This window comes from Neovison vison, chromosome 2, assembly GCF_020171115.1.
Source record: "Neovison vison isolate M4711 chromosome 2, ASM_NN_V1, whole genome shotgun sequence".
NCBI lineage: Eukaryota > Metazoa > Chordata > Mammalia > Carnivora > Mustelidae > Neogale > Neogale vison.
In genome coordinates this window covers 212684737-212827330 of record NC_058092.1, presented here as the reverse complement: position 1 = coordinate 212827330, position 142594 = coordinate 212684737, and the positions used below count along the sequence as shown (strand labels likewise).

Here is a 142594-nt window from a genome sequence, read left to right as displayed (position 1 = left end):
TTAATGTGGGGTAAGTGAAATAGAGTACAGTTGCCTACTGGTTAGAGTCCTAACCTCTACTCTTTGCGGGTTCTAGAAGGAGAACTGTCCCCTCCCCACAGGACGGGGCCTGCCTACTCTCTGTCTGGTTGACCTCTGGAGTGATCTCTGCAGGCCTCCTGCTGTCCTGTGGACATGCTGGACCAGTTAAAGGTTATTCTGTAGAAACCTCAACCAACAAGTCAAAAGATGAGTTTCCTGCTCTTAATAGATAATTTTTATTGGTTTTGCAATAAACGTATGAAATAGAAACAATAGCAATAAACTAGCTCAACAAGAAATCGAAAGGCTCAGGCCCCCAAAGCCCTTCCCGCCTCTCCTTAATGAGTCTCTAATTTATAGACGGACTAGCAGGCCCACTTTTCTTTTTCCAAGCTTTGCAAACTTTTCCATCTTGGAGGCTTGAGGACTCTGGGGGCCGTGCGCTCGCTTACTTCCATATCCTCGCTGGATGGAAGCCAGGACAGAGCTGTGCCCGGCAAAAGGGCAAGTCCAAGTCTGGCCCAGCCCTGTTTCCTCTGACGTTGAGGGTCTGTCTCCTTTTAATTTCATATTTATCAGTGAAGGACAGAAAGGGAGAGTGCCCAGAAGGAAAACTCATGCAGAGATGGCCACAGGCCTCCCTGTAATGTAGGGAGAGCAAAGTAACCCAGCGGGGGGTTGGGGGGAAGGAGGAGGGGTGGGGAGGCAGGCGGTAGGCACGAGAAAAGCATCCAGAGGTTGGGGGAAGGGTTTTTTCACTTTTTAAACCTCTGCCCTTTATCTTGAGGAATGTGCAGAATATTTTTAGCTCACGGTGCCAGGCCTTTCCCTGGGCCCTCCATCAGCGCACCCCCGACTGCTAAGCAACACCCAGTGAGGGTGGGGATGTTGGGGGGTGATCTGTGTGTATTTGTGACACTGGTGAGACCTCCTTGCTGTTGTTCTCAGGGGCAACTCCAGCGAGCCGGAGGCCCTGGGTCCCTGCCAGTGGGTATTTACTCGTGGTTACTGGCGGTGTCAGATGAGTGATAGCTGAGTCTAAAGACCTTGGAACGCCATCCGCCAGCCATCCGCACATTTCCCTGGAGGCCTGCAGCCCAGGTTATCTGTGTTCCTGATCAAGTCTCAGAGAAAGCGCGGGCCTCCTCAGGGCTCACACCTCAACAGCAAGAGTGCAAACACAGGATCAGATGGGTTTTCCAGACCTGCCCCTTCAACGGATGGCATGACCCTGGGGGGTGCGTGGGTGACAAAGACCCCCGGCAACAGCCCCGGCAGTCTGTGATCTGGTCCCCAGGGCCAGTGGGGCACCTCAACACTGTCCCCCTGCCCTCTTCCTGCCATGCCCCGCATGAGGAAGGAGCTGTTGGGGAGTCTGCCCAGCGAAAGGAAGGGCTGCACATTTCTCCGGGGGCTCAGCTCTCTGTCCCTTTCCTCTTGCTCACCCCCACTCCCCCCTCCTCAGTGGGCTGGGGGGAAAAGACCGCTGACTTTGCAACCCACAGCCCCTGAAAGTCCCCAGCTCTGGCATGCTGTTATGCTTCGAGGACACAGGACTGTGAACTCGAAATTGTCTCGCCTTTGTCACCTCCTGGCAGGTCTTTAGAGCTCGGGGAAACAGCCGAGCGGTACAAATCGCAGCGGCGTGGTAGAGCCCCCCTTACTCCTGATGGCTTGCCTGACTCATATCCGTTTCCCTGGCAAAAAATAAGTTTTTGTTATTGCTGGCTTGGCAGAAGCACGGAAGAGTGCGCGAGGATCTACTGCCCCATGCATCACTGGCCAAATTGCCTGAGAAATCCCAGCTCTAGAACTTTTCATCGTTGGCTGTGATGTACGGAGCAGAACGGCAGCTCCATTTCCCCTGCGTGGGGCTCAGCGACTCTGGCATTCAGCAGACCTGCTCTGCTTGCAACTCCCAGCAAACGTGGCTCTCCTCTCCCTTTCCCTCCTCTTGGCCCCTTATTCCCCCACCCCCGCACAGCCTTGATCCCCCCCATCTGCTCATCAACCCCCTCCCTGCCTCTCCCCAGCAGGGCCTTAGCTGGAGAACCAGGAGGAGGCCCACCATGTCACATCCCCATCGCTCTGTGACGACTCCACACTAATGTTCTTTCACTGCTGTGAGGCCTGCAGTAATTAATAAGCATCCTGCACAGAGGCCTGGCCTCCCTTCCCCTCTCCTCCTCCTCTTTCCCGGCCCCTCCCCTCCAAACCTCAGGAAGGCCTCCCGACATCCTGGCATCTGGCAGCAGAGAAAGGATTTTGCTCTTCTACCTGGGCTGCCTGATATTTCTATGAGAGATAACTGTATACGAACCAATAATCTAGCCTGACAATCCAATTTACTGACCAATAGCGCACAATCCACCATGTCATCGGCTGTGGGGAGGCCCATAAATTAGTTCCTAGTAATTTATTCTGATCAATAGAATGGGCAAAGTCACTTGTCTCTTTAATCAAAGGCCCTCTCGGAGATGTCAGTACAGGCGGCTGTGTGGGAGGGAGCAAGGCTCCGTGAGCAACTGGGCGGTGGGTACTTGGCACCACACCCAGAACCCTGGCTTCCAGATTCCAGCAGAAGGCACACACACACACCCCCCACCCACCGCTTACCCCCATGACGGGGCTGGTGTGGGAGGGACGGGGGATCTCAGATGCCTATACTTCCTTTGGCCACCCCGACCATAAAACATTGACCTTCAAACAAGCTAATGGAAGAGGTGGCGGGGATGGTAGGTAGTAAGAGATAGACTTGAGGAGATAAGGCCCTGCAGGGACATCTTGTTCTTTCTGAACGTTCAGAGTCTTCCTCCTCAGATCACCAGGGCCCCACCTGCCCTTGGGCTGGGGTTTCTGTAAAGAGGAGGTACACAGTGCTGGATAAGAGCCAGATCATTTGGCTTTGAATGGTGATGTCATCACGGAGTAGGTGTGAGGATTTGAGCAAGCTGCTTGCCTCTCTGTGACTTAGTTTCCTCTTCTGTAAAGTAGGGTTAACAATAATACCCACCTCATAAGGTTATTAAGAGTATTCAATAAATTAATACATGATGTATATTAAATTAATAAATTAATATTTAAAGCACTTAGAACGGCACCTGACATACAGTAGCTGCTATATTGAGTACTAAAATAAACAAACACAGAGAGATCAAGGAAGAATGTTGATGTACCTCTCTCTGAAGGTGTGCCAAGTCCTTAAGAAACTCCACTTCCTGAAAACTTTTGCTCTTTCCTACCTACCTTCTCTTCTTGTTCCCCCAACCAAAGTAAACAGAGGAAGGAAGAGTCCATTGATGTTATCTCTTTGAAATGACAGAGAAACTCTAAAGGCCTCTGTGCAAGGTGCTTGGCCTCCTTTGGCCCCTCAGGCAGAGCCAGGGCATTGAGGAAAGACAGTGACTTTGCTTTAGAGAGAAACTGCCTGTTATTAGAGAGTGGGGGTAGGGGTGGGGAAGGTGGCCTATTACTAGCGTTGGACTGACACACGAGAGGGGCAGAGCTCCTTGACATGAACCAGATAAACAAAGGAAGATACAAGACAATGGTGCCAGAGTCTCACTTTGAGCTCCAGTCCCAATCTGTCACTCCCTGGCTGTGGGGCTTTGGCCAAGTCACTTCATGTCTCTGACCATGATTCCATATCCCAGACTGGAAGGAGTTGGACAGAACGATCTCAGGAGTTCTTCCTGGCTCTGACACTCGAATTCTATATGGTCAGTAAGGAGTCTGTTGGCTTCTGAATCCCCTGAACCCTGCGTTCCCCACAATGATCATCTGAAAGTCTCAGAGACCAAGTGCCATAAGGAAATCCATGATGTGTCAAACGTCGTAGTTACTAAATGAAACTGATGTCATTGATGAAACAGGGATGGGGGTGAGAGCCAGATCCCTGAGAAGAGGGGTTCCTAGGGCCCGGAACCCAAAGTGACAGAGTCCTGGATGTGCACGAGGCCCTAGAACTCTGTTCTATCATCAAGGTCAAGGGCAGGACTTCTGATTCTAGGCAACCTTTGGGGCCTCCTCGGCTCCATTCACTGGCCCTCAGGGCTACCTCAGGTTAGAGAACCGCATGCTAAGCGTGCAGCCTCACTGAGGCACAGAGGGGAAAGTAAGCCAAAAATCCCACCTGAAATTCCAGGCTCCAGTGACTGTCCCTAGGTCCCCATCCTGGCCTCTCATCCCCTCATTACTGAGCCCCAACATGTGCCCAGCTCAGACCTGGTGAGCTGGAGGGCTGGGGTAGAGCAGTCACTGAGGTGATGGGGCCAGGTTGGAGGCCTGAGGCCGGCCTAGGGCGGCTGCATGGCAGGTGGATGCAGTTTCTGGTGAGCAAGAATCTGGCACCCTCTGCTGACCCTGCGGCAGGAGACAGCTGGTCAACCAGGCTGGGGCTGAAGCCACCAGGAGGGGGAGGGGTGGGGCCCAGGACCAAGCGGCCGCTTACTAGTCAAAAGAGCAGCTCCCCTTTCTGAATAGATCATTTTTATTGGTTTTGCAATAAGCTTATGAGACAGGAACAATCGCAATAAACAAACTGAACAAGAAATCGAAAAGATGGGCCCCGAAAGCTGTTACTGAGCCCTTCTCAACCTTCTCTTAATGACTCTCTAATTTATAACAAAGTCATCAGCCTAGCCCCTCCAGGGTTCCTTGGCTCTGGGCTGAGAACCCAGGGCTTCTGCCTTCCCTATGTGTGACCTGCCGTCTCTAGGGACCTCCATCCTGTCTCCAGAAGTGACAGGAGACACTAGAGGACCTGATCCAGAGAAGTCTTTGGACAGGCTTGGACTTTAGTCACAGCTACTTCTGAGAGGATCTGGGAGATGTGGTTCTCCCCCATCCTCACCAGGCCTCTTCAGAATGGTCGGGGCCGGCTCTGGAGCCAGACTACCCCCTACTTCTTCCTCAGCCCTCTTCCAAGCCACAGACTGCTGATGCAGACGCAGATATCATGCTCCTTTCAGACTTCCAGACATGGGAGACTGGGACAGCTGGGGCCTTCAGAACCCCCACATTGCATGCTCAGATGGGATTGGTATCTCTGATGACACTGGGGTTTCCCCCCCTCCTCGAGGTTAGAGGCTCCTTTAGGGCAGTCATGTCTCGCCCCCCAAAGACTTAGTCTCCCTGTGAGGGGAGCCAGGTGCTCCCCATCAGACTGCTTGCATGAGTCCTGGACTGATTGTCTTCCTTCAGGTGGGGAATCCCAGGGGAAATGTTGCATCTCTTCCCTTGGTCTATAGCCCCTGGGTCAGGGTCATGGATCCCTGCCTCAGACTGGGGCTGCAGGGTGACAGGTCTATGTCACTTCCACAGACTGGAGCTCCCTTGAGCGTTCATTTTCCTCCAGTCCCTTTTAAAAGTCATCATGTGACCCTTGAAGCCTTTTCCCAAAGAAGCCTTTTCTTACACCTGCCCCCGCTCCAGGTACATGTCAGTCTCCTGTGCCTTTCCTGATTGCTGAGCTCAGGGCAGGGCATCCAGGGACCAGATCCATTGTCCCACCAAGTACTGGTTCAGTGATGGGTAGAGCTCTTTTCTCCGCAGGGAACCCAGTGCCCCCTTGCAATACTTGCAATCCTAGAGATGGCCACAAGATGTCAGTGTGAGGCCGTGGAAATGGCTCCTGCACGAGGGCTGAGCTTAAAGGGGTAGCGGGCGGGGGGAGCAGTCTTGGCAGCCAGCAGGATGCTTTTCTCTCTATCCCCTCTGCAGGTTCCAACCCTTGCCCTCCCACACCTCCCCCCTTAAACTCACAGCAGTGCTCCATCTCCCTTCTCTGTCTCCAATTCTTTGCTTCCAGAAAAGTGGGTTCTGAAGCTCGCTGACACCCAGCTTTGGGAAAGATGAGGAGCCGCTGTCCCTGCTGCAGGCACCCTTTTTGGGAAGAGCAGTGCCCGCAGGTGTGATCCTGTGTGTCATCATGGGTGTGGCTTCAGGCCACCAGGCGCTCAAAAGCTGGGGTGCATGTACTTGCTTGTGTGTGTGTGTGTGTGTGTGTGCAAGCGCGCGAATTTGTATTTGTCACAGACAGAGTCATACACGCCTGGAAGCAGACCTTATAAATCTGGTCCAACCTCTTGTTTTATAGATAAGGAAATAGAGGCCCAGTAAGAACCAGGGGCTTCCTCAAGGACATGTAAGCAAGTCTGTGGTGGAGCTGTCCCTGGGTCCCAGGTCTCCTACCTTCCAGCCAGTATGCGAATGGATTCCCATCTGGGCGTCTCCAGGTCTGCGTGTCTGGTATACTTCTGTCTTAGTGATTTACTTCCACGGGTCCCGGGAAACTTCCCAACTGATCACCAGCCAGCAAGGTTCTGAACAGAATCAGAAGGCAATAGGCAGAAAGGATGAGATGGAAAGGAAGAAAGAAAAGGCAGGGACGTAAATATGGGTGTGGGGGGCATATATCTTTATGCTTCCCCAAAACAGCGCCTACGAGTCACTGAGTGGGTGTGTCTGCCTCTCAGTGTGTCAAGTGAGCATCTGCGTCAGAGATGCTGATTCCAGTGTGCAGGTTTGAGTTTGTGTGCACATTTGTGTCTGTGTGTGCCTACACGTCCTAGGACCTGCGTGAGTGACCACTTGGAGTCCAGGCCTCTCAGGAGGTGTTGGTGCTACGGACTGAAGACTGTGAGTGATTGTGTGTGCCCGCTGTTGGCGTGCACGTCAGTGACTGGGAGTGTGTATCAGTCAGAAGCTGCGTGAGTGACTGTGGGTGTCAGTGAGGACATGAGTGTGTGTGTGCATGTGTGTGTGCACCAGAGGCTGCTCCCTCTTTTCCCACCTCCTTGCCCCCCACCACACTGTCTCCCGTGGCCCTTAAGGTTTCTGTGTCCCCGCCCCAGCAGCAGCGAAATCCTTTATTGGTTGAGGCACCAGCCCCCGTGTAGGGATTTCAAGGTTCCTGTCGGTTCCATCCATCTTCCGGGGCCTCCTGGTATTAGCATTGATCTACAGGGGAAATGGAGAGCGCGGCTGGGTTATTACGCACCCGCCCGCCTTCCCCGGGCCGTGATTGAGTGCACACAGAGAATTTTTGAAACATGGCCGCCCTAACTTATTCTGTCTTCCTGCCAATAGCGTGGCGTGGGTCCAAATTACGGGTCGATACCAGCTGATCTTTTTATGTTAAACTGTGATGAAGTCCCTTCTGTGTGGAGATGGGATTAAGCCCTGAGCGCTCTTTTAGGGGAGAACTCTTGGGGTGGAAAAGGGGGAATCAAGGAGCGGACAAGGGGAACGGTCCTTAGGCATGATGGTGGTGGGGACCAGGGGGCAGGCAAGCCTGAGCAAGCACGTGTGCAGCGCAGTCAGAGCTGGCGACACTGGCCCCTAGCCTCTCTGTTGGTGGCTGCTTTCTCCCCTTGTGACCCATACCCACACTGGGGACCCCTGGTGGGCCCCCTATCAGACTGTTCGTGGTCAGCCAGTCTGGCCCTGGTGAGGCCCCTCCCTGCTCCCCTCCAAGGATAGAATTCCATTTCCCTCCAGCGACCCCCTCCACCCCTCTTCCCCTCACCCCCCTCCACACACCTGCACCATCAAACGGGTTTGTCTTTAACCTCCAAACAGGGAACTTTAATTAAAGAGACAGTGACCCCTTTTATGAGTTTGGTCGAGTTGGGTTTCAGGGCCCTTGTCACTAGCGGCTCACATAACGCTAACAAAAGCTTGCAGGCCCCAAGAGGAGCCGGTCTCCTTCGTAGACATTGCGGCAGGGGCACAAGGTGGAGGTGGGGCGGGGGCACGGGGCAGGGGGAGGCATCTTGGGGCCGGGAACCCAGTGACAGTCTCAGGAAGGTGGTTACTGGGTTGGAGGTTGGGGTAGGGGGCAGGCCTGGGCCTGGGGTGGGAGGCACTGACTATAGGACCTTTGCAGCACCACAGCCCCCTGCCTTCCCAGCCATCTGGGTCCAGCAGTGGCATGGTGGCTGTTCCCTGGGTGGAACAGCTAGGCTTCCAACACACACCCGTACAAACATCCAGCCCCTTTGCCTATTGGCACGTATTCTAAAACTAGAAGTAATTTCTAAGATGAATAGATTGGCTAGAACTTACTCTAAGAACAGCTGATACTTTTTTACTCACATATTTAAAGGAAAAGTGATTTTATGATAAAACATAATTGCTAATAACTATAATAACACCACTCAGCATATGGCACGAAACACAAATTCTGTCCTGAATTGGGAGGTGCAGACACTGCACAACACAGGGCCCTGGTCGCAAGGGAGCCATCCCTCCAGGGGCAAGAGCTGCGTCCAGGCCTCCTCGGGCTTCTTTCTCCCCCTCCCCCACTTGCATCTCCCTTCAGGACCCCCAAGGTGGACCACTCTTGGGTTAGTGTTAGGAGTCTGAAGTGCCTTTATCTGATGCCTAATCACCTCTTAACTGTTGAATTTTAACTAAGGGCTTCTTTAGGTCCTGTAGGAGATGTTTGCTTGCCCTTTGATCTAGTTCTTTGATATCCTTTGTGAATTCTTGAGGCTGAAGAGGGCTGCCCAATCTGTCACACTTATTCATTCAACAAACATCAGGGGCTATTAAAAGGAAACTGTGTGTAATTGATTCCTTCTGAAAGGGTGGGTTTACCCTAAGTTGGGGTACACTCCCAGTTGATCAGAGGCTAAGTTGTCCATGATCTGCTCCGTGGAATTAGCCACGTAAATGGTAATCTAGGGTTACCTCCAGCTGCAAACTTGGGGCGAGCCTGAACTAGCAGATTTGAGGAGGTGCTCCTCGAGGCCCCAACTGAATGAAAACGATCCACAGTAACACCCTCTGCTCCTGCTGCTGGGCCCCTGACTCCTCTTGGTGGCGCAGGTGCTTGACATGGGGGGCCCTCAGATGGGACGTGGGGAATACCTGAGAAGAGTCTTCTGTGACAGGGGACAACTGGGAGAGGTCAAATGAGCCCCATACAAGGGAAAGGGTGCACAGACCAACATGTGACCCATCATCGTATCTGGGCTTACTCCCACGCATGGGCCTTTCCCCATGCACACGCCTATCCACGTGAGCGGTCTGCGTGCACGCCTGGAGTGCAGGCACCCACAGAGAGAGGTCACAGCCCCTTCCCTCCTCCCTGGAGGAGGGATCCGGAGGCCAGAGGGGTTGGGGAGTAATTGGTTTTGGCGTTTCCTACCTCTCCTGCCCGGGAAGCTTTCTCTGTTTCATCTTCAGCCTGATCAATCCCCAGTCATGTGCCTTTCCACATGGGCGCCCCCGACCCCCCAACTCACCACCCTCTTGGAAACTTCGTTAGTACCATTAATCTGCTGACCCAGGCAAATCACCAACTCTTCCTGCAACTCAGCCTCTCAGCTCATCCCCCTAAGACCACCCCCAGGATCTGCTAATCACCCCCACTGCCCCTGCTGCCCAGGCTGGGCTGCTCTCTCCCTCCTCTGCCCTTTCCTGCTTACATCTTCTGTTTGCTGGCCTCCCCCACCCCATCACCCCCAATCTGGGACCCTCTTTCCTCTTCATTTCTGTCCACATACTCACTGACTTCCAGGTGTTTCCCCACATGTGAACACCAGCACTCTGCAAAGCAGTGGACCCATGTCTGGCCCCAGCAAGCACTGGGAAGGGAAGCACAAGGGAAAGGGCCAGCTGAGCCTGCGGCCTGGTGATGGGGGGTTTGAGGTCAGGTTCTGGCCGTGGGAACCATACAAGGCCCCATGCCGAGGGCTTCCTCTTTGCCAGGCACTGTGCTAGACACTTTGAGCCAGTTGAGGAATCTAACCCTCACCACCCTCGGGACAGGCACTGTTTCCCCCATTTTAAAGATGAGAGGAATTGAGGCTCAAGAGACAAATTACTTAATGAGTAGCAGAGCCAGGATTGGGATGGACTCGGATCTGCCTGATTCTAAAACCATGTTTTTTCAGCTATATAGAGGGAGGAGGAAGCCCATCCACGAGCTAGCTTCTAGGTGTCTCCCCTAGAACCCTCCTGTGTCAAAGAGTCCCTGACATGAGGTTTGTCTCAACTTTGGCCTCTGCTAGAGCTAGGTCTCGAGGTTGGGGTGAGTGTGTGTGTGTGTGTGTGTGTCCCCTTTTCTTCTTAGCCCAGAAAGGTCCCTGAGCCAGGGTACACTCCTCTCTGCTGGCTCCAGGCTTACAGAAGAAGGCCCTGCTTCTTCCGTGGCCTCCGTGGCTGATGTGCTGGGCCCATTGTCCAGGCGGGAACAAAGACTGCGGATTTAAGCTGAGTGACCAGCCCGCTCTGCCAAGCAGAAAAGACCGCCCCCCTCGAAGCTGGGCCCAGCCGGGGGCAGGAGGGGGACCCGAGAGAAAGGGGACAGGGAACCTTTGAAAGTAACTAATTAAAGGGCCTTTGCCTGCCCCCTCCTCCTGGGCGCCTAATCTCTCTGGGGCAGCAGCCAGACAATGTGCCCCTCCACCCTGCCCCCCTCACCCGAGTTTTAAAACAAGAGACAACTTGAAGTTAATGAGCGCCACCTGACGGGGGTCCCCTAATGAGAGGGGGCTGCTGGGAGGCTCACACATTCTCTGGATCCATGAATAGTTCCCCCCACCCCCTGAGTTTTATTCATCTCGGGCCAGGGGCAGGGGGCAGAAAGGAAGGGGGGGCCCTGCTCAGCTTGGAGCACGTGGACTGACATGCAGCATGGGGGCGGGGGGACCCCACAGGGCCCTCCCCCATGACTGTGCCCAGGTCTGTGGCTGAGCCCCACCAGGCTGCTGCCCGAGACCTGGGAGGCCCAAGGTCTGGCTGGGTGACTCAGGCCAGCCTGCTCTGTAGGCCCTTAGTCCCCAGTGTTGGCTGCTGGTGTTTCTCAGTGTGGCACCGAGGAGAGGGAGGCTGTTTTGGGGTTGCTGTACTTGGTGGTGGGGGCCAGGGCCAGGAGTCATTTGGACCTGGGACTGAGGGTTCTTTGGCATATTCAGGCCATTTCCACCATCCTGCCGCCTCTTCATTCCCCCTCCCAGGTCCTGGTCTGATCTCTGATTCCTGTCTGGCTCCCCTCTCTGAAGCTCAGCTCTGAGGCTCCCATCCCCCACTTCTCCAGATCTGACCCCCATCCCTCCCCACTGTCCCTGTTACCAGCAGTAGTTCTTCCCTCAGACTCAGCGTCTTCTGTTCCCAGAGTGGGTGGGCATCTTGTCAGCCCAAGCCCCTCCAGTTTGCATGTAGGTCTGGCCTTTATGAGTGTGTAACAGCAAACAGGTGTGTAACAGCCTGGGGAGTAGGCAAGTGTGGAAACACTTTGGGTGATTGGGGGAGATGGTGAATGACGCCAGTTCTTTGCCTCATACCATCATCCTGCCGCAAATAACTCTCCCAAAGCCTACTGCCCACCCTGAAGACCTACCCCAGCGTGCACTGGAGCCCCCGGTGGGGCCCTGATTGCAGACGAGGAGTCTGGGAAACAGAGCCCCAAGGCAGCCTGGTCTCTGCTCTCAGAGCCAGAGATGACCAGCAAGCGCTCCTCAGGGCAACGCCATTGAGTTCCCCCACTATCCCCCAAAAGGTGGGAGCTGAGGGGGTAGCATTTGAAGGGCCCAGGACAGTCTGATATGGAGGGGAGGGAGGGACCCAACAGAACGGGGGTCTCCAGCCAGCAGAGAGCCACGGACAGAGGTGACTAATTTCCCAACTACTCATGGTGAAAATATCACATTTCATGCTTTGTTGCCGATTCATAGAAAAATCCTATTAAAACCGGGTGGATTATTTATACAGTTTAAACAAATGATGATCAAAGATTTTACACGTTTTGAAGAAAACCCAGAGTTATGCAGCTTGGCTGAGGGCTTATCCAGAGTGTGGCAGACAAGTGTGAGTGGGGATGACTCGGTAGGAAGTAGGAGCCGGGTGGGGTGCGGATAAGTGAGGGGCAGGTTTAGATGGCCAGGCTTGGGTGGGGGCGGTTAGAGCTGTTCTGTCCAGTAGGGGGCGCCCTCCCCACGGTGTTGATACCCCCTCCCTCCGCCCAATCAAAGCCCCACAGATAGGCAATGATTTCATGTCCCTTTTTGTCTCTTCACGGACCTGTCTGAAATGCCCCCGAAAGCGTAGTTGGAGGCATTTCCGCTTGTGGATCTGTGATTGTGTGGTACAGCGCTTTGCCCCTGGGTGGGTGCCACACAAGCACTGGGTGTGACTGCGTCCAGTGCCTGCGCCTGCGGCAGAGTGGACCCGCGTGCACGCGCCGGAGTACGTGGCGTTTCCCTGTTTGTCTCCTCTATGATTCACCTTCCTCTCCGTGTCCTGCGGAAGGTCTCCCCTCCCAGAAGCCTATTCCTCTTGCACACGCAGCGGCATGTGCACACACAAACAGGTCACACTTGTACAGAAGGGCCGCCCTTTGAGAGGCCGCTCTGGAAGGCTCGGCTTCAAGCTGGTGGGAAGTGGTAGGTGGCTGGAAGAGGTCCAGGTGTCCCTCCTGGCCGACTGGTGGGGGGAGCCGAGCCTGGAAGGCATCTCCTCAAGCCTGGGCTTCCCCCACCCCGACTCTAAAGACACACAGGAACTCTCGGAATCTGCCTAATCCCAGCTCCTTTGGGGATGTAGCCCCCTACCCTGTCCCCCAACCCTGAGGGTGTGCTCAGTGCCTAGCTCCTTGATGGGAGGCCCACTGAGATCTCCTCGGTGAGAACCTGGAGCCCAGCTCAGCCCCCAGGAGTGGCGGAGGGGGTTGGAGGGAGAGGTGGACAGTGCCCGCGGCAGGGACAGAGCGGCCCTGCATCCCGTGCCTTTGCCACCTGTCCCTGCCCACCAGGCCGTCCTGCCTCAGCAGTTTCATTACCCAGGGGGGTGGGAATAATGCCCTGGGGGGAGGCAGACTGTTCTGAAGGGGAATGTACTCCCCTCCACCCATCCCAGCCTCAGGGGCCAGGCCAGGGCCTCCTTGAATTTCTGGTCTGATAGACTCCAAGGAGCTAAACGAGGCTTCTCCCGGAGAGGCCATGGACAGACCTGGAGGTCCTCATCGGAAGGGGTGCAGGCAAAGCGAGAGAGGGAGAAGAGGCAAGGTCAGGGGGAGAGGGGGGGCTTCCCTTGGCGGGAGGAAGGCGGAAAGTTTCGGTAGGGTGGGTTTAGAAACAGCTGGAGATGGGGGTTTCTGCCTCCCTGGAGTTCTCCCAGCTGGTAGGGGAAAGTGGGAGTCACTGAGGGTGCCTAGCCTGGAGGGTTATTGCGATGGGTCAGTGCTGCCAATGGGTCTCAGGGACGTGAAGTGTCTTCGCCACTTGGTTTGCCTATATATTTATTTCTTCTTCCTTGCAGCTGGTCCCAGCAGTGACGTGCATGCCCCAGGCCTGGACAGCTAGCTGAGGAGCGGGACCTGGCCTAGGGAAATTTCCTCATCTCATTGTAGAAACCCTACCTTACTATTTATTGTCCTGCTGGACTCCCTCCTCCCTCCTTTCCTCCTTCTCTCCTTCCTACCCTCCCTCCCTCCCTCCCTCTTCCCTTTCTTTTTTCCCAGGAGAGACGACAGGCCACCCCAGACCACACAAGAGCAGTAAGAACAATCCCGCGTGCCTGGAGCGTCCATCACGACTGCGTCCCCCGGCAGCCCGGCCCCGCGGAGCCGCCATCGCCACTGCCTTCACTACGGCCGGCACTTTATTAGAATTTATACATTGCCCCGATTGAGGGGGAAAATAATTAACACCCCTACAAATATATCGTAAACAAAATATTTATTAGAAATAAATAACTCATTTATTTTACATATTTCATTTCAACAATAACATTACCCAATTTATCATTTAACATTTTTGCAAGACAAGTTAACGACTCCTTATTAGCATTTCCATTTTTCACCCGCGCACCATAAAGCACGGGCGCTCCCCAAATGGCCTGGTACAGGCCGAGCCAGGAGCTCAGAAGACCCTGGGGAGGGCTGTGGACCCCCTGGATCTCCCTGTCTCTTTGGCACGTGACCGATATGCAGGACAAACATCCCATAACCAGTATATGTGGTCACCTTCAAACACAGACGCTTTCTTCTCATGTAAATCCACTCAGCTGCCTCCCCCCAGAGCAGACACCTCCAGAAAAGAAACATGCACACAGATGGATATCCTTCCTGACTCCAAATATCCACGCTGGTGTGGCCCCCAACATCCAGGTGCACACGTGTCCACACAGATTCCCCGTGGCCCACGCCCAAGTGCACAAAGACACGGTCACCGGCCCCTGCACTCAGGCCCTCTCGGATCTCACATTTGTATGTGAGGGAGAAGTCACCACTTTTTCCCTCTCCCTCCATAAGGGCTGGGGTGGGGCCTGGCCTAGAAGCTCTGGGTGGGCTCTGAGCCCCTTGAGCTGCTACGTGCATCTCTTTGGCCTTCTCCCATGCCTCTTTTCTATTGCCCCCACTCAGCAAGCCTTTCTTGGGATGAGTATTCATTTTTACTCAAAACTTTTGTCTGGAGGGGGGGATTCATCCTGCAGAGCCCAGCCTGGGTCTCTTTGTACCCCAACCCCAGTATGTTCTCTGGGAAGGAAGTGTGTTCTCCTTGGCCTCAGCTCCGTGGGCTATGGGCTGTGAGTTCAGGGCTGGGTTCTGGGTGATAGAGGAAGAGTCTGGAGCTGGTGAAGCAAGGCTGAACGCCGTGCATTTGATAATCAGTGCATTTGAGCCCCTTCCCCACCCAGGGTCACAGCCCAACCTCCTTCCCTCTGTCCTCTTTCTTCCCCTGGCAGACACTCTCTCCTGCCCACTGGATAAATGAAGTGGGTGGGGAGCCAATACCCCGGGTGACAGCTTAAGCTAGGAGATACTTCCCCATCCTCCCAGCCCCTAGAAGTGACCAGGTATCTGGTGGTGGCAGAGGGTATCCCTGTTTATGAAATCAAACGGTAGTCCCCCACTCAATCTCTAAATGCTACCCATTCCTGGAGTGTCTGCAAGCCTGTGTGCAGAGATGAGCTGGGAGAACAGATGGGTGCACACCCCTCAAGGACACACATGGATGCACTTAGATGTGCACACGTGTGTGTCACTCTGTGTGAATTCTGCCCAGGCTGACTCACGGCCCCACCCCCTGGCACCAGTCACAACATCTGGAGGATTAGGGTCTGTTTGGGTGCCGAGGGCCAAGGCCGAGACATTCCTCCTTCGCCCATAGCCCCTCTGCCCTCTCGCTGGGAGGTGGAGGTGGGAGGCTGGTAGCTGGGGGGCCTGGGGCCCCGGGGGAGGGGGCAAGGGGGCTCTTTGGAGTCAGCCTAGCCAGCGGCTGGGGGCAGGGCCCTGGGGGAGCACACACAATGGCTGGAGGTGGAGGGTCTGAAATTGGAGACTTTAATAAAAGCCACTGACAGCAAATAAAGCTGCCAGGGGAGTCCCATTACCCACAACAAGGACCCTTTGTGAGCTCCACAGGACTGAGCTAACCCTTCTCCACGGGCCTGGCCCCATACCACCCGCCCTGGGCCCCATCGCACTGCCCACAGGCTCCCTAGCCCCCCTCCCCAGCCCAGCCCGATCCGGCTCAGGGTGCCTCCGATGAGGGAGCCCTGCCTGATGTTCCCACAGACTCCAAGTTCTCCTCTGTGCCTACCCCTAATTTCGTCTCTGATGCCCCTGGCCTTTGGTTGCTTTGTCCTCTTAACAAGCATTCAGTCACTCCACGGCAGGAGCACCTCCTGTTCAATGAGTGGGGAAATTGACCATGGTGTGGGCTCCACCCACCCCGGTCCAGGGCCGAGACAGGGGTTGGAAATCCGGGGCTGTGAAGACTCTGAAACAGACCCTTGGTGTGGTTCTTAACCTGAGACTGCCCCATACCTCTCTTGAGTCCCATACTGACCCCAGCACTGACAGATCAGAAAGACTGCTCCACGGCGGTCGGTCGAGGGGACCTGGCTTGAGTCCCGGAGCTGACACTGTGCGCTTGTTTGACCCATTTCTTCTCTCTGAGCCTCAGTTTCCTTATCTTAAAGTGAGGCTGATTTAAAAGGGCTCCTATGAGGATTTGTGACCTGATAGGTTTAACACTTATAAACTTTAAATCACCCCACAAATGAGGGTCGTTATAACTACTTACCTCAGCCTCAGTTTGAAACCAGATTGTGCCTGAAACATCAGTCTTCGCACAGATCCTCAGTCCTGCTCTGATTCCTGGGCTGGTGACGATATTTCTAAAGGTATAGGAAGCTGGATGAATAGCAGCCTTTCGCTGGGAAACTGAAGAAAAGGGTGGCACGCACTCTTATAACCCCAACCTCAGCTAAGAAACCAACTGATTGGTAGAGGGTTTGTGGGGGCCATGTGGGAAATAGAGGAGTTGGGGTCAGAGCACTGGCTTGGAGTTTGGGGACATTTTGGGAAAATGGTGGGGAAGGAGGTTCAAGGCAGTTGGGGGGCTCTGAAGCAGAGTTGGGGTGCATAAAGAGAAAGTTCTGAGGTTGGAAAAGGTGCAACCCAGGGGATTTGGAGTTGCTGCTTTAAGGTTGAGGTGGGGCCTGAATGGGGGTTGGAAGATGGGGGTCCGGCAGGAGGGGATTCTGGTGCAGGGCGGGGAGGGAGATTAAGAGGCGCTCTCAATTGCCTTAATGGGCTCTAAGAGGCGGGATCCTATTACAGCTCGGGGTGCCCCGGGGTGCCTTGCTGGGAAGACAAGCTAATCTGCCATGCAAATTAAATCCTGCCTCAAGACGCAAGGCCTGCTTAATGTGATCCATTACACAGTTTACTTGTTTATATCTAATATTGGAACAGGCAGCCCGGGCGGGCGGCAGCGGCAGGCGGAGCGGCCCAAAAGCAGGAGAGTAAATTACCAGCAAAATGAGCTTTTCCATCCTCAGCGCCGCCACCACCGACGCGCCTCCCCGGCCCTCTGCGGCCTGGGCGCCCGCCCGCAGCGTCCCCTCACTCTGCCGCTGTCCCGCTCTCTCCCTGTTGGTCAAGTCTCCCGCTTCTCTTTGTCTTTGTCTCTCTCTTTCTGTCCTCTGCCTGGTGTCTCTGGCTCTCTCTGTTTCTTCATCTCCTTCTCCCTGTCTTCTTCTCTGCCTCAGTTTCCCCTGAGTCGTTCTGGGTGTTTCTCCCCCTCTTGGGCTTCTGTCGCTCACCTGTCTCCTTCCGCCGGAGGGACAGAGACCTGGAGCCATGCCGGCTGGATGCGAGATGCTGCGTGGGGCAGTGGAGTGTGAAGCCACTTGGGGGTGGCCCCTTGTGCATGCCTACCTGGGGGAGCCCCCAAAAAGGCTGGGCCTTGGAATGTCTGGCCTGGGGCTCCTGGAGCCGTGGAGGTACTGGTTTGCTAGCAACACTGTCCCTGAGTGCCAGGGTGTTGCATGAGTGACCTTGAGGTGTTTGTTTATACAAGAAGTGTCACCATGCCCCGTTTGTGTGTGGGTCTGCGCACGCGCTTGTGGGTTTAGGGTAGTGTTTTAACAAGCCCTGGGAGAGGTCCCCAGCCCTCTACCCAGTGCACCTTCGGGCCAGCCTTCCTCCTCCTGCCCCCCAGGGTTAGCTTCCAAGGCGGCAGGAGCCTTCCCTCACTTTCCTGGGGGTGCTTCTTGACCCCCGGGGCCAACTTCCTTTCAGCTCACAAACAGCTCTGAGGCTTTCACTGACCCAGGATCGCCTCACTGTCCACTGTGGAGTCTATGGGGTCTGGTGTTTGGCCCTGCTGTGTCCAGACCCCCACCCTGACTCTGGCCTGCACCCCTCTGGGGCTCCTGCCTGCACCTACAGGAGAGTCAGAGGCCCATGGAGCTAGAGGCAGGCGGAAAAAAGACCAGGATGGGAGTGAGGAAAACCAGCTCAGAGAGAGAGAGACTCCCAGAGACACCACGGCAGAGGGGAGATGCAGGCAGAGGCGGTGGACAAGGAGGCAGGCCAAGAGACCCACAGACCTTGCCACAGGTCAGGGGCCAGGCAGTCTGGGCTTGTGGGGGTAGGACAGGTGAGTGTCTGTGACTGAGCCTCATACTTAGGCTCACAGATGCCACAGGCCTAGTGTTGAGGGGCCATTCCAGATGCCGAACCTGTTTGAGGAGTTCTGAGGGGCTGTGAGAAGGGGGGTTCCCCATCCCCTGGGCTTGACGGGTCACTGACCGGCTCCAACCTAAGCCTCTGGACCCCTGGTCTGTGCCTGTGGTCCCGAGGGGAGCCAGCCCACTCCTTGAGGCTCTGAGAGCTCAGGCCCCAAGACAGACATGGGGCAGAGGGCAAGAGGCTCCCATAGCCAGCACTGTGCACAGCTGCTGCTCTTGTGCCTTCCCCTATGTGCCTGCGTGCGCGTGCACACACACATACAGACACACACACACACTCATGTGTGCCACGGGCCTAGCTGGAGGCTTGCCCATGAATCTTCCCTGGCTTCAGTCCATGTTCCTATACCAGGGGCCCTGGCCGCATGCTTTATACCCAGCACTCCTGACTCCCTAATCTCCGGCTGCCTGAGGGCCTGGTCCCCTCCCAGGCCAGCGAGTGCGCCCGATCCCTACTCTCCTGTCCCTCAGTCCCCTTGGGACGCCTGACCTCATGATTCCTTCTGATTCCCCAAGAACCCTGGAGGCCCCAGCTCTCCAACTTCCAGGCTCATGTCTTCCTGACCCTGACCCTTGGCTCTGGTTGAGGGGGGGGGAATCCTGCCAGGTAGGGGGAGGTGGGTGGGAGGGAAGGTGTGAGTCTGTATGTCTGTGTGGAATGGGGGCTGTTTAGATAAACAGATGGCAACAAATGGCATAAAATTATATACCCATAATGTCAGTTCATAACATTTTGTTCGACATACTTGATTTAATCGCTTAGCTGACGATTTGGCTTTTGGGCCCATATGGTGGGGAATGAAGCTGCGTGGCACCCGCTCCAATCTGGCTCTTTTATCACCGAGGCTGGGGGGGCGGGGATGGGGGGGTCGGAGAGGGGGAGGAGAAGGGATGCAGATGGAAAGAGAATGAGCTGACAGGAGGGGAGCCAGGGATAGGGGGACTGTAGGGACGGAAGGGGACTGGACCCTGGCAGGGTGCGGGAGGAGGTCTGGAGACAGTGTGAGCGATGCCCAAGTCAACTGGGACAGACCACACTGTCCCCGCGAGACCTGGACCCTGTGGCAGCCCTGAGGCGGGCCTCACTGGACTCCAGCCTGGTGGCCAGAGACTTGTCTCCCAGCAGCCAGAGATCATCTCTTTCTCTCTTCACCAAGACCCAGACACCCAGCTCTTCATCTCCGGGGGCACCCCGGACGCTTTTGCCAAACTGAGCGATTTGAACTCACATGCACATAAGCCTGCCTGTTTTATGTGGGAGGTGAAGGAGCAACCATGAGGTCCCTCGTGGGATGGCTTGTGTCTGTGAGGATTGCCTGACTTGCACTCCAAGCTGCCGGGAGCAGGGTGAATGAGTGTTGGTGGCCCTTTGTGACAGAGCGAATCTCACAGAGTGGGGTGTCTGGGTGGGCCTTGTGACTTGTGGGAGTGTGAGTGACTGAGCATGAGTTGTGTGACAACAGGGGGGTGTGGGTGTGATGAGGCGTGACCCGGGGAGGAGGATGGGGATGGTGCAGGTGGGATTGATCTCTGGGGAGTGGTGTGGGGGTGGTTGAGTGTGGGAGTGGTTCACACGGGCTGTGCTGCACAGTAGGCGCTTAAGCAGTGCTGCTGAGTATGTCCATTGAGTCACCTCACGGGGTGTGTTCTGGGTGGGAATGCTGGGCCGTGGAACGGTGCGTGTGCACGCTGCTCTCCCCCCACACCAGGGCAGTGTGTGCATGCAACCCCTGCCAGTTCCAGGGGGCTCCCCACGCCCCTGCCTGCTTGCCTGTGACCACCCCTTCAGGACTCCCATCCTGCACTCTGCAAACTGAAGTCGGGCTTCGTGGGAGGAGCCCCTCTCACGTTCCCCGGCTGCTGCCCTGAGTCCTCGGTCTCCAGAACTGCACTGGGTGCTCAACGAAGAGAGTCAGGAGCTCCTCCAGAGAGAGATCCCCTTCCGGTCGCCGGTCCAGCCCCCAAATGCCCAGTCCACCCCTCCTCCTGGTCTCGGAGCTGTGCCAGCCCCCCAAGCTCCGCGAATCTGGGCCCAAATCTGCGCCCATCACTCACGTCGCTGCCTCATTTCCCCCCTGCTGGGTGCTGCCCGCCAGCTCTGGAATTGTGTGGCAAGACGGCCTGGGAGCACCTGCAGGAGTCTGGGAACCAGCTCTCTGCTCCTGCCTCCCTGGGACTATCCTCCAACCCCAGAGCCAGCTTTGTGTGCTCTGAGGTTCCTGGGTTGTTTTTGGGGTCTTGCTGCCCATTGGCCCTTCCTGTGTCTCTGCTGATGTCTCCTCCCCTTGTCTTCCTGAGTGCCACATTCCCTCATCTACTCTCCCAGTCTCTGCCTTTCTTCCACATTCCTGCTCCTCTCTGCCATTTTTTTCGGCTTGTGCCTCTGGCCACTCCCCTGAGGATCTTGCGAAGGTGGGGGCTGGTGTGAGGCTGGAGCCTAAGTGCCTAGGGTGGTCTTCTCCATTTTGGAAGTTCTATTACTACCCTTCCCCTTCATGGCAAGGAGATAGAGGAGTCCTGGCTGGTGGCAGTGGTCCCCACTGCTTGGGACTGTGACAGGGCTCTAAGTCAGCGGTTGTTTTCCACATCTCCCAGATCAACTGTCCCCAACACCCTAACTCTCCATGGAATGCTATGGTTGGATCAAACCCTGAGCTCCTTCTCAGGTCATCTGGTCATTCACTCATTCATTCATTCATTCAGTAATCATGTCGCCCCTTTGATGTGCCAAGCACTGTGCTGACCAATATGAGTGAGAACCTGCCCTCAAGGGCCTCCCTCCCTTGAGGAAGACAGGTGTGCAAACAGATAAGGATGCTGCTGTTTCAGGGGGTGGAAGAAAGGGCCCAGTGACACCAAAGGAAGTTGAATTTTATGGGTTGGGCTGTGGAAGGCTGGAGAGAAACTTTTTAAGACAGGGGGATTCTCAGCTGCAGTAAAAACATTTCCTCTTTCTGTTTACAAAAATCATACTTGCTCAGTCTGGAAAGCCAAAAAGGCACAGAAAAACTCAAAGGAAAACAGAAACAAAAAATAGTCTCTAAAGAAAATTGTGGGGAGTCTCGAGAGATGAGTGGAGTTTTACCAAGTGAATGGTGTGGTGATGAGGCCGCTGTGAGGAAAGGTGCTGGAGAAGGGGTTCCTAGCAAGGGTGGGGGCAGGTGTCAAGGCCCCCTGATGGGAATCGAGGCTGTTGGACAGCTGTGGCTGATGCCTCGGGGGTTCCAGAGGCTGGCTGGGGGTTCTAGCCCTTGCTCTTTGGGCAGTGAGGAGCCACGCTGGGAAGTAATGAGCAGGTGAGTGGTACGATCCTATTTCCCATTTTAGAGCAGTTATTCTGGAGGATGGATTGGAAGTAGCCGAGAGTGGGAGCAGGGAGACCAGTTAGGATATCGGTGCAGTTGTGTGAGAGATGCAACACGAGGTGATGACTAGAGTGTTATGGCAGGAGAAGGGAGAGGGGAACCATTGGGAAGGCAGAATGACTGTGACTGCGGGCCGGTTTGATGTGGCGGTAAAGCTGGGAGAGATGGAGGAGCCAAAATTGAAGCCCAGGACTTTGGCTTGGTCACAGGTGTGGCTGGTGGGGTCATTCACTGAGACGGGGAACTCAGAAGAGGAGCAGGAGTGGGGTGGGGATAGCAGAAGGGCTGAGTTCGGGTTTGGACATAGTGTGAGATGGAATAATCCAAATGGAAATGTTGACAGTGGGGACGCTCGGGTCTAGAGCTTGGGGTCACAAATTTGGAAGTCATTGTTCATTTCTATGTATCAGTCAACCAATACCTATTGAGCATCTGTGGTAGATTGGCCTGGGGGTATAATGGTAAACGAGAGAGGCTATGCCCTTCCCTTGTGGGGCTCAGAGCCCTCAATGGCGAGAGGGTATCCAAAGCCATGAGAGCGGATGATCTTCCCAGGGTGTAAAGAGTGGAAGGCATTAGAGTGACAGCATCACAAGACTGGAAGAAGGGCAGCAGCAGAACTAGGTAGGGCCCCTTGCCTCTCTCAAATCCCGGAAGGCAATATACTTGCTCCATTAGCTTCTTAGATAAGCTTAGACCAGATGTCTCCTGGGGTCCCCATTCTCCAGGCCTACCTCTTGCCAGGGTGCCCAAGGACACTGTATGTGGGGCAGACAGGCTCCTTGCATCTGCGCTGCTTCCACCTGTGGGGTAGGAAAAGGCAAGTCCAACGGACTCTGGCTCCATCTGTCATGTAGCCCTTCAGCTCCTGACATTGCTTTAAAGAAATCAAGGCTGCTTGCTCTGGTCTTCATGCACTGGTCCCTGCCCAGTTATTCAACCTCACCTCTGCCAAGCTATCTTTCCAATCCCAGTTGCTGGTCAGCCCTTGCCCTCCCCCACCTCTAGACCTTGCACATGCCCTTTCTCTTGATACCCTCTTCCTCTCCCATCCAGCCAGCCTAGCTAACTCTTAATGACCTAGCTTAAGTGTCTCCCATCTGGGAGCCTTCTCTGTCTGCCAGAGCCCCTCAGGGGCCCCTGGCATAGACTTCTCTTTAGGAAGGTCTTGTAGCTCTTATGGTGATTGTCTATTTGCCTGTCTGTCTCTATTTCTAGATCAGGAGATATTTTAGAATAGGGCTTGCCTTTTTTTTTTTTTAATTTTTTTGTCCATCTCTATAGCCCCTGTGCCTGGTATAGTTCTGGACACATATAGGAGCTCAAAATTATAGGTTGTTCATTGGAGGTGGGCTGGTGTTGACGTAGGCCTGGAGCTGGAGGTGGGGCTGGGTGTTGGGTAGGCTGATATTAGAGACAGGCTGCAGGGAGAGAGTAGGGAGGGCTGATGTAAAGATGAGGCTAGGTGTCAAGGTAGGGCTGGGTGTTGGGGTAGGGCTAGTGAAGAGGGAGGGTTGGCTGTAGGGACAGAGCTGGTTTTGGGGTAGGATGGAGTACAGGAAGTAGGGGGGGTGTGTTAACGTAGGGCTGGTATTAAAGACTGGTTGGAGGTGGGCTGATGTGGTTGGGGAGGGCTGATGTGCAGGTAAGGCTAGGTATGGAGGTAGGATTGGGTGTTAGAGGTGGAATGGGTGGGTGTTTGAGGTGGTGTGGTTGTCGAGGTAGGGATGGGTGTTGGGGTAGTGCTGGTGTTGGAGATGGGCATGATGTTGGCTTCGTACTGTTTGCGGTAGGTGTGTGTTAGAAATGTAATATTGAGAGTAAGCAGGCAACTGGGCGTAGGAGAAAGGAGGCTGGGTGTGAGGGTGGGCAGGGGAGTAGGGAAGGGATGGAGAAGGGTGCTGGATTTGAGAGCACAGTGGAGAGCCCCCGAGACCTCTCCAGGGTTATGACCCTTAATGCTGCTGATCCCGCTTTTCCTCTGTAAGCAGCTTCTCCCCAGAAGGAGAGAAGAAGAGGAGAGGAGACCCAGGGAGAAGAGCCTAAGAGGGTGAAGAAGGATTTTCATTATGAAGTTAATTAGCTTCAGAGCCGCTGCACCTTTCAGGACGAGGAATTAGAGGGATTTAATTGCTTTATCAGCCTTCCCTTTGATTTTCAGCAATCAGGCCGATTCCATTTAATTTAACTGCCACAGACGAGGAGAAAATTGATGCGCTCACCTGCCTCCGAGCAGAAAGAGAGAGAGCGGCGAAGAGGGAGAGGGGGAGCCAGAGAGACTGGCAAACACAGAGTCTGCAGATTAATGAAAACCAACAGCATTTGCTCACAATTGGAGATGAAGTGTGCCCTCGAGGTGTTTGGAGCTGTGTGTGTGGCTCTGTGTGAATTCGTGTGTACAGTCGTGTAGAGCGTTGGTGACAAGGCACGTTTGCGTGGGTGTGACTCTGAGAGACGTGGGGGACGTGGGGGTGGGTGCGTGGGTGAATGCTGGTGTTTGGCTCTAGGTGAGTGACGGCAGAGGGGTGTGATTGACTGGTGAAGATTCCTTGTACGTGGGAACATCCGCGTGAATGAGCGTGGCGGTGTCTGCCTCAGTGACTGAATTCGGTGACTCTGTGTGTGTCGCTATGTAGGTGAGAATTTCGCTGTGCTATTAGTTCATTCGTTGAGCAAGCACTGAATGAATTCCTGCGAGGAGTCAGACACAGGGCTGAGGGGCAAAGATAACTAAGAGAGGGTCCCTGCCCTCAAGGAGTCAAAGTCTAACAAAGGAGAAAGACTGGCAAATAAAAGTGACAGGACTATGCTGTGGGGCTCACTCCAGGAGCACAGCTCCGGAAGGCCTCCTGGAAGAGGTGGTTTAAAAGATAAGCAAGTTTCCAAGCTGAGAAAGGACTGACGGGGTTGTGATGGGGAACGACATGACAACCGGAGGGAACAGTGTGTGCAGCACAAAGGGAAGCTGGGGTTGCTCAGGAGGGCGGTCCCCAGCAGGAAGGATTTTGGTCATGCTAAGAAATGTGGACCTTTTCTATAGGGTGTCATTGAGTGAATGGGAAGTAACCCAGCCAGATTTGTGTTGGAAAAGCCTCTCGGTCGTGTGGATGACGAAATGAAGAAGGCAAGACCAAAGGCAAGGAAACAAGTCACAACCATTGTAAAGACAAAGGAAGAGAGTATGAGGGTCTGAGGGAAGAGAGAACAAATGCAGTAAAACTGGCAGAGTTTGACGGAGGTGCATAGAACAGAAAGTACTGAGGGTTTATGAATGTCTAGGTAATAGGTGGTTCATAAAAAGAGATATTGGAGAGAAAGCAAGTTGGAGGGGAGGGTCTTGAACGTGTAGAGTTGAAGTTGTGAGAGTGGGAAGCTAGGCCCGAGTCCGGAGCTCAGCAGAGAGGCCTGGCCTGGTGACAGAAAGAAGAATCATCAGCACGTGTAGGTCATAAATAATGCCGTGGGGATGGGTGAGATGACCCAGGAAAAGCACTGAGATCGAGAAAAGAAGAGGGTCAAGAGCAAAGAGCCTGGAGGTCACCCATGTACGCGAGACCAGAGGAAGAACAGAAATCAGGGAAAGAGGGCAAAGAATTAAACAAAACAAAGGAAAACCAAGAGGAAGTTCGGAAAGAGAGGAGCGCATTGATGAGAAGTTGAGTTCAGTTCTGGACATGTTGAGTTTGAGGTTTGCTAGGGGATGCTCATGTGGGGATACCCGGGGGCAAGAGCTGGAACTCTGGGCTCTCAGCATGAGTGAGGGCTTGGAGATGTGGGAGGGTGTGCTGGAATCTGGAGTGGCTGGCATGCAAAAGAATGGAGAAGACAAATGCAATTGGAGAAGTGTGTTGGGAATATACAGGGTTTTGAATACCAACCTGCAAGCTGGTACTTGAATCTGAGGGCAGGAGTTTTTGACGGTCTTTTTTTTTTTTTTTTTTTTTAAGATTTTAAGTAATCTCTACACCCAATGTGGGGCTCGAACTCACAACCCTGAGACTAAGAGTCACATGTTCTACTGACTGAGCCAGCCAGGCGCCCCGCTGACTGTCTTTTAATAAGGAGGATGACTTGATCTGATATTTGTTTTAGAGACATCACTCTGTGTCTTAGTTTGATTTCTCCCCAAATCAGAGCTTGAGACAAAGATGTGGGAGTTTATTTGGGAGGCGATCCCAGGGAGCAGTAGAGAGGGAGTGGAGAGAGAGAAATCAAGAAGAAAGTTGGTTTGTCCCTGTGGGCAAATGGTCAATCTTTGGGGACCATGTCAAGAATCATGTAGACTATACCTCAGAATTGTCCCTGTAAACACCATAGACACTATGGGCCGACTGTGGTCTTCCATTGGTTGACAGCTGCCCCCTGGCCCGCTCATGCCCTTTCTCAGGCTGGCTGCACTGCTATCAGAAGGAGATGAGGGGAAGACATGCTGCAGATCATAAAAGCATCTGGTATCTTCTGGGAGTCACTTGAGAGATGGATTAGGAAGGGCGAGGTGAGAGGTAGAGATACCAGCTAGCAGATGATTGCCATGTCCAGACAAACCAAGACGGGGAAGGTAGGAACAGATGGAGGGGTCATCTGGGAGGCATAGAATTAATAGAACTTGGAGACCAACAGGGTGTTTGGGTTTGTGGTGGGCAGAATAATGGCCCCTCCATGTCCACACCCTACTCCCAAGGACCTACATATATGTATGCTACATAGCAAGGAGAGGGGAATTAAGGTTGCAGGTGCTAATCACGTCCAGGAGATGATCCTGGATTATCTGGGTGGCTCACTGTAGTCACAGGGATGTTATAAACAAAAGGGGAGGTGAGATGGTCAGAGTCAAAGGAAGATTTGAAGATGCTACTTGCTCTTGCTGTTGAAGATGGAGAAAGGGGCCACAAGCCAAGGAATGCAGGCAACCTCCAGAGGCTGGAAAAGGCAAGGAAACAGATTCTCTCTTAGAGCCTCCGTAGCCCTGCCAACACCTTGACTGGAACTCAGTGAGACCCATTTTAGACTTCTGACCTCCATAACTGAAAGATAATAAATCTGTGTTGTCTTAAGCCACTAAGTATATGGTAATTTGTTACAGCAATAATAGAAAACTGACAAAGAGTCCAAGAAAGGGGTTCTCAAGTGACTTCCAAGATTTCTAGCTTAGGCCAGATAGAGAGGGATTTACTGAGAAAAGGAAGAGAAGTAAATGGAAAGAGAGGCTTCTGAGCTATTTGCGGCATGTTCTTTATACGGCTGGAGGGATTTCCATGTGCAGCTACCGTATGGAATATAGCCAGGGTGGGAAAGAGTTTTGAGAAGAGGTTCTTCATCAATGTGGTGGTATTTGAAGCTGTGAAAATAAATGAGCTTTCCTGGCAGAGGAGGAGGACAGAACCTTGGGGATATGCCAGTTCTGGGGCTAATGGAGTTGTTGGCAGTGGAGGTCTGTTGATCTGTTTCCTCTTCACAAGCTCTTTGAGTTCCAGTGTTGACTCCGTGGCCTCTACTCTACCTCCTCCACTGTCCCCCTTCTTTCCTAGGTCGTTCATTTCTCAGGTGGGCTGCTGGGTTGCTCTGGACTGTTACACAGGTTGTACATTGTATGACTCTAAGGACATGATTCTTGTAGAGTACAGAATGAATATGGTGCTCTCCAAGTGCTGTCAGTGTACCCCTTACCAACAATCCATGATGGCGTGGTTGGCCTGTTTAGAGAGACAAGGAAAGAGACTCCCTCTTGCCTCTAATGTCATATCTAGAGTCTTGGCCCTAGCTTGAATCCAGGATGCAAGGGAGGTCTCAGGAGCAAGGAAGGCCCAGGCACAGCAAAAGCAGCCCCTAGAAGGGATGGGGCCCCAGAGGCCAGGCTGTCAGGTGTCCAGGCCTTGGAAGGACAGCTCTTCCCACTTCCCCTGGCCCCCCACCCCTGTTGACTGCCTTTTGATTAGAATGTGGACTCTAACTTGGAATTAACCTGATTAATGTAATGAAGGCAGGGCCGGCTCAGCACCGCCCGGTGATGAGGGGAGATGGATTGGGAGCGAAGGCGCTCGGATGGAGGCGCGGCCGTAATTGCCGCGTTTACTGCTACCTGCCTTGCTGACCCTGCTGTTTAGCCCATTAATGATGATGCACAAGCCTCACTTTCCAGAGATAATGACAGAGACTCTCGGGGGAGGGTACGGGAGGAGGGAAAGGGAACTGGGGGTCTGGGGTCTGAGGGAGACCTGGGTTTGCGAATGGGGCCAGGTTGAGAGTGAAAGGATGAGGGCCCAGAGGCACAGAAGCATATGGGGGAGACAGGGGGTGCAGGAGTACAAGACAGGGGCTTTCTCTAGGTTCCTGCCCCTCTAGGCTAGTTTAGGATAATTGCCTTGAGTAGGGCCTGCTGCAGGGGGCAGGGCTCTCTGACTGGCTGGGAGGCCAGCGCCATGGCCTCCCTAATTCAGGAGGGCTTCCTGGAGGAGGGGCCTTGGAAAGAGGAAAGAAAACCCAGGAAGGTGGACCAGGGCTGAGCAGCAGCTTCCTCACTGTCTCCAGCACTGGGGCAGGTTGGGCAGGGAGGAAAGCCTGTGGGTGTCACAGCAGATCTTTGGGGGCTTGGCGTAGGTACACACTGTATGCTCAGCACAAACAATCTGTGCATCAACCAGCAGGAAGCCATCGCCTTGATTCCTCTTTGATGCCTCAAAGATGAAATGAATGTTCCTAATCTCATCTACTGCCCCTCTATGTCCTTTATCCTCATCCGGTCCTTCCCTTCTCTTCCCTTCCCCTCTTTCCCTCCCTCCCTCCCTTCCTTCAAAATAGTCAAGAGTTGTCTCAGTTTTGCTGCAAACTCGCTGACCCCACTGGGCAGACCCCTACCTATGCCGAGCCTCAGTGGGCTTCTCTGTAAATGAGGGGATGGAACAGGTAGTCAGCCCTGATCTGTGGTCCTACAGGGAGGCGGCTGTCTTTGACTTTCACAGTCTGCCCGGAAGGCAGGGTGGGGTGCCTCTCAGAGCAGCCCTGAGGACAGCGGGATTGTCTGTCTTTCCCTCCTCTACCCTGTGTTTTAGCTTTCCAGTAATAGGTTGGCTTTGTGGACCCACGTTAAGCTCACCGGCAAAAAAAGTTCCCTGATTTTTCTCACTGGAGCCTCTGACTAGCCGGGAAGGTCTTAAAGTGCACAGGAGTGGTTGATCTGTTACACAAACACCAAAATTCACATTTATTCCTTCAATTACATTATGTTAATTTTGACCCATTATTCTAAGCTGTCTGTGGGGCACTAACTTTGTCTTCTATCATTGGAGTTTTGTATCTTCTTATAATCTGATGAGCCTGGAGGTCATTAACTAAAACGGGGACTAGGAAGGACCAAGAATAGAGTCACAGGACCAAGTTCTAGAAACTTCCTTTCAAGTTTCCACCCCATCCACTTTTCCCTTCCTTTTTCCATTTGACTGTGGGTTCTTGGTGAAGCTGCACTGGTCATTACTCTGCATGAATGTTCCCTAGTGTGTCTGTATGCACTACTAAGGCACTTTCCAGCCAGAAGATAAACTCCATGAGGGCAAGAGCCACTTTTGTCCTGTTTATCACTGAATCTCCTGGGCGTGCCATTTTGTCTGAGACATAGGAAGTGCTGAGTGTAGAGTCAATGAGAGAATAAATGACTTCTCTGACAGAAATGAGGATGGTAGTTGTGTTAGGGTAGGGCGATTACGGTGCTATTGCAAAAATGTTAGGGACATCAGAGTGTGTTATAGTCCCCCACACCAACCTTCCAGGCCCTGCCGGAAGTAAAGGGGTGGAGAAGAGAGGGAGGTTTTGTGGAAAATTTTAAGCAAGAACTCCGGGGTATTTCTAGGGAGAGAGAAAGAGAGAGAGAGAGAGAGAGAGAGAGTGAGAGAGAGAGAGAGAGAGAGCAAGCGAGTGAGCGCTTTGGGATCAGGCAGACTTGGCTTTGAATTTTGCTTGAGTTATTTATAGCTGCAAGACTGGAGGGCAATTGCTTATCATTTCAGAATCTCAGTTCTTTCATCTGTAGAATGGGCCTAATAATATCCACTCCCTTCAGCTTTTGTGAGGATTTATGCAGTGATAGAGACAACCGCCCCCAAACCCCCACCAAGATTTGGGGCTGTGCCTAGAAATGGTGGCCCTGCCTCCTTTGTTTTCTCCCCTCCTTTTTCCTTAGAGTAGAGACTGAACTTAGGGAGAAAGAAGAATGTGAGGAATGTTGTTTGCATCTCTGTTCATTGATCAGGGTCTGGGAAGTCAACCTTGACATTTTTATAAAAAAGCTATTTTTCCTCATTATATGGGTTATGACTGTCAATTGAGGAAGAATGGGAAAATTCAGATACGTGAAATAAAACATCACACATAATCCCACCACCCATAAAGACGTGTGTGTGCGCGTGCATATGCTATGGAGACACTTTGCACTCTTTGGTCTTAAACACATTGAACTGGGGTTTTCGGGGAGCTTCCAGTTGGGTGCACCTGTTAGACAGAAGGGAGCATGAGCCTCAAGTGTGAGAGAGTTAATCTGAGTTGAATTTGGTTTTGAGTTGTAGACAACAAGTTAGGAGCTGTCAATGCGTCTCTGTGGCCACTGCTGCTCTAGGATTAGGGTGCCCGAAGGAGGGGGTCAGGGCCGAGGGCTAAGGTTGGAACCCTGGAAAGCACCAGCATTTGAGGACCAAGGGGATTTAGAAAGCCAGTGATTAAGGCTGAGAGTCACCATCAGAACGGCTGGAAGAAAATCAGGGGAGACAGTCATGAGGAAGCCAAGGGAGGAAAGAGCTCCAAGAAGGTGGGGGGAGGGAGCAGGGTGACAGGCATAGGAGGAGGCCTCAGAGAGTCATGAAATTTGCTATGAGAGGACACAAAAATCTTGACGGGAACAGTTTCCTGGGGTAGCAGGGACAGAAGCCAAGTGACAGCCGAAGGTGGGGGCAGAAAGAACAGTGCAGGTGCTCTTCCAGAAAGTGTGGTGAGGACAGGAAGGGAGACTATGGGCTCCTGGCCTGAGGGGAGGCAGGGCCGAGGGAAGGAAAGTGCGTAGGCTTGGAGGGGTGGGCTGGGGGGAGACAGTGGAGAGAAAGCAGAATCCTGGGTGCAGAGTCATTATGACTTATGGTTATATTTATATACTTTATAAATATATATACAAAGTTGTATTTATATACTTTATCACTTACAGTATCGCTTGTGGTTTATAAAACATCTCGGTATCTCCTACAAAGGCTGTCGAGGACACTGTATGTTCTGTAGTTCCATGTCCCTCCACAAGGAGCGCTGTGAGAGGCCGTATGCCACAAGGTTAAGAACACAAGCTCTGGAGTTTCCAGCCAAGGCTTGGCAACTTACTGGTCATGCTCGCTTGGGCAACCTCTCGATCCTTGGTTTCCTCTCATGCAAATTGGGAAAACAATATCTAATTCACATGATTGCTATGTAAATTAGATGAAGCAATGGATGTTCAGTCTTTCGCATACCGTCAGGCCCACTGGAATAAGAAGGGGGAGTTATTATTATTATTATTATTATTATTATTTATGTGTCTTGAAGGGTTCAGTTGCAGGAAACAGACCTCCCATCCCATTAAGCAGAAAGGGATTTAATACTGGGAAGACAGGGGCCTCTAGGCTGCTTCTCAGGAATGGCCCCCACAGCCCTGAGGCAGACGTGGCCACGGGACAGGGAAGTGGGAGGGACAAGAGCTCATGTTTACCTGAATGAGCTGTTGTGCAACTCTGGATGCTGGAAATGCAAACTGGTGTCTCCATCAGAGAAGACAAAAGGGTTAAAGGGCCATCTGGCTGCCTTCATCTTCCTAGGAGAAGGAAGGAAAGAAAAATCTGGAAATGAGAAGACACCAAAACGAAGGTAGGGAGGCAAAGTCAGGGTGAGACATCCACAGAAGGAGCTAGCCTGCATGGCCTGAGGGAAGCTCAGGAAGCAAGCAGGAAGGATCTTGGAAATGTCCCTGATGTAGTTAGTGAGGGACATCCTGAAAGGTGCCCAATAGGGATCCCAGAGGACCTCCTGTGGTTCACAAGTGAGGTCTGGCAGAACCCTGCCTGGACCTGTTGGAACCCCCAGAAGCCATCAGTAGAACCTCGCAACCACAGGGAGAGACACTGAAGAAATCTGGGTCCACTAGGGGGTGTGGGGAATGACTTCATTTATTCTAGCATTTAGAATTCATGCTCCTGCGGGGAAGGATTGAAGCAGAGAGATGTGAAAGTGAGCTTACAAATGGTGCTGAAGATTAAAGGCTAGGATTTGCTTTGGGGGATTGGGGAGGGGGGTCATCAAGGAAGTTTCTGGAAGAGACCTACTGCTCTGAAAGAGCTGCAAACTGTAAGTTGATGACTGGGTGTCAGGAAAAACAAAGCCCAGATAAATCTGTAGAAGCGGATGCTATAGGGACTCATGAAAGGAGGAAGGCTTTGGGATCAAGAAGACCTGGTTTTGAATTTGGCTTTAGTTATTTATTTGCTGCATGGTTGAAAGTGGTTATTTATCATTTCAGTTTCAGTTTTCTCATCTGAATAATATCCACCCTTTCTCAGTTGTTGTGTGGATTAAATGCAAGGATGGAGATAGAGCCACTGGCCAAAGCTGGGCACCGTGCCTACAGATGGTGGCTGGCCTCCTGCTCCCCTCCACCCCGCCACCTCCGCCTTAGAGTGGAGACCTCAACTCCTCTGGAGAGAGAGAAGAGTGTAAGAAATGTCATTTGTGGGGGTGCCTTGGGGGGTGCAGTTGGTGAAGCTCTGTCTCTTGGTTTTGTCTCAGGTTGTGATCTCAGGGTCCTGAGATCGAGCATTAGGTCTCTTCTGGAAACTTCTCTTACTAACCCCGCACAGCACGAAGTCTGCTCAAGATTCTCTCCTTTCCCCTATGCCCCTCCAGCGCATGCTCTCTCTCTCAAATAAATAAATATTTTAAAAAAGAAGTTATTTGTACTCTAAAATAGCTTCAAAGAATTACTGAAGTCAGGGACATCAAAAAAATTTCTTTGCCCACATTATATGAGTTAAGAATGTTAATTGAATAAAAACTGGACAATTCAGGTGTGCAAAATAAAACATCACTTGCTTGTGATATGGTGAATGCTATGTAGTGTGTAAACCTGGCGATTCACAGACCTGTACTCTTGGGGCTAATGATACATTATATGTTTATTAAAAAAAAAAAATCACTTGCCATCCCATCAGCCAGAATACCACCGTCCACATTTTGGTGTATAGCCTTCCAGACTTTATTTTTAGGGACATAATCAATTTTTTAAAAATAAAAATGGTAATGTATAATACATATTATTATTTTTTTAAGATTTTATTTATTTATTTGAGAAAGAGAGCACAAGCAGCAAGCAGGAGGAGCAGAGGGACAGGGAGAGGCAGACTCCCATGCTGGCAGGGAACCCAATGTGGAGCTCCATCCCAGGAGCCCAGGACCACAACCTGAGCCAAAGGCAGATGCTTAAAGGACTGAGCCGCCCAAGTGTCCCAAAACATACTGTTTTTAAAAAAGTTTTTAACTTAGCAATTGTGGGCAATTTAAAAAAATACTTTATTTATTTATTTGTCAGAGAGAGAGAGAGAGCGAATGAGCACAGGCAGGCAGAGTGGCAGCAGAGGCAGAGGGAGAAGCAGGCTCCCTGCCGAGCAAGGAGCCTGATGTGGGACTCGATCCCAGGACGCTGGGATCATGACCTGAGCCGAAGGCAGCCGCTTAACCAACTGAGCCACCCAGGCATCCCTTGTGGGCAATTTTTTATGTCAATAATTATAGTTCTATAAGCTATACCAACTTCATTAATGCTTGCGTAGGAATAAGGATAATGCCATTGAGTAACCTCTTATTGATGGACAATGGATGCTTTCTACTTTGGAAACAATGATGCAAGGAACATCTCTGAACATGTACCTCTAAATCCAGGATAGGCATGGGAACATACCCTTATGACTGCCTGGGAAGGTCTCTCATGAGGCCAGACTGACCCCGGGCTTGCACAGACCATGCGAGGAAGGAAGAGGGACCAAAAGAGGGATACTGTCAACACACAGTGAGAAGCACCTGGAAGGTTAGAGCCACCCAACAGGAGAGGCTGCTAAACACTGCTCAGCATTGTAATGGGCAGATAAACCCCCATACACATGAATCTTACACAGGGCTCTACAAAAATTCAGGGACTGGCATGGGGGCTTTCCAATCCTTCTGTTGAATGAGATAAGCAAGTTACATAACAAGACATTTGTCATCTTACTTTGTTTTCCAAGAAAAATAAGAAGTTTAATAAGATGAAAACAAGATTCTCCTTGAATTTCTCCATATGTATGTTAATCTTTGTAGGACTCAATGTAGGTAAGAATATCAATGCTAAAAAGAGGAGTTTTTTAAAAAGATTTTATTTATTTTAGAGAGAGAGAAGGAAGAGGAGGGACAGAGGGAGAGAAAAGCTTCAAGCAGACCCCTGCTGAGCACAGAGCCACATTCGGGGCTCAATCCTCAATTGTTGACCCTAAGCTGAAACCAAGAGTCAGACACTTGAACTACTAAGCCACCCAGGCGCCCCAAGTGTTGTGTGTGTGTATGTTTAAAATACATAGTACCTTTCCTTTTTTATTGTGGTAAAATAAATAACGTAAAATGCATCATTTTAACCATTTTAAAGTCTACAGTTCAGTGGAGTTAACCACATTCATGGCTGTGTAACTGTCACCACTATTTCCCAGATTTTCTCATCATCCCCAACAGAAATCCTGTACCCATTTAGCCATTACCCCCTATTGCACATAAGCTCCTGGGAACCTCTAATCTACTTTGCCTTTCCAAATTTGCTTATATTTCCTATAAATGAAATCATTATAATATTTGTCAAGTCTGGCTTCTTTCACAGAGCATGATGCTTTCAAGATTCATCCACACTATAGCAGGTGCCAGAACTTTATTCCTCTTTATGACTGAATGGTATTTCATTGTATGTACGTACCACATTTGGTTCATCTCCACCTCTGTCAAGGGACAGGCATTTTCTCTCTTATTGTCAGAAATCCATCCCTTCAGATCAAGCATTTTTTTTTTTTAACTCGAAGTGGGAGCCTGTTTTCCATTATTTCAAATGGGAAAAAGATAACGGGACTCAAATCCCTCAACTGATTTCCTAAAATATAACCAAATCCTGGTAAAATGCCTCTACGTAAATAACAAATATTTATTATGTTAGGATGGAAAATGCTCAAAACATTGCTTCCTGTTTATATGACAAATGGCTGTTTTGTTAGCAATAATAAGGTCCCTCAGCGTCAGTCATGCTCCAGTCTCACATCCCCTTTGTTGACACTTTTCAAAACATCTAGACATGATTTTGACACTCGACCAATTCAATTTGAAATGGAACTCAAGATTTCCCTGTACATCATTATGTTTAGAATGCCAAATTGAGGGGCACCTGGGTGGCTCAGTGGGTTAAAGACTCTACCTTTGGCTCAGGTCCTGATCTCAGGGTCCTGGGATCAAGCCCCGCATTGGGCTCTCTGCTCAGCAGGGAGCCTGCTTCTCCCCTCTATCTGCCTGACTCTCTGCCTACTTGTGATCTCTGTCTGTCAAATAAATAAATAAAATCTTTTAAAAAAAGAATAAAGTTTATTAAAAAAAGAATGCCATATTGAGTTTTGACAATGCAAATACTATATGTATGTTTCCCATATAAACAACTGAAACATCTTATTGGGAGATACATGTGTTCTATAAAGTCTGGGTGCAGAAAAGTCTAGAGATGTTCTGCCAGGAAAATGTTAATGGGGGAATATGTTCTACAGGATATTTCCACATAGTTAAGCAAAAGTCCAAGGCCCATGTTTTTTATGTACATAAATGATGTGTAAATGCATAGGAGAGTATACACCAAGTGGGTAACAATAAAGAATGGACTACAGGGGTGCCTGGGTGGCTCAGTCAGTTAAGCTACCAACTCTTGACTTCAGCTCAAGTCGTGATCTCAGGGTTGTGAGATCTAGCCCCACATTGTGTTCCACACTGGCCTTGGAGCCTGCTTAAAATTCTCTCTCTCTCCCTCTCTTTCTATTCCTCCCCCTCCCTCCCTTTCTAAACAAAACAAAACAAAAAAGAATGGACTAGAATTAGGAGGACTGGTCAATGACAGCTCTAGATTTACCTGTAATATTTGCATTTTAATGTGTATGTATCACTTGTGTGATTAAACATAAATTAATTAGCAGTTGGATTTTGCTTATTAATTAAGTAAATAAATGAATAAAATGTGTTAAATACCCAGGACAACTTTGGGGTAGAAGGTCATGGTGTGGTGTTGACCAAGACAGAGAAGAGCTGCTACTTTGTCCTACTCCCTTCTTTCCAGGGAGTCAGGGAGAATGATTTCAAATCAGAAATTGTAGGGAAAAAGTCATGGTGAAAGGGTCCAGGTACAGACAGGTGTCAAGATCATATGTGATCAGGAATCTGTACTCAGTGACCTTTGGGGAATCCTGGAGATGGGAGGGGAGCCATGGGATGGAAATGAACAAGTATTGCCATTATACTCATTGTAGACAATGGGCTTTGGAAATTAAAGACTGTCAAGACTGATGTTGATTCCCAGCAAAATTCTTGAAATGATTATTATATATAGGATATGGCACTGCTCAGCAAGGAAACTGTGTCTGCTTTTAGGCAGAAGCCAGCATGAGCTCTCTAAGAACACATATCAAAGGGCAGAATATAATACTTCTTTTGTTGGTGAGGACATTGAATGAGAAGGTTAGGGGAATGTTGATGTTTTTTGCTTTCAACAAGGTATGAAGTAGTTTTTCATACAATCCTTGTGGATACAATGAAGAAATGTGGGTTGCATGATGGCCCTGTTTGGAGGATTTATAACTGGTGACTCACTCTACACAAAGAAGTGCAATGATGATAAGGATGATATCTTGTTAGTGAGTGGTCTTGCCAGTGGTCATGCAACGTTTCCATCAGTGGCTCACATGAAGATGTAGATGTCCCGTTCATCACACTTTCAACCATCACAAAGAGGAACAAGATCACTAATAGGCTGGATGACAGAATTGAGATTCAAAATGATCTTGACAGGGGCGCCTGGGTGGCTCAGTGGTTAAGCCTCTGTCTTGGGTTAAGCCTCTGTCTTCGGCTCAGGTCGTGATCCTGGGGTCCTGGGATTGAGCCTCACATTGGGCTCTCTGCTCAGCAGGGAGCCCGCTTCCTCCTCTCTCTCTGCCTACTTGTGATCTCTCTCTGTCAAATAAATAAATAAAAATCTTTTAAAAAAATGATCTTGACAGGCTGGAATGACAATCCTACATGAACAAATTGGAGAAGGAGGATGGATATAGAATCCTGCAGGTGCGTTGAAAAGATCAAAGGTGCAAATACAGAATTGGGAGACCTCTTAAGAATGAGTCACTCAGGAGCATCTGGTTGGCTCAGTTCAAAGAGCATGTGACTCTTGATCTTGGGGTTGGGAGTTTTCAAGCCCCATTTTGGGTGTAGAGATTCTTTTAAAATATTTACAAATAAAATCTTAAAAAAAGAACAAGACACTCAAAAAAGAAAGTTTATCTGACAGTTAATTCATTGTGAATGAATTGTGTGGCCCTGCCAGGAATATGGTGACTCCCAGGCTTCCAAGAGGTCTTAGTAGATGCAGAAAGGCCAATGGTCCTACTAGTTTCCATATTTTGCTAGGTTGAGGGCTGAGGACCCTTCTAAAGAGTGAGGACCAGAGAAAGGCAACCCCCATGGTAGAGGCCTAAACACCAAGTACTATGACCATAAACTTTTTTTTCTCATATATTTTTTAAAAAATTTATTTTATAAATTTCTTTTCAGTGTTCCAGAATTGTTTATGTACCACACCCAGTGTTCCATGCAATACGTGTCCTCCATAATACCCACCACCAGGCTCACCCAACTTCCCACCCCCAACCCCTCCAAAACCCTCAGATTGTTTTTCAGAGTTCAAGGTCTCTCGTGGTTCGTCTCCCCCTCCAATTTCCTCCAACTCCCTTCTCTCCATCTCCCCATGTCCTCTGTGTTATTTCTTATGCTCCACAAATAAGTGAAACCATATGATAGTTGACTCTCTCTGCTTGACTTATTTCACTCAGCATAATCTCTTCCAGTCCTGTCCATGTTGATACAAAAGTTGAGTATTCATCCTTTCTGATGGAGGCATAATACTCCATAGTATATATGGACCACATCTTCCTTATCCATTTGTCCGTTGAAGGGCATCTTGGTTCTTTCCACAGTTTGGCGACTGTGGTCATTGCTGCTATGAATATTGGGGTATGGATGGCCCTTCTTTTCACTACATCTGTATTTTTGGGGTAAATACCCAGTAGTGCAATTGTAGGGTCATAGGGAAGCTCTATTTTTAATTTCTTAAGGAATCTCTGCACTGTTTTCCAAAGTGGCTGTACCAACTTGCATTCTCACCAACAGTATAAGAGGGTTCTCCTTTTTCCACATCCTCTCCAACACATGTTGTTTTCTGTCTTGTTAATTTTGGCCATTCTAACTGGTGTAAGGTGGTATCTCAGTGTGGTTTTGATTTGAATCTCCCTGATGGCTAGTGATTATTACCATAAAATTTATTACCTAACCTAGGACACATTTGAGAGTAAAAGAAAGTGTTACTGGGGGCACCTGGCGGTGGCTCAGTCAGTTAAGAAAGTGTTACTAATAACTGCAATACATAATAATTCTACCTTTGAGACATCATTGGAAGAACTAGGGCTTTTTATACCAGGGAAGAAAAGAATTGAAATAACCAAATGGTTGTCATATGAGAAGGAGAATAGATTTCTTTGACTCATCATTTTTTAAAAATTATTATTTAAAAAGGAATACCTGCTCATTGAAAAGACTTCAAATGAAAGCCAACTCTCTTCTATCAAATAAAGATGATCCACCTTGAATTGTTATGAGGATTAAATGAGTTAAAGTGTTTAGAATAATGCATGGCATAAGAATCTGTAAGATAAAAAGGGAAAAAAAGGTAAAAGGGGAAAAAAGTTCTCCTTTTCCCACTAACTCCCATCCCTGACATATCAGTCATTTGCCTCAGAGGGAGTTGCATTATTTACTTGTTGTGCTTTCGCTGGAGTTAGAAACTGTGTTAGTTTGTTGTTTGCCAAGTTTTCTAGTTACTGATTATTAATTCATATCCAAATTCCCGACAGGGATATGAAACTTTTTTTTATTTTATCAAGCATTTTTGCAATCTTGTTACCATGTTTTTATTGGTGGCATCTTTTTTGGACCCACAATTTTTCCAGGCAAGGCCATCACTAACACAAATGGCCCTTTTGAGTCAATTTCCTTAAAAAGGTATCCCTTCTGGACAGATGGATTGTACAAAGGATCTTCCTGGGATGACTCTCTTTGGGAAGAGCAGTTAGTAAGGGTATCTTCTTCCTCTAGGTTTGATGCGGTCAAACATTCCTTCATCAGGAATGTGGCATGGCAAGACAAGTTCAAGATAAATTTTAGCTTATACTTATGGCCACCAAGATAGACACCTTTGGTCAGGAGCAACCTATAAAACTGTATGGTGTACCCGTTCCTGTTCCTGTGTGTACTGATTATTCCATGGATATGTTCCACATTTGTCATAAAATTTTCCTTCTCCATCATTTTAGGAATTCCCTTCGCTTCTTTCCAGTGTTAGCTCTTTTGCTTACTGGGTCCCAAACATTCCACTTTCTTAAGTGGAATTTTTGATGGAGTATATCCTCCAGTAATTTGTTAAGAAAGCATGTAAAGGAATGTGGGGGGACTTTCGAACTGTGAGAAAAACTTTATTTTGGTCTCATACTACACTGATATTTATGCTGGGAATTCTAGCTTCAAAAGCATTTTTCCTAAGAAGTTTGACACTGTTGTTCCATCGTCTAATAGTTTCCCTTGTTGCTGTTGAGAAGTTTGCTGACATTCTTATTTCCTAACTGTTGTGGTAAACCCTTTCCCCACCTTTATTTCTCTCACTCTGGAAGCATCTATTTATCTCTTGGTGTTTTAAAATTTTATGATTATGTGCTTTGATGTGGGAATTTGTAAATCCCTTGTTCTGGGTATTTGGGAAATCCTTTCAATCTAGAGATTCATGTTCTTTATTTTTGGAATATTTATGGAATTACTCTAAAATAATTTTCTCACCTCCATTTTCCTTGTCTTCTTTTTCTCACTCCTATTACCCAGATGTTTATTCTTTATATATCTATCCCCTGGTTTTCTTGCTTTTTTCCCCTAGTTTCATCTCTGTGGCTATTCATTCTATGTTCTGGATATTTTCTTAACTTTACCTTGAAAACCTTCTATTAAGTATTTTTAATTCTGGTATTATATTTATGCATATGTAATATACATATATGCAGCACATACACATATATATTAATTTCCAAAGAGGATAAAAATTATCTTATTCTCCAAATGTACCTTAAAAATATACCCTATTTTTGCTTCATGGATGTGAGTTTTTTTTGTTGTTGTTGTTGTTTTTTGTTTGTTTGTTTTTTTACCTCTGTGAGGCTATTTAATTATAGATGAATTTTTGTTTCTTTGGTTTGTTTTTAGTTTTCTTCTTTTCCCTGAATTGTCTTTGATTCTTCCAAGTTCTTTTCTTTGTGGCAGTCAATTCTGGTCTTCATCTCTTATGTTAGAAGCTCATTTAAAACCAGTAGTACACTTTCCTGTCTATCAACACATAAAAGTAAGACAATAAAAGACTGCTTGGAAACTCTGTATGCATATTTGAGATCTGTTGATTAGTAGATATCATTTAAAAGTAGTAAGGTGGGGGAAGCAATTGTTTTGTGGGGGACCCCCAATAGCCAGAATCTAGAATTATTTTCTTTTGGACTGGTCAATTTTTTTTCAGAATCACCAGCTTGGACAGCTAAGCAACTGAAGACAGATGCCAGCTTTCTGAAAATCAAGGTGCAGGAAATGGCTAGCTCCAATTTAACCAGTTTGTTTTACTAAAACAATGCTTAAAAATTTTTTATCACTGAAAAATTCAAAGATATATAGAGAGGATAGTGTAACAAATCCAGCTCCAACAATGATCAGTTTATATCTGTCTTATTCTATATAATCCCCAACAATTCCACCTCCCAAATTATTTTATAGCAAATCTCAAATATTATATCATTTAATCTGTAAATATTTCAGTTTATATTTCTAAAATAAAAGGACTTCTACAATGACCATAATATCATTAGCACATCTAAAAACGTCATAATGTTCTCACCAAGATGCTGGCAAGTCAAATCCAATACTACATTAAAAAATTATTCACCACAATCAAGTAGGATTTATTCCTGGGCTGCAAAGGTGGTTCAATATTCACAAATCAAGTAATGTGATACATCATACTAATAAAAGAAAGGATAAGAACCATATGATCCTCTCAATAGATGCAGAAAAAGCATTTGACAAAATACAGCATCTATTCTTGACAAAAATCCTCAACAAAGTAGGGATAGAGGGAACATACCTGAACATCATAAAGGCCATATATGAAAGGCCCATGGCTAATATCCTCCTCAGTGGAGAACACTGAGAGCTTTTCCTCTATAGTCGGGAATAAGACAAGGATGTCCATCCCTGTCACCATCATTATCTCACATAGTACTGGAAGTCCTAGCCTCAGCAATCAAGCAACAAAAAGATATAGAATGTATCCAAATCAGCAAGAAGTCACACTTGCACTATTCACAAATGACATGACACTCTGCAGAGAAAACCCAAAAGACTCCACCAAAAAATTACTAGAACTGATACATGAATTCAGGAAAGTCACAAGATATAAATTCAATGTAGAGAAATCTGTTGCATTTCTATACACCAATAATGAAATGGCAGAAACAGAAATCAAGGAATTGATCCCACTTACAGTTGCATCAAAAACACATAAGATACCTAGGAATCAGCCTAACCAAAGAAGTAAAAGATTTTACTCTGAAACTATTTTAAAATGATGAAAGAAATAAAAAATGACACAAAGAAATGAAAAAAAAAATCCATGCTCATGGATTGGAAGAACTGATATTGTTAAAATGTCTATATTACCCAAAGTGATCTACATATTTAGTGCAATACCTATCAAAATACCACCAGCATTTTTCACAGAGCCAGGAAAAACAATCCTAAAATTTGTATGGGACCAGAAGAAAATGAACAGCCAAAGCAATCTTTAAAAAAGCAAAGCAAAGTGGGGGGGCATCACAATGCCTGACTTCAAGCTATATCACAGGGCTGTAGTCATCAAGACAGTATGGTAGTGGCACAAAAACAGACATATAGGTCAATGGAACAGAATAGAAGGCCCAGAAATAGACCTATAACTCTATGGTCAACTAATCTTCAACAAAGCAGGAAAGAACGTCCAATGGAAAATAGTCTCTTCAACAAATGGTTTTGGGAAAACTGGGTAACAACATGCAGAAGAATGAAACTGGACCACTTTCTAATACCACACACAAAAATAAATTCAAAATGGATGAAAGACCTAAATGTGAGACAGGAAACCATCAAAATCTTAGAGAAAAACAAAGGCAACAACCTCTCTGACCTTGGGCATAGCAACTTCTTTCTAGACACACTTCCTGAGGCAAGGGAAACAAACAAACAAACAAATGAAATACTGGGACTTCGTCAAGCTAAAAACCTTCTGCACAGTGAAGGAAACAGTCAACAAAGCTAAAAGGCAGTCTATGGAATGGGAGAAGATATTTGCAAATGACATATCTGATGGAGGGGTAGTATCCAAATTCCATAAAGAACTTATCAAACTCAACACCCAAAAAAACAAATAATCCAGTTAAGAAATGGGCAGAAGACGTGAACAGACATTTTTCCAAGGAAGACCTAGAGATGGCCAACAAACACATGAAAAGATGCTCAATATCACTCATCCTCAGGGAAATGCAAATCAAAACTACAGGTGAGATGCCACCTCACACCTGTCAAAATGGCTAAAATTAAGGGAAACAACAGATGTTGGTGAAAATGCAGAGAAAGGGGAACCCTCTTCCACTATTTGTGGAAGGGAAAATTGGTGCAGCCATCCTGGAAAACAATATGGAGTTTCCTCAAAAAGCTAAAAATATAATTACCCTCCAATCCAGCAAAGGTACTATTAGGCATTTACCCAACAGATAACAAAAATACTGATTCAAAGGGACACATGCATCCCTATGTTTATAGCAGCATTATCAGCAATAACCGAATTATGGAAAGAGCCCAGATGTCCATAGACTGATGAATGGATGAAGTAATACACACACACACACACACACACACACACACACACACACACAAACACACACAGTATATATAATGTATATATACTGATATATATATATAGATATATATATATATATAATTGGTACAATGTTTACATTTCCCTGATTACTTCATAGCTTCTCTTCTTCCTGCTCCTCTTCTTTTTAAGTACGTGCAAGATTCAAATATATTGCAATTAGTTAATATGTCTCTTAAGTCTCTTTTAGTCTATCTTCTGCGCCCCCTCCCCCACCCTTACAATTTCCTTACTGAAGAAGCCAGATTATTTGCACTAAAGTTTCTCACAGTCAGGGGAATTTATATAGGCAAGCCCCTAAATCAGATTGCATCCCTGTGGTTCCTCTGTTTATAATATTTTCTGTAAAATGATAGTTACATCTTGTGGCTTGATCAGATTCAGATATGATTTTTTTGGAAATACTACTTAATAGGTTTTTTTTTTTGTATTTTCATCGAGAGGCACATAATGTTCTGTTGCTTCTTTTTTGTGAAATTAACGGCCATCAGTGAGCATTGTCTAGATCTATTATTCCATTAGGGGTTACAAAATGATGATATTCTAATTCTATCCATTCTTTCTTCATTTATTTGCTAGAGGACTTCTATAAAAAGAAATTTCCTCTCACCCACTATTTCATTTTCCTGAGGTACATTTCATATAAGAAAAACTGTAGAAGTACTTGATTTTTTTCTTCTTTATCCCAAATAATTTGGGTTTCCCAATTAATTAGTTGATTCCCTAGCACCCTCCAAAGAAGATCAATAAGGCTTTTCTTTTAGGTATAATTATGGACTCATGAATTTAAGTATGTTTGATGAGTTTGAGTTAATTGCAGTTATTATTCTCATTGATATTCATTTATCTAGTCATTGGTCAATGGGAGGCTTTCATGGGCAACTAAGTCCTTTTAACATGACCGTAGTAGTCTTTAATAGCTTTTCTGTTTTCTGAGATAACAAGAGTTCCAGAATCATTTTTTATATTTCTTATTTCAGACTTGGAATCTTCAATTTCCCCCAAGAGCCCTGGCTCCTTTTAGTGCAAAGTGGTATTTAAAGACCACAATCTGGGGACTAGAGGTGCTTATTGGTATCGAGTTGGTCATTTTCTTGTCCTTTTTCCATGGACAGATCCAGGAAAATTTTTTTTAAAAGGTAAAATGCATCAAGAGTTATTAGTAGGGGCTCCTGATTGGCTCAGTAGGTTAAAGCCTCTGCCTTCAGCTCGGGTCATGATCCCAGGGTCCTGGGATTGAGGCCCCACTTCGGGCTCTCCGTTCAGCAGGGAGTCTACTTCCTCCTCTCTCTGTGCCTGCCTCTCTGCCTACTTGTGATCTCTGTCTGTCAAATAAATAAATGAAATCTTAAAAAAAAAAAAAAGAGTTATTAGTAGTATGGCCAATTCAATCCAGGGCTATGGGATTTTATATCTTCATTGATCTCCCATCTGGTTTTGTTTGTTCCTCTCACACTGAAAACCTCCATGAATACTGATATCATTATTTATTTGTTTTATTAGTATATGTCCCGCTAGGGAATGTATGTATAGTCAATTACTAGGTTTTAAAATACTTGAAATAGTTTCCATGTGGTTATGATACCAACTCCATGGATAGTTAGATTCATTTGTTTCATTTTGCTTTTGGTTTTTTGGGGGGGGATTACTTATTTACCTAATTTTGTTGTATTATTATGTAAAATATTTACATGGTTCTAAAGTCAAATCTACAAGATAAGCTATAATCAGTTATGTCTATCTTCTATCCTGTTCCAGTCCTTTTATTTCCTCCGTTCTTTAATGGATGAACATTTTAAAAAGTCTTTTGGTTTATCTTTCCATTTTATAAAATATAAGTAAAAAAGCATTTGTATTCATATTCCTCCTTTCTTTATTAAATGGTTGCTTATTATACATAACTTTATGCAGCTTAACATTGGTCTTTTAATAAAATTAGTGTCTGGGAATATGTTACATGTTTTTGTTGCAGCTCAACTTGCTCCCTGGTTTGCTTCTTACTTAGGGACACACACTTATTAAAGCAGATACCCAATGGCAAGGATATGGTGTGGTTAAAGGCAAATGGGCCTGAGTCTGAATTACAGTTCTACCCCTTACTTGCCATGTGATTTGGAGCAAATATGTTAACCAGCCTCATCATCCTTCTCTATAAAGTAGAGACAATAAAACCTTCTTAATGGAGTTGTTGTGGATAATGCAGGAAAAGGACTGAGCACAGTGACTGGCCCTTGCTAAAGAATGGATGAATGTGAAATGTTTCCAATTGTGTTATTATTAGCTCTGGATTTTCTTTTCTGTTTTTGCCAATTTGATGATTCCAAGAATCTTGCAAGCATTGGATGTGATTTACCGTCTTCTTTAGCTTCTGAGGGAACAGACATCTTTTGGGCCAAACAAGCACTCAGAGCACTGAATGCTCTTGGGGATGTTTAGATACTACTCTGCAATCTGGGGCTGCCTCCTTCTGACCCCAGCCCAGGCCCCTCCATCCTGGCCAGCTCCATAGAGCCCTGACCTGCCCTGCAAAGCCATCAGCATTTCTTTCTCTTTGTTGCCTTGCCAACTTTCCTTCTTGGCTCAGCTCTTTCCTGTCCCAGGTTGTATCATCCCTCCTGAGGTTGCTTCCAGAACTCTGCTGCATCCTGAGCAAGCTTCTATTCAAACTCAGAGCTCTCTCTATTCTCAGGGCCCCAGGGCTCAGATTAAGGGTCCTATCCTCTTTCTTTCCATTGTGTGACTTCATCACTACTCTGCCATTAAGCCATGGCATCTTTGCATCAGTACCTCATTGCCAAGTTAACGTGATTACACTGTCAGGTTGTCATTTTATTGCTGGGTTGTGTGGCTTATTACAGTCTTTCAGCACTTACAGTATCGCTGATTACATGGTTACCTCATTACCACAGTAGAGCCCAAACTGTTAGCCAATATATGGACCCATCATTTCCTGGTTGGTATTAGTAAATTGGCATATAGTTATTTTATTTCTAGATTACATTATTACAGTCTTACATGATCACTTGTACCTGGACACATCTTTACTGCATTATATATTATTGTAGGATCACTTTGAGAATTATACTGCTACTTTGTCACAAAATTACACTGTCTTATCCAAACTGAAATGCAAATTTGGAAGCTAGGAGAACAAAAGTGGCAAGCTGTATCTTCCAATTCTACATCCCAAGGCCAATTCATACCCTTGAGCTACTGCTCTTTCATTCTGTCTGTTGGACATCATGCTCAGGGCTGCCAAACTCAGGCATGTATACAAAGTCAAGCTCATTGTTTCTAGTACCACATCAGCCTCTCTTCCTACCACCACTGATGGCCTCATTAGTCACCCAGGCTCTTGGAACACAAACTTTGGAGACGGTGATCTTTGCACATGTGCTCTCTCTCTCTCTCTCAGCTTCAGATCCAATTGGCAACCAAGTCCAGATATGCCATCTAACTGAGGCTGTCACCAGGTCATCTTGGACTTCTCGGAGATGGAGATCCTTCATCTCATCTCATTCTCCTTTGACTGTCATGGGAGACTTCTCCACCATAAATAAAACTTCTTTCCATGGGTCAACTTTTCTCTCTCTTTCTCTTCTAACAGCACTGTCCTCCCAGCCTCAACATTTTCCTTTAACCACCCTGTAGGGCAGCCTGAGTTAGCTTTGCAAATAGAACTTTGCATTTGGCCATCTTTAGAAGCAGCCAATGACTGTCCCAACACTTTGCGACCAACAAGGGCAGGAGGAAGGCCAAACTCAGCCTGGCATTCATTGTCCTTCACAAACTGGTCTCCCAGCCCTCATCCCATTTATCCAATCAGTATCTAAGTTCTGTCAGTTCAACCTTTGGTAAATAAATCAAAATCATATTTGGAAAGTTCTCTTTCCAACTTTTATACCCCCTCCTTCTCTGATCAGCCCCATGCTTTAGCCAACCCATGTCTCTGCACAGAGCATGCTTCTTCCAGACCCTGGGCTTTGCTCTTCTAGGAAGTCCTTCCAGCCCTTCTCTTGACTATTCTAACCTCTATATCTCAGCCGCCTCTTCTGAGCCCAACTAACATAGTTGGTTTGGGTCAGTCTGATGGGCTCACAAGTTTCCTGAGTGTTCCCTGAGGGTTTCTCATCTCCCCAGCCACCCTAGGTTGTATTGGGCTTCCAGGAAAGATCTGACTCTGGAGAGCTTTCTGACTCTGGGTAGCCTGGCCCCAGAGTTGGGCCAGGGATAGAACCAAGACAAAGTTAGGCCTTTATTCATTGATTTATTTATTCAACAAATATTTTCTGGTATCCATTAAGTGCCAGGATAGAAGGATAAAGACATGGACTCTGGTCTCTTGAAATTAACATTTTTGTGGAAAGACAGATAATGCACGAGTAAAGTGACAAGTTGATGAATGAGGAAGTCTTGGAGCTGTAAAAGCACATCAAGGGGTAAGGGAAGGCTTCCTGGAGGGAGTGACATTGAATCTGTGATCTCAAAGATGAATAGGAGTTAGTAAAGTTAATTGCGGGGGAGGCGTTTGCAGACTGGGAGAAAAACAGAGTTTACAAATCTGGAAAGCAAAGTCAGTGGCTCTGGAGCAGAGAAAGAAGGGGATGCAGGCTGGAGGTAAGGGGCTGGGGCTTTGCGCCTTGTGAGTCAAGTTAAGAGTTTGAACTTGACACCCTAGAGGTCCATGGTCATCCACCAAAGAGTATTAAATTGGAAGGCATGTGTGTGTATTGTTATGAGTGCACACGTGGAGGGGCACAAGAGGATATTACTTATATTTTTAAAGATGATGTTAGCTACTAGCAAGAGCTTTAAATCAGGAGAACAGGTGGAGCTGCTGATGGCTCAGCCTTGGGTGGTAGGAGCTAGAAACAGCTGGCTCAGATTTCATACGTGTATAGGAGGCACAGAGATTGGGATTGGGATTCCCAAAGATTGGATGATTGGGATGGATTGGATGAGAGGGATGAGGGAGAGGAAGGGGTCAAGGACGACTAGTACGATTCTGGTTAGAGAAGGTATGTGGACAATAGTGTCATTCCATCCCACTAGGATCCACGGGTGGGACAATCATATCCTGACCTTCACAGAAAGAGTCACCCAAGATGGTTGAGGGTAATGATGGGGGAGGACAGGGCATTACGGGGCCTAACCCTGTCAAGGGGTCAAAGAAGCCTTCCTGGTTGGGCTAGCCGATGGCAAGGCCTGACTAAATGCAGTGGAGGGTCTAAGATATGAGGCTGGTCCTAGGACTGGAATCTGGGAGGACGTGTAAGCTGAGGAAGCAGGAGGCTTGAAGACTTGGAAGTGGACTCCGGGTGGCCCAAGTCCTGGGTGACTCTAGCCTTGGTTGGTGACAGATGGCTGGGCTGGGCTGGGCTGCCCTCTCCTCCTCTGATAATTAATCCCGCGCGGGGGCCGCGGGCGATGACAGGGCTGTCTAGCGTGCACTTAAGCATTAAATGACCAATTTCTGTCAGACTAACTTCCCCAGCCTCCCCGTCCCCTCCTCTGCCGCCCACCCCCCGCCTGCACCCCCTCCCTCCGCTCCCTGCACTCTGAGTTTTTCAGCAACTGATGGCTCCTGGTTCATTTCTGTGGAATTAATTGGTCCCTGAATGAATTCTGTTGACAGGGCAATTTATCATGTGTTTGGGCTGACAGTGCGGGTGTCGGGGTGTAAGGGGGTGGGTAGATGAATGGGAGATGCAGGGGAGGAGGGGGTCTGGGTTGGGGTGAATATTGACCATAGCCAGGGGCCTGAGAGGTGCCAGCCCACGGGCTTGGGGTGCCACAGAGCACCCCCACTCATGGCTTCATCCTTTGATATACGTTCTTGGCCCTACAAGTTTGAGAGAAAAACCCCAATTGAAAAGGACCCCTCAAACTTTGCCTGGCTTCTCCCCAACTCTTCAGTCATCTCCAATTGAGGTGTCCTCATTGGGAGAATTCTGTACTGCCTTAAATTAACCTTCAGAAGGCTGGAATGGGGCCTGGGATTCGGGAGAGAATCAAGGTATGCGTGTCTCTCTGTGTGCACACGCACACACACACACACTCATGCACACAGGGAGTAAAGGACTGATTAGTCTAGGGGGTAAGGGGCTGGTCCCCTGGGAGTTGGGCGCTCAGCCGGCCTGGCTAACAGGGGCCTAAGGGACCAGCTAATTAGGGTACTGGGATGCTTTGGGCAGGTGGGGGTATGGGGGAGGTAGGGAATGTGGTTGGCCCCAAATGACTGCCTCCTTTGTCTTCCTCTCTTAGTCCCCTACGTTGCACCCTCAATGGGCCCCACCACTCTCCTGTCTCAGTGCTTGCAGCCCCTGTCCCTAGAGACCTCTGGGCAGACACTGGGAAAAGAGGGGGGAAAGGCAGTACTAACTCCCAGATGGGAGAGATGGCAACATATAAATAAATCCACACTTCCTCCTAGAGTTTAAAAGAACACTCCATCCCCTTCACCATCTGAATGTACCCCCTCTACTTCCACAGAGCTTTCTCAGATTCCACTGGTCACAGAGATTGCCTGAGCACCTATAGTATACACCTCTAGAAGCCTAGGATGTCCAAGGGGAAGGAATCCCAGAGGCCATCTGGTTTTTACACATGGAGGAACTGAGGCACAGAGAGAGGAAGGGGCCTTGTGGGAGGTCACCCAGCCAACTTTCAGGTCCCTTCTGTTCTTGGCTTAGAGATGCCTCTGTGTACCGCGTTTGTTGTCCTGTCCCTAGGTTGTATATGGGGGCTGGGAATTCCTTGAGGTGGGGGTTGGGGGAGTGGGGGTAAGGGGATGGGCAGATGGTTCTTCCACAGGCCTCTCCTACAAGGTGGTTGAGGCCGTGCCTGGGCACTAGCGGAGGGACGGGTACCAAGATCAGACCATGAAAATGGGCCCTAGTTGCTGCTGAGGTTCTGTTAGGTGGGGGCCTGTGGAGGAGGGGGATGGGGATCAGGTCAGCAAGGGAGGAGCAATGTAGTCCTGGGACTCTGGCTGCTGTGTCCTGAGAGCTGGAACCACCTGGGCAAGGGGAGCCAGAGATCTACCACCCAAGTGCGTTCTCCCTGCTGCTGGCAACACATTCCTGCTCTTAGACTTCCTTCTGAGTCCCCGGGAGATTCTTCCAGAACTCTACTCTCCTCAAATGTGGCCCAGCCCTGCTCCCCACACTCTGTGCACACAGCAGTTGGGTCTCCTACAATCCCTCTGAGCAGCCCCAGCAGCTCCCTTCCCCTATGACCTTCCTTTCCCCAGTAGAATTCTCTGGGTCCTCCCGGCACCTCACCCCTATGCCTTGGCCCCATTCTTTCAGACCTCCTTTCATAAGCCTCTCACATCCACCTCCAAACATCTTCACTGCCTACCCCTGCCTTCCACCATATGCCTTAGCCAGCAGGCTTGTCCACAGCCCCTGGCCTGAAAGAACCTTCCCTCGATCTGCCAGACACATCACCTCAAGCCCCTCCCCCTCCAAACCTTTCCAACAAGTTTACCCTCTGCCTCCTGCTTCCTCAGGTCTTAACTACCTCTCCTTGCCACCCCTTAGTCCTCCCTCCCCCTTTAGAAAGCACAAGCCTTCTGGTCACCATGTACCCCTATTCCCCAAATTCAATGGTCTTTTCCTCAGTTGTACAGAAAAAAGCAAAATTTGGTTTATTCACTAAACAATTATGATTATATGTGTCAAGAGCTTGATTGTCTTTTTACATTTTTTTTAAAGATTTTATTTGTCAGAGAGAGTGAGCACAGGCAGAGGCAGAGGGAGAAACAGGCTCCCCGCTGAGCAAGGAGCCCAACGTGGGACTTGATCCCAGGATGCCGGGATCATGACCTGAGCCAAAGGCAGCCGCTTAACCAACTGAGCCACCCAGGCGTTCCTCTTTTTACATTTTTAAAAAAGATTTTATTTATTTATTTGACAGACAGGGATCACAAGTAGGCAGAGAGGCAGGCGGGGTGGGGGAAGCAGGCTCCCCACTGAACAGAGAGCCTGATGTGGGGCTCGATCCCAGGACCCTGGGATCATGACCTGAGCTGAAGGCAGAGGCTTTAACCCACTGAGCCACCCAGGCGCCCCAAGTCTTTTTACATTTTTAATTTAAATTTCATTTTTCAATAAAGTTAAAATTACATTCAAAGAGTACATATTCACAGACCTCTTACTCCTACTGGGTCTGTATCCACACTACTCCCCACCCAGAGACAACCATTTTTATAAGACTGCTGTTTATCTTTCCAATGTTTATGTTTATAGATGCAAATTATTTAATTTTTCCTCTTTCTTATACAATCTATTTACTGTTTGGTACTTTTATTTTCATTTTTATTTAAAAATATAACGTTATCGCTTCCATGCCAGTATCTTTCCTGAGTGAATCCTGGGTGTAGATGGACCACCACTATCTCTTGCCTGGGCTACCAAAGTCAGTTTGTACGAGTTTATCTGTACCCACTGCCTCTTCTCGTATCCCATCGCTCACATCATGGCCAGAGAGCCCTTCCAAAAATGCAGGCCTATTAAACCACTCTCTTGCTCAAACACTTTCTGTGGCTCTCATGGCCTACAGAAAAAAACAAAATCCAAAGTACTTCCCAGGGCATTCGTGCACTCCAGAACCACTTAAGTCAGACCCTCTTAGACTACAACCAACAAATATTCAGCACTTCCGCTTAGGTGAAAAGAAGGAGAATGTACTGGCTTATGACTCTGGAAGCCCCAAAGCGGTCTTGTTTCAGGCCTAGCTGGCTTCAGAGGCTTGGAGAATACCACCAGAGCTTTTTTCCTCTCTACCTCTCTCAGCTCTGTGTGTTCTTGCCTGACTCTAAGTGGGTCTGCACTCTCCATGTGGTAGGGGACCGTCCTTAGAGGTGCAAAGCTCTTAGTGATTTCAGCTGGCAGTCCAAGAGAAGAGAAAGCCTCTCTTCCAGTCCCCAGTAATGAGCCTTCTGAGAGGCCTTTGCTCCTAACCTGAGGACTGTGTGCTCTTTGGACAGGGATGTGAGGATCCTGTAAGGCAGATGTGGGTCTCAGGCCCCTCTCTGTGGTCAGGAGCTGATGGACACTCGGACTGACAGCACCATAAGGGCTACAAAGGAGGCTGAAGGGACAGTTTCCTAATGGATGAAGGGGTGCCCCCTTGACACCCCCATGAGGACAATGGTGGGAGCCTCAGGTGGTAAGGAAAAGTCACCCTAAGTAATGGAGGGAGTTGTTTAAGGAGTTCAGTGATCACATCAAGCCACTGGGCTTCTAGAGAAGTAGGAGCAGCACCTGCCCTCTCCCACCTCCTCCCTTAGCCACTCAGCTGCTCTCTGCTGGTTATTCTCTTCCTCCACGTGACTGAAGGTTCCTAGCATCTCTCACTCTCTCCTGTGTTGCTCTCCCTGCCTCAGCCTCCTGCTTACTCCTGATTGCCTGTTCCCCTCACTCCATTCCTTAATTCATCCATAGCTGTTTGTTGAACGTCTATGTGCCAAACACTGTCCAGCCACTGGTGACAGAGCAGCAAACAGATCAGACAAAAATCTGTCCTCATGGAGCTCCCATTCTGATGGGAGAGGACAAGACAGAAATCAATAACTCACAGCCTGTCAGGCGTAGTAGAGCGGACAGAGAAGCAGGGGAGGGAATAGAGTGATGGCTTGTGTGTGCTAGTTCATTTGAGTTGGTCAGGGAAGGCCCTGTTGGTCAGGGAACATCAGAGCAGAGCCCTTAAGGAAGTGGGGAGCCGTCGGGGTGGAGGGAGGAAGGCTCATGCTTGAAATAACAGAAGCACTGTGCAGAGGTGAGCTGGAGGAGGTCAGGGGAAGGTCTGGAGGTGAGGGTGGGGCAGGGGTGAGGGGGAGACATGTACAAGGGGGACATGTGCAAGGGGGACATGATCTGTTCTACATGTTGGAGAATCACTCTGGCTGCTGGCGTAAGAACGGGCTGGGGTGGATGGGTCAAAGATGGAAGCAGAAAGACCAACTAGAATGTCCTTTTGCAAACCCAGCTAAAGGATCACAATGGCTTAGTCTAGGACAGTACAGGGTGGGTAGTCAGAAGTGGTCCAGTTCCGTGCCTCTTTTAATAGTGGAGATGTCTCGTGCTGGGGGCTCAGATGTGAGATGGGAAAGAAAAAGGCAGGAGTGCAGATTTAGAGTGAGCGGTAGACTTCAGCTGTCCTTTACTGAGGTGACAAGAGCTGGGGAATCCCCTCGGGGCCTCCACTGGGCTTTGCTCCCTCGGAGAATGTCCTCATTCTCTCTGGCATCCTGTGTTCTGTCCTGACTGGCTTGGCTTGGATTTGCGCTGGAGTCCAACCGTAGTAGCAGAGTAGAGAGATACGGTGTCTACAAGGGCAGGAGGGGCTGGGAGTGGGGCAGCTACCCTAAAGAAACCGTGTAATTGAAGGATATGATTTTGACATTTCCAGTACAGTGTCCTGGCTCTCAACTACTTTGACGCTTCACCTCCTGCATCTCTCTCTACCCCCACCCCCTATCTCTCCCCAGGCACCTGATACTCCAGCCACATTTTATCTGGTATATTTCCATGCCTCCATGTCTTGGCTCCTGCTGTTCCTTCAACCCAGGACACTTTTCTTGATCTGTTTCTAATTGTCATACTTGGTGTACCTCAGCTGGGATCTCTGTGGGGTGGGACGGGGACAGGGCCTGCAGAGCCAGAATTAGGTGAGTTCTGGGGAATACTGAAGTGGGCCCTATTTGTGTTTGGGGTAGGTAAATGGGGCTGCAATTAGAACAGGAAACTGGTCAAAGAGTACGGAAAATTCGGGGAGGCCTCAGATTTCCAAGCAGAAATTAGTGCCTCAGGAGGGACACAGCACAACATGAAAGCTCCTGGGCGAAGGTGGTCACTGCAGACAGTTGGAATCCTTGCTGTCCTAGCTGGTCTGAAAGTGACCAGAAATAGAACAGAAGGTAGGGAGTTTTGGTGGGGCCCAGGGAAGGGCATGGCTTCCAATTTAATGAGTTGGGCAGGGCAGGGTTCCTAGTCTGGGGGACCTGGAGGCAAAGTCAGGCAGTGGGGACCTACTGAGTATCAGGCAATAGACAGGAGTTCGGCCATGTTGGGTTTTGATGGATTCTAAGCAGGATCTCTGAAGTGGGGTGTACATTTTCCAGGGAGTGCAAAATAATCCATTTAGGCATAAGATGAGACCATTACAACTTCTATTTCTATGTATTCCAATCGTGTCCTTTTTCTATTTTTTGTCCTAAAATTCATAATGTTAGTCCAGGAGTTTATCTATGGAATTGGCAAATAAGTAAATATACCTATACTGGGAGTGCACATTCAGAATTCTTTCTACTGATAATGTGGATGATCAAAGAAAGACCCGATGACCACTCTTTTAGGAGACTCGTGATCAAATGAGCAGCACAGGGCAGGGTAGACAATGGGACCATCATTTGATGAGATGAGGACTAGGCAGGAGACCTTCTCCTAGAGGGAGAAGAGAGGGAATCGACTTGATTAGAGGGTTGCTGATTTGTTGGGGGGACCTTCATATTCTCCTGAAGTCCCATGATGTGGGTGAAGCTGAGCAAATGGGCTTGGAGAAAGAAAGGCCTTTGGGTTCCTGGTGGGAAGGAGGTGTCTGGGAGACACTGGCCAAGGGAGAAGGTCACTCCTTAGTTAGCCTCCAGGCCTTGTTTGCCATTCTTGGCAGCCCAGAGTTTCAATAGCCTTTCAAGTGGGAAGGGGCAGACATGGGGGCTAAGTGGCAGGTTTCCCAAGGGCAGAGAAAGTAAGTCTCTAAGAGCAGAGACCAGGTGGACACTGGCTGGGGAGGTTGCTGAAGAGATAGAGAGGGGGACCCCTTCCAAGTATCTCAGATGCAGCCCGGACAGTCTTGGACAATCACTCCTTCCCTCCCCAACGCAGGAACAGACACAGGGACAGACACACAGATTGTTCCCTGGACACTGAGCGACAAGAACAGTAAGAGTGTCTGAAAAAACAAAACCGTTTTCCACCCCACCCCACCAACGGACCTCCCCGCCCTCCCACCCCAGGGTCAGACTGACTCACGCGAACAGAAATGGAAGCCACCTACCGCCACACAGGCGTAAGCAACTGTGCGCCCTTTCCCCATTTCGGGGAGGAACCCAAGGGCGCGCGAGGTCCTGCGAGCGGCAGGGTGTCCGTCTCCGCAGGGCCGGGCACGGTCGGGCCCTGGAAGTGAACGCCCAGCGAGGAAACTCGCGGCGCCACGGGCGTCTGCGGTCTCCGCCGGCTCCGAGCGGACGTGGGGATGAAATTGCGGCTGCGCGCCGAGCGGGGGAAGGCACCGGCGTCGCAGACAAGTCCCACCTGTGGGGAGAGCGCTCCGACGTCGCGTCCCGAGAGCCCGAGGTGGGTGGAGAGGCCGGGCCTGGTATAGCCGCGGAACTCGAAGTTACTCTGAAGTTTTGGGAAGCTCCACTCCTTGCCCCAAGGGTGGGGTGGGCGGTGCGGGTGGCGACCCAAGGGCACACGCGTCCAGGCCCCTGCCTGCGTTCAGCCACCACCCACAGGGTCTGGGCGAGAGGGTGGAAAGTCGGTCGCGGTCGGAGGGTCCCTGAAGGGTTGTTTGGGATCGACCAATGTGAGGGGAGGCCTGTCCCAGAGACAGGGAGAGACAAACCTGGAGCCGTGGGGAGTGACATACAAAATTTTTATTATTATTATTATTTATTATTATTATTATTATTTTATTTCTCATGTGCACAAAAAAAAAAAAAAAAGGAAAAGGAAAGAAAGAAAAAGAAAAGAATCAAAACGAACCGACGCGCTGAAAGTGGCTCAGGAGACCAGAGCTGTCAGGGGGATCTCTCGAGGGTTCGGCTGGGTCCTGGGGCTGGGGCCCCTGCCCGGCCAGCTCCACAGGGACTGGGACGAACCGGGCCTCTGGGTTTGAACCCCAGTGCTCTCGCCGCCCCGCTCGGGCCACGGGAGCCTTGCTGGGCGCCCGCAGTTCCCTTAAACTAGTCTCTTCTCGTTTGCCTTTTCAAATGAAAAGGCTCGAAGGGGAGAGAGATCTGGGCGAGGACTCCAAGCCTTTTCGGATTTGTTCAAGGATTTTTATTTATTTATTTATTTTCACTTTTATTGACTTTGTTTCTGTTATTTCGAGTCGTCACGATCCACGGGTGAGGAGACATGCAGGGCGCATCGCCGCTACCGAGAGAGCAACTACGGGGCGGGGCGGCCCGGCCGCCGGCGGCCCAGGGCGCACGGTGCCCGGCCGGAGCAGCGAGCCCCGGGGGCTGGAGCTGCCGCCGGAGAGCGGGCCTGCGTGGGCCAGGCGGCCCGGGCTGGGCTTGGGGAGAGGCCGAGGGAGGGGCAGAGACGGAGAGACAGAGACAGAGGGGGAGAGAAGCGGGACAGAGAGAGATGGAGAGAGGGGAGAGATGCGGAGAGACGAGGAGAGCGAAAACACGGAATTACAGAGAAATAGCCAACGAAACAGAGGCGAGAGGAGTCCACAGGACCATGTTCGTCGTTTTGCATAGAGATTTCTTTTCTTTCGTAATTTTTTTTTTGTAACATAAAAAATGCCCCCCCTCCCCCAGGACGTGCTGTGCTTTAGTGGGCGTGTAGCTGTGTCCCCCCCTCCCCCCCCAGCGAGCGGCGACTCTCACAGCACAGACAGAGGGGCGTATCTACAGGCAGGGCGGGGCGGGCAGCGGGGACTCTATCGGGCAGGGCGGGGCGGTGGGGCGGGTTTATATACACAGGGGTTCGCCTTCACACGACACACACCGTCTTTCTACAAAGCAGCATCCTTCGAGTTTCTGTTTCGTTTTTCCTTTTTGCAAAGACCATCATATTAAATAAATGTAGACTTTTCACGGTTCTGTTCAGTTCCTGCCGGAGGAGGAGGCTGGAGGTCGTGGGTGGGGGGGTTGAACTGGGCAGCCCCCACTTCCACCCCGCCCCAGATGCCAGCTCAGAACCTGCTCCTACTACCAGCAGATCGCGAGTCTGTGTCGGGGGAGGGGACATCCAGTAGCCGCCGGGCAAGACCAGTGCCCGAGGCCTACGGAAACTGGTCCTGCGGCAGGCACTGGAGAGCCTCCGAAGGGGCGAGGAGTTAAGGAGGAGAGATGCGGAGGGTCGTGGGATGGGAAAAGGACCGGCAGGAGGGGAGAATGGGAGGTCGGCTGATGGAAAAGACGCTGAGGTAGGGGCAAGGTGGGGTTGAGAGTCCGGTCACTAGTAGGAGTGCCTGGACCCTAGGGAACCAGGCAGTTCAGGTGGAGTAGGGAAGAGCCAAGACTAGGGCTCGGTGGGTGCGCGCTGCTGAGGCCTGCGTGCCTTGGGTCCCAAAACTTCGGAAAGACCCGATGACCCCACGCCCCCATTCCATGCCACCTCCTGGGGCAGGGCACACTCGGAAGGTGGGGGCAGTCCTGCTAGCGCGAGGGTAAGGGCTCTTCCCGGAGGGTTCGGCAGGGGTCTCTTCCTCCTTCTGCAGAAAATCGTTTCGTTCTTAATTTCCTTCGCCCAGTTCCTCCAGCGAAGCCTCCCGGCGCCGGAGCGTCCGACGCGGGCTGCTCCGGGGCTGGGCCGCGCTGCAGTCCGCGCTGATTGTGTGTCACAGAAACGTGTCCCCCGCGCGCAGCGGCGGGCCCGGCCAGGGTCGGGCGGTGTGGCTGGTCCGCTCCGGCGCCGACTCGGGCCTAGCCGGAGCGAGCTGGGGCGCGCCCTCCTCTCGACGCCGCGCAGTCCAGGCAGTCGGGGAAGGGCGGCGGGCGGGGTTGGGGGCGGTGGGCCCGGGCCTGAGGGTCCCGCCCGCGGCTCCACCCGTCCTGTCCGGCCTTGGACGGGGTGGTGTGAAGGGCTGCAGGGTTCCTGGGATGGGGGTGGGGCTGGGGCGGTGGCCGGGAGGCATCGCGTGGCGTCGGTGCTCCCTCCCTCCGGGGTGGGCGGTCAGACGGGGACGATGTGGAGGCCGAAGCTGTCGGCCTGAAGCTTGATGTGGTCCCCGCGGTAACTAGTGGCGGTCATAGGCAGCGGCAGCAGCGGCAGGGGCGGAGCCCCGGGGGGCGGCACTATAATAATAAGGGGAACCTGGAAGTTAACACAGGAGAAGAATGGGCTGGGTGAGAGGACAAACAGGAGAACAAAAAAGGAAAGAAAAGCAAAGACCTCCCGGGGCTGGGGTCTGGCGGACTCGGGGCAGGGACACTTCGGCTGGGTCAGGGGCCGGTCGCCCCCGGGAGAGCTTCATTCACCGGTGGGAGAGGGACCCGATCGATCGGTGACCGCCGCCGCCCGACTGGGGGCCCTCCTGAGGGATCCAGGGTGGGTGGGGGCGGCGGAGAGCCTTCTAGCCCCCGGGGAGGGAGAGAAAAGGAGGGAAGGGGCGGGAGGCACGGGCGTCCTCAAGGCATCCCGGGACCTCAGTGCGGCACTAACGAGCCCGCCCGTCCGCCCGGCACCCGAAGGTCGGGTCTCGGGGAGTCAGACCGGCGTCGGGAGGCCGCCCGGCTGAGCTGGCCCAAGGGCGGACGCGCTGAGCCGCCGGCCAGCCAGGTGGCGTACTCACTTAGTAAGGCGGGGTTGCTGAATCTCCAAGCCTCGTTGTAGGCCGTGTACTGGGGGTGGCTGTACGGGTTGCCGGAGAACTCGCTCCCTGCGGAAGGGTGAGGGAGTGGGGATCAGACAAGCCCAACGCCGGGGCGGACCCGACGTGCCCCGTCAGCGGCCTTTCCCCGGGTCCCAGGTGCAGGTGCGGCGGGCAGGGCGACCCCGCAGAAGGTGTGAGGGCAGACAGAGGCAGAGCAGTCCACCGGGTCCGCGTGGGGAGAGCCCGTGGTGGGGCGGGTGCAGAAGCACCAACACGGGCCCGGGGACTTGGGGCTCCCCCAAGGAGGCACTCTGGGCCGTCTGGCAAGGGTTTGTTCTGGTCCCTGTGCACCTACCCCGCTGCTTTGGGGGGCGTGGACACTCTGGTTCTAGGAACCATAGCCCCACGGGATGGAAGCTGGGGAAGATGGTGAAGGAAGGCCCTCGGGACACTTTGTCCCAGAAAGTCCTAAGACTGGCATCTCAGCAAGGTGCCAATGCAAGGGGTGGGGGCTCTGCTGGGAAACACCCCCCTTCCGCCTTTCCCTCCAGGGATTGGATACGCTGGCCACGCAGCAGGAGAAGGAGGCGGTGGGAAGCAGGTGGACTCTCCGCGGGTCCACGGGCGGTTAGCCGAGGGCCCCGTGGGCTGGGAGCCGTCGGAAGCGGCTTCCCTCCCTCCGCGGGAGAAAGGCCAGGCCTCCGGGTTTCCCCCTCGCCCTTTCTCCTGTGTGATGACCCCAGACTGTTTACAGTGATCCCTAACCGCGGGTTAAGTAGAGGAGAAGGGGCCCCTCTCCGAGAGGGAGCTGGGGTGGGGGTGGGGGATGCAGCCACTGGAAAGCCTGTTTATTGACGAGGAGGGAAAGCATGCGTGCAGCAGGATAATGAGCTTCTGAGCTCAACTGTGACCAAGAGGAACTGAGCTATCTCCTTCCCCATCGCTAATGAAACAAGTGTAATTTCCTCATCAGCACTAGATTCTGTTTAACGACTCCCCCCTTGCCACCATGAGCTCTCTGCGGCTCCCCTCATCCCCACCTCCTTGCAGACACCCCCTCCCTCACCCCCACCTCTCTAAGACCTCCAGCCTCCACCTGCTCACTGCTCGGACCTTCCCAGAAGACACTCCTTGTCCCCAACACTTCTGCCCCCACTCCAGATCTGGGCAGGGATACCCTCCCCACACCTCCCAGCTCTCCTTAGCAAGGCCCTCTAACTCCCTTCAGCCCCTGTGGTGCAGCACCCTCTTTGCCACTGCCCATCCCCCCAAGCTCTGTTTAGCCAGGGCTGTCCCTGAATGGACATCCAGGAAGAGGGCCAGTCACCCTCTTCCATCCTCCCCCACCATAAGGGTTGTGCGTGAGGGGAGGGCCGCCAGCCGAGGTGGGCTGCAGGTCCAGCGAGTCTCCCCCTCTTTAAGACAAGAGTTTGTTGGTGTTTCTGCTAATAGAAGCTTCCACTCTGTGGCTTCAATCAGGGGTGAGAGGCTGGGAAGAGCACAACCTCCAGCTGGGCTCCTCAGACCCTAAGTGTGGCTTCTGCCTCTCTGATCCACACAGTCCAGACCCAGCTCCTCAGGAGGAACGAGGGCCCCAGTACCTCTGAGGAGAAGTGGTGCTCGAGCTTGTTTCTCTGAAGCCAGTATCTTTGGGTCCTGTCATAGCCTGTCCTCTCTGTTCTTCCTTAGGGACTAGCTCCCTCCTTTCCCTGGGGTGGGGTCAATTCTCCACACTAGTTTTCCCTGTGGGTTGGTGTGGACCAGGGTGGCTTTGTCTGAGTGACTGACAATGCCCCTGGAAATGGTTCTTGGCTCCAAGTTTCCATGGAAACCAGGGCAGGCTCTTCCAAGCAGTGTCAGCTGGCTGGGGGTGGGCTGGGGCGCTGAGAGAGGAGCTGAGGCTCAGTGCTCCCCGGGCACAGGCTCCAGTGGGCGGGCCTTGTGGAGGGGCCGTGATGTACAGTGGGAGCACACAAGAGCCACTTCTGCAAACTCCCTCCCTGGGTTGCTCATGAGGGACCAACTGCAGCCTCTAGGGAGACAAAGGGACCGAACAGCACTGGTTTTGGGGGGAAGGGATGTTGGATCCCCCCACCCCCAGACTACTGAGCACGCGGCAGCTCACCCACAATTTAGTCACCCCCACCTAAATTGGGCAGCTGCAGTATTGTCACCTACCAGGCACCATTCCTGCCAGGGTGGAGGTGGGGTAGCTTCCCTGGCCAGTGGGGGGCACGTGAGGGGGGTAACCAGGCAGAGTGGTGCTCGCCATGTCACGACCTGGAAAAACACAAAGGGGAAGGGGTGAGGCCTGGAAGAGAGAGGCCTGCCTCTGCTCACACCAGGGTACTTCGTGGGGAGGAAACTCTTGGAGAGGACAGAGCTGTGTGCAGATACGTGGGCATTGAATGAGCGGGTACAGGTGTGCCTTTGCATGGGTTTAAGCTTGTCCCCCAAATGTCCTGTGATGGGCTGTGCACCTCTGCTCTGTGTAGCGCTCTGTGTCTCTCTGCGTGCTTTACGTGCCTATGTTTAGCTTTGCATGGGTCCCTTTGTAGCCCAAACCCAGATGGAGAAGGGAGGGAGACGACCTTTTATTCCTCCTCTCCGGCAAGACAGTCAGCTGTGGTTTCTCCAGTAACCAAATGGAGCTCTATCATCTTGCTCGCCTCTCTAGCACCCCGTCTTCTCTTCAGGCTTGGAGGATACCCCCCCCAACCCATGCTGGGGCTGATGGGTCTTCCTTGTCCTCTCTAAGTAGAGCTGCAGGTACAGGGCCTGGCAGGTGTGGCAAGCAGGCGGTCGGGGTGGGGGCGGTGGGAGGGGGAGGGTTGTGCCACTAGGGAACTATTTTGCTGTTAGTGTTTATGGCATTTAGACAATAGAAAACCATCCCTGAAGTGAAAATCGGGAGCTTTGAGCCAATAGTTCAAGTGGATTGGATAAAGTTCCAATAAGCAAAATGTGCCCCCCCCACTAGCTGCTGGACTTCTGTCCCTGGAAATTTCTACTGGCTAGAGTCTGGATGGCGGAGGGCAGGACTTTCCTTAGCAGTGTCTTGGAGGGAAGGTAAGGCAAGCCAATATAAGGGAACCCCCCGAGTCCAAAGACCTCTCTGGGACACAGCTACACCTGAGTGGCCTCTTTTCCTTGCCTGTCCCCTCCATCACCATGAAGGGACCACCACCTGCCTTGCAATATATGTCCCAATCTTTAATGACAATAATTTGCCCTCTTCCTTCTCCCACACTTCCATGCGCTAGAGAAAACATGGTGCCTGGGTACCATTTATCTTCTCCAGATCCCCCTTATCCTCCTCTTCAGCCTATGCCACTCCCCCACTGTAGCGCCTCTGTCTGGCCATGAGAAGGAGAAGGGTGGCTGCGGGAAGTCACAGAACTCTGTATATCTGGCCCAGTACATTTTCTTTTCATCAGTTGCCCTGGTCTTCATCCTCCCTATGGCTATTCCAAAACACCCCTGGCTTTCCTTGCCACTCTCTCCTTGAATCTCACCTCATCTCCTACTCTTCTGAGATGTGAGTTTCCTCATTCCTCCCTTAACACATCTGAGTGATTCATCGTCCCCTAAGTATACAGAGCTACAGCTCAGGTTTCTGTATTTCCAGCTGCCTGCTGAACATTTTCATTAGCTGTCCCACTGTTGCCTCAGACCTCAGGGGAATAAAAGCCAACTCACCTTCCCCTCCCCCCTCCAATCAGGTGTGTTGAAGACCTTCTTGAAAACCACCAAACCAAAAATCTTTGGAATCCTCTTTTGTTTAGAGAGAGAGAGAGAGGGTGCACACACTCACAAGTGGTGGGGAGTTGGGGGAGGAGAGGGGGAAGGGGGTAAGGAGCATGAGAGAGAATCTTTAGCAGACTCCATGCCCAGCCCAACACAGAGCTTTGATCTCACAATCCTGAACAACCCTGAGATCATGACCTGAGCTGAAATCAAGAGTCAGACGCTTAACTAACCAGGCCACCCAGGCTCCCTGAAATCCTTCTTGATATAGCCTGTGTCCTTTCCCTCTGGATGAAGTCAGTCACCAGGTGTTCCCGATTCCCCTGAACAATGTCTGTTCCATTGGTCCCATCTCCATTTCCTCTAGAGCCTACAGAGCTCAGCTCCTGAGCCCCCCATCCCCACCCTTGGTCTGCCATAACGGTGCTTTTGCTGGTGTTCCCTGCACGGCACATTCCTGCCCCTCCAGTCTATCCCAGGGGTGGCTGTCTGGCTACTCCCCATGAAACGTTGCTCTCAACATATCAGGGCCCTTGTGCAAACCACTGCTGATTCTCTGTAGGCCACAGCTGGAACCTCCACCCTGCCAGGCTTTCAAAGCCTCCTGGGTACTCTCCCACCTGACTTTCTTAGCGCTGATTCTCACTCCGCCTGGTTCAGCTGGACTATTTTCACAAGCGTATGTGCTGTGGAACATCTCTGTGCTTTTGCTCTTTGATTTTCTTCTTCTTCCTCATAGTTTCCCTCTTTTTCCACCTCCAGCCTTAAAATGCCTACCATTCTACCCCTCAGGGAAGTTTCTTTCTTTTAAACTTCTAGAATGTCTGTGCTGCATGGTTGACCGTGTCATTATCTCTCGTAAGACATTGGATCTGTTCCGTATGGTGGCTTACTTCCTCAAACGGACCATAATCAAACTGAAGGCAGGGCCCGTCTTCTGTTCTGTCTTGCATAGTTGAGAAATTAATAAATGATGCTCAGTAAATACCCTATTGATTGATTCTCTATCGCTCTGTTGGACTTCTAGCCAACTCCAGGTGGGTTGTACAGTTTTCTAATTGTTTCATGTGTGCTGGTCTCCTTTGAAGAGGTAAAGGCTGGGATAAAATGCAAATGCTGAAATCTGCTTTTTCTCTAAAAACAGTTTGAGCAAGGGATTATGAATCTTTATAGGATGGAGAGAGATGACAGTGACTTATTGTGACTCATTTTATCATGCAATAGAATGGTTCTCCTTGATACCTGTCCAATACAGTGAAGATCCTACATTTCCTAGAATTCAAGAACAGATGACAGAGCAGAACCATCAGACAAGAGATCACTTCAGACTCCCAGGGAAACAGAGGAAAGAATCTGCATCTGCTTTGTTGTGGGTTTTCTTTCACTGACTTCTATTGTTGTTAAAAGTTTCATTCCTCCTGTCCATCTCTCAGTGGTGTGGGTCTGAAGTGTATGAGGACAGCAATATCTATCAGTTCCCTGAGAGATGAATAATATGGCATTTATTAGACAAGAGGGCCCAGGACAAAGGAGAGTTGAGGAAGAGTTAGAGGTTTTGCAATGAAAAAGATATAGAAAGTCAATTCCTCCTGGTCCCTGATCTTAATGCCTACAAAATAGCCAGGAAAAGAAGGATGCTTCTTCTTCTTTTTTTTTTTCTTTTTAAGAATTTTATTTATTTATTTGAGAGAGAAAGAGAGAATGAGAGAGAGAGAGAGAGAGGGCATGAAAGGAGAGAGGTCAGGAGGAGAAGCAGACTCCCTGCCTAGCAAGGAGCCTGATGGATACGGGACTCGATCCTGGGACTCCAGAATCACGACCTGAGCCGAAGGCAAGTCACTTAACCAACTGAGCCACCCAGGCACTTGGGATGCTTCTTTCTTTAAAAACAGGAATTTAAATGTACCCAAATTCCGATTTTCAGCTGCCTGGTTCCTACAACATGACACACATGAGTTCCTTATAATCTAAGGTTTTGTCATACAATTCCCTACATGGCTTCAGGAGAGAGGAAGAAAGGCCAGACTCCTGGAAAGGTGTCTCCAGCTCACCTGGATTTACTCTATAAACGATGGTTATTTCCACCGGCTTTTCATCTCGCAAAACATCAGGCTAACTTGGAGCATACAGAAACTTCTGTGTGCTGGAAGTCGCCCAGAGAACTGTTCACTGAAAGACACATTTCCAAATTCTAGTTAAAAAACTGAATCTGGTGGGGCGCCTGGGTGGCTCAGTGGGTTAAAGCCTCTGCCTTCGGCTCAGGTCATGATCCCAGGGTCCTGGGATGGAGCTCCACATCGGGCTCTCTGCTCAGCGGGGAGCCTGCTTCCTCCTCTCTCTCTCTCTCTCTCTCTGCCTACTTGTGATCTCTGTCAAATGGATAAATAAAATCTTTAAAAAAAAAAAAACTGAATCTGGGAAGTGCTATTCAGACATTTTTAAAATGTGAGATAAGAGGCCCATGATGAGGAAGAAGCATACTGGCTTCCTGGTGTTCTGCACACAGCTGTGCCGCTGTCTCCTGTGACATCAGTATCACCACAAAGAGGTGCCTGTCAGGACCCTTGAACCAACAGAGGTACAAGCCACCGCATATAAAGCACTCTCAATGACTTCATTAGTACACAGGGGACACCTGAAGAAGAGGAAAAAATTGACCAAACTCTTGCCAGAGCCATATATTTTTCTGGAACGCCATTGTCAATAATGGAAAACACATACTGCAGGAAGTTTTCAAATTACTAAGACCATCATGCCATTTGCCCAGCAGCATTCTTTGAGCAAGCCTCTTTTAGTGAGAGATATGAATGGGTAATGCAATGTGTGCAAGGAGAGTCAACAGAGCCCTGCCGACGGATGGACAGAGGGGAGCAGAGGGGCTCCAAGACTGTCAGCACAACCACCCCCTCAAAACAAACAAGCAAAAGCAGGGGAAGAGGAGAAAACAGTGATATAGCAAAACACATCAGTTACAAAGTATGCGCCGCCCAACAGAAGACAGAAGTGGCAAGGTGCTTTGCTCATCCACCATCCCAGGAATGTGATAACAGCACCAAGAATCACAAATGAATTAAAACAACCACAACAACAACAACCGGGTGCCTGGATGGCTCAGTTCGTTAAGTGAGTGCCTTCCGCTCAGGTCATGATCCTAGAGTCCTGGAATCAAGACCCACGTTAGGCTCCCTGCTCAGCAGGGAGTCTGACCCTCCCCCCTTTCATGCTCTCTCTCTCTCTCTCAAATAAATAAGTAAAATCTTAAAAAGGGGGGGGGCGCCTGGGTGGCTCAGTGGGTTAAAGTCTCTACCTTCGGCTCTGGTCATGATCCCAGGGTTCTGGGATTGAGCCCACATTGGGCTCTCTGCTCAGCAGGGAGCCTGCTTCCCCTTCTCTCTCTGCCTGCCTCTCTTCCTGCTTGCACTCTCTCTCTCTCTGTCAAATAAATAAATAAAATCTAAAAAAAAAAAAACAAACCCACATATTACCAGGGGATGGGCATTTCATGGGGGAGACTTGTTTCCTAAGGTCACAAAATTTTAAAGATGGACGAACCTTCGAGATGATCTAACTTCCTTGTCTCCAAGAAAATGGAGGCACAGAGTGTAATGACTTCCTCATGGCCACAGAGCTAGTAAACCAAAGAGCCCATATTCGAAGCTATGTCTGTTTAATTGCCTTTGAATGACATTGCCTTTGAATGACAACATGAAGCCAGATAATCCCCATAAGAGCTGAAGGAAAGGAAAAGAAGTCATCCAACAAGCAAAAATTGTCACTGTCGTCATTAAGACAAGGCAAGAAAAAAAAAAAAACATAAATAAAATACTGACACCAAAAGTCTGTGACAAAACTTCACGGGGTGGAGTATTAATCTCCTTGGAGAGTCTTCTAAAAAACAAAGAGGCTCTTCAAGAAACAGCAGTAGTTGGGAATCTTAAAGTACCCAGAAGTGTGAGAAGCACTGTACTTGATGAAGATGTCTTCTCAGTTCAACTGCGGAAGTCCCCAAAGAGTCTACAGCCGATTTCTACAGCAATCACTGCATCTGAATCAGACAGTGCACTTCTGTCAGACATTCCTTAGCAAATGGGCCAGATCGAATCAACGGTTTTGGAGAATCTAAGTGCAGTTCCTCTTACAAGTACAGAGAACAGCAAAGTGAATGACTTTATTAAGAAATTGGAAAATTTCAGCCCCCAGACAATTTATGCTGTTTTGTCAGCTCTAAGATTCAAGGGCAGAATTGCGTTTCTACTTCAGCTAGACTAAGCTAGCCCTCACTGAGCACCTACTACAACTGGGCACCATCCCAAATATTTTCTATGTCTTCTCTCTTTTGATCCTTGTATCAACCAATGATGCTGATCTGTTTTTAATCCCCACAGTATAGATGAAAAACTGAAACCCAGAGGGGCTAAGTGTTATGTTCAAGATTCCACAGAGAGTAGAGGGCAGAATCTGGATGAAAAGAACAAGCAGTATACTTGGGAATTGATTGTGGAATGATGTCCTTGAATATTATAGACTCAGAAAATAGGTATTTGGTCCAGGCGAGTAACCTGGGGTTATGCTAGGGGAATCCTTCCTAAAACAACATCCTGTTGCTTCTTGTTGCTTGCATGTTTGGGCGTCTTCCATTTTCTATGGCAAGGATTTTAAACTGGGGTTCACTGATCCCATAGGACTCTATGGATCCACTTCACAGAGCCCATATAAAGCCATACATCAAATGTTATAGGTACACATACATAATATCTAGACGGCTTTTTATCATACTCTCAGAAGTATTCACGACTCCAAGATGGATAAACACTCTTTTTCCCAAACCAAAAGAACCCGTTCTTTGGCATAAGAAAGACACCGATTCATCTGAACGCACTTGAATTGTACCAACAGACAAGCTCACACAAAGAACAGCAAATAAACAGGTGGAGGGGCAGAGAGGCTGATCGCAGGCGAGGAGAACGTCGGCATCCAGAAGACCCAGGGAATAACACAAAGGCAGCCGCCAGCGCGGCAGAAACGCTCTGGCCCGGTGATGACTCAGACCCCAAGACTTATTAGACGTAGATTTATACAGCAGAAGTTCTATTCAGTGAGTGTGGAGATGCTTTTCCTCAGCATCGTTCTCTGAAAATGAGCACTTCTGCTCTCCACTTGACACAATGGAGGACCCTAAGGCCAGAAAACATAACTCTTGTTTTACTATCCTATTCTCAAGTTTTGTCTGCTTCTCATAAGGTGGTGAAGATGAAGACGTTAGATCGCTCCAAGGTTGGCAGTCTGTGCCTGCTTTTGACACAAGCATTTATAATACTTCCAAGAATACAGTTATTAAATTTGTAATTACTGTCTGCATATACTGTACGTTTACACTGACTGTACAATGATGATTACTTTATGACCAATCCAAGTTTACATAATACACGGAAGCCACAAACTTTAAATCCGTGAAAGCTGCTTTTAAAGGAGAGGAGAAGAGTTTTCTACGTGTTTCGTTTGGTTTCTTATTTCCCATGTTTCTGAATCCTCTCCAAGGTTTCTCCCGGGTTGGGGGTAAGGGGGAGCAGGGTTGCCTGAGTGAGAGCCACCAGCCCCAGGCGGTGGGTTGGCCCCAGAGCGTTTCCTCTGAGCCCTGTCTGCCCTGGGTTCCAGCAGAGGGGGCTGTACCCCCAGCTCAGGTGGCTGCTCTCCCAGCTGATCTTGCCTCCCCCATAGCTGGACCTTTAGCCGCCCAGAGCTGGGTGGGCTCGGGAAGGTCTGCACCCTGACAGCCAACTAGCCGGGTACAACCAATTAGGCTGTTCCCGCTCCTTCTCCTTCCAGCACACGGCCCTTCTCTGGGCCATGGTCGCCTGCTGGCCTAGGGCCCCCCAAGAGGTGGCTTCCTTTAAACTCTGCCAGATGGCGGATAGAGCCACGGCCTGGGGATCCTGGGAGAAGGCTAGGCAGTGAGGGCGAGTATCACATCCGCAGAGGCCTGCGAGGGAGTCTCGCTATTTTTTTAGAGAAGGAAACTGAGGCTCAGAGAGAGGGGACAACATCCCAGCCCTCTCCTCCTTCACCTCCCAAGCTGCCTTCTCTAGCAACGAGAGCAAATCGCACGCAGGCAGGTGCGGGCGCCGAGGAGGCCGGCTCTGACTCACGGATGGGCTCAGAGCACGAGAGACCCTCTTGCTGGGTGGGCAGAGGTTAAGCCTGTTTGCACAGTCTCCCGATACTCCAGGTCTCCCAGTTCCTCTCCGGCTTTATTTTGTTCTCTGAGTGCACTGAATTGTCAGCTCTAATCCTTCCGAAAGCGCAGCGTTTTTCAGGCGCTCTGTGTAAGTGAAACCCTAATCCCAAGGAGAAGGGCCACTTAAGCTGCTGGAGCATTAGGCCGCTCTGGGAGCAGCCCTCGGACTTCCTCCCTCCCTGCCTGGCAGCCCAGCCGCCACTGCGGAGAGTGGGGGGATTCCAGGCTGAAGGGAGCAAAGCCCTCTCAGAAGTAACACTAGTGGCAGGGCTTGCCTCCCCAAGCTCAGGGTTGAAAAAGGGCTGGCTTGTTTGTCCTGTGGCTGATAGCAGGGAAAGAAAGATTCTGATCCCCCTAGGGAAGCAGTGTGTGTAGGGGGGGTGGCGGGGTGGGGGTGTGTGTCTTCCTGTCCCTTGAGGGCTGGTTGATTCTCTGGGGGTAAACAGGCCTTCAGGTCTTATCTTTGAGGCCACCAGGACACTTCTGAGCCCTTCGTCCCAAGCATACCTATAATATTCATTGGGACACCACCATTTAGGATCTCTGGTCATTCAGAAAAGATTGAATTGACTGATTTACTTAGCCAAACTTTTCTTCTTAGAAAGTGCCAAATAATGGAGTAAACAAGCTCAGTGTCAGGGGACCCCCCCTACCTTTTGGAGAAATGTCCTCTGGGATACCCCAAGCATCTCTAAACAACTGTATAAGAGCTGAGAGGTTGGGGCGCCTGGGTGGCTCAGTAGGTTAAAGCCTCTGCCTTCAGCTCAGGTCATGATCCCAGGGTTCTGGGATCGAGCCCCGCATCGAGCCCCGCATTGGGCTCTCTGCTCCGCGGGGAGCCTGCTTCCTCCTCTCTCTCTCTCTGTCGGCCTCTCTGCCTACTTGTGATCTCCGTCCGTCAAATAAATAAATAAATAAAATATTAAAAAAAAAAAAAAAGAGCTGAGAGGTTCTCCATAACCTAGTGAATCGTGAAAACGGCACCCAGTGCTATTAGGCAACCCTTTGTTAGCGTGAGTTGGCTACTATATGTGTTTGAAATAAAGATCACTGATTTCTTAAACATATTTTGATTCCTATTAAAACTGGCCCCTCTTCCTGATCTCTACATATCAGTGAGCCCTAGCTGTGGAGGACTAAGCACAGTCCTTTTGGGGTGCTCAGTCTTTGGGTCTCATGGGTGGAGGGAGGAGGTGAAGGGAGAAGTCAAGATGAAAGCTCAAGGTAATGGGCCACATCTGAGCTCAGCTTAGGCGGCTGCGCTGCGTCTTTGCTAAAGTACCCGGGAGCCTTTCACACCTTCTTCATCTTCTCCAGGACTCTGCTCCCCTCTGCAGCTCCGTTAGAAGCCCTGTGTGCTTCTGTCTAAGGCGCCCTGCTGGGATGGGCAGGCCGTCCCCACTGGGGATGGCTAGTAAACACAGACATGGACGGACGTGGATTTAGGATGGAGTTGGAGGTGGTACGGTTTTTATTCGGCTCCAATTCCGATCTGACTCTCCCAGGCTTAGAGTGCATTAGTGCTTCTTCTTTTCAATATCCTTTCCCTCTAAAGGTGAACTGGATAAAGAAGGAAGGGAAAGAGCCCAGATCCAATGACTCCCTAGGCTGCAGGCCCAGGGCACCCGCATTATCTGTCAATGTCTCATTGCTATGGAAATGCCCCCGTAATTAAATCAGAGCTGAGGTCTGGGGGCTGGAGGTCCTTGGGGATGTGGCTGGAGGCCTCAGGGATGTTTGAAGGAAGCTAGCTTCATACTCTTGGGCCTTCCAAGCCTAAGGGAAGGGTCCAGGGCGCATGGGTGTGTGGAGAAGCCCTCTGGCTTGGTTTGGCCTCCACAGCAAAGGGCTCAGACTTGCTAGACGTCAGAAGTTTCCCTAGCCCCCTCCTTTCAAGGTTGGAGAGAAGCTCTGATGTCAGTGCCCTAAATTCCTCTAGCTAATCAGGGGCTTTGGACAGACAAGGCTAGGAGACTCCCAGCCTCCTTTAGAAACATTTCTCAGCCTTTATTGCCCTCTCCTCCCCCGGAGGGGCTGGCCAAGGGCTAAGCTGTTTGTTTTATGGAGGGAAGTGCAGTTGCCTTGGAAGGGGGTTGTTAACTACAGGAAAGAGGCGTTTCTGGAGGACCTCAGGACTCCCTGAGTAGGAGGAGGAGGGTTTCCCAGGATCCACATTTCTGTCTGCTAAAAGGCCGCATCACTGACCATCCCAGATGTGGGCAAGGAGTCTGAGCTTCTGAGGGCTCCCAACCCTTTCTCAGAACCTGAGCCTGCAGGGTTCTCACAGGCCTCCAGGACCTTGGGGGTCAGCCCTGCTTTTCAGCTTTGAACTTTGCCTTATTGACCTCCCCCCAACTTACCAACTTCCAGGAGAAGTTTCTGCTCCCTCTCCCCTCTTGGGCACTCCCCTTTGGGCAGCATCCCCACCTCCTCCTGGATCTCAGCTATGGATTCTTTCCAAGCTGTAGCCTTAAGGCATCAAGAGAAGTTTCTCCCAAACGCTTGAATAAAACCACCTTCTCCCTCCACTGCCATCCACAGAGGATAGAGAAGCTAAGAAGGCTCTTTTTTTCACTGAGGAAGACTGTGTTTTCCTTGTCCCTAGCTTTCCAAAGTTCAGACTTTTTTTTCCAAAGGGAAGATTCTGTGCTGACACGTGAGCCTGGGAGCTTGGATAAGCAGGGGACAGGCTCTACTCTCAGGACTGCGCCTGAGGCTCCTGAACCCCAAAACAATAAGCTATATATAGCTGTGGTCTTCCTTCCTGGCCTTTTTGGTTTTTATTACCAGAAGACTGGCTGCTGGGGTGAGGGTGGGGGGGGGGGATGAAGGATCTAGATCCGCGATAAACACAAAACTGATGCTTTTCTATTATCTTTTTTGGAATATGAAACATGCTTATTTTATAGTTGCTTTTGGACTGTTCTATTCTCTCTAGTTCTTAGGGGTATTAGTTGTCCTATTTCTTGCTTCTGCTAACTCTCCCTCATGATAGCTTGCATTTACATGAGGGGTGTAATTTTTCGGAGTGAGCTCATCTTTACTGCTGGGGTTCCATGTGCCCTATGTTCAGGAATGCCTCTGTAGAGAAGGTTTGCCCTGGTTCCTGCTGGGGTTTCAGAGTAGGTTATTATCCTAGACAAATTTTTTATGTCAGGTCTTGGCTGGGGGTTTCTGCCACATACTCAGGTATAAATTTGGACCCTGAACCAGGGTCAGGAGTGGGGACTCCATTTTTCATGGAGACGATTTTTCACTGACTTGCTTCCCTGGGTCACTGGGATAATTTGTGTGTTTCCCTTTCACACACGGCATTGTCTTGCTCTATTCCTGGCTTTATGCAGGGTGATACTCACTTCTGGCTTCCTGCTTCTTTTGGACCCAAGGTCGTGGCTCCTGTCTGCATGTTATAACCACAGTCTCCCCCAGGTAGGGTCCAGTTCCAGGGTGATACCCTCGGGCTCTCACCTACTGCTCTGGCTTTGAGTTTCTCTCTCCTTCTGGCACCAGAGCGTGAGGTTTGGTTGTGTGTTGACAATTCTTGTTTTAACATTTTTATCCAGCTGGGTTTTGGGGAGTGTAGCCCGCTTGTTTCTGGACATGGATCTCAATTCCTCCACTACCTCTCTGGGACTAAAAGGAAGATAGAACTACCCTTGCTCGCAGCTCTCCAAGCGCTCGGTGGTGATGCCCACCAGAGGCGAGTGAAGCCTGCTCAGGGCAGCAGCTCCAGGGACTGACGGGTGGATTCCTGGGCTGTTAGGGTTAGCGTGGAGAGCTGCCGCACACTCCCTGTCTCGCTCTGTGTGGCCTCCAGGGTAGGGAGCCTGTGCTCCTCTTCACTGTGGACTTCCACCAGGACAAGGGACCCTCTAAATGCTCAGGAGCCTCTCCAAGGGACTTGGGGCATCCTGAAACTAGTACTCATCTTCTCCCAGATCAACACAGCTGCCTGTGTCCCTTCATTTTGCTCTATGGCTGAAGACCTGGACAGACACAGGAAGCGAGAGGCCAAGGTGAAGTTCATGGGGATGAAGAACTCTTTTCTCCCAGTGATGGGAGACTTGAAGTCACCAGCACCCAGTTGGAGCAAGAGTCCTCACTGAAGTCCTGGTCCAGAGGTCCCTGGGACTACTGAGGGATTGATGACAGCCCCCGTGGGGTCCTCTAGAAGGGTAAGAAGTTGATAGAAGAAGGTACCAGCCACCACCAGCCAAACTGAGGCAGCCTGGGGCCAGAGTACCCCCAACTCACTCTTTCCTCTAGCTGGTCCCTTTTTCCTTATCACTTTGGAGAGACTCGGCTCCGTTCCAGACCAGCAGCCTAGAGCAGTGGGCTGGAGAGAAGAGATGCCGCTGAGCTCAAGCAGCCCAGCGGCGGAAGGGAAAGTGGGTGATAAATTTAAATAACCAGCTTGACTTGGCAGCTTGCTGAGTTGTGATGCAGTGAAATTAAAATCTCGGCAGAACTTGCAAACACCACCCAGAAAAATCCGTCTCTCTCCTTGGTTCCAAAATGGAAGGTGGGGAGGGGAGACTATCAGGCCAAGCCCCAGACACTGGCAGCCAGCCTTGCTTGCAATGTGATTAGCTGTGTCCTGGCCCACTGGGCCCCTCTCTCCCCTCCACACAATAGCCCGGGCTCCTCTCTCCTCTCAGTCCTGACCTTGTGGAACAGCTGTATCAAGTGGCTGGTGAAGTTTGAAATCAGCCTCTGGTGCCAGGAGGTGGCAGGAATATCAATAAGGTCGGCTCTCCAGGTTGGGCTAGGGCATTGCTGGGCCAGTTTCCCCAGGACTCATCCCTGAAGGTTTACAGCCTCAGCTGCCTGTCCCCAGGGAGGAAGATGAGCTGGGTGCCCGAAACACAGGGGATGACGAGGGGGCCTGGAACACCTTAGCACATCCAAGCCAGGCTGTGGATACAGACGACCTCCCTGCTCCCTCACGGTTAGCACTCACCTGCCCAGAAAGAGCCTCCTCTTTTCTTTCTTGACTAAAGTCCTTCATATTTTCCAACAAAATATGCTTTTTAAGAATCTTCAAAGGAACGTCTACAAATATTCCCAAAGCCTCTCCCATATGCCAGCTGTGCTTGAAGTTTTCACAGATGCCAAGATCTTTCTAGAAGAACCTAGCCCAAGTCCAAGTCTCTTGTGTCTGCTGTCCTTGCATCACTGCTTACTGCTACCCATAAAGTCCTGGCCCGAAGGGCACCATGCTGGACCCACTCCCGAGGTGGCCCATCAAGTCTCTGGGCACTGCCCCGTTTCTCACCTTGACAGTACCTCCTGCAAATTCTGTTTGTCCCCATAATAAACACATCATGAATCATTCATCTTTAATAGATTATGCAAATTAGGAGGACATAAAATCAACAAAGATCAATAACTGCAGCCGTTTAATTGCCAGCAAAAACATTTTAAGAATGAGCATAATCGGCAGCCCTCTCTTTGGTAATGGCACCATTAATCCAAACATTGGATCTTGGCCTAAGTGTAGAAAAATCATTCCCTGCCCCCACCTCCTCCCACCTCCCCTCCCCCACCTCTCCACACACTTCTCTGTTTTTGGTAATTTCCAGTTTCTGAGCGAGTTTCCCGTCATTACCACTGGTGAACAGCTCCGAATGTTAATGGTTCTGCTTTTGTTACTCCTCGCTTGATTGAAATGTCGCATACAGATTGAGATGTTAGTGCTAACTTGCCACCTGGGAATGTCAAGCTGGGTCTGAAATGAACTTTTCTCACACTTGGATCCAGATGGATCAGCCGGAGATGTTCCCAGGCTGAGCTGGGACCGTTCCAGGGCCATGGGGGGGAGGCGGGCGGGGGAGGCTCAAGGTGGAGGCACTTTTCTGTACCAGCCCGAGTTCTCCTGCAGCAGGAACCCTACCCGAAGATCCATCTCTCCACCCTGGGGAGCCCCTGCCTTCTGGACCGTGTGGTCCCAGGCACAGAGAAGCACAGCTGGGATGTGAGGGGAAAGTCTCCTGAGCTCTCTTTTGTCCCCGGCCTGGGCTGGGCCACCTTCAGGAAGTGGCCACTGAAACTCTCAGCAGATCAGAAAGTTGGCCTGGCCTGCACCATCTCTCTGCCTTGGGTCAGAACACCCAGCAAGTCAGAGAGCTTCCACGTTGGCCAAGGAGCATATCGAGGGCCAGTTGGTAATAGGCTATGCCCTGACCCAGCCAAGGTCGCCACTCCCAAAAGCAACGTCCGGGTCTCTGATACTTCCAGAACTCCATCTCTGATCACCTAGCTGAAGAGCTCAACCCTGTCTGGGCCAGAAACAGCTGTACCAGGACACGCCTTGAGGACAGCCTGGGAAGGTTAAGGACAAGGCCCTCCTAAGCCCGCAGGTGGAAGCTGGATGGCCACTCACAGCCCAGCTCAGACCTGAGCCCCGCTCAGACCTGAGCCCCACTCAGACCAGCTCCACACCAGCACCAGGGCCTTGTTTCCTGCCTTTTGCCACCGGCTGTGACGCTGGCTGCCTACAGGCCCGCCGCTGGGTCCCCGGGCCGCCTCCACACGCCTCGCTCGGCAGGTAACGCCTCAGTGTCTCCCAATCCCCACCGAGACCCTTCTCAATCATTCTGTCTCCCAAGGAACAAACGGCACATTGGCTTTAGTGTCTCCAGAATAATTAGGTGAATTTTAATAACACCTCAATGTGTGTTTCTCCCACTTGGGCACTTTCCTGGCCCGGAAACCCTTCTGCAGTGCCAGGCGCCTTCCTTAGCCTGCAGCTCTGAGGCTTAGAGCTTCCTTGGCTGGGTCCTTCGCTGCACCACACCTCAGCCTGCTTCCCCTCCAGCCGCCTCTGCTGCTCCCAATCCACGGGAGCAGCGGGATTAGATGTCCTCTCCCCTGCACTTGACTGTGGGACAGGCCTGACCCTGCCTGGCCTTGAAATCAAGCCTCAGTCTCAGTGATTTCTCTGGGAAGCGGGAGTGCGACTGGAATAATTGTGCTTTTCTGTAACCACGGGGGTGGAGGCCCTGCCCTGAAGCCCCAAACCGCAGTTCCCCAGGCTGCCCAGAGGGAGAGGAAGGTGGACCCCCGAGGAGCCTCGGAGGCATGGCAGTAGGGAGGCTGGACACCGCCCTCCTCCCCCCTGTCTGGCCTAAATTATTTACCCTCTGCCCTCTTCTGTGCACATCCTAGCAAGAGGCCTCTAATTCCAGGCACCTTGGGGGTGGCAAGAGAAAAGGCAGAGAGAGGCAAGAGGATGGGCAGAAGGAACCAGCAACAGCTCCTCCTAGCTTCGACCTTTCCAGGCGGAAGCACAGAGACCTTGACCACAATCTCTTCTCCTCACATCTGCACACATCTGTTTTCGGAGGCTCGCGCTCTCTGCAGATATCATGACGGGGGCCCCCTTGTCCCACTGGGCCCCAGATGGCATGGGCTGAGGTGCCCTTACTGAAATCAGTGCCTCCGCCCACCTCGTGGAAGCCTCCTTACCGGTCACAACAGGGTATGTCTGCGTGCCTGACACGTTGCTGCCCAGCTCGGGGTTGGCGGATGCAGATAGACTCGACTTGACTTCATCAAGCCCGGGGGTCAGGGCTGGGAGGGAGTACTCGTTCCCCTGGGAGAAGAGAGAAAAGCGACAGCTCTCTACTGATGTGCACACACGGAGAGAGGGCTCCGTGTGCAGATGGGGGGGAGGGACAGGGAGCCTTCCCAGATGGGGCGGAAGGAGATGGTCAGGCAGAGGGAGGGGAGCAAGGGAGGGGTGGGCTCAGCAGATGATGGAGAGTTTTGTGTGGGTGGGGGAGACCCAACTGGAGGTAGCTAGAGGATAGTTAGTGGTGGTGATCCCAGCCCTCTCTGAACTGCTGCAGCCTCTCCTGCCGACAAAGCCCCAAGGGCGGAGTGTAGCAGTTGGGGCCCCCCCACTGAGAAGCAAGGGGTGTTCTCAGGTCCCCCTGGAGTCGTGGGGAGGAGGGGCGGACCCTGATGGGCTCACCGAGACAGGAGCTGGGGGAAGGGCCTAGGGGGGCCTTGGGCCTGGCACTGCTGGGCTGGCTGATCGGGTGCTGGCGCCCCCTTTTTAAAAAACAAACAAAGACAGCCCCACGGGCCCCTCGCTCTCTGCCTGTGCACTGGGGTATGAAATTGGGGAGGGGGAGAGTCCACATGGCTAACAGAAGGGTGGGAGGGGGCCAGTCATTGCCTCTGAAAGGGTGTCCTGCCCGAAACACTCGGGTAATTGCCTTTTTATTGCCGTCACCGCTCAGCCAGACCCCGGAGCCGGGCCGACCAGGAGCTTGCACAAAGCAGGAAAAGTTGCTCTGATTAATATTACGTTAAATTAAAACTGATTTTCTGCTCTTTCGGGTCCGTTTTTTTCCCTTCCGCTTCCTGGCCCCCCCAGAGGGCCCCCTCCCCTCCCTGGCTGGCCGGGATTGCCTCGTCATTTCCAATTCCTTCTCGTATTGATCTTCCTGTAGAAATCAGTTTTGTAATTAGCTGCAAATTAGGCCTTCTACTGGGGGTGAAGCTGCCCCCTGATTTATCACCAGAGTAATTCGCTGTGATCGGAGAGAAATTAAAATGAACTCAATTAGGCTTCGGATTTGCTTTATGGGCCCTGCTCCGAGTTTCAGGGGGAAAAATGACTGTGCTGGTGTTTAATAGTCTAATGAAAGTAAATAAAGGTTATTCATTGTAATACAGCCAGGGACTCGTGGAGGGTGCACCGAGCCGCCCGCCTCGGCCGGCTCCTCCTTTGTTGGTTTATGGCTCAGGGCACCTTAAAAAGACTTTTGATTTTTGTTTTATGAAGACAAACAGCTTATGGGATAAAAGGACGGGCGGAGAGAGAGGCGAGTAGCTGGGAGCCTCTGGCGTCCTAGAGCGGAACCACGCCGTGTGGAGCCTGCAGGGCTGCGCAGGTGTGAGAGCTCGCGAGCGTGTATGTGCGCGTGCAAGCCCAGCGGACGGGGTTGTGCGGTGGCTGTGAGCCTGGCCAGGGCCTTAGGTGTGGGAGGAATGGGAGTGTGTGCACTGGGGCCCCTCTGGATGTGTGGGTGGAGGCAGGTGCTGGGGGTGTGCCGAGCTGTGGTCTGGGAGAGAGTCCCCCTTCTGGCAGATGGGGTAGGGGTGTGTGTGCTAGCAGGAGTATGAGCTGTAAGTGGGGGGAGGGAGCAGGTGCCTGTGGTCGTGTGTAAACATGTGCACAAGGGTAAACGTAAGGAGTTAGGAGATGTGTCTATGTTGTGTATTGTGCGGGTATGTTGTGGGCTGTGTGGTGCGCAGGGCTGTGCTGCGTCTGGACGAAGTATCAGGGCGGAGGGGTAGGCCATCAGCCGAGCTTGGGTCACACTGGACAGCTGGACTTGGGAACAGGAGGCAGGCCCCGAGGGCGAGAAGACCACCCTGGTCTCACCCAAACTTTCTGTAAGACCGTTGAGGCATTTAGGCAAGGGACATGGCAAGAGGACAAGGACGTGTCCTGGGTCTTCTATGCCACATGCGTGGAAGGGCAGGGTCAGAAGCGACCTATTAGACCTTACCCAAGTCCTCCATTCTACAGATGGGGAAACTGAGGCTCTGAAAGGGAACAAGGCTTACTCAAGACCAATCACCCAGAACTCATCATTTCTAACTGCCATATACCATAATGGTTTTTCTGAACACTACCATAGCATCTCGGTGTGTGAGTGTGTCTACTTGGCATGCACGTGGTGTACCTGTATGTCACATGGGTGATGCTGGGTACACACGTTTTTCAGAGGCCTTGTCCCGCCCTGTCCCTGTCCACGTCTGCAGCAGAAAGCTCCTTCCTGGGGTACCTGGGTGTCTCATTCATTAAGCGGCTGCCTTCAGTTCAGGTCACAATCCCGAGGTCCTGGGATAGAGCCCCATATTGGGCTCCCTGCTCAATGGGGAACCTGTTTCTCTCTACTTGTGCTCTCTCTTACTGTCAAATAAATAAATAAAATATTTAAAAAGAAAAAAAAAAAAAAAGCTCCTTCCTCACCTGTTCTGATTTGATGTGCTCTGATGCCTGGAAGACGTCGGGGTAGGAAGGACGCTCAAAGACCCGATCCAAAGCTTCCAGCTGCTGCTGGGTGAAGGTGTCCGCTCGCAAGTGCTTCCGCAAACTGTCCACGCCACTCTGGGAGTCTCCATTGGGGACCGAGCCCTCGGACACATCTGGAGGACACACGGACACTGGTGGCATCAGCGCAGGCTGGCACAGGCATAGTAGGTCAAGGGGCCTTTCTAGCCCTGCTGGGACCCCCCACCCCCAGCTTCTAGGTAGAGCAGCTGACCCAGGCCTGACCATGCCTCCAAAATCTGGCTGGGGAAGCCAGAGCCTCTGAAGGACCTGGGAAAAGAAAGGCAAGTTGTCCCAGTGTGGGCAGCCGGGGGTGTGGGAAGGACTGGGCAGAGCTATAGCCAGGGGGTCTCCTGAGGGAATGTCTCCGAGAACCCCTTCTGTCCCCAGGCCTGGGTCAGCCTGGGGGAGGAGCTGGGTGTCTCAGACCAGCATTACCGAGCCTGTGGAGAATTGAACTCGGCTCTGAGATGAATTTCAGTTCTACTGACTCCAAGGGTGGAAAATCATCAAATCTCCGAGGCTGAGTGTAACATGGAGACTGGGTGAAGTAATTAACTTCACCACCGAGGGAGGAGGGACTCTGAAAGTCAAGCTGAAGGATTCTGCTCTCGTGGGGCCAGGACAGAGACCAGAGCAGGAGGACAGCAGGTGATATGTGAGGAGCGAGACCCCGCCTTGGGCAGAGACTAAAGACAGTGTCTTTGTGCCCAGAGTGTGCTCCTATGCCCAGACTGCCCTCCTCAGCCTCTGTCTCCGACCTGGACTCCAGCCAAGCCTCTGTCAGGGGCCAGCCCCATGGGTGCCTGGCTCCTCGTGTGGTTGTCACAGAGAGCCGAGACACACCCTGTGAAGGAAAAGCCATGGAAGTGCCACACTTGTGCCTGCTCCCTGGGGCCACAGGCCAGTTCTGTCCAGGTCCCGCTCTACCCAGACTTTCTGCTACCCTTCCCCCCATCCCTGCACCCCTGCATCCCGTCTTTTAGTTTCCAGAGCACGCAGTGAGCTAAGAGTCTCCTCACTGGCTCTCCCTGTGAACATCTACGTGGCAACTCCCCAACCCGAGGTTGGGTCCTCGCCAGCCCCAGTGTGGCCACTCCTTGGCTTCCTTCAGCCCAAGACCCACAGAGGAGCCTTGGGCCTGGGGCCAGTGCATGCTGGAGGCCTCAGGGTGTTCCTCTGGGACTATTATATATATCAGTTTATAGGTGATTATACGATATGATATAATCAATATTGCATTATATACAGTAACACCGTACAGTATCATTCGGGAGACCATAGAAAATATTACATATTGATTAACCTCAACCTGCAGCCATCCTCTCTTCCGGCCTCCCCGAAGGAGCATGGGGTCTGCTTTCCAAATGGGACCCGCTATCTTCCCTTCCCTGAACTCTATTCCTCTGGAGGTTGGAAAGCAAAGAAAGTGTGTGTGTGTGCACGCGCATGTGAAAGAGAGAGAAATGAAGGGCAGGATCAAGGCTGAGGTAGAGAGACAGACACAGGGCCAGCCTCCATGGGGTTTCCATGTTCCCTGCATTCCTATGGACACAAAACTTGGTTGTTGTATTTTTTACTGTGCAAGCCTCTGGAACGATTTTGTCTTAGACACTGCATGAGTCTCTCTTATATAAGTTAGGGTGCGGCACACTTAGTTTTTCCTTGCATGTGGATATTCTCTGTGTATACGCATTTGTACACATGTAAACATCCAGACAGATATGTGTGGGTGTTTGTGTAAGTGACAGAACAAGAGCTGTTCTCTAAGCACGCATGTGCACGCGTGTGTGTGTGCACACATGCATGTGTCACCACACGGGGAGTGTGAGCTCAGGTGCCCCGTGTTTCTTCTGTGCCTGCTTTTCTTTCAAGTATGTTCCTCCTGATTCCACCACTGTAGCTCTTTGCGTGTTCATTGCGTCTAATCATCTCCCACTGGAATCCTCCTAACCTCTTTGGGAATCCCTGCTGTCGGGCCGAGCGAGGTGGCGGTGTCTTTGTGTGCGGTTATTGCGGTGTCGCCAAATGGGTCCCGGCAAGGAAGGTGTGCATTTGTCTGTGAGCAGGTGCTCCCGTGTTCAGTGCCCGGGTGTGTGCATACGTGTGGGAAAGCTCACAGCGTGCCCCTGCGTGGATTTGTGTCTGAGCCTGTGTGTGGCTTGACTCCACCGTGTGTGTGTGTGTGTGTGTGTGTGTGTGTGTATGGGGGCTGAACTGAAGCTTTGTCCTCAGGTCACTGGCTGGAGGAGTCTCTTTTCCTTCATTTATTCAGGGGCCCTTCAGATCTTGACAAATCTGTCACTCTAAATTTGCGAGAGATTATGGTGCTCTCTCCCCAGCCCGCAGAGAGGTGATATATGATATCTGCTGCCCCTATTGATTGCCTGATCTGGTGGCAGAGGCCGGCGAAATGAACTTGAAATGAACATCATGCCTCAACTCATTGTGCGTATAATACACTACTTAATCCCACATTTTTCAGCCGCTATGGAATTCAATTGATCAATCATGTTCCACTGATAGTACTGTTTTAGGGGTTATTGCTGCTCCCTCCACTCACTGACCTTTTTATTTATTTATTTTTTTGTATACTCAGGCCCTGGTGATAAGACAGGTTACAGAGGCAGCAGTGGAAGGGGGAGGGAGGAAGGAAAGGCGAAGGGAAGCCTGCTACTGGAAGGGGAGGCAGCGGGAGGTGGGCAAAGGGAAGGAGAGGAGGAGGAGGAAGGGTGCAGGGGTGAGGGAGAGAAAGAAGGTGCTGGAGGATCAGGAAAGCAAGGTGGTGTGATGAGAGCCTGCAGAGAACCCCAAGAGAGTCTACAGGAGGCTTGAGGAAACTCCCAGAGGAAGAAGGCGGCAATGAGGAGGCAGGAAAGGCAGTGGTAATGATGAATGATGAAGGAGCACAAAGAAACTTCTGGAGGGAGTGGGGGTTGGGGGTGCAGAGACAGGGCATGGGCAGTAGAGCCATGGAGGGTGGGGACAGGAAGCTCTCGCAGGCTCTCTTCAGAGGAGGGGTGGCACCCTTCCTTCAGCTGGAGAAGGACGGAAAGGATGAAGACAAGGGGAGAGTGTGGGAAGGGAGTAAGGAGAGGTGGTTGGGAGAAGTCTAGGATCAGAGGTTCAAGAAGCAGAAGTCCAGGAAAGGAGGAAAGGCAGAGGCAGAGAACGGGCAGAGGAAGAAGGGAAGACGCTCCTTGCCCCAGAAGCCCGGGGAAGTGCTGGCTGGGGAGAAGTCACTTGAACGGGGAACCTGGGTGTCCAGCTATAGAAGGGCCTGAATGGGGGTGGGGGAGGGTAGGCTGAAGAAGGGGAAAAACAGAAGAGAAGAGAGAAAGAAGAGCAGACACAAAAAGAGAACATGGAAGAAAAGACTAGAAAAGGAAGAGAAGACGAAGTGGTGCTCAGCGCTGCCCATGGGCAGAGACCTCCTGAAGATGATGGTGAGAGAGCCCTCTGGGTGGGACTGCCCAAGGGGAGACTCTGAGAAGTGACACAAGGAAAGGGATGGAACCACAATGGGACATTATAGGCCCCGGGGAGTCAAGGCTTGCTGGCGGAGCCAGCCAAGACAGAGGAGGAGGCAGAAGCACATCTTGATCTAGGTTTCAGAGTGAGCAGGAAAGGAAATGCATGAGTAATTAGAGAACATCCTTCTCCAAAAAGATTCCCAATCCAGAGAGCCAGGCCATGAGTTCCCCGTGGGCAGAGACCATGACTGAATTCATCTCTGCGGCTCTAGCGCTGGGCACGGACATGGGCAGAGAGGAGGCGATTGATGAGTGACTGAATGAATGGCTGACCCAGGCCCCTGGCCCAAGGTCTCTGGACTGGCCACCTGACTGGCTTGGCACCCCAGAATACCCAGTCGACTATCAGGTCCCTACCAATTAGAGGATGTGGGAAGATCCACAGCAGGGCCCTGGGTGGGCTTATGACCCTTCTTCACTCACCCCTACTGCTGGTGAGCTTCTAACAGTGGCCCTCTCACCAACACCACCCTGCCCACCTATGGTACCTTTGCCCAAAGGACAGAGAATGCTGTCTTCCCAGTTAAGAGCAGCACTTGACCTGGGAGCTGCAGAACCACCGTCCTAGGAAGGCAGCAGAGGTTGCTTGGGAACAGGGACCAGAGACAACCTCTGAATTGGACTCCCCACACCAAGGCCCTGTCACAGACAGCGGGGGCGGGGGGGGGGGGTAGGATAAGATGTGTCTATTGGCCCACGGTGGAAGCTGGTTCCAGAGAAGGCCTTTCCTAACTGATGGGAGGAGGCCCTCGGCCTTTATCTTGATGAGATAAGCCAACCCCCTGTCAGGATTCCAAGAACAGGGCTGGAGTATGGTGGCCTCACGTCCTGGGCTTTGTGGAACAATTCTGATTTTTAATTCTCTTTCCCACTGCCAGGCCCTATTTTAGACGAAGGTTGGAAAATGTGGTTGCTGTAGGTTTAGTGAGACCTCACCCCGCACGCTGCTGGAGCAAGGAAGGGACCGTGTGCTAATTAGTCCCTGCGTGTGGGGGATTCAGCCCTGTCCTCCTTCTGTCCCCCACCCAGCCACCGTCCATGAGCAGCTCACAGTACTTAGCTTATTACATGCCATTGAATCCTCCCCACAACCCTGTGAGGTCAGGACTGTGATACCTATGTGAAAGGGAGGGAAACTGAGGCAAAAAGACGTTACATGGCTTAGCCAAGGGCAGGCAGCTGGTTAGTGACAGTCAGGATTTGACTTCAGGTCTGCTTGACCCAGAGCCTACCCACTACACCATTTCACTCTGCTGCCCAGGTTCTAACCCCAGGGGCTCAGATGGGGACCACTTGACTCCATCTGGGGTACGGTCTCCCTCCTAGCCTCCCTACTTCTCTGCCTTGCACACTCCCTACACTGAAGACACAGCCTGTGGCCCTCTGCTGACTGAGCACAGACTGTTTGAAAATGACTAGGGGAGACTTGGTCCAAATCTCTCGTTTTACAGTGAGAAAAACTAGCAGGAGTGAGCAGCGAGCAGGGGGAGGTGACCATCCCGAGGTCATACAGCCCGGCGCTAGGGCTCTCAGGACTGGACCCCATTCCGGGTGTTTTGTCCACTACAGCAAAAGCACTCTCAAGGACAGTGAGCTACGGCAAGTCCTTTTTGGAATAAGGCAGGATATAAATAAATTTATTAAATTAAACCGTGAGCTAAAACTTGGATGAATATTTTTCTTTCGGGAGAACAAAGGCTCATATAGTCTTTGCCTCTGACTGCTCCCTATTTGCTGAGCAGTTAACAGAACGCCTTCACAGATCTTAGGTTATCTGGGCTTCCTAACCACGCTCCAAGGTAGGTAGGGATTATGATTCCCTATTTACTGGTGAGGAAACGAGCTCAGAGCAAACAAAGTAGAGATTAGTGGGAGGCTAGCTCAAGGGCATATCCACCAGAGAGCCTGGCGCCTGGGAGGTGCTCCCTGGACAGCTGAGGACAGAGCTACAATGGCAGCAGGAGCCCACCCAGCCCGTGTCCAGAGCGGGGGCTCCAGCAGCGGTGCCCCGGTCTCCATAGGGACAAAGACAGGTGCACAACCAAAGATCATCTTGACTAGAAGTAGAGCCGCTTTGTGAACATGGTTAACAATGGTTACCTTCGGATCATGAGCAAATCTGGATCATTTCTTCTCACCTAAGTTTTTCCATATTGTCCAATATGGAATATTGTACAATAAGCATGCACCACTTCTAGAATCATCAATAAAAATGTCATTTACTCCCCCAGCGAAAGGATCTGATCTCACTCACTTAGCCTTGTCACTCCCCATCTCTTCTGGGCTTCCTGGGAGCAGAGCCCTACCTTCTACGTTCTCTACCTTCTCTGACTCCAGGCCAAGCCAGTCATGAATTGTGCTGTCCAGAGAGAGCCCAGCAACTTGGGCAGGAGAGAAGCCACTGACTACCACATCCTAAAGGTGAGGGCTAGGCACAAAGGTGTTCCGTCCTCCTTGTGTGATGACTTTCTACCTGAATTCTCAAAGTAGTCACTGCGAAGGACAGGAGAAAGTCTAGAGCACTGACCAAAAAGTGGGTGGGGGATGATTAGAGACAGAATGAAATAATGCCATTTCCTTGGTCAGAAAACACCCAGGCTCATCAAAGTCTACAAAATCAAGGTGGGATGAATAAGGGTTACCTCCCCCACAAATCCCAAGAAGTAAGAATTAGGCATTTGAGAGGGATCTTTGTCAAGTACAGGGAAGAAGTATGCTGCCCAATACACACATCTACCTCTGGGGAAACTGACATTAGAGCTTTACATATACTCATTAAATCTGCTTGACTTTATGAGGCACTTCTTGTTTTTCAGATGAGCAGGAAAATTATTTGTTCAACAACAGCCAAGGACTAAGCAGCAGAGGCTGGATTTGAACTCAGGATGTCTGACTCTGAAGCCCTCTCCAAATTCGCCACCAAATTTGCCTTTTATGTCAAAGGTCATCACCATCATTGTCATTAGCATGTATGGACACTGTGTCCCAGGCAGGCTTCAGAAGCTTCACACGTAGCATCTCCAGTTCTCACACAACACTTGTCAACGAGATACCATTAGTTCAGTTTTACAAACCAGGGAACAAGCCGAGGGAGGGTAAAAAAAAAAAAAGCGCAAGATCACACAGCAGAGGGGAAGCAATCTGGGGGGATATCAGTCTTACTTCATCGGAAGACAGAAAAATGACCCCAAGAAGTGAGACAGGAAGAAAAGAGAAAAGGGACAGAGGAAGTAGGATCATTGCAGGAGGGGCTTCAGCCCCCAGGGGGCAGGGGCGCTGGAGGGGCCTGGGCTCTCTGTGTTTGGGGTGGGGGGCTCCGAGCTAACGTCTGCTCCCCACCATTCTGACCGGTGGTGTCAGCTCCGCCCCCCCCCTTGTCTAACACTACCTTCCCCCTCTGAGGGGTTCACCCCCAGCTGCCAGTTGTTGCAGTTTCAAACTCAATTGTTCTCCTCCGTACTGAGGCAAATGGAGTCATTAATTACCTTCTATCGGCTGGGCTGAGTTCAGAATGCGATCAATATCCCCGCTTGTCATTCAGGGCAGCCCGCCTGGTGCAGCCGGGCCCCACCCCCACGCAGCGCCGGCCTCCCAGCTGATGGGGTGCGGGCGGGGTTCCAGACACCCCCTCCCCTACTTTGCTTTCCTCAGGGGATCAAGAGCAGGGATTCAGGGCCACAAGGAGGGGTCTGGATGGGGAAAAGGAAGGGAAGGAGTGAGAGGGAGGGAGGACAGAATGGGAGGAGAGGGGAGGGGAGGGAGGAACAGAGGAAGAAAGGAAGAGGGGAAGCTTGGGGAAAAGGAGAAATAGACAGGAAAAGGAGTGAGGAAGAAAACCCTACTGCCCTATGCTGGGAAGGGCTGCAAGGCCCAGGCTGGAGAGTGTGTGGGTGGGAACACAGTTTGTCCAAGGAGATTGGATGACATTCCCCCGTGCCTCCCATCCTTAAACTGGACAACCTGTGAATCTGCTGTGGCCGAGGACAGGGCATGAAAAAGCCCTTCGAAACATGGCCCAAAGCTTAGGCTCTGAGCAAGACTAGGTTCTGCCTGGCCTTCTAGCCCTGCCAGACCACCTCCTCTCCTTGACCAAGCTCAGCTTCCAGATACTCAGTGAGTTCATGGTATGGGGAAAAGTGGGCGTGGTGCCTGGCCTGCCTGACCTCAGCCTTGCTGTGTCCATTGACACCCATGTGCCTCTAGGGACACTAAACTACACTGGTGATCCTAACAGGACACTGGACTAGGAGTGACATCTGAGTTGAAATCCTGGTTTTGTTGCTCACGTGCTACATGGCCTTGGCCAAGTCCCATGAGCTTTTCTGGATTGAGTTTCCTCAAAGTTACACCAGTGGATGGCTAGCTCCTCCCTCTGCAGTATTAATTTCTTCTTTCTCTGTGTTCCAATTGCCATCTATCCAAACCTCTATTGTAGAAATAATAATAATAACTGAAATCGATCCAGTTCCTATTACAGTAGCAGACACTATGTGTAACATATAGACACTGACTTAATCCTTACAATAACAGCGGCTAACATTAAGTGCTTACTATATATTAGGCACTCATCTAAGAATTGTACATATGTTAACTCATTTAATTTTCACCAGAACTTAAGCAGGAAGCTTCTATTATTATCTCCATTTCGTAGGTGAGGAAATGATATGCAGAGGTTCCAGAACTTTCCTAAGTTTACACAGCTAACAAGTGATGCAAGAGACAGAAGAAACACAGGCAATATGCTGGTGGCAGCTTAAGTTCGTAACCCAGAGAAACCAAGGGATGGAAAAGTTAAGTAACATACCCCAAATTACCTACTATAGCCTGTAAGTGCCAGAGCCAAATTTAGAATCTATATGTATCATCATTTATTTTTAAAAAGATTTTATTTATTTATTTGACAGACAGAGATCACAAGTAAGCAGAGAGGCAGGCAGGGAGAGAGGAAGGGAAGCAGGTTCCCTGCTGAGCAGAGAGCCTGATGCGGGGTCTTGATCCCAAGGCCCTGAGATCATGACCTGAGCGGAAGGCAGAGGCTTTAACCCACTGGGCACTAACCCAGGCACCCCTCATCGTTCTTTTTTTAATGTTTGTTTTTTCCACTAAACTGTGGAAAAATTTCGAAGGCAGGGACTCATCTTTTTCATCTTCGTAAACCTAGCATAGGGCCAGAAGTGATTAAAAAAAAAAAAAGGAATATTGGCTGGTTCATCTAACAGAATTCCAAAGCAAAGGTAGATAACCTCTTAACTTGCTTTGCTTGACAGTTTACCTTTTAGAAGAAAAAAGAAACAACGAAGTGAGTTGCTACTCTGGATTCAGTGTCACTGCATTTTACAGCTGCAAATTATCATGGAGATGATCATTTAATCGGATTCCCTCTTAGAGACCAAAAAAAAAAAAAAAAGCTCAGAAAGGTTGAGTAATTTTCCCACGTCACACAGCTGGTGATCTTTAAGATGGGAACCGAGGTTCTCAATGCCCAATGCCCTTTTCACTATTCCAAGCTGCTTAATTCTGACCAAGAGACAAAAACCAATAAAAGGCAGGGCACCTGGGTGGCTCAGTGGGTTAAAGCCTCTTCCTTCGGCTCAAGTCATGATCTCAGGCTCCTTGGATGGAGCCCTGCATCCAGCTCTCTGCTCAGCCAGGAGTCTGCTCTCCCTCCCACCTCCCCCATCCCCACCCCCAGCCTGCCTCTCTGCCTGCTTGTGATCTCTGTCAAATAAATAAATAAAATCTTAAAAAAAAAAAAAACGATAAAAGGGAAGTGATGGGGATCTGCGGAGAAAGCAAGCATGTCTAGAGTTGACAGTAGCCAGCAAAGGAGGCATTGGACAGAATCCAACTTAAGGAAAGCAAACTGCTACACAGGGAAGGCAGGAACGGTCGTGTGATTCCACGGCGAGAGATTCTACAAGGGAGTATAATTCCGTAAGGACAGGGTGCTCTAAAAATGAAATTCCACCTCTACAAGCTCAAATAATCAACCTGACAAAGTAAAGAGACTGGAGCGGGGGAAGGGTTGAAAGAGAAGGACATTTAAGGAAAAATCATTGCTGCTGCACACGGATAAGCTTTAAAATATGATGAGCCTAGATTTTAAAAGGACATGTACACTGAACAGTGGAAGATTATGCAGCCATTAAAAAATCATGTTTTCAAAGAATATTTAATGATATGTGAAAATGGTCCTATATAATATTAAGTGAAAATAGCAAGACACAAGCTGTATATACAGTATCATTCCAATTTTGATAAAAAATTATATATGCACGGAAGGAAAAAAAAGACCATAAAGACTATACCAAATCCTAACAGTAGTTATCTCTCAGTGATGAGATTATGGGTGGTTTTTAAAAAAATTTACTGTATCTTTCAAATACCTTCCAGTGAGCATGTATGACACTTCTAATCAGACAAAAGTTATTTTTTTCCCTTTTAAAAAGGACACAACAGATGGAAGGAGGGGACCATAACCAAGGATGGAATCGTGAACCTGTCAGGAAGACAAAAGGTCAGAACAAGCTGAGACAACAGAAAAGGGCTTTCGTAGCTATGTCTGAAGAAAGAACAAAAAGGAAGGCAGGCTTAGGTTCAGTACTTGGCAAGGGGAGTAAGAAAGAAAAAAGCGGGGAGAAGGCAGAACCTCTTGACCCTCCCTCCCTCTGCTTGCCTTCTTCTCCACCAAAGCAAAGAATCTTCAAAATGGGACCAGCATGCGTTGCCCATATCAGCAGGGGGTCAGGCAGGTAACTCTTCTCTATTTCAATGTACTTAACTTTCCCTGGGCTCAGATAATTCATCTACCGGCACCCTCCAGGAGAAAGTGGATAGGATCCTAAATTTTTTGCTGGTAATCCTTGAGAAGTCACAATGAAAGCGTGAGGCAGTGACAAAGCCCAATGCCATCTTCCCTGCAAAGGGGGGGGGTGGTTCATGCAAATAATGCTCTAATAAATTTAATGCTAGGGTCGGGAAATCTTTTAGAAGACATTGTTATACAGTTAATGTGTGGGCCCTGGGAAAAAACATGGGGCTACCCCGGAACCTGCCTGCACCCACCAAGAAGAAGTTGTGGCACATTCATTAGCTATCAATGCTTAGATCAGATGCTAACCCCACTAAAACCTCTTTTAACTGCCCTAATTGGAAACAACTGTGTGTGCTTTCTCTCTTTTTTAAACACTCATCATAGCACTTTATACCTTGATCATAGCATCTATCGCATTCCGCTTGTATAATGATGCGCATGTTTTCCTCCCTACTAGATTAGAAGCTTCTCAAAGTCAAGAACTGCGTTCTATTTACTTTTGTAAACCAGTCCCGCCATGTTTTATACATAGCAGGCACTCGATCTGCTCATCAACTTCAGTTGTATTTTTAATTGATTGAGAAAATGCTGTGGATGTGGTGAATGTTAACATTTCACAGAGAATCCCCTTCCTAATTTTATGGGCAGGATGAAGAAAAGTGAAATGCTTGATGGCTGCTGGGCTTAGTAGTACCCAAGGCATTCATTTACTGCAACCAGGAGGGAAGCTTCCACTGGTGGGCCACTGTCTCTCCTTTACTGTAAAGACATATCTTTTTTTTTTTTAAATTTTTAAAATTTATTTGAGAGAGAGCACAGAGGGAGAGGGAGAGGGAGAAGCAGACTTGCCGCTAGAGAGACGGATGCAGGATTCAATCCCAGGACCCTGAGATCATGACCTGAGCTGAAAGCAGACGCTTAACCTAACCGACTGAGCCACACAGGTGCCCTAAGGCAAATAATTCTTATAAAAAAAGAGACAAAAACCGATTAGGATGATGCTACAGAAGACACCCTTATGATCTTAATCAGATGGAATTAAGAGCCCAAACCAACAAGATGAAATTCAACAGGGATAAATGGAATGCCCTATGGTTAGGTTAAAAAAAAAATCAATTATCCAAGTGCAGAATGGGGTAGACCTGGCTTGATAGCAATTGATGTGAAAAAGATCTCAAGGTTTTCGTTGACCACGAACTCGATATGATCTTGAGTCTGACAGGGCTGCTAAAAAAAATCGAATGTAATCTTGGGCTACGTTATGGAGGCAGAATCTCTAGATGGAGAGTGACCATGGTTCTACCATTCTTGGCATTGGCTAGACAGCCTCTCGGGTTCAGTGGGCACGTAGGAGAGACTTTAACTGTCAAGAGTGAATTCAGATATGGGCAACCAGGATGGTGGGAAACTTTCCTCCAGTGCAGGGACCACATCATGTGAGAAATTAAAATTCACCCGGGGGCTCAGCAAACCAGGTGGGACAGATGGAAAGAAGGGAAGAAGGGAGGGAGAGAAGAAAGGGCATCAAAGGGAGATCTTTACCATCACTCTAAGTGGTGAATATTGTTGTCTCTATTTTAAAGAGGAGGAACCTGAGATTCAAAGACATCATGTAAATAGCTGAAGGTCCCACAACCAGTAAGGAGAGCAGATGGATCCCACAGCCAGACATTTGGCTTCCAAGGTTTTTCCCTCAACACTACCCTGACTCAGAATCAAGGCAGTGCTGTTAACAACGACAACTGTCCATGTATGTCCTATGTGCAGGCAGGGGCTGTGGTCTATCAGCCAGAACTGTGGGAAGGGAGAGTTCTATAGGAGTGGTGGATAAGACCAGATGACCTTTATGAATCTGATACTTGTCACCATCCTCAGCCCTGCCACTGATCTCCCTTCACCTGGGAGGGGTCTCTGGAGACAGTCTCTCCGCATCTTAGGTACTCTGGGGCTCAAGTCCCAAATCCCGCTTGTTCTAGCCCCTTCCCTGGATGCCTAGTGAATGCTTGGCTACATGGTTCAGCATTTAATTAATAGCTTATTGTCTGATGTGTGATAGCCTTGCCTCCCCCAGTAGATTATAAATTCCTGGAGACTCATGTCCTCCTGGTTATTTTTTCCTCTCATACATCCCAACACAGTGGGCACTTGAACCCACACTGATACAAAGCTCGCCAGAGATGTAGGTTTTCTCAACATTCCACTATTTACACACCAAAGGAAAACCGCAGACTGTCAGCTGCCTGAAACAGCTTATAGGAAATCTGCCTGAGGACAGAGGCACGACCCTCACAGTTCCTCACCAAACAGCAGAGGGGAGACCTAGACATCCAGAGAATTATACCAGTACAGTGACCTCCCCCTTCTGAATAAGCTAGTCCCCACTCGTCCCCAAATCCCCAGGTACCTGTAGCAAAGAAGGGCAAGAGCCCCCACGGCTGACACACAGCCAGCGTGAGTGCCTGTGACCCATCTAGGAAGTGGGAGGGGGAGCAGGCAGAGGTGAAGCTGGAGGGAAGGGGTGACCAGAGGCAATGACAGGAGGGGAGTGAACAGGCAGTGGAGAGAGAACTGAACTGTACAGAGAAAGGGGAAGGGTGAGTCCTGGGTGGGTCTGGGTGAATTCCCCAGAGTGATCAACTTCTCTGCTTGAGAGCGGGCGCTGTGCCTTCCTGCTGGCCGGCTGGCAGAGGCTAGGGCTCCAGGCTCCCTGGCCGTCAGTGGGGAAGGAGGGCTGGTCCAGCGTCTGTCTGTCTGTGTGGGGATGAGTCCTCCTCCAGCCCTATGTGGGCTCTTAGGACAGGGCTGGGGCCTCCTACCTGGTGCTGGGTTCCAGCTGGGGCCAGGACCAGTTAGAAACCTCTGTGGAGCCAGGAGGGAAGGGGGCTTTGTTAGCTCAAAGGACACAAGCAAGGCGAAAAATTACATAGCAGGCCGCCCTAAGTATGCTTGTTTAGAGAAACTGCTTGCATTTATGAAGTCTTTGGTGCGGAAAGCAGGGTTGCAAATGACTGCATCAGAGCGACAGTAAAGGCCATTAATTTCCTGTTATGTTTTCCTGTGTTGGGGGCTTTATTAATTTAATTTTACACTGTCGAACAACAGCGAGAGCTGACACTGCCAGCCTCCACGGCTGGGGTTTTCTTTCTGTGTGTGTAGCAAGGCTTTGCCTGACATGCAAATCAACGCTATTACCGGAACCAATAAAGATGTGTGGCTGGAAGAGGGGTGGGATGAGGAGAGGGAGGGAGGGGAGGAGGGAGGGGAGAGGAGAGAGAAGGGGAGAGAAAGGGCGAAAGCCATCCTTGGCCAGTTTCTGCCTCCCTCCATGCCTGGCATCTCCTGGCTTCCAGAGCATTCTCCATAATCAGCAATTTCTGCCCATCCTTCGCTTTCCTTTCAACTCTTTTTCCCTCCACGGTCCACCTTTGGATGACTCTACCTCTGCTATCCTCCTCTGTCCCAGCTCCTGCTGGAACTTGAACAGGGACACCAAGTTCCTGGGGAGAGGCAGGAGACAGACTTCCCCTCCCCGTGTCCCACCCCCAGCTAAGGCCTGTCACCGAAGCAAGGGATTGTCAACCCCAAGGGTCGGAGTGAAGGCCTTTACTACACACTCTCCTTTCCTCCAAAGTCAAGGACTCCAGCCCATTTACATGATTAGTATATGCACACGTGAACCCATGTGCTTGTGCACACCAAGAAACCCCCAGAAGAGCAGATAGGCCACCTTGCTCATAAGTCCCTCTGAGAGCCCTTATCCTTAATCTTGCCAATCATTCATTTCCTTTGAAGTCCCAGGAAAAAAATACACTGTCTCTGTTTCTCCTTAAGAGACTCCAACAGCTGTCTTTAGGAGCTACAAGGTCCCCAGCTGGCCTAGACCAAGATACCAGAGAAAAGGAATCCCAGTGTCAGAAAAAAGCTAGCTTCCTGGGAGACCACATTCTGGTGCCTTTTACCACTTATGCCTCACGACGATCTGCCTGAGACTGTCCCCACTGCCCCTCACACAGAGTAGCTTTTACAGGCCGGCTGTCCCAGGGGTCCACGCGGCCCTCGGTCCCGCTTGCCATGCCACCAGTCTGCCCGGGGAGGGGGTGCTCACTGGTTGTGTGTCTGGGTGGGCCATACCACCAAAGGAGAGGAAGATGGTGGGGGGGGGGGTTGCTGGGCAGGTGAGAGGGAAGGAAAGTGAAGCTCTTAGAGTCACTCCTACCAAACACACCATCTGTACCCCTCCATCCAGACTTTGCAGTAGGCTGGAGGCTAGGGAGATCTGTGTGAGCCCGTGGACAAGAGAGAGAGAGAGAGAGACAGAGAGACAGAGAGACAGAGAGTCTATGCATCCCTCCCTCTGTCACTGGCTTGCCTGAGCTCCTGCCCGCACTTTCTGCTTCAGGAGCTGTTTGCCAGCCTCTGAGAGGCTGTTGAATGGAATCCAGCTCTCCCTAGGAGGGAAACATAAACTTCATAAACTGCATTTACCTTAATGCAGGTTCCTGGGGCTGCTTTCCTTGGGCTTTTCTTCCCTCCTCTGCCTGCTCTGTCTCGATCACATTTTATACCTGCCCTTGTGTGCACCCAGACCCCACACGCGCACACCTGCGTGCGCACGTGCACACACACACACACACGCATACTATAGTCAGTACTTCTGAAAAAGATCAAGGCTCAGGCAGGAGGAGAATGCGCAGGGTGTGAAAGCCGTGTTTAAAGGAGAACCCCTTGGCTTGGCGGTGGGGGGCCCCCCTGTGAGGTTCGAGGAGGGTCTCCAGTGGAGCCCTGCACAGAGAGCCTTCTGAGGCAGGCGGGGAGGGGGGGTCCTTCGGGGAGGGAGGGATACTGATGTGTGGTGGGGACAGCCAAATGGTGGGGACAGCCAAATGAGGAGCCACCTGGAGGCTGGGCCCTGGGGCTCCAAGGAAGGGAGGGAGCGAAGGCGAGGCCTTCGTGCAGGTTGAGGTTTGTGAGGCCTCCCTTGTCTGGCGTTGTCAAGGTCAGCAGGTTCAGGTTCACCGAAGGGTCAGGATGGTTTGAATTACTGGCTCTCCTGCAACTCAGCTAGAGGCTCGTGATCTGTCTCCCAGCCCCAGAGCCAGGCCCAGCCCTCCCCCACCCTCCTTGCCTTTGCGCCCCCACCCAGGGCAGGATGGGGAGGGTCCCGGAGAGTCCCCGCGGGCATGGGCCACCGTGGTCCTCGGGGAAGGCAGGCAGGGAAGACTCTGAGCTCAGGGCTCCTCCGTGGGCAGTCAGCAGGCTCAGACCCACTCCTCCGGCAGGCAGCTGTCTGGCCTGCCTGCCTTCTAAGCCCTTTTCCTGAAGTGTCCCCCTTGCCCCTGCCCTTTGCAGCTGCCCCTTGGCCTGCCCAGGAGGAGGAGGTGCCTGGGGAGGGGAGCCCAGGGTCAGCAGGGCCCGGCTCCTCCCTCCCACATCCAGAGCCTGCACTTGGGGGAGAAGGGCAGAGCTGAGGCAGCGGATTTCTCGCCTGGTGCCCTTGCCAGTGGAGGAAGGAGACTGATGCCTACCTTCAGGGCTGGAAGGGGGTTGCTGCGGGGAAGATAGGCGGTGAAGACACATTCTGACAAGATGGGTGTGTATGCACACACACGCATAGGGGGCGGCAGGAGGACCTGAGGCCTTGGCCGGGAAAGTAGGGGTACGACGCTACCCCCATCCCGGTTTCCAATGGTAGAGGGACACAGGGAAGCCCTCCACGGCAGATCTGTCCATTCTCTCCTGGGCGCAGGGGCGATCTGTCTGTCCCAGCTCCTTATGAAGAAAAGTCTCTGTTGTGCCAGATCTCAATGGTCTTCCTCAAACAAGCAAATACAACTCTTCACAGAGGCATGAACTGGCTGCGGAACTACACCGCTTAGTGATCTGGCTGCCGGTCTCTGGGGTGAACGCAGAGATTTCCGTACGAATCCACACATCCTGGCCGAGTACACAGAGCCATGGCCAAACCCTGGTCCTTCCTCACAGACAAAAGCAAGTCCACAGGTGCACAGACGCCAAATAAAATATCGACATAACCTACCCCTACTTCTGGGTAACAATATGATCAGTGTTCAACAGGCTCATGGCCGACATTACCCAGAAAAGGGGGCTAAAATAGGTGATCCATCTCAGAGAAACTCTCGGGTACCAACGGTCTGATCTCCCAGGTTACTGGGAAGATAGAGTCATAACAACAAGTGTGTGCTCATAAGAGGATTTCTCTTTTTCTTCAGTGTCTTAACTCTTTCTCGGACTGGAGTGGACATTAGCCAGGTTTTGACGATTTGTTGGAAAAGGAACATAGGTTGAGCTTTGTGGATACAGTTAAACTCGGACACTTGCCCAGACAGATGACTGCCTTCATGTAGATTGGTTTCTGGACTTTCACAGGATCTGCCTCATGAGGGGCGGAGTCTATGACCTGGGCGAGGTCGTATGGGGATGTGAAATCATATCCTTCCAGCCATAATCCGCAGAGGACCTCTCCTTAGAGAAACTCCAACTCTGTTCGGCTTCCCTCTGCCAGCAAAATGTTTTCTTACAGTGCCTGGCCAGGGTGTGGAGGAGAGCGAAAGCTCTCACAGTGGTTCTGTGATTTCCTGCCCAGGATGGAAGCTGACACCAGGGTTCTGAGAGCACACCACCCCGGGCTCTGGGCTCCGTGCTCCTGGGTTGGTGGGGCAGGGGGTGGTATTCTTCGAGAAGGGAAGCCGAGGGCTGGGGACGTAGGTGTGGAAGGAGGAAGGGGTATGCAGACATGGCTGCGCCCAGGTGCTGGGTCGGTTAAGGATTCTGCGACACGGTGTCTCCTGGACACTCCTTGGTAGCCCCTCCCAGCTCCCTCGGCCGAGAACCCTGTCCCACTAACAGGGCCTATGCTCCGCAAAACTTCCCTAGGTTCTGCCCACGCCAGCTGCGCCCCGACTGCTCTCTGCTTCTGGCCGTCCTTGGCATCTGGACCAAAAGGCCGGAGGAAGTCAGGATCTGGCTCCTGCCTCACGCCAGCCTCCCAAGCAGAGCCCACCTGCGGCCGTCCCCCACCGGCCTCCTCCAGGAGGCACAGGGGAAGTCCCAGGGCCAGGCAGCCTCTCCTCTTCCCTGGGGGGTGAGGGGGGCTGGGGGTCCTCCTCGTCTGCCTCTTCTGACACCAGCACTCCTCCCGCTGCCCCTCCAAGAAGAGAGTGGGGAAGAGAGACTGGTGACCAGGGCACGCCTGCTTTACATTAATGAGCTTCCCTGAGTGTAGTCCGGCCACCACCGAGGCCGCCTACAAAAGGAGGCGAGCGCGGGCGGCCAGGAGCAGGGCGGCTCAGGTAATTGGTTTATCTATCTGGAAGCAGGGGGAGCCATCTCAGCACAGACAGACTAGCAGTAAAGTCTCTTCCTTAAGGCTATTTCCTTTGTCTTTTCAATTGCTTGCACATCCATGTGAGAGAGGGAGAGAGTGTTAAAGAGAGAGGGAGAGGGAGAAATGTTAATTTGTGAATTAATGGCTTTTCTCAGCGGAATTGTAAATTCAAATGTCACCTCACACGGTGACACCACGGCTGGTCTGCTGAAGAAGCAATGATAAGATCCCCCACCTCCCTTGGTGCCCCTCCCTCCCCAAAGATAGCTGTGGAGTGGAACATGCTACTTTTAATTTGCAATAACAACACAACAGAGGTATGCAGTAATGACTGCCTTCCTCCACCCTCCTCCTGCCTGCCTTCCCCCCAGTCCGCTTGGCTCCCCATTTCCTCCCTCCCCACCCCTTTGCTCTTTGGAAACAACACCTCACCTCACCCCGGCTGCCCCCCACCCAAGCCCAGCCAGGGCCCGATCACATGGGGGGGGAGTGGTGGGGGGGTGTGCCTTCGAAATTGACGATGCTGCAACCCTCTCTTCTCCTTCAATAATCAGGGAATTAATGACCCTGAAGTTAAAGTGAGGCTGATACCGAGGCCCTGCCCAGCGTTGGGAAAAAGCCTTCATTGTTTTCAAGCAGGAGGCGGGCAGCAGTGAGGGAGATTCATGGATGGAGATTGAATATGCAATTTTCTTTCACCTTGCCAAGAGCTGCCCCTGGGCTGTGCCTGGCCTAAATTTTTCCTTTTACCATCTCTGCCTTATCCGGCCCTCCCACCTCCCTTCCATTCTTTCCAGAAAATTACCTTCAAAATTGATTTCCACTTTTACAAACAAATATAATGGGAACACAGGAAAAAACTTGGGCCGTGATGAATTAGGGCTGTCAGGTGCTTCCAGGTCTCCTTTGCTTTTGTTTTACTACCCGATCTGTTCTTTGTTTTTCCAAGGGCTGGAAAAAGTGCCCCCCATCCACGGAGTGTCTGACCCTCCAGGCTGCTGGGGCCTTAGCCCCTAAACCTGGCAGTGGCCCGTGGCTGAAGTGATCCGAGCCCTGAGACTCTGTTAGCCTCTTGGTTTCCCAGTGGAAGCCTGACCCACCTCCTCGTTTCTGCTCCCTGGCTCTTAGGAGCCCACCCTCTGAATTATCTCTAACCGCCACCCCCCAGCTCTGTCCCCTGACCCCCATGCCATATTCCCTCTGTCCCCCATACCTCTTAAAGTCCAGACCAGATGCAAACCTCCACCTCCTCTAATGTGGGCAGGATCAGTGTATACCTCGACTAGAGCAAATAAGAGACAGACAGACACTGAGAGATCCCGAAAGACAGGCAGGTAGAAGACTGGGCACAAGACCCGGAGATTGGGAGACCAGGCTCCTCCTGCAAGGGCTGTGAGGTTTCTGAGTGACAACTCCCACACAGCCTGAGGGTGTAAGGGTTCCCAGCCTCAGTCTCCCCAGCCTTGGGCCCCAGGCAAACCAGGAGGCAGGCTCAGGACAGCCCACCCTTTTGCCTCCAGAATGCAAGGTGGTGCCTACGGGGCCTTTTGGGTGACACTCTATACACCTGTGGACTTGGACCTCGGAGCCTTAAAAGGCTCAGGCCTGGCCTAGAGCTCTCTCTGCTCACTAGTGTTGGCGGACACGCACCTGCTCACATCTGGTGGTCTCTTCAAGTATATACACTACCCAGAAGACTGCACACCCGCCCCATACAGGCATTCCACGCCCCTTTTCACCCAAAGATCTCAGAATGGTGGAAAACGCACATTTACCCATATTTGCATAAACCACGTAAAAAATTACATGGTGTCCATTAAACAACACGCACACATTTTCCTAGCTAAATAAATACACTTACATGTGAGAGCAGAAATGCACAGCAATGGAGAGAGGGAGGGATGCTTCCATGTTAGAAAAGAAGGGGGCCTAGATTTAATTATGCGCATCTAAAATGCCTTTGGACATTAAGAGAGAACACGTGGCCCACCCAGATAATCACACAGCAAATGACCACGCAGAGATGGACAAAGGTCCTCCCGATCACACACGGGTGGCTGACATCTTTCCTCCACTCCCTGGCCCCATCCCTGTGAGCTTGTCCCAGTGTCAGGTTCCTGCACCAAGATTAGGGAACGTGGGCCCAAATAGGTTTTATTCTGACATGACTTCACTTTCCTTCAAAGTATAAACCTGCCGATTAGGTCCTCTCCCGCAGACCCACGACGACCTGCCTTCCAAGATGGAGTTGGCTCAACACTGTATCCGTGCTTCTGTGTGGTCCTCTCCACAGTCCCCCTGAAGTGAGTGCGATGCCATCTCCATTGTACAGAGAAGACTGAGCTGATCAAGGGTAAGCAATCTGCCCGAGCCACTAATATTCCAACCCGAGGGTGGCCTCACTCCAGGGGCCCACACCTTTCCCCACTGAGCCACACTGCCCAGCCACGCCACTCCAGGGACAGCCTGCTTGCCTCCACCTGGCACCCTCGTCCTCCTCCTTGCTTGGCTGGGGTCCTGCAGCCTCTTCTTGCCCAAGGCTCCTGGACCGGGAAGGTGCTGCTCATTGTCACTGCCAAATCCCCTCGTTTGCTCCACGTCTAACCTGAGCAACACCTAACTAACTCAGGAATTAAGGCTCTTTTTCCAGTTATGGCTATATCCAAAGCAGAAGGGAGATATTAAAGGCAGTGACAGGACTGAGCCATTTCCTTGCAACCTGCCTAGTCTGCAAATACACCCCTGCACGGGGTTGGGAACCTCTTAACTGCACAACTCATTGTGCACCTAATTAATGGAATGCAAAATCACGGCCCCCAGCAAGCCCACACATCAAAGGGTGATACCAACACGCAACACGCCTTCCTTCACACGGATAACCAGTCTTATACCGTATGACTTCATTTGGATTTTTGGACAAGTTATGTAATTCCTCCGTGCGCCAACAACACGCATGGACAGCAGTGCTTTAGGCTATGGCCGAAAGCAACTAGGTGAAGGCAAAGGATTCTGGTTTTCCAGCCTGAAAAAATACAAGAGTCTCTATCTTCCAGCCACATAAACCAGGGCATACAGTATTCAGGGAAGCAGTGTCCCTTCAAGGGACTCTAATATACTCAACTGAAATCGTAGCCAAAACGAGGTAAGGATCTTAGCAGGGCATTAACTGGGGATCTACCTTCTCCAACTGATGGAGAGCCGGGCTTCTGGATGCTTTGTGACATAGCTTCCTTGTCTATCCTTGGTCCATCTCCCTGTCTCATTCTGGGAGATCCTGGACTCAGGTAGGTGGACAGTGTCAAAGCTTCTTGACTAGCACATGTCTTAAAGGAAAGTCCAGGGATTTTCCCATACCTCCAATGGCATGAGAAGGCATCTCAGGCAGGCTCACAGACGCTGTCAGTTCCCTTTTCCCCGGAGTCACAGCTGATCGGCCCTTTACTAATATCTCCACAGATATGATTGTTGCAGATACTAATAACGCCGTCCATATTCCGAGTGCCAATGCCAATAATGCTCTGGGTATTATCACTGTGAACACCAATAACTACCGCTGAGATTGTCTCCAATAATGCCAGCACACGCTGCAGAGATTGTCCTCGCTAATGCCCACCACCGTGACATTGTTAGAGCTGAAGAATAGGCCCAACTGTACCCAGAGGCAGGAGCCCAGGCGGCTTCCTTGAGGACAGAGAGGCTCACGGCTTGCCCTCGGGGTACGGCACTTCTAGAGATATGCCACAGTGCGTGGGCCAAGGGAGGGGCAGCGGGGTCCTCCTGGAGGGAGATGGGCCCCTCTGCTCCCTGGAGGTCTAGTCCCTTGGCATGCATCCCCACTCCCATACCAGTGCCCTGCAGGGCACTACCCCACCCCACCCCCAACCCCGGTCAGTTTCCTTGTAGCCTGTGCCTCACGCCTGGTGGCTGAAGGACACACCTGGATGTCTGCAGCCCGTGCCTGAGGCCGCCTCCTGCCACCGGCCTGCCAGCTGCTGTGCTACCTTGGCCTGACCGCACACTTGGGCTACATCATCTTGACACATAATTATCTCTCCTATTCTTAATCATCTGAGCTGCTCCCTAATGCAAACTGGGCCTGGCTGCTTGGAGGCACCCAGGATGGGGGAGGGGGCAGAGCTGCAAAAGGTCTGCCTTTGCTCTCTCCTTTCCTCTCCCTTCCACCTGGATCCCACTGACAGGTCAACTGTGGGCAGCGGCCCGGGGTGGGCACGGGGGCAGGTCAGGGAGAACGGGCTTCCCTCACAGGTGCTGCCCTCTACCAGGGAAATGGCGGCTCCACCTGTGCTGGGGTTGGTCAGAGGAAGCGGGAGTCAAGGCAAGAGAACCACCCCCAAGAAGTAGGGCCTCGGATCCTCCTTGTCCCCTGCTGGGCCCAGGAGGTAGGTGTTTAAGCCATAGGGGAAACCGAGAGCTCCCATTAGCCCTCACCTAGAAGATGCCAACTGCTTCCTGAGCTATCTCCCCGCTGCCATCACAGTCACCCTGCCCGGAGGATGGCCTTCCCAAACCTAGCACTGCTCTTCTCCCTTCCTGCTCAGACACTTACAGTGGCTACTCATGTCTGCAGAACAAAGAACATGGTCCATTCTCGGGCTGATCTCCTGTGGCCCTAATGCATGCACTTAGCCTTAGCCTTCCCTCCCAGCCTTTCTCTCTCACCCCTTCAGCCCTGCTAGAGCACACATGAGTCTTCCCACCACAGCCCCTTCTGGTCACAAGGCACAGCCTGCCAGATAGAATTTCACACTGCCATTGTCTCTGAACATGCCCCTGACCCATCATTCAAGCCCCTCCTTGAAATGCAGCCCTTCCCACCAGGCTACTCCCTCCTGACTCTGGGTTCCCATGGCCTGGGCCCAGACCTCCATCACAACACAGCTATCTGATGGGCCTTTCTGCTCTGTGGGCTCACATGATTTACATGCCCCACTAGACTGTAAGCTCCTTAAGGACAAGAATCATATCTTGTTCTGCTTTGGGGTCCTTCAGCACCAAGCCTTTCTTGCCGCTGATGCACAAGAAAGGTTCACTGAATTGAATTGACTTGAAACAATGAAGGTGGTCAGTTGCAGGGAGGAGAGCGCTCTGTTCTGGGGCGGCTGGGCCCAACCCTGGGTGGCCACAGCCTCCTGCACTGGCCTCCTCTCAGGAGGCCCACAGGAGCCCAGGAAACAGCGCACGTTTGGCCCCAAACACAGACACAAAAGAACAGTACACAGGGAGTGGGGTCCTATGGCTTCCCCTGGCCCTGCCTGGTGGACATCTCACACTCTAAAAAATGCAGGGGCTGGTGGTGAAAGGGGGAACCCTTGGGGCCTGGGGAAGAATCTTCCAAACCACTCAGAGTGCCAGGGCGCCTGGCTAAAGCTGGAGTGTGGGAAGCCCCCAGGGAGGACTGGGACCTAGCGCCTTTCCGGAAGCCTCTCCCTGCCCATCAGGGGCTGCCGCCAAAACAACCACAATGAAATTTAGTGAGTGGCAAAGGCCGTGGCAGCCAAATGGGTTTCGATATTTTGGAAGAAGGAGAAATAGAGCCAGACAAGCTGTTTCCCTGTGAAACGAGGCCATTAGGGCTTCTGGAAGGAGGCCAACACCAGGTCATCACTGTCTTGCCAGACCCAGGCCTCTCCCATGCTCCGTCCCTTCTGCTGGAGGCTGGGGCTTTCACACTCTCTTTGCCCTCAGCCTGGGCCCAGGGAATCTCACTTTTGTCCCTTTTCTCCATTCCTTACCCTTGAACGCTACCCCAATCAAAGGCTTGTCTATGCTTGGGATGGCCATGTGATTTATTGTCCAAACAGGACATTTTTTAGAGGAAAAAAGAGATGCCAATGGGCCAAGATGCAGAGACAAAAAGCATAAATTGGGACTGTCCCGGCTAATGGGATATTCAGTGCCCAGTGTTCATCTCTGGAGGATTCTATTTCATGGGAGGTACCCTTAAAATCATACACCCTCCCTAGACCAGAAGGTTACTGCTTCCCCAGCAGGGACCATGAGACCAGGACAGGAAGCAGGCTCCAGACACTGGTATCTCCACCGGCCTGGGCTTGTGGGCCCTGTGCCCTGGACCCTCCTCTCATCGGAAGAGAATCAGATGGTCACCAAGGATGGAGGGAAACACCTCATATCTCAACATTTGTAATACGCCTTCTCCCAAGCTCCTGGCCAGCACTCCCTCTTCGAGTCCTTTCCCCTCTTCCTCCTCTTCATTTCTCCCTCTCCTGAACTCCCTGCCCAACAGTTTTGGTCGCACCTTGAAGCATTACGTGGAACGGGGAGGTGGGGGAAGGGGGCAGACAAGAGCCTGAGTGATGTCTCCTCCCATAGGGTGGGGTACAGAAGGCCCATGTCCAGCTCCCTGAGTGGTTTCAGTGGGGGCGGAGTGGGGTGCAGAATCCATGTGTCACAGAGAAAGGACACCTGGGTCAGCTGCATGTGATATCATGCCCCCATCTTCTGATGGGTTGGGATCAGGTAAGAACAAGGGCAGATTGGTCTTTAATCCTTGGGTCAGAGATCAGCTGTCTCCCCACTTCCTGAACTCCGAAGATACAGAGCTCATGCTCTCACCCTTGCACCCCGCTGGGATGTTAGGGGCAGTCCCAGCGGAAGAGGAGGCCGCTGAGGCTGCAGAGCAGATGGTGAAGCTGATGGCCAGCAGCCTGCCTCCCTCTCCAGGAGCCAGCAGGGCAGTGGGGGGACCTGGGCTTTGCTACTAAAACTGATCTCACAGCAGAGCAGCTGCGAGGCCGGGCCGAAACCGGAGCTCCGAGTCCAAGGACAAAGCATGCACAGGGAAGCCAAGCCTCTTCCCTCCTCCCTACCTTCATCACGTTTCCTCTTCTCACCATTGGAGCGAGGGATCCCCAGGATCCCATTGATGGAGTAGGATCCCACTGGATCATTGGAGGCGCTGGAAACAGGAGGGGAGGCCGTACTGGGAACTGGATGAGAGTAAGGAGGAAAGGCCATCAGGATAACAGCTGTGATCGCAGGCCGAAGCCCCAGGGCTGGGGGCAGAGAGGGGCAGAGGCAGTAAGAGGGACGGGGAGCTCATAGTCCCCCTTGTCCTCTGAGGTTTACGGGGAGCGCAGGGCTCTGCAGCCCCAGGTCTTCACCCCAGAGACTCCTCTGGGCCCTTCAACTCACTTCTTGAGGATGGAGGGAAACACCAACCCTGACTCAGTCCCAAGAGTGACTCGGTGTTTCTGCAGAAAGCGCAGCTCCTAGCAGGTCTCCCTGCATAGCCAGTTACCCGTGGGACCGGCCTGACCCTTCTAAACATGCCCCAGCTCACGGTCTCTAGGCTCCTGGGCCGGCCTTTACCAACTTTGTTTCAGAGGCAGCGGCTTTCTAGGCTCTGTCTCTGACACTCTAGGAGATACAAGAACGGGCGTGATAATTGCCCAGGAGGCTGTGGCTCCTCTCTACCAGTTGCTTCTGGACTTGAAATTACTTGAGAAGCTCCCCATTTCTCCCTCAGGGCACAGGTTAGTGAAAACACTCACTGTACAGTGATCAGCTCGGGTACAGCCTGGCCTAGCCCTGCTTCCCGGCACATGCTGTAACATGGCCTCGGAAACTATGGCTCCTGCCAACTTCAGGAGGGCTTGGACCAGCCACTCTACTTCCTGCTGGTCCAGACAGAAGGGGACAGCTGCCAAGAGGGGCAGCGGGAGAAGTAGAACCACATTTCAGCCCCTTATGCCCCAGGCCACATCTATGGCTAGAGCCCCACCAAGCGCCCTTGGGTCAAAGGGAAGACTATATGGCAGGAGACATTAGCTGGGGTTGCGGTGGGCCTGGGTCATGTCTCCGAGAGGCCATGAGCAAGGATCAGTACAGAAGGAGGCTGAAGCAGCAGAGTACAGACAGGAGGGGAGAGAGACAGATCAAGAAGAGACGGGTTAAGAGGAAAGAGGCCATGAGGAGCAGGGCAGAGAGGGGGGAACAGATCCAGAGCCACACATGCAGAGAAAGGGAAAGGCAGAGAGAGGAGGGAAAAGAGATAAAGCAGAGGAGGGGAGAAGAGAAGAAGAATTTGAAAAATCACATGCGGTAAGAAGGTAGATAGGAGAGAAAGAGGCAAGTGGAGACAGAATCAGATAAAAATAAAAGATGAGGAAGGAGGTGGAAGGGGGAGAGGAAAAGCTAAAGGATGGGGACACCTGGGTGGCTCAGGCGGTAAGTGTCTGCCTTCAGCTCGGGTCATGATCCCGGGGTCCTGGGATCGAGCCCCTCATGAGGCTCCCTGCTCAGCAGGAAGCCTGCTTCTCCCTCTCCCATTCCCCCTGCTTGTGTTCCTTTTCTCGCTGTGTCTCTCTCTGTCAAATAAATAAATATTTTTTTAAAAAGCTAAAGGAAAATCTTGATTTAGACAGAGACAGAGACAGAAAAGGAGCCGCAAGGAGATGGGGGCAGAAGGCAGAGAACAGTTCTGGTGAGTGAGTCTCTTGGGGAGATCCTGACCTCTAGGAGCTCAGGAAGAGTGTGGGCTGGGAAAGAGGGCCTGGGACCTCAGGTAGATGGGCAGGTGGACTGTTCTGTGGCAGGGGAGAGTGTCTGGCTCTCCTAGGTGGGGCCCCGCCTCTTCCCTTCCTTAAGCCCTCTTACCAATGGTGTGGCCGGGGGCAGTCACTCCCGTCCCAGCCCCATCCGGCGTTGGGTGGAAAGGTTGCTGAACTTTGGTCCTGATGATCCTGCAACAGCATCAAAACAGCATCACACATCACATGCCTACTCCTGCCAGCACCAGCTCCAGCCCAGCCCTGCACAGGGCCTCTCCCAAGCTTCCCAGCTCCTTCCTCATCCCTAGGGTTCCCTGTGCTCCCCTCACTGACTGCTTCGAGGCATAAGCCTTCAACACCCCCCCTCCAGCCCCAGAGCTCTGCAGAACCAGCGTAGTGCAGCTGGACAGAGGCGGTCTGCACGCTCTCCTGCGGTGTGCATTGTCTGAGCTGCAGCTTGATTTTCCGTGGCAAGGACTGGGGCAGCAGCAGAGTAAGTGGAGCACAGCATCTTTCCCTTTTCTGGGGGTGGGGATGGCCCTGGTGGCTTGTTGCCCTCCCTTCCCTCCTCGACCACATGCAAAGCTCCTCTGAACAGGACTCCCTGGGTCTGGAGATCATTTTGGAGCTGGCTTTCCTATTGGGACTGTACCACAGTCCTTCAGAGTTGGGGGACAGAGTAAGATTTCCCTACGTCTTGAGCTAAAAAAATAACCAGGAAAGGGCTGGGTCACAGGTGTCCCTGGAATTCCAGCATAGCTCACGGTCCCTTCACCAAATACCAGGGCCTGAAAAGCTTCTTCCTGTGTCCATGCACTGCCCAGCTCCTGCCCAGCTCGCTGGCCCAATGATTTGCTTTTCTGGGGTCTTACTTGGATCACAGCTTCTTTACTAGCCTAGTTGAAAAATCTGGCACCCACCCTGTATGCTCTGGCGGGGGCCGGGGGTGGGATCAAACACCCCAGGGCTGGGATGAGCCTGCTTGTCAGTGATCTGAGGAGCCCACGGCTCAGTGATGCACAAGACCAATGCCAAGACCAAGGAATGCTCCCCTCTGCCCACTAGTCCGAATAGGTACCCTTCAAAGCAGCTTCTCCCATGGCATTGCCCCTCCCTATACAGAAGTGTGGGGGCCAAGTTCACCCAAACCAGCCAGGTGAGTCAGAAGCCGTGAGCAGACCCTGCTCTGGTTTAAGTGAGCGCTCACGGGAAAGAGATAAGGCGCCTGCCTCACTGTGCTAGAGGTAAAGCTGGATGGAGCGAGGACACACATCGAGAGAAAGCTCAGGAGCCCCAAGGGGCCTGGGAGTCAACATTAGAAGGAGGAGGAGGAGGAGGATCGCAGCCCCTTGCAGGTGGGGGACTGGGAAAGAAGTCCCTGAGGAAGTAGATCTTCACGTAGACCTTCAGGGGAGGGCAGGGCTGATCCGAGGAAGCCACCGAGGGCAGGGAGAGGAGTGGAAGGGGCAGCAGGTGGTCTGGGAGGGGCCCTGAGTCCTGCTTCTGACTCTGCCTCTCAACAGCCACAAGAGCTCTGGGGCTCACCAATCGGTCTCTCGGGGCCTCTGTTTCTTCAGCTGTAAAGTAAAAAGGTGGGACTACAGGATCTTGAAGGGCTGCTTCCCAGTGAAGAATATTACGGTTCTAAGATGAGCAAAGCGGCTGTGGCGGGGTAGGGTGGGAGCATTATAAGCAGGTGCTGGAGGAAGGGAGGAGAAAGGCATGGAAGCCAAGTTGATTTTAGGGGTTAAAGCCCAGACTGGCCAGCCAGGAGCAGTGGAGGTACGTAAAGGAGAAAGAGGAAATAAGGCTGAAAACTTGGAAATAATGATGGTAAAAGTGATTTTCCATCTGTTCATCATCTAGTAGGTGCCCAAATTATATGCAATTTATATCACTTATACACACGACGGTTCCTTCTCCCAACAACCTCCCGAGTAGATACTATTCTCATTTTGCAGGTTGAAAACCAAAGCTGACAGAGGTTAAGTGGCTCAGTCAAGACCACACTGTTGGTGAGGGCGGAGGTAGAACTCCGTCCCTAAAACGGGTGCTCTCCGTGACTTTGTCACACTTCTGTCAACATGCAGCAGCCAGGGTTAGAGTGAGTCTCAAGCCGGGAGTGATCTCGAAATTAGAGATCCGGGTAAGGCAGCACACAGGCATGAGTTCTCAGGAAGGAAAGGAAAGAGTCTGCAAGACACTGTGAAAGCAGAATGACCAGGATTTAGCAACTGGCTGGAGTCAACCATGGCCCTAAGACCCTCAGTTCTGGGGACAAGGCAGGCTGGTGCTTTGTGCTGCTGTCAGGAGAGGGTAGGGAAGGAGGTAGCTGGTTTTGTCTTGGGCTTGCAGTGTCTGGGGTGGTAAGGGAGTGTCCAGCTGGCACAGCAGACACAGATCTTAGACTGTCAAGGAAAAGGGTATTGATAGAGACAAGGGACCTAAGGAGCGGGTGTCTGGAGGGCACCCACCTTCACAGGCTGAGGAAAAGAACCTGACCTCGAGGAGGGCTCAGAATTGGTCACATTGGAAATGGCAGGATCACGATGGGGCCATTTCACCTAAGTCATTGGTGAAGAACGTTTCCAAAAGGAGAGTATAATTCACAGCATCAATGACCATGTAAAGACTAGAGGGTACTGGGAATAAGAAGAGGCACAGATCTGGGAATCTGGGGGACGGCGGTCTCATTACAGCAACTGGGACAGGACAGAAAGAGGTTAGGGAGTGAACAGGAGGAGAGGAGGCACGTGTGTGAAAGTAGACACGAGAGCCTTCAGAAGTCTGTAGGAAAGGAAAGGAGAGGAAGTGTGGAAACCAGTGGATGGAACTGGCAGCTGAGGGGGAGGGAAGGCCTTTTAAGGTAGGAAGGACCTGGATATGTTGGCAGGCTGAGGAGGGAGAACTAGGGGGAGAGCCCGAAGTTGCCCGGCAGAATGCAGATGACTGAGAGAACAAGGCAGAGCAAGGAGAGGCAGCAGGAAGAGCTGGCGAGAGATGGTGCATTTTGAGGTGGCCAAGAGCTCTGAAAAGGAGCTTTTACAGCTCCTCTCTCTCAGCACAGCAAAAGGCAAGTTCATCTCCCTAGAGCTGGGGGAAGGTTTGGAGCATAATCACAATGGGAAAGATCAGACAGGAGCTGAGGCCCATTGAGAATGGTCTATAGGAAAAGTCTAGAAAGGGGGCTGTGCAGCTCAGAGCAGCCACTCTGAATTCATTGCAGCAAAAGCTTCTGGGATCTCACTGGGCCTGCTGTGTGGGGGCTCTGGACTGCAGGTTGGTGAGCCCTGGACTAAGGAAACCCCAGGGCTGAGGCTGGTTGACTCAGATAACTGGATGGCCTTGCGGAGTTTCTATCTTTGTTACCAAGAACCTCTGACCCCTGGGGCACTGGTGTAGATTTAGTTGAGGCAGCAGGTGATGGAAAATCACTACTCCCTGACAGCGGCTTGGGGATCCTGGGAGAGGAGCTGGGCAGGGCGCCTGCGTGAGTTACTCATCTTCTTGGTGTCCATCCATGCCCCCCCAGGAAGTGGACACTTGCTAGACTCCAGAGCTGATCTGGGGAAATTTAAGAACTGGAATCGTGGATACCTGGTGGTTATTGATTGCTGACCTGGAATCCCGTACATGACTGACAAAGCCGGGGATTATCACCAGAGCTTAAAAAGATAAAGTATAGGACTTCTGTGGGTGACTGTCTGATACTACTTTCCCGTTTCTCCTCATTCTTTCCCCATCTTTTTCATTCTTGGCACTGCAAGATAGCCAGACACAGGCATGTCCTCCACAGCCCCAGGCGGGTCTGGCCCTCAAGTCAAGTGTGCAGGTAAAGATCTTTGGGGGGATCAGTGGGGAGTCTGGGAGCCCATGTCTCTGCTAGGGAGCTAGCAAGTGCCATTTCTTATTGCCATGGGAAAACGGCCCTGTCAGGACCCCAGATCCCTACTTCTTTTTCCAGCATGTTCTCCTTCACAGGGATGGGCCCTTCCTCTCCAACCTTTCCTGGCTTGGCCTGAGCCCAGCAGGAGGCACTTGAGGAGGATGAAGAGGGTGGGCTCTGGGCCCAGTCTGCCTGAGTCTGAGTCCCAGCTCAGGGGACTTTCTCTAATGAGACCCCTGACAGTTTCTTACTCCCTCACCTGTAAAAGAGAATAATAATACTGTCCACCTCCCAGGATTGCTGTGAGGTTTAAATAAGATAATGCATGTCAGATGGTTAGTATGATGGTTGGCTCAGTAAATGCTAGTGCTGATAATAAAAACAACGTCTAGGAGTAGCCATGCTCCTGTGGGTGGCCATCAGGGCCAGCTGCCTTCTATTTAGGGACTGAGCCAGGTGCAGGCAGGAGGCCTCGAAGGCCGACAGTGCCACCCGACAGAGCATCAAGAAGACAAGAAGCAACAGCAGCAGGTGTCGTAGCCTGACCGCAAAGAGGCGCATCAGAGAGACACTCAGTGAGACAGACTAGGGCCCTCCGCCCAGGATCTCTGGGAGGGATCCACAGACAGCATGAGCCCCAGCTTCTTCGGGGCCCAGTAGATGCCAGGCGGCCGTGACTGTGCTTCCAAGGATAAATGACAAGGCAGGTAAAGTCACTCTTTCCTTGGTTAAATTCCCAGGAGGCCTCCACCTCCCAGCAAGCTGGAGATCAAAACAGTTTCATCAGCTCTGTGAGTTAGAATGAAAGCAGGTAATGAGTCTCCTATTAACAGTTTGCTAAACTCATGGAGAAACCGAGGAGCTCTCAACATTCTAAGAAAGCGGCAAGGAAATCCTTCCTCCTCTTCTGGTTCTCCTCCTTCTCTCACTTCCTCTTCCTCCTCTCCTTCCTTCCTCTGTGTGTCATTCTCTGTCTCTCTGCCCCGTGGCTCTCTCTGCCCATCTGTGGGTCTCCCCTCTCTGGGTCCGTCTGTCTCTCTGCGCCCCGTAGTCCCACTGTGGCTGTGTGAGGTTATTGATTCCTGGGAGCTGGGGGAAAGCAGGAGGCAGGGCTGGGGTGCAGGCTCGGGGATGGAAATAGAAGGCTATAAATTATTTGTGACAGGAAAGCAATAGTGGCAGAGTGCTGAGCACAAGTCCTGTGTCACTATTAGATTCCTTTTAGCCTGATGACACTGTAAAAAAGGTTAAGTGTCTGCTGGAATCGTACACCTGGGGGGCCGGGGCAGCCTAGGAGCAGAACAAGCCACTGAGAGCAGGTATATCAATTCTCCAGGCCAATAATATTCCACTCATTGATCGCCACGCAAAGTTCAAAAATCTCATTACAGCCAGGCAGACCGGGAACTTTTTACAAATCAATAGAATGATATAATGTATGTATACTTAGTACAAATGTATCTATTCATCTATCCATCCATCCACGGTCCGCCTCAGGGTTTCCAAGTTAACCTACCCATCATATTATGTTATGTTATGTATGATATTATATTGCATTGTATTATATGATAATAAATGGTGTGCAAAAACTCCCCCTGAGGTGGAGACAAGGAGAGGTCCTATTAGCATCGAGGTGACCTCAGACAGCTCACCTTGGAGAGAGTTAGGTGACAGCATAGCCAGGGTGAGGCTGGTCAGGATTTCTAGGAGCAATGCTTCCTTAACAGGAGCCCCAGGAATAAAATCCATTGTCTACTGAGTATTTACTATGCATTAGGCAATGCTCTACGTGCCCCTAATAGTTTACTTAATCCTCACAACAACCCATTTTGGAGATACGGCATGTTGCAATTTGCCCAACGTCACCCATTTAATAAATGGCCAAGTCTGGGGTTTGAACTCAAGGAAACTAAATGCAAGGTCCACGCCTGTAACCACCACGCTAGCCTACCTCCAGAAAAGAAATGTCCTGTAGCCCAGAATCCAAACTCCTGGATTCTATTTCCAGCCTCTTCTGTTATGTTCTGAGAAACAAAGGGCAGGGGGCTCCCTGAGAGTTAGTATTCCCTTCTCTAAAATGGGAGTAATAACACCTGTAGGAACCAGCCGCTGACGACGTGATATCTACATGAGATCTCCAAACACGTCCCCATAAAATCCTGTCTGGCTGCCTGGAGCAGACGGCTTTCCCCGCGATGAAATTACTTCTTAGCAGAACGGCAGGTTGGTCCCAGGCTTGGCCATGTTACTGGTTTGCTGAAAGGGTCTTTAGGGCAAGAATTCAGGTGTCTGTATACACGCGCCATGCACATGTATAAATCAGTTCAAACTGTCCTAGGGTAGACTGCCCACTTCAGAGTTTTTGCAGAAAATATTTCATTCCTCGCAGGGGGAAAGTCTGTCCTGATTTGGTAAATCAAGGGAACTCCAGGGGTCGACAATGTCTCAGCCTGGCTGGCCCCACAGCCCACTGAGCCAGGGGAGTGGTGGCAGGGCCTCCTTCTGCGCCCTCGGGCTTCCTGGGCATTAGAGGCTGGATCATTCCAGAGGACAAAAGGATATTTGCTTCAGCAAAGGACATTTTGCACATAACTGTTTCAACACAGGCCTTTGAGAACTGCCTCTGCAGGGTACATGTCCTCGGGCTGAGCCCTGAGTCAAGTTGGAACAGCACAAACAGCTGGAGACTTTTCATGGCAGAACTTCAAGTGAACTGTCATAGATTATTCAGGAGAATTTCACCTCCCCTAAAAATGGTTCCTGCCTCATGATCCCAGCATCCTGGGATCCAGTCCCACATCGGGCTCCCTGCTCCGCGGGAAGCCTTCTTCTCCCTCTGCCTCTGCCTGCCACTCTGTCTGCCTGTGCTCACTCTCTCTGACCAAAAAAAAAAAAAAAAAAAAAAAAAGGTTCCTGCCTCCCTATCCTCCTGAGAACTTTGAGGAACAAGGATTTCCCCTCCATACATCCCAGGAATCAAAGCCCTCACATTTAGGACCGCCCCCTCGCAGACAAAACAGCATCTGTCCAACCTGCTCTCCCCACCGCAGCCCAGAAGTGCTTGGTGCAAAGTCATCTTCCCAGGCTCCTGCTCCGCAGTCTGTGCAGGTCAGAGTGGCTCGCCCATGCCCACTCAGACCCCTGCAGGTTTCAGCGCGGACAACCACCCACAGGTCAGGCAGGGTCTGTGCGTGAACATGGCTGTGGATGGGAAGCTTCCGGCAGGAACTTCCGTTCTGGCTAGAGCATGATAGAGCTGGAATGCTGGGCTTCCGAGCTTAAGGACCCCCGGCCCGCCCCCTCCCGCAAATGCGCCAAGAGCTTCTGCCTCCTTTGTTGCCTCTCAGAAGGCATGACTGAGCTCCAAGAGATGAAAAGCTTGCAGAAGAGCTTCCTCAAACCACTGTCCTTGAACCACCTGCGTTGGAATCCCCTGGGGGGCACTTTAGCCCTCCTGATTAAAATGTCTGATGGTGTTAAGGCCCAGGACTCTGTATTTAAGCAAATTGCCCAGATTATTCTTAAATCCTATAATATTTGAGAAGACTGGCTTAAGCCAGGGAGTGAAGAAACCACACTTGTGGTAATATAGGGGAGTCTTGAGAGGGTTGAGAGAAAGTCTTAGAAGGCTCAAAGTTTCCTTACTCTTATCTGTCCATCGACATTTCTCTCCATCTGCTGATCCTGACTCCCACTGACCCAGGAACCAAAATTCAAGAAGCTCTCACAGTTCCTCGGTGGAAACTAAACTAGAGGTTAAAAATAAAAATAATTTCAAAATAGGTTTTTGTACATTGCCGGATACTAGATTCCCACTGGATTCCTTGGCTATCACCTTAAATAGTATTTCTTTAGCTATCCTGCATCAACTTAGCCTTCTAAGATTGGCACTACGGGCGATAATCCTTCCACCACGTGTCCCCGGGAGCCCAGGCCAGATACAATTTACCAGGCTAGATGGGCCATGGGACTGGCCCAAGGGGGCAATAGTGATGGTTTATATGATGAATGGTAAGCATATGGATTGATTTAACTTCAAGATATGCATAGGTTTAAAAATTAAGGGGCAATGTGTTTAACTAACCATTTGGAAACCAGTCTGCAGTGCATGCCAAGCCCAGAGCGTGACCAGACTAGCTCCTTTCACCACCAGCCCTGCCCTCATCTGTCAGGGCTTCCGGGCTAGAACTGGGGTCCACCAACTGTTCACCCCACGGTCCTGCTTGGGAAGCCCAGAGGCTAGAAGACTGGCCGGATGTGATGGTGAAAAGGGTGCCGTGTAGCCTCCCTGCTGGGACCAAGTCCTCCCTGCCCATGCTCGGTGTCCCACCCCTGGCAAGCCCTCCTCCCTAGGCAAGCAGAAGGAAGCCTGGAGGAAGGGCCCTGAGCAGCAGCAGAGGTGGGGCCTGACCTCCTTGCCTCTTGCCCCTCGCACCTCTGGCCCAGTGACTCCAGTATTTGAAAACAATCCATCGGTCTGTCTCCTGAAAGAATGTGACGTGGCTAAACCCTACAATTGCTTTCTATTACCAACAGAATCAATTCAAAATTCCTCAGCCTGGCCTTCAAAATCTTTCCCAATCTGGCTCCGCCCTGGCTTTCCAATCTATTTCTCTCCGCACCCCTCTTGCCCTCAGGGTCTAGCACAGAGCGGAAAGCTCGTCTCCTTGCTTACTGAATTCACACTGAGTCCTCCCCTAGACCCTGAGCTCTACATGGGCAGATATCACACCCATTTCTCTCACTAATGTATTTCCAGCACCTAGCAACGGTGCCTGGCAGAATGTTAGCGCTTAAAAACTATTTGCTGAATAACAAATGAAGGTTATTATTAATAATGATAAGGATAACATCTTTGGGAATGAAGTGTACACTAATATACATTCACTGTGTACCAGGCACTGTGCTAAGCACTTTACATGAATTAATTTATTTCTCACAACTTCTTAGCAAGATTATTATCCCTATTGCACAGGTGTGGAAACCGAGACTCAGAGAGGTTAAGTAACTGACCCAAGGGCACACAGCTGTTAGGCAGCAGAACCAGGATTTAACCCGGGGAACCTGGCTTCAGAACCCATGCAGCTAACCACTGGGTGGAACAGCTCATACCCAGAACAGATGGTAGAATCTAGGAGAGGCTAGCCCGATAGAAGAGCTACACATAATAGTAGTAAAAGAAGTAACTAGAACTTATTTCATATTCACTGACAGCCACTGTAACAAATGCATCTGCTCATTTAAATCCTAGCTACAAATCTGTTAAATAGGGATGTTCTCTATGAGACAAGAGTGGCTGAGCAATTTGCCTAAGGTCAAGTGCTTAATAACACCAGGGCCAGACTCTGGGTGCAGGCCTGGGACTCCAATGTCTTTAGACTGAACAATATGACCTCTTCTGGAAATTTCTTTATTCATAGTTATCTGTGTTTGTTAACTATTTGGGCCTCATCTTTTCCCATCTATGTTCTGGACACCTGAGCAAATGTATGCGTAGACAATGGACAGAAACAGCGTATAGCAGCGATTCTGAACATGCTTAGCCTCTCCCCTGTGTTTGATGAGCAGTGCGTCTATGTTACAAACGATCCACAATTTTAAGTTAAGTGGCTATGGTTTCAGTATTTATATGCACTGGGAGGTTTTGGGTGTAGAGTTTCCAAATTCTCTGTATCTATTTATCTACTTATTTAGTTTCTGAATCGAGTATGTGAGTGTGTAATGGTACCGCACACCAAAGTGTTTCTATGTTTCTAGCAACTACTACCCTGATTAGTGTATCTTTATATTCATGTTGGCTCTGATGCATTGATCCACAATTTATAATACTAGATATATTTGTCAAAACCTACTTCATGAATTTCTGCCCCAGTTATGCCTATTTCTGTCAAATATGTAAGCCACAGTCACATTCTGCACCCGTCCCTTTCTAGAGCATCTGGGATTCTCACATCACAACTGTGTTTTTATATCAGTCCATGCGTCTGTATTGATGTGCATAGATGTGCACTTGTACACCTGTGTATCTTTTTGTCTATGGCTAGGACGTGGTGGGGGGGATGTGGAAATGAGAGAATTATTAAATGCCAAGTAGATGTGCAATAAATTCCATTGATTTTATAAACTTCAACTTGTCTTCAGTCTCCTTCCATTCTTTATCCTGGGGGCATTGCAACAAAAACCTATTTTAAATACCTTTACTTCCCCCCTCCCCCTTCCCAAAAAAGTGTCAATATTTTATTTGGATTTTTAACTTCGCTCCATAACAGTTGTTTGACCTCCTGACTCGTGCGAGTCACATAAATTCTGGGACTTTATTCAGGAGCCATGTTCCTGCTATTGAATAAGCAATTTGGGAGGGTGAATTAATGACTTGTGCTGTTGCTGGAAAGTCCCTGAAGAAATATTAAAATTGCTTGCAGACTGAATCGATACTCAGTGAACACCCAGCAAGACGGCCTCAGCTCTGGAATGGCCACCGAAGGCAGGGCTTGGTGGAGGAAGGGGAATTCCTGCACCCAGCTCAGTGAGCCCCCGCTCCCGGCACCCCCCCCCCCACCTCTCCCTCCATCCCTGGAGCTCTGTCATTTTCAGTAACAGCAAAGTCTTATTAAACCCCAGCCAGGATAGAGCTGATTTGTCCTGTCTCAGGAAGCAGGCTCAGGGGACAGTTTATTCTCTTACTAGCAACCAGAGCCCAGAGGCCTTATTGAAGGTGATGGTCTGGACACATCCACCTGCTGGAGAGACGGGATGGCGCTGCTGCTTTCTGGCAGGCTGCGCTGTGCCTGGGGATTGGCTGGGCACTGAGCTCGGGGAGGCCGTGGCCGTGACCATTTTCTGCTGGGCGTGCAGAGGGGCTGGGGGCTCTACGGCCCGGCGCCGGCTCCAGCTCTGCGCATGCGTGACCAGCCTTTGCTGTTGCTCTGGCAGCCACACGATTTCAGCCTTTGTGTATGGGTGTGCCTGTGGGATGGAGAGTTTGAATTGTGTTGGGTGTACGCTGTAGTGCATTGTGCCCCGATGCATTCCTGCAGCTGGCTTAGGGTTTGTTACTTGGTGTTTTGTGATATTGTATTGAGGTGACGGCACTTTGTGTAACACTGAGCTGGAGGAATGTGGGTATTGTTTAGCAGCAATGTCTAGGTTTCTGCTTTGAATTATTGTGTTCGTTGATCATATCAGCATCTTTTTTTTTTTTTTGTAATGTATGTCTCAGAGATTAGGTTAATGGGTGTCTCCTTGGTGATGTGGGTTGAGTAATGATGTTGGATCAGGGTGGTGGTGTAGGATTCGGTAATTGCTTTCTCAGTGTGGTTGTGGGAGGTGGGTGAGAGGGCCCATCCTTTAGCTTTTTTACCTTGCTCCAGCTTAGTCGTTTGCCCTGCTTCTTTCCAGAAGGAAGATTCTAGAGATGGGGGGGATCTCTTCTCGAGGACCAAATGCACAGTTCTGTCCTGTTGGAAGCCAGCTGTCCCTGATCCATGAACACTTCTGACACAGGTCCTGGTACCACCTTGCCTACATCTGCCTGAAGGGTCAAAGCCCGAAGCTGGACTCAGTGCCTACTGAAAGTCTGGGTCCCTGATTCGACAAGAGGAGGATGGATAGGAGTAAACTTCCCGATTCCAATGAACGTGAACCCAAGTCCAGCATGAACTCTAGCTCCCCAGTCCACTAGTCTCCGTGACTCTGGCCATCAGCACCTTCTTCCTTCCCAGCATCCCCTGCACTCACAGGGCCACACCCACAGCACAGGAGAATAAGGCCACACCTCATAGATGTGACTTCCTACCAGGATGTGGAATCTCTGTTCTGAACTTGTTAAGAGAAGGGCATGAGGCTGTAAGATATACAGAGCCCCACAAGAGACTATAGATACCTGCCCTTTCTCTGATGGAAAAGTAATAGGAAGCAGGGAGTGCTGGAGGAGCACATGGGTTTTAGAACCAGTATTGCCTGGGTTTAAATCCTAGTTCTGCTGCTTAGCCTGTGACCTGAGTAAGTTATTTAACGTCACTGTATTCCAGTTACCTCACCTACAAACAATCCTATAAAGCCCTATGGGGTTGTTTACGAGGCTTAAATCAATTAATACATGCGACATGCTTATAATGATTTCTTCTATAGAAAGCACTTGTTAGCTACTATTATTATGAATATAAGGGCTTACCAAGTAAAGGAGCCATAAGATTTGCCTATGCATGTGTACAAGCACATCCACATGTGTGCTAATATACATAAAACCCTAAGATGAGTAAAGGTATGTGTGTGGTTTAAGCAGAGAAGTGCAAAAACTGCAGTCAGGTAGCATGGAGAGAGGGCTACTTCCCTCCTTGGTCCTCTGGTCCGTTTGGACAGGGGCAGGAGCTGGGACATGATAGATTTCACCACTGCCCATCTCCAGACCAAGGTTGCATCTGGCCCTGTGAGGACAAATAGGCAGAAAGGAAAATGGTTGTCCCTTAAACATTGTACAGTTATGACAAAAAAATCCCAGGATAATTGAGTTCTCAGGATCCAAATTTAACTCATTTAAAAGATTTCCTTTCTAATTTAAAAAAGAAGAACGTTGGTCAGGCAATAGGTATAAATAAGGGACAATGAAATCAAGGGGTCAAGTTGGGAAATAAGGAAGGGGTAAGAAGGAATCAGATCAGTGAATATGAAGGCATTTGGGTGTGGATCTTACGAAAGTCCATTGAGCTGAACTTGGCTACCTACCCAGGCCAAAGGGGCAGGGAGAGCTATAGACAAGAATGGGATTGGGTGCTGGGCTCAGTCCATGGACCTTCCCATAAAGATGGGGAGCCAGAGCACATCATCGTGAGTTTGGAAAACTTTGGTTTTCATCTTTGCTCCTGTTATGCACAGAGTAAGTAGAATTTGTGCTTGTCCAGTTACTGTGAGCTATTGCACTTAATACATTAAGCTCCAAGTAAAATTTTTCTCCTGAATTTGCTCCTTAAAATTTCGCTCTTAATAGCGAAAATAACTGCAATGATTATCAACCTCCCATGCTTCCCTGAAACATACAGAGATGTGGGCCAAGAGTAGCAGGTTGGTTTGTACTTGTCAAATATTGGCTTACTTCCCCTCTCCTCTCTCTTTATCCTTTGTCTTACCTTTACTTTTTCTCCTCTCTTCCCTTCCTCTTTCTGTTTACCTTCCTTCTCTTCCCTCTATGGCATTTAAGAATCAGAGGAACCCTTCAAACCCTTAAAATAAGGATTTTTTTTCATGACTGTTTCACTTTATCTTTTAAAAAAAATGACAAAATGCAAAGCACCACAACCCATGAAAATGTCATGAAGCCCAGAAAATGCCAACCTTCAACTCCTCAACCACTATTAGGCTAGTAGGAGTGTGCAGGCATAGGAAGTTTATATACACACACGTACGCACACACACAGACAACCATAGAGGCTGGGATCTCAACCAACGAGGACAAAGGGGGCAATTACCTGACTAATTCTGTTCAGTGGTCAGATAACTGACTCATCGTGGGCTTTTTTTCCCTGCACATACATAGAACAGGCCCTTTCCTAAATCCAGCTGGGATCGTAGTGGACCGTAATTCTCACTGGCATTCATGATACACATTTCTGTTCACAGAATATCCTTCCAGCTCAAGCTTATTTATTTAAAAGAGGTCACTGTTTGTGCACACACAAGCCAGAAGTCACACACGTTGATGTAGACACAGAGCAAGACCATTTGGTGACTATGACCGCCATAATAACAACTCACATGTATCGAACACTTGCTAGGTGCTGGGTGCAATGCCGAGGTGTGCGGATTAACTCAGGTAACCCTCCCAAGAACCTACGAGAGAGCTGTATGATGGGCCCCATGTTAGATGCGTGAAGAAACCGGGGTCCAGAGAGGAGAGGAGATTTACCTAAAATCACATAGCCAGTCAGTAGGGAAGTGGACTTGAACTCCAGCCATCGCTCCCAGAGCCCACTTTCTTATATTGTCTGGGTTACATAGGTTTGTGTGAACAGCCTGGCAAATAGCAGGTGCTCAGCAAAGGTTTTCTGAATGGACAGATGAAAGTATAAATGAATGAAAGATCATGCCTCCTAAGAACCAAACACTCTCCTTTAAGATGGCCCTGTGGATTCCATTAGGGAAGCCAGGCCTACCGGACAGCTTACCCTCATCTAAACGAAGTGATCTGCCCTCCCAACCAGCTTTCCAGGGAGAGCGCCCACCAGCTATGCTTGTTCAAATACCAAATTCTCTAAACACCAGCTCTCCACCTGCCTCTCAAGACCAGACCCGTCTCCTTGTAAGCCAGAAACCAGACCCAAATGCATCAAAGACGCTTTCTAACCACGACACTATGTCACCTAGACTATTTTCCTCTGCAAACAGGTGTTTCCCCATGAAATGCAACACCAGTGAAATGAAAATGAGTGTTGATGCCTGGATAAGAACGAAGAAATCTGATCAATTATGCAGATGTTTCTAAATTGCCAGATATTTGGCTTCTTATTGACAACCCTCACAGAGGACTGCCTACAGGTTGGGTTTTCGTCCAGATGTTTGGGACTTGTCACATTTACCTGTTTTTCATCAAGTGCGTATGCATTTCTAAGAGACACAAGTGAACGCTGAAAAGGAGGAGAATGACTCAGAATAAAAGAGACTAAAGCAAGCTCTCTACCAAAACTAGTCAAGCAGACTCTATCTGGGAATGGGTTGCAGCCTTGGACATCCGTTAGAACGTGGGTTTGGCTCACAAAGATTCATGGGTTCGAAGACCTTTAAAGACCTCCTAAGGCTGTTTCCTCGGCTGCCTGCAAAGCCGGCCCCATCAGATCCCTGCACCGTGGAGCTGAGGGGTCAGTCTCACTGGTCTGACAGGGAGGGCCTAGGTTACGGCCAAATCCATTCCCTTCATGCTGACACGGCCTCATCCACTTTGTGGACGCCTGCACGCCCGGGCACAGAGTATCTCCACGTGCGATCCGACCAAGCTGTAGATCTTGCAACGCTTGGCGTAAATCTGGTTTGTGACTTTGTACATGTACCCCCGTGTGTGATTTAGTGCTCTGCTTTTTATCATGGCTCTGCTTCCATTTTCTTTCCCTCTCTCCTTTTTAATGCGGTTTACAGCTTTCTTATCCATATAGTAGCGCGGTGATCCCTCAGTGTCTCCACTGATCTACCCACATGATTTTTCTGACCCGTGTTTTCTCTCCACTCGACTTAATTTATGTGTTGGTAAATAGGAACTTTAGATCGTTCTATTCAACAGTGTTTGGGGTTACTGCTTTTTATCAAAGGCATCACGGTGTTGAAGGACTCTGTGCAGGGGACATTTGTTTACTCCCGTGAGTGACCAGCTGTCCCCACACATGAGAAGGCCACGTGTGTGCGGGTGTGCCTGCGTGGTGCCCCCAGAGTGTGCCTCTCGGCTCCGCTGCCCTGCGTCAATGCTGCTGGGCACTGGTAGGAAGAGCTTGGTGAAACCAAGCTGGGGAAACCAGCAGCCGCCCCTCAAACGGCTGGAGATAAATCCAGGGCCCTCCCTGCAGGTGACCGCTTTGTTCTTTTAGGAGGAGGTCCACCTATGCCTCGCAGGGCTGATTCCTCCAAATTTCCCCTACCATGCACACCCTTTATCCCCGAGCTGCAGTGGAAGCTGCACAAGCCAGATCTGGGAGATCTCTTCTCTTAGAGCCGTGAGTTGGCAGTGGGCAAAGGAAGGGGGGCAGGGCAACGCCTTCTTAGGTTTCAGGGTCATCTACTGTCTTTTTTCCTCCTCTTGTCAATTTTTGCCACATCCTCTCCTCATCTCTAACACTATTTGACCTTGAACTCTATCCTCTCCCTTCTCACCACAATGTGTCCCATGGAGGGTGGGGGTGGGGTTGGCACATCCAAAGAAGCAGTTACCTGGCCTGAGAGACCTGGAGGCCAGTAGCCAGAGGGGCCAGCCCATCCCTCCACTCCTGGAAATAAATCCCATTGTATTTGCATTTTAATTTTCCACATAAACAAAGGCCCAGAGTACTCGCTTGGGCAGCATCACTGGACGAATTTAATTAGAAATGAAAAGTTTATAGGGCCCTCTTTAATGCGATTAATGCTCAGTTAACATTTATCACATTCGTATGCTGGAATCGCCTTTTCTAAGCAGCCACTGGCCATGAAATGAATTTCTCTCAACTTTTTTTGTACCCACCCTGGGAGGTCATCTCCTAAGGAGTCTCTGGGCGGCCTCCCTGGGGCCAGGAACTACCTGATCCTCAGGGCCAGGTTAAGGGGAGGTAAGGGAGGGGAAGAGGCCAATGTGTACTTGCTGAGGCTGGAGGACAGGGCGTGTGAGAGTGAGGGGGGCCACTATTTCTAGGGGGTAACTGGATCGAACCAGGGCTGTACCCTCTGCAAAGAGCTGAGTGCTCAGCCCAGCAGACTGGCCAAAAGGTTTCAGAGCCTCTTCCCTAATTTAAAAAAAAAAAAAAAAAAGACCTCCCTTCCCAACACACATACTTAGTCCACTTCTGTGGCCCAAAGAACAGGTTTGAGCTAGAGCTGGCCCATGTCAGTTACCTCTGGCTCTCAGTTCCCTCTTCCTGTCTTAGACCATCTCTCTCCTACCCCTTCTCTCTCTCTCTCTCTCTCTCTCTCTCTCTCTTTCTCGTCAGGGGCTCCATTAGACTGTCCCTCCACCCAGACCCATGGTGATTGGGAAGGGAACCCGAGTCTTGACCCCAAGGAATACCTCATTTCCTCTGGCTCTCCCAGAGGCCAGACAGTCCCAGACTGTGGAAAGGCTGCCTGCCCTGGTGTGAGCTCCCTAGAGAAGCCGAGTGGAGTAGGGGAACATGAAACCTCTGTTGGTCCCCAGAGGAAGGACAGACTTCCTTATCTTATCAAATTCTCTTAGCTCTTTAGTTAGAGGCTACAGAGATTGGCCCCCTAACCCAAACCAGCTACCCTGAGGAGGAGCAGAGAGGAAGGAAAAAGGTAAGTGATGGGGGGAGGGAGGGGAGGTGTCCTCTCTGCAGATGATAAAAGGGGATAATCAGCTTGACCTGTATCCCCACCTACACGCACACTCCCTTTGAGGACCTTGACAGACACAAACCATGCGCTGCTACCAGGACTCCTGGTAGGCGTGTCACACACCCACGGCCTGGCCATTATGGGCTACTCTACACCCTCACCTCTAGCAGAGAAAATGCACACGTGTGTGCACATAGACTAAGTGTGTCGGGACCCTTTGCACCTGACCGGACCCCCACTCGTCAACCCATCGGGTGATCTATCGTCCATTCAACCCATGCTTGCCAGAGAACATTTGCTAACGTCCCAAATAGGTCACCCATGCGATGGCAGAGACTCTCATTCTGAGACCAAACAATCCCTTCAGCCAGAAACTCTGTAAACAGCAAACCACTAGCCCTCTGTTTGGTAAGACTGATTCCTTTTAAGCGCTCCCTGGAATACCAGGACCAATTAGACAGCTTCCCAGGACACAAACGCTGGATTCAGCTAGATAGATAGCACATGCCCTTTCCAAAGTTCACAGGCTCTTTCCAAAACAGAGCCACACGGAGGCCCTCAACGCAGGGTCACCGACTTCTCTCCGTCTGACACACAGCCAGGAACCATCTCGTCCTCTCAAATTAGGATGGAAAGTCACGGGAGGTAGAAGCAGTGTCTCCTGGGCTCCTGGGTGGCTCAGTGGGTTAAAGCCTCTGCCTTCGGCTCAGGTCATGATTCCAGGGTCCTGGGATCGAGTCTCACATCGGGCTCTCTGTTCAGCGGGGAGCCTGCTTCCTCCTCTCTCTCTCTCTCTGCCTGCCTCTCTGCCTACTTGTGATCTGTCAAATAAATAAAATCTTTAAAAAAAAATAAAGAAGAAGCAGTGTCTCCTCCCTGACCATCTCTGTGGCCTGTCAAGCAAGATACGCCTGCCTACTGGTTTCCTGCAGCTTCCTCCACCAGTCCAGCAAAGACTCTGTGGCCAAGAGGGAGCATCAGGGCAGGGGAAGGCCACCTCAGGGGCTCCAACCCTGCGGCCACTGCCATTCTCCCTCCCTGCCCTCCTTCCTTCTCTCCCCAATCTCTGAGCCCTTCCTCTCTGATTTCTTGACCTCACTGTGCCTACCGGGTAGGAACAGTTCCCCTCGTAGCCTGCTGCCCTGTCTTACGGCCTTTCTGCTCCCCCTGCCAGGCAGTACCTATAGCGTCCCTCTCTGGCTTCCTCCATCCCCAAATAGCTGCAGGGAGAGCTCACTGCAGAGCAGTTCGGGCAGGGCTAAAGGCAGGCAAAGGAGGAAGTCCAGGGCAGAGTGGCTGGAGGCTCCCGGGCAGAGGGCCTCGAATCTGGAACACCTAGGAAGTGAGGACCTCCCTCCCTCCCTCTTGGCCTCTCTCCGACTGTCCCCTCTGCTGGGGACCAGGCTACAGCGACTACATTGCAGTGACCCGACAGCCACACCAGTCTGCCTCGTGGTGCTGCTGGCCACGAGCCCCAGCTCCTGCGACTTGACCTCCCACACCACTTCCTATGTCCTACCCCCTTTGTCCTGCCTGGTTGGCCTCCCTTTTCTCTTTTACCACCTCTGAGTTCCCTGAAGTCCCTCTCAGCCTGGTCTACCAGCTGCCCGGAGCTCAGGCTCCCTCTGACCACCTCCAAGCACCACGAGAGGCCCTTGGTGGAGACACACGGGATCCAACCCCCTTTTAAAGCTTCCAGAGCTCCCTGCTTTGTACTCTGGCCATGCACTCCATTCTCATCCAGCCAAGCCAGCTCCCAGGCCTCTCCCTTTCACCCCTCAGCCTCCCCACCTCCTTTCTCACTCTTCAGCCCTCCTTCTGAATTCCGTCCTCCCCTCCTACTCGTGCCTCACCCTCCCTTGCCCTCACAGTAGAGAGTGGACTCTCCCCTCTCCACTTACCTTCCTCAGGGGCTCCTGGACTAAGGGGCTCTGGAAACATCCCCCACACCCCCGCTCCTGCACAGTTAGAGCTCTGGTCTGAAGCAGGGAGGAGAAGCCAAGTCTGGTGACACAGCCCTGGGGCTACAGACCAGGGTCCCAGGACTGAATCAGGCCTAAAGCCATGTTTTCAACCAGTGAGGAGTTTTCAAAACCCAAATCTTCTGCCTCGAGGCTGGGCCCACATACTCCAGCCCTATGGTCCAGCTCTCACCAACTCCCTCCCAGCTCCCGCAGCCCCACTTTCCTCCCTCCACGTCCCTACAATCAACCTGACCCCTCTAGAATGCCAACTCTCGGTTTCTCACACTCTCACATGAAACACACAAAATAGCTTCTTATATTATCTCTCAACACCCAAAAGAAAGAGTCCGTTGTTTTTTGTTTGTTTGTTTGTTTTGTGGTTTTTGTGGTTGCTGAAAACGACCTACAAGAGGAGCCTGGCTCCATGGCCTCTCCCGTCTCCTCTTCCCTTCTATATATCTTCTTCTCCTACCTGCGGGGGATGGCATGGATCCCTGCTCCTTCTCCTCCAGTCCCCTGTCACTCTCCTCTTCTTTCCCACTTCTGACAGCTCCCGGAACCCAAGGTATCTGCCTGTGCCTTCATGTCCTGCCTGGTCTCCAAGGCCTCTCCAGTCCCCAGTTACGTGTTTCTTACACAGAGCCTCTTCCTTATTTCCTCAGCTCCTGGGTTCCTGGGGGAGGACATGGCAGCTGGGCCCAGGGCCTGGCCCTTGGGAGAGCTCTGCCAATGACTGTGTTCCTGTGCTGCTGTCATGCCTCCTGCCGGGAGGAACCTATATCCCTTGGTGGGTCTTGGCATTAGAACGTACAGGAAAGAGACCCACTGTGAAGAGCATCTTTTTAGTTGTGTATACAGTTGGTCCCTAACTAGTCTTGCCGACTGGGCTGGGACAAAGTGAGTGTCTAAGGGAAGACAGACAGCTGACCTCACACCTCTCCAGTACGAAGGTGACATCCCTGTAGCCAGGGCCCTCTTTTGGGGGGCTGAATGGACCGTGGAGTATTACAGCTTAAACAAAGATTGAAGGAAAATTTGACTTCAGTTTTCCCAAATTATGAAACAAAGAATCTTTAGCTGAGCCCTACTATCACCCACTGGCCCAAAGACTGCCTCACTGATTGACCTGATGGGCAAGGACAAGGTGTCCAGCCTTTGTCTGTGACTGCAGGACACATCCTTTAGAACTTCCTCTCTTTCCTCTTGGCCTCGGAGCCTTTTTGCCAAAGAGCACACACACACACAGTCATACACACTCACAATGTCAATCTCTGTGCCTAGAAACCATTGTGAGCCGTGTTCAGGCTGTACCTTGCCAGCACCCAAACAACAGATTCCACGGGAGGAAAACTTTCAACCCCATGGTTTACTGGTAAATTTCATTTCCCATCTGTTTATTTCACTTGGGATAGGGGCATTGGTTAGTGAGTTACTGTTTCCCATGCCTCAGATCTGTCAGGGACCTCTCTCTCCTTTCTGGACTCACCCACACAGCCAGGTGCACTGCACTGGCCACAGCTGCACCTGTAACTGCTTCCCTTGCAAGAATCTGAACTCTGGACACCTGGCGTGGCGTGTGCCGGGAAACAGCAGGGATTCAGAGAGGTGACCGGCCAGGTTGGAAGCCTTCACTGCACTCTTTTAAAGAACAGGAAATAAAGGGGCGCCTGAAGGGCGCAGTCGGGTAAGCATTAGACGCTTGATTTCAGCTCAGGTCATGATCTCAGAGTCGTGACATCGAACCCCACCCCCTACACTTTGGGCTCTGCAGGCAGTCTGGTTGGGATTCTTTCCTTCTCCCTCTGCCCCTCCCCCTGCACGGTGTCTCTGGCGCGATCTCTCTCTCTCTCTCTCTCAAATAAATAAATAAATAAATATTTTAAAAAGAAAGAACAGGGGCACCTGGGTGGCTCAGTGGGTTAAAGCCTCTGCTTTCGGCTCAGGTCATGATCCCAGGGTCCTGGGATGGAGCCCCACATAGGGCTCTCTGCTCAGCAGGGAGCCTGCTTCTCTCCCTCTCACTCTGCTTACTTGTGATCTCTGTCTGTCAAATAAATAAATAAAATCTTTAAAAATAAATAAATAAATGAATAAGAAAGAACAGAAGTGAAAAAGAAATACATAGACATCATTTCCTCTCACTATGAGACCTCCAACTCCAGGTAGCAACAAGGAGGGACTGAGGACAAACCTGAGAACTAAGAGAGGAAGTCACAGAGCTGGAGATCTAGGAAGCTGGGAGCAGAAAATGGAGCTCTTGGCTTAGGGAGTTCCTTCATCAGTCCTGCGGACAAGCTGGGGAAGGAGGTCTCCTATCCCCTGCAGGTTCCGAACAAGCCCCTCTTCAGAGTGCAGGCTCTTGGTGTGGTTTGTGGGGGGAAGGGTGGCATTCATCTTCTGCACCAGTTACTACCATGGCTCCTCTTTCTCTGGGAGCTTTGATGTTCTGGTCTACAAGCACATTCCATCCCATGTACAACCACACTCTCTTGCAGGCACCAGAATAAGCCCGTTTCCTAACTGTTCCCTCCCACACCAACTTTCAACACTAGATCCAGTCCCTGGATCTCCTCCGCACAGGAACTGGCCCCTTCTACTGATATACACATAGCTCTGCTCCCTCCCCAACCTTCCCTGCTCCGGGTACCCTGTCTCCCTTCTCCAGGGGCTGCTCCTGCCCGGCCCCATCTCCCCTGGCTAATTCCCCCTGTAGCCCCTATATTGAACTGTTGTGTTGTCCATTTCCCTGTGACAAGGGCTCTGGTTACAGAATTATTGATTGGTTTTCATGCAGACAGATGGGCCTTTCCCGAGCTCCCATCGAAATCCCTGGCTCTACGGGCTGATCGTTGCCTCTTGGGGTGGAGGACTGCACCCGGAGATCACCCTCCACGCAACCTTCTTTGCCCAGGCTGTGGACGGTAATAAATGGAGGCAACCTGAACGATAATAAAAGCAATTGAGTAGGTTACCTGTGCAGACACAAGATTTATGCCTCTTCATATTTGATGTGATTGTTTTATTGAGTTCTCAAAATAGTTGGGACACTAGTTAGTTAGGAGGAGTTTCCCTCTCTTGTAACTAAGGGAACAAAAATGGCTTTTCAAGGGGTGCCTGGGTGGCTCAGTCTTTGGGTGTCTGCCTTTGGCTCAGGTCATGATTTCAGGGTCCCTGGATCGAGCCCCACATCGGGCTCCCTGCTCGGTGGGAAGCCTGCTTCTCCCTTTCCCACTCCCTGTGCTTCTGTTCCCTCTCCCACTGCCTCTCAATCTATGTCAAATAAATAAGTAAAATCTTTTTTAAAAAATGGCTTTTCAAGAGGACAGCTCCAGCTCATCTGAAGAAGTAAGATCAACAGTCGTACCCAGTTCCCATGTTAGTCTAGCGATGGGTGATCTCGGCAGCAGGAGAGCCTTCTCTGGGGAAGGATGGGTAAGCAAGCCTCCTCAGACAGAATCTGGTGCATCTGTTTGCTCTTTGTGACCCCCAGTCTGGTAGGCCCCGGGCCACAGAAGGCAAGTTCTCTGTCCTTATTTCTCCTCCCCCTCTGAGGACAGAGCCTCCTTCTTAGCCCACCAACTTGCCTTGGCTCTTTGCCATGAGACCAACAGCCCAACAGCTACAAGGGCATGGAGATGTGACAGGTAAAGCCACCCTTCTGGCCCAGATTCATGCCAAGCCAGGTCTAAGAGTCTAAGAGTCAAATGTGCAATGTTCTAGAACCTGAGTTTCAGAGTAAGACATAAACTCTGACCCTGAACATATCTTCAGCATTCCCAGCTTCTTTGGATTGGCCTTCAAATGAACAGCTGACCCACTACTGTCACCCCACTGCCAGACCTCCGATGAGGCCCTCGAATGACACAGGATGGAATCCTTGCACAACACTGGGGCTGCAGCCTGGAAGCCAGTGTTGTCAGCGCTGGGAAAATGAACATGCTCGCTTAGAGCCAAACAGGCTGAGGGAGAGTGTGGGTAGCAGGTGATCAGTGAGAAACTGACTCTGGAAGAGTCTCCAAAGATCTAGGGGCAGGGAAGGCCCTGATCCCAAGAGTGTAGGGCAGGCTGGAAAAGTTAAGAGAGCCATGGCCTTTCCGTTGGCTCATTCTAAGAGATCACCCTCAGGGGATCCTTGGTAACCCTAGACTCCACCTGGAGTTTGTACTGATTCTTTCAAAGGAACGCTAATCTCTGCCCACAACAACGGCCAAATCAGAAGACGCTGGCATATAAACAGGAAATCCCTTCCAGCTGGTCAGTTGCTCAGTGATATAACTGGGTGACTTTTTCCCCCTTCAGTAGCATGGATCTCGCTCCATCTCTTCCCGCTCTGCCCCCAGGCCATTTCCCCCACCAGGTTTCAGTCTTAAGTCACCTGTTTATAAACCTTGGTCCACTACAGGGACGGCATATAAGCTGAGGGTGGCAACTCCATGCTTAGTGGTCAGTAATCCAACATCGAGCATGAGTCACAGAAATTCCACAGACTAAACATTCCAGTCATCCCTCTGGATTTTTGACAGTGGTCTCTAGGGGCAGGAGTGTGTTTGGGAGGCATCCCTGACCCACTCCGCTGACTCAGAGAGGTATTTCTCTGAGGATTTACCAGTGGAGTACGTGGACGGAATGTCCAAGCCTTTATCACGACAGGATCAGAGAAAACCAAAACCAATTTTAAGGCATGAAAGGCAATTTCGTTAATAACCATAACAGCATATTTCAAGTGCGGCAACAGCATCTGTTTTGGGAGGAGAAGATGAAAAAAAAAAAAAGAAAAAAACTCACAATTTGGCTCAGGTGGGTGAGTGTGTGTCGACTTCATTTCTTGCCAGCCACCGGCACACACACACACACCCTTACAATGGTTAAAAGTACCAAAGACAAGTGGGCATCTCTCCAACAGTAAGGCCCTATACTCAAGAACCACCCCGAGGCACCACACTTCCTACACAGAGGAAAATCTCCAGGCCCCTCCTACAGTGAGTAAGAATTTACAAAGTTCCTGAAATCACCAACGCTGTCAGAAACATCCCGCCTTTATCAGGCTTCAGGGTGAAACTACAAATCTCGGATAAACCTTTCCCCCTTCAGAGCCAAGCACCCACAGGGACGAAGCCGAGGACATGCGGGCCTAGACACATCCCTCCAGCCCCAACTCAGCAGCACAAGGGGAAGCCCTCAGAATTCTTTGCCAAATTGGATCCATGGTGGGATACTGTCCCAGAGCAAAATCAAGAATACCTTGACTGCTCCTTGTCGGCAAAGCAAGCTGGGAAGCCTAGTCACAGACCCAGGACTGGCTGCCCATGCTGCCAGTGGCTTCCCTGTTCCTTTCCTCCCACTCCCTCTCCATCTCCAGCAACACCTGCCCATGGAGGGCCATTTCTACACACCCAAAGGAAGCCTCGGTGCCCCTCAGGTGGTGGGGTTCCACACGATGAGCAGATTCCATAGCTGTCATCATTACCAAGCTGAGGCCGTTCTTTTCCTACTCCCTACCCACCCCTCTACTTTCCCCCAGGGCTGGGGAGTGCACCCCCAGGCTTCTGAGATCAATCCTGGGGTCACCTGTTCCCTGCTTTCTGTGCCTTTTCAGAATGAGCCTTCCCAAACTCCCAAACTCATCTGAGCCAGTGAAGGTGTATGTTGGGGAGAGGAAGGACAGAGTTCTAGACAGTGGTGGGGTGGGAGGCAAGGGATGCTGGCCCCAGAAGTGCCTTGATTGCTCCAACCATCAAGAAAAACAGACCGCCTTAACTGTGCATGTCTTGGGGTCCTCCAAAGCCTTGCAAATCCTACCACTGATGACAAGCATTTCTCTTGAATGTCCCCCAGGACCCCAGCGCCCAGTCCCATCAACATCGTTCCTCATCAGGCAGATCTCTGTTCCAGCTCGCTCCCAGGACCAGCGGACAGCCAAGAGGCTGAGTCTCCAGATGGCTCAGAAAACAAATGCTTTGTCCCCCAGCCCTTTCCTAACCGCCAATCCTGCCCCAGCCCCAGAGCTTCCCCAGCCTCCTCTGGCTTTTAAATGCAAAAGACACATTCCTCTTCCAAACCACCCAGAGTCTTAATCCAGCTCCTTCGAAGGTGTCTGAATGTCAAACCGCTATGCTTTCAGTACCTAGCGAGCCAGGCCCAGGGAGCTGGAGGGTTTTCGGAGGGTGTATAATTAGCTGATCAGTATTATGTTACCCTGTTCATAACTGAATAACCATTTTAATACAGATGGCACACACTGGGATAATTTCTGGGGTCGTCTCGCAGTACGTTACAGCACGAGTGTGGCAGAGGGAATCTTCTTTAGCCAAGGTACATTCTACCAGCTAATTTTACCTGCTGTTTTCAGGATGATTTGGGATAATTCCATATCATTTGCAAAATATTTTAAAAAAAAAACTTGATACGTGATGCCAGTTTCAGAAAAAGGCACCATCTGAATTATTAGTTGTCCTGATAATGAGTCTATGAAGAATACAAAGAATAACAAGGGTATGAAACCCTCAGCCTTCTTCTCACTTGGGAATCTACCCTAAAATGGGGGGGGGGGTTGAAAGGTTGGCCAAGCTGTCTGGAACTTGTACAGGGTCTCTGCTGATGTCAGAGTATAGTTCTGTGATGCTGAAGCCATCCTGGGTCCCTGCATCCCACTGCTCCTTGTGCCTGCTCTAGCCGACACAGGCCCAATTTGCACACCGGCACGGTGTGTACGCACATGGAGTGTCCATGCGTACTGTCCCAGAGAGCAGGCTGGAGTGGCTTGGGGAGTGGGAGGCTACCTTGCACAACTCCAGCCTGTGTCAGCCCATGTGCCTGAGCCTGTCACTGCGCAGACTTTTCCCTAGCCCTACACATCCCAAAGTGGAGCCTGGGGGTCTAGAGCTCTCCCTGCTTGCCTGGTGTCCCACTCCTTGTCCAGCTCCTCTGCTCCCTGCCAATTGCTGGCTGGTGGCTAGCGTTTGCTCTCAGGCCTGGACACTGGTGTTTATAGGCCGGAAATCTGTGCGGAGCTGGCTAGCAAGGCCTGGGCTCCTGGGAGGCAAGCTTTGTGGGAGTTGGCAGGGAGGGTGGGGAAGCCAGGACAGGCGCTGCCCCTGGGGAAGGGAGCATGCCTTTAAAAAGGGAAGTCTGTTTGGAAGCGATGAATAGACACTGGTCATTTTAAAGGCTTCGGCTTAGGCTGTGATTGTCTCTAGATACCGAGGCACGTAATCTTGGAGTCTTAATTACCACAAACACTTGGATTCATTTCCAGGACGCCGGCGGGAGAAGCCTTGCAGGGAATACCCAGCCCCGGGCTGCAGACAGCTCTGTCTGTCTGTCTCTCTGCCTCCCAGGTCTCCTCTCCCTGCCCCAAGGACTTAAGGACTTCGGGGGCTGAGAGCCTGGAGCAAAGGCAGGGGCGGGAGAAAGAAGAGAAACCACAAGCTGGGAGACGCCCTGATGGGCAGGAGCTGGGATGCCCCACCCTGTAGTCGGGGCTGGTTTGCTCACCTGTTGATGGAAGAGACGCTGGGCACGGTGTCATTGTCGCAGATGCCCTCAGCCAGGAGCCGGTCTCGGATCTCCCAAGCGAACATGGTGGGGTTCTGTCGCTTGTATTCAGCAATCTTGTCCACCACTTTGGGCGTCGCCACTTTGGGCTTGGAACCTCCAATCACTCCGGGCTTGATGCTGCCGGTCTCATAGTACCTGCGCCGGGAAGGCCGGCGGCGTCAGCAAGAACAGGCCATGGCAGGGGGCAGGGAGGCTGCAGGCTTCAGGGCGGTGGAACCATGCTTCCACCCGAGGCAGCAGCGTGGAGGGAAAAGACTCAGCGTGGCTGAGCCAGCTTCCTGAGGGTGCGCTTGGCTGGGGTGAGGGATGGACCGCAGGAGGAGGGGGAAGATGAGAGGGACACTCCCTCGAGGAAGACAGTCTTGCGGGGGACTGAGAGCAGAGCACACCAGCGGGAATAGGTGCCCCTGGGAGTTTGAAAGGCCTTTTATTTAGAAAGAACAGGAGGAACAGCAGGATTCCAGGCCTCCAGGCCCTCCAGGGCTGAGGCCCCCACCTCCAGCCCTTTCCTACTGAGCACGGAGCCCTGGTGAGAACCAGGACCCTCCTGTCCCCTCCCCAGGGCTGATTTTTACTTTCCTCTTGGGGACCCATTTACGCTCCCCACCCTGTTCCTCTGAGCCCCCCAGTCTGCATGAACTCTGCTTGGAGAGGACTCCCTCCCTGTCTGAAGTCTAGGATCCAGCAGCCTCTTCTCAAGAACCCTAAAGCTGGGCAGGAGCTGAGTGATCCTTCTCCACCCTTACTCCTGGGCCCGTGGCCACCACCTGAGTACTCTCCAAAAGGAGCAGCTCTCTAGGTTCCCCCCAGTATCCAGATACCCCGTCTCCCACTGGCATCCTGGACTTTGAGCCAAGTCCTTGGTCTGGAGACCCAGGGCCTTGGGCTGAGGAGGCAAGGCTTCTCCCAGGGGTGGCTCTGAGGCCCTCACCTGCCCAGGATTTTGCTGACACAGCCGTGGCTGACCCGCAGCTGCCGGGATATGTCGCAAGGCCGCACCCCCTGGTGGGCCAGCTCCACGATGCGCTGCCTCACCACGTCGGGCAGGGGCCGGCCGTTCACAAACACCCCCCCGAGCTGGTTCACACCCCCGTGCCCTGCTGGGGAGAGACAAGAAAAAAACACAACACCCCACACACAGCAGGGACCGGCCATTAGTCAGGGTCCGCGGCCCAGGACGTGCGAAGGGAGCAGGCAGGGCGGAGGGGCGTGATCTGGGACGCGCGGCAGGACGGTGGTCCCCACTGCCGAGCAATGCAGGGTGACTGGGGATTGAAACCCACGGGCCGTAGAGACGCGGAAACCCAGACGCAGGGCAGAGAGCAGGGAAGAACACGGCTCTAAGACCAGCACCTCTCAAGGGAGAAAGTGAGGGAAGGAATGGAGAAGCAGGGTGAGAAGAGGGCAGAGGGGGAATTAATGCCAGCAGGAAAGAATGTAGGAGAGGAAAAGAAGGGCGGAGCAGAGAGCAGAAGCAGGGCCAAGCGGGATCCCGCCTGAGCCGCAAGCAAGGGGGAGTCGTTGGTGTGTGTTAGGGCTTGGAGGCTGATAACTTGGGGGGTGGGGTCTGGGACCGATTGACTCAATACAAAAGGGCTCTGAGCTGAAAGAGGGGCTAAGTGTCTGACTCCCTCCTTTTGCTCCCTACCTCTTGTATCTATTTTTAATCAGAGTTGGTGTTCCTGCCTCCTTCTCTGTGTTTTTGTTTTTGTTTTATTCTGGCTTTCGATCGGGATTTTTCCTTTCCTTTATGTTTTCTATGTTTAGATATTTCGAGGCCGTATTTCCCACTTGAATCCCTAGCATCTAAAGTTCAAAGAAAGCCAGGTGGAGGACGGAAGGCTGAAGATGCAGGGGTCCGGTGTCCGTGCTCAGAGCCGGGGAGGCAGCCGGTTGCCGCGCGGGGCTCCCATGGCAGCAGCCAGAGAATACAGGCTGCTGGGGCTTGTCTGCCTGCCGCCCTGAGCCAGGCTTGGAACCCACTGCCTCACCTAGGTAGCATGGTACAGGTCGCCTAGACAGGCTGAGGGCTCACGGGACACCCCGTGCTATCAGCCGGAGCTAGCACCCATCCCTCCGACCTCTTAGACCTCGGCAGCCTCCCAGGACACCAGGAAGCAAGGGCATTTGCTCTCCTGGCCAGGAGGAGGGCGCAGGGTCTCCAGCGGGGTCCTCCAACCTCGGAGCCAAAGTGGTCACCAGATATCAGGCCCGAGGACGCTGCGCGGTGCCCCATTCTCCCTGGCCTACAGCAGTCTAGAAATCCTGCACCCAGAGTAATCACCCAGCGCCGCAGTTCCTGAGCAATCCAAGCGCAGAGTTCTAGTGGCAGGCCTGACTTGGCCAGGAACCTACAGCCCGGGTCCTGCTGGCTTTAGGCGACTTTCGGAGAAAGCGGGAACATCTGCGATCGGCTCATTTCTTTCCCGTCCCCTCCTGGGGGTACTGAGAGCAAGGGCCGGTGAAACCCCTGGGGAGAGGCTTCCGATCTGCAGGCTGGGGGAGGCTAGAACCTCTTATTTTTGCCTCTCATTCCCGCTACTCTCCCTACCTCTAGCCCCACTCCTCACCCCTCCCTTCCCTCCAAACCCCGACCATCAATAATTTAGGCCCCGGGAGAACTCGCGTTACCGGTATGAAAAGGCGGCAGCTGCGGGCAGATTAAAGATGAATAATTCAGCCTCCCCCGGGCTCCAGGCCCGGCCCCTCGTCCCCAATCTAACGGAAGGGGATGGGAAGGGGCCCGACAGGAGTCCAGGGCCGCGGGCCGGGAGCCGCCGCTCAGTCGGGCCTGGAATGCGCCACTGCCGCCGGCGCGGACTCGGGCTGCGGCTGCTTGCCGGCCCGCCCGCCCGCCCGCGCCGCGCCGCGCCGCGCTCTCTCCCTTCCTCCGACCACCTTCAGCACGCCTTGCCCCCTTTTGGGTTTCAAAGTGACACCCAGTGGGCGGCTGGGACTCGACAAATCCCCCGCGGAATCGGCCAAAGAGCGAGAGCAGAGGCGGCCGGGCAGAGAGGCCGGCGGGCTGGGCGAAGAAGGCGAGAGGACCCGGTTCCACTCGCTTGGAAAAGGAGACAGGATTTCTGGCTTAGCTGGGGGAGACCAGCGGCGGCCCGAGGCTCCTGACTCGGATTACCTGTACTTGGAAATTATTTTAAAAAATATATTTTACCCCAGGAGTATTTTTTTTTAAAAGCTCACCCCTGTAATGCTAATTATAAGCTTAGAGAAAAACAGAAGTCTTCCTCCTTGGCTCTCTTTTCTGGAGCACCGATCCAAGCCAGGGCTAAAAAAGTTTCCCCATGAAAAGTTACAAATCATCCTCAATTATTAATCTACAGAGGAGGAGAAGTTTTCTATTTAGAATCTATTTATCTAAAAAAAAAAAAAAGACTGCCAAAAAATATCTCTGAATTGTTCTCCAAGCTAAAGACATAGGACATGAATTAGATAAATTCAGATTTCATTAAAATAATTTCCTCTTTTCCTCTTTTTTCATTTTTTCTCCCCTTCTCTTTCCTGGATAACATCCTTTCTGTTTTCTTTCTTTTATTTTCTTCCACCTTTTCAAAATTTCTCTTTCCTTTCTCCCCAGCTTGGGCGCTTGCCTTCCTTTTGTTCTTTCCCCCTCATTTTCCCCCTCTTTGACTACCCTCTGGCCAGGTCACTGGCTGGACCATCTTTACCATGAAGTGGGAGGCCAGCAAAGAGCTTCCAGAACTGCAAGCAGAGCTTGGCTCTGCCCAGGGGCCGCCTGGTAGGCTCCTCTACTCCATCTCTTCCTGACTTCGATTTCTCCTTGGAACCCCTCTTTGTTTTTAGAGCAACTCTCAGGGAGAAGTGGAGAAAGATGACCACCGTGTCCTGCCAGTCTCAGCCTCCCAACTCAAGGAGAAGAGAAGGGGAAGGAGAAGGAGAGGGGAAGGAGGGAGGAAAGAAAAGAAGAGGAACTATTACAAGCCAGCTCACAAGAAACCCTGGCTAGGCTGCCAGGGCCTGGAGATGCTGGGAGCTGAGGGTCAATTGGGGGCACCCCACCCCCACACTCTTTTGCCTGATTGCCCTGACACTGAAGCTGCCAGTGCTAGGAGTCTCCTCATGGACAAGTACACTCAAGTTTGAGAAAGGTAGCAATGAATGAAGGGTGGGGGAGGATGAGAGAGAGAGAGAGAGAAGTACGTAGGTGAGAGGGAGAGAGGGAGAGGGAGAGAACAGAGAAAACAACACAACACAAACCCCTCTAAAACTGCCTGCCAATTAGTCTCCCAGCCCAGGGCAAGAGGGTGACCAGGGAGTGGAATGGCTAGAGCCAGGGCTGGGGGGTGTGGATTGATGACCTGAGAAGGAGCAGGTGGAAGAAAGGAAGGCAGGTGATGGGCACCGGGGAAAGTAGGAAGGCAGGTAGAGGGAGAAGTATTGGTGACATAAGGCAGAAGAGGGAAACTGGAGGTTTTAGAAACGCTGGAAAATGAGGGGAAGAGGAAGAACGAAAGGGGGGGGCCTGGAGAAGCCAGCGCAGTCTCCAAGATGGGACCTGAGTGCAGGGGGCCAGGGCCGCGCCGGGACAGGACAGGAGAGGGTTAGGACGGGGGAGCCCCGAGCTGGGACAGGAGCCGGGCGCCGGTACTCACGGTGCATCGCGGAGAAGGGGTCTGCTTTGCAGTGCATATCCATGGGGAGGCAGAGGAGCGGGAGCAGCGCGGCCGCCGCCGCCGTGTCGCCTCTCAAACTCAACTTCAGGACTTGAGGAGAAAAGGGAGGGACGTTTGGGAGGGGGGCGAGGTGAGCGGGCGCCCAGCTGCGGCGGGGCGGGCGGGGGACGCCGCGGGGAGCTCGCCGCGGGGACGCTTCCTGGGCGGATCGGAGCTTGCAACCGCAGCGACCGCAACTTCCCACCGTCGGGGCGCGGGGCTGGGCGGTCAGCAGAGCGGACCCGGGGCGGCGGGCCGGGCCGGGGGGATCTGGGGGCGCATGGTGCGCGCGGCAGCTGAGGCCACGGCTGAGGCTGGGCGGGGGGAGGTGGCACGCTCACTCCCCAGGAACCCGGTCATCCGAGAGGCGGCGTTCGGAGAGGGCGAGGAGCTGGGGCGGCCCGAGGGCGCCGGGCGGGGAGCCGGGCCGCTCCAAGTGCCGGTGAGTTGGCGAAGTTGGCAGAGAAGTAGCAATCCTCGGGATGTCCGAGCGGGCGACTCCGGGAGGGGAGAGCGCGAGCCGGGCCCCCGCCCCCGGAAAAGGCAGGCGCACGCCGCGGCGGCCGAAGGGCCGGGAGGGAGGGAGGGAGCCGAGCAGCGCCGGCAGCACCGGGCTGGCCCCAGGTGGGTTGCGGCTGCAAGAAGACTCGGCCGGAGACTGGAGCCTCCGCTCCCGGTGTGTGTCTCTCTAAAAGCTGCAAAGCCCCCTCCAGACCCCCTCCCCCTCCCCGCGCTGGGAGATGGATGACTTGTCAGACAAAGGCAATAGATTCCACCACTCTGTGATTCGCCAGCGCCGGAGCCCCGAGCTTCGGCGAGGAGGGCCCCGCGCCTGTCACTCCGGTGCCGGCGAGGGGAGGGTAGGGGAGGGGGAAACGGGAGGGAGGGAGGAAGCAGCGGGCGAAGGAAGAGGGAGGGAGGGGAGCGGGCCAGGGGGAGGGGAAAGGGGAGCCCGGGATTAAAACTACACTGAGAAACGAAACTCGCCGATAAGATAAACGTTAGATAAGGATAAAGAGCGGCCAGTCTAATGAATATTCAGGCAACGACCGAGTGCCGCGGAGCGCGCCGCTCTCGGAAGCCAGGCTCACAGTCCCAACTCACCCAGCCCTGCCGTCCACCGGCCAGTGCCCGCGTGGGCTACGCGGCCCCGAGCCCAGTCCGCATCCCTAGTCTTAACCCCCCTCCTCTCAGCTCTGAGTTCCCTTCCGTTCCTTCCTGAGTCTTCCTTCCTCTCTCTGGTCCTTCCCTTTCGCCTTTCCCTCCTGAGGTGCCTCCCCACCCACGCACCCCCAATTCTCATTCCGGGGCAAAGTGCTCGGCAGTTTGTCCTCTCTCATTCCACGCGCAGCTGCGCGGAGGACTTCCCTCATCCCCTTGGCCATCAGAGTCTGGGTAGCCCAGAACGCTCGGTTTAGGATGGAGCTGGAGACCTCCAGCGAGGACCCACCTGCCTCAGTGGGACCCAGCGGACGGTGGGAGAGCCAGGGACTTGGCTTCTGGACCCTCTGGTGGTCTGGGAGAAGGGCTTGGGGAGGGAGACAGTGCAGAGCGACTGGTCGCTGGCGGCAGAGGACGCGGGAACCGAGGTTTGCTCTCCCCGGCTGGAGAGAAGAGGCTGCGAACGAGGCTGAGCGCCGCCCGCTGCCAGCTTGACGGATCCCGAGCTAGCGCAGGAGGCGCAGCGCGCTTGGCCCAGCCCCGCTCCTGCCGGAGCCGCTGGCCCAGCCTCCGCAGCCCTCGTCCGCCCTCGCTCGGGTCCCCTCGTACGCACCAGGCAGGAGAAGCCCTTTGTCTCCTAACTGGTTAAGTACAGAATATCCGGGAGATCTTTATGAAATATTTTCCCTCGTCTCATAAATCATCTTGGCACTTCAGCTGATGTTTTAACTCTCTCTCCCTCCTTCCCTCCCCCCGCTTCCCTGGGTCTGCGAAAGGGCGGCTCAGGGAAGCCCGCGCTCCGCTCTTGCTGCTTGGTCTCGGGGCGCTTCTGGACCCTGACTGCAGACCCTGGCGCCTGCGAAAGAGCCACAGCCTCACAACGCTGTCCCGCTGGCCAGTGCCCAGGCAGCAGCTAGGCTGGGGGACACACCGCCCCACTCAGCCAGGAGACTTCTACTGGGCCTCTTGCACCCAGGGGGTGGGAGGTGGTGGTGGTGTTCAGAATGCCCTTAATCCTAGGACGGGTATCCAGCCAGGCTCAGTCCTATAGGATTCTGAACCACCCACTCCTTAGGGGGCTGACTCAGCTGGACATTCCCCCTTCCTGGATCCTCCTGAGCCTAATCTGCTTAATCCACCTGCAGCGTAACTATTGGGAGGGTAAAACAAAAAACAAAAAAACAAACTTCTCTCCAGCCCCCTCCTTCCCAACCCTCACCCCCTCTTCCCTTGGGCGGCCAGGCTGGTTCCCTTGGGCTAGAGGGTGAAGGCGCAGGGTCTAGCCCCGAAGGTCAGTCTCTTCCTCTAGAGACCTGCAGATGGCGCTCCCGGGTTTGCTTTGGCCTCCCAACCCCATGTACGCGCACTAACTTTGTGTGGGGAGTGGAAAAAAAAGGAAAACACAGTCCGGGCAGCCTAAGGGAAAGGCTCCCAGGCTTGGGAGAAAGGAGCTTTCAGGTGGTATTATCTGGTACAGCCTCGGGCTTCCTTCAGGAAGGTAATTAACCAAGATTGGGTGGAGGGAAAGGCACAGGGGAAGGACCCTTATTGAAAGGAGCTCAGAACTCAAGGAGCCCTTTGCCCCCAGGTTTCCCTACATTGGTCCAGAAAGTTAAGTCTTGGGGAGTCTGAACTACGTGAGGAATAAGACTGTAGACAGTCCCCCCCCACACACACACATAGACTCATTAATTTTTCCAGACCCAGCTAGACATATCTCTATGTTACACATACTATGAAGAAGTGTGGATGCAGACAACAGGCATTTCCATGTATTGGGCAAGAGGGATGTCACATTTTGTGAAAGGAGAACTTAATGCACAAGTGTGCCACAAGTTATACTCGCACACCTATCTTTCCCATGTACCCCCCAAGGAGTGAAGACCCTTCTGTGACAGTTCACTTCCCAGGTGGCCTCTGATGTCCCAGAATCACTCCCACCCTGGTCATCCCCAGTTCCTGGGACCCCTTCTCCAGCACTGCACTAGTTGGACACTCATCCTCCCTCCAATCCAGCCCCTGGCAGCTTCCTCCTCAGCTCCAGCCCATTCCTGGGTCTAGAAAGTTAAAGAGCAATGATCCCTGATGATTAGAAATGCTTTTAGCCAAGGCTCTTCCTTCTCCTATGGCTCCGGAGCTGGCCTATAGATTTCTCTCCAGGCACTGGCCTCTCCCTCTGATGCTCCCTTTCCTGTTCTTCCCATTCTTCTTCTATAGAGTCTAGTAGGAGAGAAAAAAAAAAAAAAAAAAGGCAAGAAAGGGGAAAAGGGAAGAAGAAAGCAGAGGAAAGAGGAAAAGAAAGAGAAATAAAGAAAACAACCCAACCCCAAACACAACCCGGGCTCCGACCTGTCAGGGTTGGTTGCTTTTCCCGTCTGCCTCTAAATGAACCTTTTCTCTCTGGTGTTTTCAAAGCGGCCCTTCCACCCCCCAACCTAGGGGCATTTACACTTCAAACAAGGCGCCCGCCTCCCTGCGGAAATTTAAAGGCAAATAAACTTTTGGGGAGTTGCTCTGATACCCATCTCGGGATTTGCTTCATTAGCCGCCTCTGTGCATCTGATCTGCCCAATAAATCTTCCTTGTGGATCTCCGTTCCTTTGCCTTCTCCGCTCCCTTCCCTGCCAGGCTCTCCCACTGCCCCAGCTCTTGCCTCCTTTCTGGCGGCTGAGTTGCAGCTGGCCTGACTCTCGCTGTCCAGGGCCTGCTCCCCCGGGGTGTAGGTGTGGGAGAAGCAGGACCCCCTCCCTTGACTTCCTCCCCCGCACCCCAAGTGGACAAATGCACAGGCATCCCAAGCCGAGCATGACTAGTGCTCCGAGCTGCCAGATGCGTTTCCGGACAGATTGTGCATGAAGTGAAGTGCTCGTGTAGACCCTGTACGCTTCCCCCACTTACACCAGCTCTCTTCTCCACCCTTCTGCTCCTTTTCTGGTTTCCCTTTCCCTGGCCCAGCGCTTCCTGTCGGGGTGAGGAAAGGCAGAAGGGTAGCTACCTCTTGGCTGTAGGCAGAGCCCTGACCCAGAGCCCAGACTCACCCCCCACTGCCCCTCCACCCCCACCTGGAGCAGTTCGGGCAGGCAGCTGGGCCCTAGGGGGCTAGGGGCCGCCAGGGAGCTTCCCAGCGGGCTCCTCCCCCTTGGCCTGGGCTGGTCCTCCTCCTTCCACTCCTTCCACCTCCTGGGGAGCGGCAAAGGGAGCCAGGGCCAGGCCTCTGAGGGAGGGGATTAGAAATTCCGAAATTAAATGTATCTCCCTAGGAAATGCTCCCCACTGCGCGGACCAAATTAAACGCATTAAAGTTCAGGGGGGAAAAAAAGCTGTTTAGAACCAAGGGGGGAGAAAACTAGTCCGAAGGGAAGAGAAGCAGAAACGGAGGAGGGAAGAGAGGAAGGTAGAGCAGAGTAGCAGCTTCGCCGCCGAGCTCCTTTTCTGAATTAGTCCCGGCTTTGGAAGTCACCGCCACTGGCACCAGAAAAAAAGAAAAAAGCAAAGAGAAAAAAAGTTCGCTGACAATCCAAGTGTGGGACGGCCGCGGCCCACTCGCCCTCTGGGTCCTGGCGCAGCCCGGGGCGCCACTCTCCGCGACCAGATACCAGGCCTCCCGCGCGGGCACCCGGCCCCCTCTCCAGCCAGGCCTGACCCGCTCCCGCCGGGCCCTCTCCCCTCCCCCTCCCCATTCTCTCCCCGCCCCTCCCCCTTCCTAGCCCTCTGGTCACGTTGGAGGATGGCTTTTTTTTTTTTTTTTTGGAAGAGCTTCTGGTACAATATGGAGCACCATGGGCTGCAATTTCACACTCCACGGCACATTCCCCCTAAAGCTACTTTCTTTTTTTTTTTCATCTAAGACCCCCTAATTTCTGCTTCCTCGCTCCCTCCCTTGCTCCCTCCCTCCCTCTGCTCTCACTCTTCTTTTCCCGCTTTTGTTCCCAATATTTGGGCTCCCTGCGTGAAGCCCGGGTTGAGGGGGGTAGCCTCCCGGCTGGCCCCGCCCGCTCGGTCTGTTGGTCCTGTGGAGGCCCGGCGCACGTGCTGCGCCTTTATCCTCGCCGGCCCCTCCCCCTTGAACCCGGCTGCTCCTCGCCAGAGGTCCCAGCGACCTGCCCGGCCCTTCGCAGCCCCTTTGAGGGAAAACGACAATGCAAGCCACTTGGCCACCAAAGCGGCCTCTTAGCGGCACGGGCCTGCCAGGTGGCGGCCGCCGGTGGCCCACCCGACTGGGGAGCTGAAAAAATTGTCAGCCAGGAGAAACTGGGCCAGTAGGTCTACAGGGTAGGAGTGTAGGGCCCTGTGTTACCGAAAACAAGCGGAGGGTGAGAGCCAAGAGGCCCACAGAGGCCGTGAGGGTCCCAGCTCAGACCTGCATACAGCCTGTCCCACACATCCCCACCCAGACACTCATGGACTTGCACAGCTAAAGGGGCCACTCACCCCACAACCCAGAAGAAGCAGCAGCCACCACATTCACAGTCCCTTTCCCTCTTTGGGCCTCAGTTTTCTCACCTGTAAAATAGGGATGATTACCTGTCTTGCCTACTCCATGGACCAAAGCACTTTGAAAACAAGACATTTCTGTGGTAGGTTAAGGAGGAAGTGCTCTGCTTTCCGAGACTTTACCCTTCCGCAAAGGGAAGGAGGGATCTAAGCTGGTTAGGCAAGCCAAGGAGTGGTGCTTTCCATCCAATTTCTATTCTATAAAGGAAACAAGAGGATTCCTTGCTGCCTCCCTTCGTGTGTTCCCCCCTTTCAGGATTTTTCCTCCTTCCATTGACTATACCACACCCTGTCCATGTTTACCACTCTGCTCTGTCTTTCCTGACACTCCATTCTCACTTCTTCCTGCACTCTCACCCCTCTGCCTCAGCGCAGATGCTAGAGGACCCGTTAAAGTCCTACCGCCCCCCCCCAACAGCCAGGTTAATTGTAGCCTCAGGCGCGGTCCCCCTTGGGCCAGTCTGCCAAAACCGTTGGGAGGTGGCTGGACGATTCACTGAGACGTGGGAAAGGAAATCCCGTCCAGTCTGGTTCCAAACAAAGAAAGTTGGTTCTCCCAGGACCTTCAGTCAACCTGCCAAAGCCTGAGCGGAGCTGAGACCGTGGGGAGAGGCCTGCTGAAGGGGAGTCGTGGAAGGCGGGGAGAGAGGAAGGGAAGAAAAGGGACATGAAAAGGGTGCTGAGGGAACGGAGAAGACACCTGTCTCTGGAAGGCCCGAAGAGGCTGGTTTGGACGTAGCCGCGGTCCCCAGCCGGCCAACACCTCTTCCCTTCCTCCCCAAGCCCGGGTGAGAGAGCGCGAGTGAGGCTGTGCCGGGGGGGGGGGGGGGGGGGGGGGGGCAAGTAATGATTAACACCCAATCTCAGCCGGGCCTGGAGCCCGCAGCCGGACCTGGCTGGGGTGGAGGGAGAGACTGTACGGACGGGCCCCGGACCGACCCGGCGCTCCCCGCTACCGCCACCGATACGTAGGGGGATGCAGAGGAAGAGGGCAGACGGGAGCTAGCTGGGGGGCAGCCGAAAGGGAGCGGCGTGCAGGGCAGCGGGGAGAGCGCGACTGCAGATGCTGGGCAGGCCAGCGGGGAGCGAAGGAGCCACAGCCGACGTGCAAGGAAAAGAAGGGGCCAAACGCGGGCGCGCTGCTCCGCGGCGCAGAGGAATAGTTAGAGAGGGGCGGGAGCACCCCGGCGGGCTGAGTTTTGCCGGAGTTGCGAGCAAGCACCAAATCTACTCTGTCGGATCCATCCG

General features: G+C 51.4%; 1 protein-coding gene across 1 annotated transcript; it reads right to left on the bottom strand.

The window, feature by feature from the left end:
• Positions 1 to 57408: 57408 nt before the first annotated feature.
• Positions 57409 to 136011, bottom strand: PAX2 (paired box 2). The gene is given in 11 exon segments (XM_044240319.1): positions 57409 to 57755; positions 57757 to 57797; positions 58276 to 58362; positions 60475 to 60576; positions 75746 to 75872; positions 78270 to 78445; positions 102891 to 103010; positions 104680 to 104765; positions 130938 to 131135; positions 131932 to 132100; positions 135632 to 136011. Coding segments are annotated over 11 exon segments (1248 nt in total). The 5' UTR covers positions 135675 to 136011; the 3' UTR covers positions 57409 to 57656.
• Positions 136012 to 142594: the final 6583 nt, after the last annotated feature.